The 144,179-nt window shown below is 42.7% G+C and overlaps 5 protein-coding genes across 7 annotated transcripts in view; 2 read left to right on the forward strand and 3 right to left on the reverse strand.

Moving 5' to 3' along the window:
- Nucleotides 1-985: 985 nt before the first annotated feature.
- Nucleotides 986-19,442, reverse strand: IRS4 (insulin receptor substrate 4). The gene is made up of 2 exons (XM_063416886.1): nt 15,784-19,442; nt 986-3,304 (listed from the first exon to the last, which is right to left on the reverse strand). Exons 1-2 carry the CDS (start codon nt 19,268-19,270, stop codon nt 3,300-3,302), a joined length of 3,492 nt encoding a protein of 1,163 aa, XP_063272956.1. The 5' UTR covers nt 19,271-19,442; the 3' UTR covers nt 986-3,299.
- A 17,366-nt stretch (nt 19,443-36,808) lies between these two features.
- Nucleotides 36,809-42,951, forward strand: NXT2 (nuclear transport factor 2 like export factor 2). Its single transcript, XM_063416931.1, has 4 exons — nt 36,809-36,961; nt 38,912-38,998; nt 39,496-39,640; nt 40,497-42,951. Exons 1-4 carry the CDS (start codon nt 36,947-36,949, stop codon nt 40,673-40,675), a joined length of 426 nt encoding a protein of 141 aa, XP_063273001.1. The 5' UTR covers nt 36,809-36,946; the 3' UTR covers nt 40,676-42,951.
- Nucleotides 42,952-44,167: 1,216 nt separating this feature from the next.
- Nucleotides 44,168-72,698, reverse strand: ACSL4 (acyl-CoA synthetase long chain family member 4). Of its 3 annotated transcripts, none has more exons than XM_063416927.1 (16): nt 72,572-72,698; nt 59,709-59,753; nt 57,107-57,599; nt 56,611-56,788; nt 55,601-55,710; nt 55,383-55,521; nt 53,958-54,108; nt 52,706-52,829; nt 51,760-51,831; nt 51,535-51,674; nt 50,957-51,129; nt 50,712-50,786; nt 50,263-50,454; nt 49,649-49,763; nt 48,824-48,981; nt 44,168-48,055 (listed from the first exon to the last, which is right to left on the reverse strand). In XM_063416927.1, exons 3-16 carry the CDS (start codon nt 57,455-57,457, stop codon nt 47,898-47,900), a joined length of 2,136 nt encoding a protein of 711 aa, XP_063272997.1. In that variant the 5' UTR covers nt 57,458-57,599; nt 59,709-59,753; nt 72,572-72,698; the 3' UTR covers nt 44,168-47,897. The 3 variants fall into 3 exon arrangements, with proteins under 3 accessions (XP_063272997.1, XP_063272999.1, XP_063272998.1); XM_063416929.1 differs by having other exon boundaries at nt 57,107-57,343; nt 72,572-72,695; XM_063416928.1 differs by having other exon boundaries at nt 57,107-57,346; nt 72,572-72,693.
- Nucleotides 72,699-81,711: 9,013 nt separating this feature from the next.
- TMEM164 (transmembrane protein 164) lies at nt 81,712-100,935 on the forward strand. The gene is made up of 7 exons (XM_063416625.1): nt 81,712-81,968; nt 82,133-82,704; nt 89,932-89,981; nt 90,974-91,040; nt 94,764-94,842; nt 97,291-97,391; nt 97,799-100,935. The coding sequence occupies exons 2-7, from the start codon at nt 82,339-82,341 to the stop codon at nt 98,003-98,005; spliced, it is 870 nt and encodes a 289-aa protein (XP_063272695.1). The 5' UTR covers nt 81,712-81,968; nt 82,133-82,338; the 3' UTR covers nt 98,006-100,935.
- A 4,771-nt stretch (nt 100,936-105,706) lies between these two features.
- AMMECR1 (AMMECR nuclear protein 1) overlaps nt 105,707-144,179 on the reverse strand; it is a 45,856-nt gene continuing 7,383 nt past the window's right edge. Inside the window, exons 2-6 of the mRNA XM_063416603.1 lie at nt 130,604-130,714; nt 114,393-114,507; nt 110,669-110,759; nt 110,202-110,298; nt 105,707-108,570 (exon numbers count right to left, since the gene is read on the reverse strand). Of these exons, the coding sequence (XP_063272673.1) occupies nt 108,456-108,570; nt 110,202-110,298; nt 110,669-110,759; nt 114,393-114,507; nt 130,604-130,714 (529 nt within the window). The 3' untranslated portion in view covers nt 105,707-108,455. The remainder of the gene's footprint in view (nt 108,571-110,201; nt 110,299-110,668; nt 110,760-114,392; nt 114,508-130,603; nt 130,715-144,179) is intronic.

Below are 144,179 nucleotides of genomic sequence, written 5' to 3' on the forward strand. Positions count from 1 at the left end.
CTCTGAATTAACTCAGGAGGAAACCAAAGGAACCAAAGCCTTGCTGGGGTTCTTCAGTAAAAGTTTCTGTCTCCCTGACAAGCAGGCTGTGAGATATTCTGCTCCACAGCTCTGCATGGACAAAGGGAGAAACTTCCATGGATGTGTTTGAGGAAACACCATTGCTATAGCCAAAAGAGGATGCAGGGATTAAAAAAATGCAATACATTTGCATTTGTAATTTTAATGTAATTTTTAAAAAGGTCTCATCTGACATATTTCACAGCAATCACCCACATTTATGGAGATTATCTACATCCCCATCTATGAAAGCCTGTTTCTACAGCACATTATTTACCATATCCTCCATGTCAGTAAGGAATCTGAAAAGGAATTACCTTTTGTTGGTATTTCTGACTTCAGTTGTTTTTACAGGTGAGTTCATTACTTGAAATGACGAGGTTATCTGAGTTTCACACATTAAGACCCATTTACTGTATCTTTTGAGGTGACACTTTAAAACCCAAGTGTCACTGCAAAGGACACAACAGCAGCACACACTTGTTCCCTCCTGCCCTAAAGTCAGGCCCCTTTGTGATCACTCACTGCTAAAAATTATTTCCAGGACTAGAACTTTTTGATCCTCCATATCCAGTCATGGACGAAGTTTGTGGCAATTTTTTGTTCATGTTTTCTACATTTAAATCAGAAAATGTACTGGGCACTGATTTTTTTTTTTTCCATTCCAAAGCTTAATTGTTCACAGGCTTTATGAATCCATGGCAAAGGAAACTTTGGGTTGTTTTTCTGTATGTACCTTCTAAACTAAGTGGAAAGGCAAAGGAGGGTGGAGAGATGGGGAATCACTACCCTGAAACAAAACTCAAACTTCCCAAATCCTCAGGGACACAGGGTGACAAAACCACTTCCAGGAGAAGCAGCTGCAGCTGGAGGTGTGACAGCAAAACCCCGAAGTTTGTTTAAAAATAACAGCCAGACACGGAGCTACATGAACACGTATTTACTGCAAGTAGCTCTATGGAAAGCCAAGTCAGATAAATATAAACACTATACAGAGCTTCAAGCCAGTCTCCCAAACCGCAGACGCGATGTGTTTTACAAAGAAAACAACAGAACAATATTTACAATGGAAGACAAAGCCAGATCAATCAGCCCAACTTTAAAACAGATCTGTGGAGCAGAAATAGCAAATATAATGAACAGTTTCAACCATATATGTTTTAGTTTGTACAGACAATAACTGTCCAATATCAAATTAAATTTACAGGACAAACATTGTTCTATCATTGGTATTTTTGTACTATACAGCAGCATAAACGGGTAGCTGGAAGGTAGAATATATATAGTGATATGTTTTACATCATCTGAAAATGTTCTTCCAGCACAATACTGAATAAATTAGTTGCTGTAAACTAAGAGATTCAAAAAGATTGCATATTTATTATGCCGTACCTATTAGTATTTGTACCACTACACTTGAGGTTACCCATTTACTTATTTATTCAGCATGTATTAAATCAGTGCTGTATATTGTACAATGGCAGCCTCAGGGAATCTAATATGAAATAAGTATGTAACAAATTTCTTCAAAACAACCTTTTCCTTTCACATTTAAATGTTTAGAACTACCTTGATCCAAATTTTGATTTCTTAGAAAAGATGTAAAGCTTTATAAAAAGCTGTCTACGTATTGCATTATTCATTTATGAGACCAACCAACAGCTCTATGGCAAGACAGTATCATGGTCTGTGAGAGTGGTCGTGGTTTTAATTCCTGTATGTTTAGCAGCAAGTAAATTGTACCAACTGAAGCTTCTCTTCCAGAATCAAAACCAGGTCTGTGCTTTTGAACCCTGTCACTGTGTGAACTCACTGGTACCACATTTCCCAAAAAAACCATCTCTGGTGTTTCAGTGACCTGCACATTTATTTCACTGCTGCTCAGACACAGACCCGTGCCTGATTTGTTACAAACTGTACCAGAAATCAGAGGTGTGTGCTGGAGCTGAGCCTGGCACAGCCCGTGTCCAGCAGCCCCTGCAGCATTCCCAGCTCTGGGAGCAGCACAGCACGAGGATTTATTGGTGAGTACCACTTTGAAACCCTGGAGCAATCGTCAGTGCCTTGCAGAATCCATTGCATGTACCAATGACTAGTGTCATGCTCTTTTAAATTGCAGTGTTAAAAAGCTAAGCTCATTTCAACCAAAAAAAATTTAAAAATTTCAGTACAAGAGTGAAGCGCTTAAATTGTAGAAAAATCAGGGCTTATTTTAAAAATGTCAAATAGTCATTGTTCACGTTTCTGTCAGTGGGATAAAGACAATTGATAAGCCAACATTTTACCTTTTTTTCCCCATTATGCCAGAAAGAAAGAACAAAAATAGTCCCAAATTAAAAGTAAGATCAATTAGGGTGGTTTCCCTTTAAAAAGCTACAGCTGACAGGTCTAATGCAGAAGTCACAAACATTGGATACGACTCCGCAGTTCTCCATTCGAATCCATGAACAAAAACCTCGTTTTACACAATTTATATTTATAAACAAGAACAAAAACAATCTACAAGACAACCAGCCCATTAATCCTACTTTGTACATACCAAAATTCTGAGCAAAAAAAAAAATATTCCATTTAAGCTCTGACAGACACTTGATTTAAAAGCCTCTAGCCTATGCTCAAGAAATACCTCTTGTACCATAAAAGCAAAACCTTTAAAAAAAAAGAAAAAAAAGGCAGAAGAGGTCTCTTTTCCTCAGACCCATCCAGTCCCATGGGTTCACCCCTCAAGCTCCTGTGCACCTCTCCCTCCCTCCTTCTGCCCAGTCACCTGGAAAAATCCTGAACTGCCAAAGTATTTCTAAGCAATACATGTTTTAAGCTAACCACTTGTTAATGTACCAGAGAAGTAAAACCCATGTTAAACAGACAATCAGAAACCAGCTTTGACTTCTCAGAATATAAATCTTTTAAAAAAAATTAACAGGAGAGGCAGGAAGAAGAAAGGGACGTCCAGGGATCTCCTATCAGCATTCACACTGCCTCCCAAATAGATATGACATGAAGGACCAAATTCCATCACCAAAGCACAGCTATGAAAAAAGGTCAATTCAAATTAATTCAATTGTAGAGAGCCAATGTCTATGAAAAAAAAAAAGAATGAAAAGGATGTGTGTCTATGTCCGTGCTGGTGGAAATGAAAGTAGCTGGAGCTGAGCTTTGCTTCCAAAAGCACCACACAGTTTCTGGAGTTACCAGCTGAAAAGTCTTCTCTTCCAACAATGGTTTCCATGGCAATGCAATCAGTCTGGAAAGGAGAGGGGAAAAAAGAAAAGTCAGTGACATTTCAGATGTAAGTTCTGTCGGAAAGAATTGTTTTCCAGGGAGGGGAACACGTGGAGTCATCCAGGGCAGGAGGGAGAGCTCTGACTGCAGGTCCCTGGCACAGGCAGGGACATCCCCAGAGGGAGTGAGAGATCCTGAGGGGGCACAGGGAGGGTTGGGGGGGTCCCTTCTGCCTCAGCACAAACTCCCTTTTAACCCTGCACAGCCCTCACCTTTCTCATTTTTCAAATATTTCAGTGATTTCAAAATTAACTTTGTTTTCCTCAATTAAAGGAGGAAACGGCCAAAACACACCCACAACTTGAGATTCTGTTTGTGTTATTTCACAGGCATTGTAAGATCACTACAAAAAGCCATTGCTTGGTACACACAGAGTGTGATGTGGTCAGCAATGGCTTTGTTTTCACAAAAACCAACTGAAGCTATTATTTCTGAAATCATTTTCCTCTTTAGAAAAATATTGTTTTGTTGTAAGACCAAGGGATGAAAATATGCACCACAGCTTGCAATGAATCACACCTCAGTGATGCATGCAAGTCAAACATTAAAACAGTTAAAGCTTCTCTATTAAACTTCTCCTCAATAAAAATTAACTTTAGCAGCATCCCCCCACCCTTTCCTTGCTGTGGACCTGTAAGCTCACATAAAAGGAACTTCAAAACCTGTCTCTGCTTTTGTCAGGACGTTTTTCCTCCACGCCTTCCACACTGAAAGCTGTTTGACAAGTTATTCTAATCTCTCCAAGCACATCCCCAAAACATTTTCAAGAGCAAAGGCCCAGCTGCTGAATCAGACAATCCCATAGGGCAGAACTCGGTATTTACACCTGAAATGCCTTGAAAACTTTCATAAGGTAATGCCAAATTAACTCCAGATCCCCTGTGCATGGATTTAACTCAGCACTGGCTGAACAGCAAAGGAAGCTGTCAGAAAAAGGGAGGAAGAAGCTCTTCTAGAAGGTGAACAAATTCTGAGATGTGAATTAGAAGAGACAAGAGGTGCAATTCTCAGAGTAACCCAGCACTCCCCTGACAGCCTCAAACAAAAATGCCACCAAATAAAACTCGGTGGCCACATCAGACAGAACTTTTGCCTGCAGTGTAAACACACAGCTGTTCCTGGACTGTCACGAGCTCTTCCAAGAAAATCTGCTCAGTCTACCAAAAAAATAAAATCTGATAACTGATCATGGCAACAAACAAGCAGCAAAAAAACCTCTGCAAAAACCCTCTCGAGGCAGCCCAGAAATAAACTGCTCTAAGTGGTTTTCCCTGCACTGCACCCTACACTGGGCTGTTTTATTTCAAATTAAGGAACACACTGAGAAAGCACTCTGCAAGTTTTCAATGCAAAAATCACACAGTTTTATAAAAATTAGGGGCAGAGATCTTGTTTTTGTAATTCATTAGATGCAAAGCCAGTGTGTTCCACTTGAAAATGGATGAGATGAGAATATACCGAATTTACACTTCACTTCCTGCATCTGAATTATCAGGGCCACACAAGTCAGGACACTGAAACGTACTGAGAGGCTCTGAGAACACAGCAGACATACCCTAAAATTCCCTCAAAGAAAGCCATCCCAAATAATACCTGTTTTTACAGGAAAGGCTTTCACTGACATAATTCTCCAATTGATTCCTAAAAGGATAAAAGCTTTGCTTACAGAAGATATTAATTAAAGATAATGAAATTATTAAAATCTCCATGTCAAAGACTAAGACAGCTTAATGCTTTCTGGAGAACACTGCTGAAGTTCCCAATTTCCTGAACTGCAGGTTAGAGGGAAATCAGAATTAATCTGGTTTAGGCAGATCAAAAGCAGCAGAGCAGCCCCAGACTTTTTGTGGCCACACAATATTCCTGTTGTTCAGGAAAACACCAAACCAGCACAACCTGAGGACACAATGAGGCATCCTAAAGGGTTTTGTTCATCAGCCAGGCTGAGGCTCATCTACCCAAATTCTCCATAAATTAGTGAAAATTATTCTTTTGCTCCAAATCTTACCAAATACACAGTTACTACCCCATGCCACTGTCCCACTGGAATTCTTATTTTAATGGCACAGCTTTAGACCTTGCAGGAGGGAAGCAGTGTTACCTGAGAAAAGCCAAATTTCTTCTGAATTTACACCTGGCAGACACCAAGGCTACAAATCCAAACCAAACCTGCCACACTTGCTGCATCCCTCACTCGTGCCTGGTGACCCAAAGCCTGACACAGACACATCCTGACTTGGCAAGGCACATTCTCCTTGTACTTTCTTCAGCCAACAACTGACTGATGATGCTCCAAATCAGCTAATTCGTGTATGTTGTATCTATAATTTTACTGACTTCCCACAAGCAAAAAAAAGCAAAATTTGGTTTAAAAAAACCCTGTTGCATGACCCACTTTTCACTGGATAAACTATTTAAACACAGCAACTGGTAACAGTATCCCAGTGAATTAGACTTCAGGGTATATTTCTAAAATTTAGAAGGCAAAATCACTCCTACAAATAAACTTCATGCACAATTGTTCATTCAAAATATGGTTTTGCTATTATTAGTGCTCAGCAATTCCACGAGCTAAAAACCTCTCCAATGCTCTCAGATAATTCCTACTCACTTTGCAGAAATGCCTTATCTCCTGCAGCAGTGGCTTTTCCCTGTTTGAATAAACAGCAGGGTTGTTTCTAGGAAGGCCTCGTGCACACTCCTAATGTCATCTCTTCTGCTGATATTGTTCCTAGAATCAGTAAACTTGCCTGCAGTTTTGGCAGAGGTCTAAAACCAACTCAAACTGAACTAGACAGCTTGACAAGAAGTTGTTGGAGGGTTTTTTGTTTGTTTATTTGGAGGTTTTTAACTAAATTTCTATTTCAATGTAACACAACAACACTAAAAATTAGCTCTTCTCCACCTCAAGAAACAGAGTTCAAAATTTCAGATTTTCACGTTGCAGAAGAATGAAATAAAAGGTTCTGCTTTTGAAAAAGCATTCTCACAGCAAGTGTGTGAGTTACTGCACCTGACCTGAAGCACAGAAAACACGGGTAAATTTTAGCCAAAGAAAACAAAGTTGTTTGTGTGGCTTCTGAGAATCCCACCTGCTGCAATTCCCTCTGCTCCCATTGCAAAGGTCAGGAGCCCTCAGTGCCAGTGGAATATTTCGTGTCTGTGCTCCGGGGGCAGAGTGGGCAGCAAGGAGTGTCTGGAGACCAAAGGAGAGCAAAGAGCCACAGCAAACAGCTCTGCACGCACAGCCCTGCAGCCAGAACAGAGCTGGAATATTTGGGAACACTTGGGAAGCCTCAGTAGGGCAGAAAATCCCTGCAAGGAGTGACACAGCTCCCCACGAGGAACAAGAGCAGGACTGGGACATCACAGGGGGGTTTAAAAGCCCAGATGACAGCACAGCTCCACACTCAGTGTGGTACAGCACACTGGAAAAGTGTGTGGCAGAGCAGGGCACAGCATCTACACAACCCTGAGCGGCCTGCAGAAAAGAGATAAGATTTGTTATCTCCTCCACTACACACACCAGCTGCCAAACAAAGCTGGTGCAGAGCAGGGTCCAGAGGGGGCAGAGGTCTGTGTGCAGCACGGCCTGAGGGATTCTGGGCTGCTGTGGATGCAGGAGTTACACAGCACCAAAGACAGTGCAAAAGTACTGGGATTAAAGAGAAATAAATAATTATAAACCAGACAAACTACACCAGGCTTAAGAAATCCCCCAAGCTGAAAAAAAAAAAAGAAAATAAGGAAATCAGAGGCTTGTGTGTATGTTTGTGGGAGGTATCACACATCCCTGCCCTGCTCCTCTGCTGGGCAGTGCCAGCACAGCTCTGGGGCCTGAGGGAGCCAAACTGTTCTTAGGAACACAGCCAAGAGAAAGGGCAGGGTCACTCAGGACTAAAGGAGACAGCTCCCCACCTTCCTAACCCCTTTCCCCAAAACTTCATTTCTACACGAAGTTTCTCCTGTTTTAATTCATCCCTTCCCTCTCCTCAACCACTTTAGACATTAACACCTGCAAGCATTCAGCACTACCTTCCTCTTCCACCTCTAGTGCCATAAATGACTGCCAAAGGCAGAAAGTTCCTCCACAGCCACGCACCCATAGAGTTACCTGTGCAGGCTCATGTGTGCCTGCATAGAAAAATAAATGTATTTTTGCTATCACTCACTCTTTGCTATCACACATGGCAGTGGCATGCATCAATTTTTCACATTTCCTAATTATGACATTATTGACTCTCCATTAATATCAGGTCACCCCAAACCCTGGCTCACACAGGGGAGGAAAAGAAAGGTTCAGACTGGACTGCATGAGTGAGGCAACATCTTCTGAAACCTCAGGACATGCCCAAGAGCCAAGGATGGCACCTTCAGCTGCCAGCAGCAGTTTGGGAGCTGAGAGAGTTAAAGTGACTCTAAACACAGAAAACATTTAATCAAGTGTCCAACTCTTGTTTGGTGCCTACCCTGTGGAACATGGCAACATTAATATTTCAATCACTCACACCTCACCAGTGAATCAAGCTCCATGCTGCCACCACCTCCAGTTCTACCCAAAACCACTGCAGGGTCTGCTCAACCTGATCTGCAGACACAGAAATGAAGTAACTTTCTCCTGTGAAGTGACTGTGCTGCACTGCAGCCTCCACAGGTGTCCCTGCTGCAGTGACAGCCCTGCAGCAGCAACCAGCAGCTCCCATGCAGACCTGCAGATGGGCTCCAATGCTCTGCTGCAGTGGTTATGAATCCTAGAGCTCACCATCCCCACTGTGCCTCCTCTCCAGTGCCAGAAAACTGCCTGAAACTCAGAGGTGCCACCCAAAAAGACCCCAAGCACGAACCAGCAGTGCAGCACCAGCCTGGCTGCTTCTGCAGCGAGGTCTCACCACGAACACAGGCCCCATTGCACAGGACATTAAGTGCCAAGGATGCTGCAATGGTGATCCTGTGTTTTGGGATGCATTCCTGAACCTCTGCTCACATCAAACCTACCAGCCACGAGTCTGCAGGAAAATTAACTTACAGAAAGGAAAAAGATATAAAAACAACAAAAAAATTCATCACATTCCACATCTAAACAGGAGAAGTAAACATTGGGACATGCTCCTAACTGAGAGACACACGTTGACCCACATTCCTCTTACCAAGATTAATATCCTGGCCTGTGTTCTGACATTTACCTCATCCTTTTCAAGTCACTGAAACCATCACCACGGCTGTATTTATAGCTCACTACCTTCCCCTGCTCCCTGCCATGTGCATTCCCTTCCAAGGGCCTCCAGCAGCTTCCTCTGCTGCAGCCACTCTCAGCAGCCCTTATCTCCTCCAGGCTCTTATCTGCACTCTGCCCATGGCTGCAGCCTTGATCTCCATCTCCTCTCCACCCCAGCACATTAGGTTTCATCCTCTCTCCAGTTTCATCTCTAAATTGCAGCTCCTTAGGAGAGGGACCAGCACATTTACATTTGTGGCATCACCCAGGGACCTCCATCCTGTCTACCTGTTCAGGTTCCACAACAAGTGGGGATCCTGTCTGGAGAGAGCCTGTCTGGAGCTCCACTGGAGCTGTCATTAACAAACTCTGTCACAGCCATGTCTGAATGGCCGCAAGATCAAATCTGTTCATTTTTTGATCACATTTCCAACTGATTTCCTGTTCACCACAATCTGCTATTTAAAAACATCTTGTTCTGGAAACCTTTAAATACAAATCCCACCCACCCCCCAAAAAATCATACGGTGAAATACAGACAAAAAGGCCTCCCAAAGCATTTCACACAACAAAAACCAAATGTTGTTAAGCAGCAAATATACTACAAGAAAAGCAAAGAGCTTACAAATTGTTCTAATAGATAACTTTAAAAATCCATGCAGGAATGAGAAATGCCAGTGCTTGTCATAGCTTAAAGAGGGGTCTCATACAAGTGATGTATCCCAGGGCTCAGGAGAAAAGCTCTGCTTGGGCTGGCATGAATCAGTTCACATTTCTCAATGATGCAACATCTGCTTCACTGGCACCAAGAACATCCCAAACTCCTGCTAGCCTGAGAGATCTGGGTAAGAAGAAGCTCTAGTTCCCCCCAAAAAAATTCAGGCTCAGGAGATCCAGCAGGAAAAAAAAGCTACATGGCAAATTCATCTGGTCAGCAAGAACCAAAAACAATAAAGCAAACTGGGCTGGCATGAGCACAGGAACAGAATCACACATTCCCTGTGGGAGGAGAGTATCCCTCAACAGTGCCTCAATAAATTCAGAAACCAGTTTTAATGGTTTGTTTTTGCAATCCTTTTGATATTACTTCCTACAATTTTCAGAAGGAAAAAAAAAAGGCATTTTGATATTCCCAGTCCTTCCACAAAACTCTGTTCTACTGAAATGGAAACCTTTCTCCAAGTAGGCAGCGTATTTATCAGCCTTTCATACCCTAGCAAAAAGAAAGACTATACTTACCTATTTCATGCCCTAAATAATAATTCAGTTTGGTATTTATAGAAGTTCATAACATACCTATGCAATGCAGTGAATACAACCCCTATTTACCTTTAGTAGTAATTTATTAATGTTTTCAATTTTCTTGAGTCACATTAAGTTGCATCTTTACCTTGGAATCACAGCCAAATTGTAACTATAATAATTTCAGTATAAGCCACTTCTTTCAAAAAGAATAAAAAAGATTAGACCTCACACTTAGCTCACCAATCACTGGTACACAAACACACACAGGTGCAGTCTCAGTTTGCATCCAACCATCGATCTAAATCAACAGGAAAATAATGTTTGGAAATAAGCAACCTCTGGCCCTTAAGATACAGCTCATGACTTGAGGAGGGCAGAAAATTCTTGCTCAGTCTACTGACACTGCTGCTCCTGGGGTTATGCTGCACCTGAAGCAAAATCTCCACGAATCCAAACACTTCTATATGTTTAAGATCGTTTAGATAAGATACTCAGCAACACCTCTGAAACGCCTTTGATGAGTCAGGCTCATTTACCTTTGTCTTCCCACTGCCCTCAAGTATGTCAGAAATCCCTTCCTGATCACAGCTCTGCCTCTCAAGTAAATCATAACCCATCCCTAAGCTGCAGTGACCTTCACAGAGTTGCAGGGCTTGATTAAAAGTGGAACACACTTCTCCATTTCCCCCTTGTCACTGCCTAAACCTGCAGGACAACAGTGCAATTTGATCACGGGATTGCTGTGATTTGTAGAACCTAAAGTGAAAAAAGTTAACCAGCAAATTTTCAGGGTGGACCACCCAACAGTTCTCCAGCCAAGTCATCACACAATATTTCAGGATCCTCCTAAGATAATGGGCCATTTTTAGGAGAAAACAGCAGGAATAGAATATCCCCAGGCTCAAAAAAGCTTGACTCTCTCACACCTGCCTTCCAGTTTATCACTGCATTTTCCTTTGAGTTGAAGAATGCCACATTTGATCACAACAGTACCCAAAATAGAGCTCTGGAGTTTGTTTCCTTCTTCAGCCCAGAAAAACAAACTCGTCAGCGCAATCAACAGCACTCAGCCTGGTTTTGGGAGCACCACAGATCCACAAACAGAGCACACACACACCAAGGCACAACACAGCACTATGAGCTCTTTTTAGTACCACCCAAAACCTCAAGGTATAAATCCTCCCCCGAGCAATCAAAATGACGAAAATGTCTTAAAGATCCTTTCATAAAAAAAAGACCATACACAGAGAAAAGCAAACCCAAACTCTACCTACTGCTAACATGGCACTGGACATACAAAACCCCCAAAGAAACTCCCGGTGACAAACCAGCCCAGGAATTCCATGGAATACAGCTCTGGAAAGAGCAAAGGAGCTCTGCCCACCCTCTGCACCTCCAACAGGGAACAAGGGGAGCTCAGACACCAAGGGAGGAGGGGAAAACGTGAAGTTATCGAGGGAAGAGTAAAAGGTAATAATGCCTTTAAGATTTCAACAAAAGACTTGAAAATAAAAACCAAAACAAACCCCCAAACAACCACAAAAAGAACTCTGAACCCACGCTGGGTTACTCCCAGACCTCCTGCATCCTGCAGCCAATGCTCTCACCTATACACAGGTACAGGCAAAAAGTGGCAGACTTTCAAAAAGACAAATGTCACCATCAGGGATTTAAAGTCTGGAAAGCTGATTTCCAGAAGTATTTCAACACTGACCCCAAGCAAGCATTCTCCTCTAATGGCAGGGGAACATTCTTGTCTCAGACTTTGTCACCAAAGCACAAGGAAAACCAAACTGATTCTTGGTCAAATATGTCATAATTAACTCACTCCCACACCACACGGCAAAAATCTGTTCTGCCTTCAGCAGCTCACACACTACTCAAGAAGAAATTACCCTGGGTATTTTTAAGCATAGCTGTAAGTTACCCAATATTATTCAAGTGGCATCTGTTACAGCAAGATTAAAATGGTTTGAGTTGTTTGGGTTTTTTAAAGAATTATTATCCCAGTACTACTTCAAAGATGTAGGATACACAGCAGCATTTGGATGTGCTGCAGTAGAGTTCCTCAAATTATTTTTAAATGGGCCCCTGCCTTAAGTATTCTGCCAATACAGAAGAGCCTCAGTTTGAAACAAACTTTCAAACCACTACTTAGAAACCCAAAAGGAGTGGTTATTTGCTTCATATCCCATAAACTGTAATTTACTATATTAGTAATAGCTAAAACTTTCAGCTTCTGAATTTCTCCAAGTGTATATTGTTCCTTATATTCTTCAAGATTTTGCATTTGAAATATGCAAGTTACCAGAGAGGATTTGGACAATTTGGAATGTAACCTTTCTTTACAGCTGTTGTTGTTTTCCTCCCTCTCAGCTTCACAACGTGTACACAGCTCTCTCACCCAGCCCAGCACAGGAGAGATTAAAAAGGTAGAGAATAATTATATTATAATCCTGCACTTTAGAGAACATCTTGAATAACATCCCAGAACAGTGTTAGAGTATCAGGTGAGTATCACAGGGCAGCAGGTAAGATTGAAGGGTGGGTGTAAAACAGCTGAGTTGTCATTAAGCTGAACATCACATTTATTCTAAACAGTTGTTTTTTTGAGTCCAGGGTATCTTTGCAGGTATAATATTTCTAATTAAGACTGAAGAAACTTGTATTATCCAGGACTCATTATGCATTTTATTACTGCCATTCTCATTATCCTGCTTAGTTTCTACAAGGTCCAATAACAAGGTGTACATTAGCTAAGCCCTGTTTGAAGTAGCTTTAGTGTTCTGTACTCCTAGCACAAAATGTCATGACTCAGATTCATGTAATCAAAACTGCAAACCACTTGCTTCAATATTGTGTAACAATTTCATGATGAAATTGTTTTGTTAATGACCTCCTTCAACTGCAAGCATTGAAAATCAGGATCTTGTATTCTTTTGTTCATTATCAACATAAAACCTGAGCTCAGCTTTGCCTAAACCCCCCCAAAAAAAGTTTAACAACAAGTTACCATTCCAGGTTTGTGCTCTCCCCCTCCTCCATACACGTCATGAATGGAGAAGGGGAAAAAAAAAGTTTGATTCACACCAGTGAACCTGAACCAGAAGTAGTTTGGGAATTACAATGAGTGAGCAGTGATGCATTGGAAATGACTCCACCACCCTCAGCAGTTCACAGAACACAGCTGAGTCACAGAACACAATATGCCACTTAAGCAAACAAAAACAAACGAAAAAGCAAACAATCCAAAGCCAGGAAGTGTTTTCCTTCCAATAAAACTGTGGTTCAGAGAGAAGAGATGGAGTTCTCTACCTGACAGAGAAATTAATACAGATGGGATTGCTCCTTTCTAGGAAGTAAAGGGTAAATACATCTGCCAAATATTTTCCTTAAGGATGGATTTAGCCACAGAGCACTTTTTCAGGCAGAGAGACTGAAAAAGTGAAATGCAGTAAGAAAGACAGCAAGCAGTTCTGCTAAGTCTCCAAAAGAATTAAAAATATCAATTACCTAAAGGCACACGACACCTCTTCAGGAGGCAAGAGGTTTAAGAGTGAAGCTTCATTTTTACCACTTAATGCAATGTGAAACTGTTTTTCTGGATGACAGAAAACTCTTTAATTATTAAAATAAAAGGTTTATTACCATGGAAACCAATAAGCTGTTTAAAGAACACAGACCTCTAAAACTGTGCTTGCTATAGCACAGAGACATGATGTGAAAATAAACAGCCATCCTTAGGATCAAAAATTTTAAGTAATTCCTGAGAAATAGATATACACCACCGATTTCCAGCACTGGGTTCAAGCCTGGCAAGCTGCTTTTAGCCTGGAATATTCCAAAATCTGTTTATCCCTTCATGAGCCCCATAAGTGACCAGTGTCCACACCCCACCTACCTCCTACTACACACCAGAAATATTTCACACTGCCTCTACAGAAAACTCTTAGGCCTTGTGTAATTTTGTGTTTCTTCTCAGGACTAGGAAGGTGCTTGATTTCGTGGGAAAGCCCATGGTTTTTGCACAGAGCTGGTTTTGCCTCATTTTAATGCATTTCATTTCCAGAAAACTTCAATTCCCAACAAAAACCAGCATTAGTTATGCCTCTCTCCTCTGCCACTTGTAATAGAGAAGGGAAAATCCCCAAGCACAGAGCTGTAGATTCTTTGCTGCAGCAATAGTGAGCAAAATGCTGATCACAAATAGAATTTCTAAACACAGTATCTCTTGTAAAGTATTTTCCAATGTTGTATTTACAATACAGCTGAAAGGAAAACATCTTTATGCTTTGTTTCAGTTTTGTAAAAAAATTTATTTCATAACACACATTTTAGTCACATAAGGGCAATAAGATCAAGTTAAAAATTCTGCTGGTTTTGGAGGTGCTTTTAAAAACAACAAAAGAGGAAAAAACAAACACAAGTCAGCTGCAGCCATCAGTGTGCCTCTGAGTGCAGACTGAGCAGGCAAATCTTTGAAGTGCTGAAAGACTGACTTTGGAAGAGAGCACGTCTTGGACTGGCAACTTTCAACATCTTCTAAATTTGATTCCAACCAACTAAACAAAGCAGAGGAAAAAAAACCACTAAGGCAAACCACACATTTCTGAGCAGCCCCAAGCAGTGCTGCCAGACTCTGAATGGCATGCCAGCTGAGTCAGGCTTGGACCTTCCACTAGTAAAGGCTGTGCAATTCAAGCTCCTGCAATACTTTCTACCTTTAGAAAAATAGTTTTAAAGCAAAACTAGGAAAAAAAAATCTTTCAGTGTAACTGAAAATATTAAAAATGTAAAAGTCAGCAGCAGCCTGCTCCCTTACTGCTTTATCTGTGGACAGAGTAGACAAGTATCAACATCCAACCATTAAATATAATTAAATATTAATTATATTCCTATTGGAATTTATTAAATATTTCCAGTTAGTATCCAACAATTACTGATTATACATACATGTGCAAAGAGAGGACAGCACCATTTCCAACAGAACTGGTTTTGTCCCAGTGAATTCCTGTGAGGACTTCAGTGGGTCACTGGCACCAAGCAGGGATTGCTCTGCAGAGCTCCTCTGAGTGCTGGCTCTGCTCCCACCACGAGAGTTTATCACAGCACAGCAGTGTCCCTCCTCTGTCCCACGCTCTCTTCCTCACCTGTGACACCTTTATTTTTATGCACAAACTGCTTTACCTCAGCCTGGGTCAGATCACTGACAGGCAGCAGCTTCCCCTGCCAGGTCTGAGACTCTGCCCAGAGCCCTCCTCAGCTGCTGCACAAAAGGCACAGCCCAGGGAAGGTCACACCTCAGCTGAGCCCTGGGGGCTGCTGAGCCCCCTCCACCTGCCCAGCCAGGCCCTCAGGACACCACAGCTCAAAAGGAGCCACCAAACCTTCAAGGGGGAAAAAAAAACTGAGTTCTGTTCACGTGAGATTCAGATAAATCAATCTGGGCAGATTTGCATATTAAAAAAATGCTATAATACGTATCTCGACCATTAAGAAGAAACAAGAAATATATTTAAGCCTCAAATTTTGAGGTCTAAACCAAACTCAACCATTTTGAGCTTTCAAATTGCAAAATTTGAAAGCTCAGGAAAAAAAATGAAGAGTCATCTACTTCTAAGAAGGGAAAAAGAAAAGCAGAAGTGACGGCAAGAGCTACCATAACCTCAGGAGAAGAATGCACAACAAAAAATACTATTAATGCTTACGTTAGCAAAATTAATTAAAAAAAAATGCAGATGACAGTTTGGTAACACCTCTGACTGCCTAGAAGAGGCACATAATCCTTTAGGCCGAGGACCACATTCCCTTTCCCTCCTGCTCGGCAGTTCAAATGCTGCACTACAACAAAACTGGTTGTACTAGAATAACACAGGAGATTATAAAAAGCATTTACCCCACTCTGAAGACAGCGCTAAGCAGACAATCTAATGCCTGTGCTTATGCAAGCATGAAAGGGAAGTGCTTTTAAAGTTACCAACCTTTTCTCGCAGCGTTACACTTGAGCCCATCTGATCTGCTGAAGTCTATGCTTACGTAAGCCCCACTGTCCAAAGCTGAAGTACCATTTTGGAGGTGGCAGCCTGGCGCTGTCGTGCTCGCCTCACAGCTCACAGGGTCATCCCGTAAATTCAGAGCGATGTAGTTTAAGCCATTCTGAAATCCAGTTGAGGTATCCCTGGACATTTTGCCTTCCTGACCGTCAGAAATGTTCTCATCCGGTTTTAACCAAACGTTGTCGAATGAGGCAGAGCTGTGTCTTTTGCTACTGTCAGTAAAGAAAGAGGATGAGGTTGTCACGGTGCCAGCAGAAGAGAACGTTTCAGAACTGTGTCTCCTCCTGCCTTGAGGGTCAGCTCGAATCACTTTGGGGCCTACAGGAGGGTCAGAGCTAGGGACAGAGAAGCTACTGCTACCAGCATATCGATCAACAATGCAGAGTCTGTTAACGATGGAAGAAGGGCTATCGATCTTCACAGCACTGTCAGACTCGGCGGCAAACGGCCTGGGTGGTGTTGCTGCCATGTTGAACGTCATCTCGGTGTAGTCATCAGTCCTGTTACTCGCCGTGCTCACACAGGCAGCACCAAATGAAAGCCTGGCATAGTCAGGGTTGGGTTGGTTTCTAGGAATACTGGAACTTGCATAAATTGAAATATCTGTTAGAGAGTTCGACAGTTCCTTCGCTGCTTTCGGTGACTGCACATCCAGGTCAACGCTCATGTAATCAGAGAGCGGAGACTGTCTGTGGTCACTGCTCGAGCCCAGAGAGGATGGAGATCCTTCTGCAGACAGGGAATAGGGTGTGTTACTCGCCTTTTCATTGAAGTCGATGTTGATGTATTCACCAGGACTCGCTGGCTCGGGTGGAACTGTACGATCGTACATCCTGGGGATGGTGTTACTCCCCCTCGTACCCAGGGGCAGCCGTGTGGGCCTGGCAGCCCTGCTCTGCACAAGTCCTTCATTTGAACCTTTAAATGTTGGCAATTTAGAGATGCCATTGGCCAGAGTCTCACTGCTGCCCCCCTTTACATTTTCTGGTGCATCATACAAGAGTTTTCCAGGTGAAGACATTGGAACATATTCACTGTGGTCACCATTTTGTCCTGATAACGCCTTAAAGCTTCGGGGCAAAGAAAAATATGAACTAAACCCTTTGGAAACTGAAGCACTATGAATATAATTTGAATCACTGGGGTGCTTTGGAACTGAATTACCAGGTGACATATCCATATACTCGTTGTTTACAATCTTCTCATTACTTCCTTTAGAAGCAAATCCAGTTAAAGGACTCCGTACAGGTGAAGAGCTGTCCTTTGGAAACATCATCATATAGCCTCGGGAGTCAACCTGAGATGGTGACCACGAATTGTTAATCTGTTTTGGAACAGACATGCTTTTAGGAGTCATTGGCAAATAATCGCTGGTGCTGGACAGAGAAGATGCAACTCCTGGCATCATTGGCATGTACCCATCATCCCTGGCTTTATTCCTGCTTTGGTTACTCATGGAATCAAGGTTAGTGTCACTGTACTCCAATTCATGGTTATCTTTCAATTTTGGTGTTTCAGAGTAAAGTAATCGTCCGTGATTTCCTGCAGAATCTTCATCCAACAAAGCTGTAGTTTGTGTTGTCTTCTGCTGCACTGCTACAGAAGTCGGCTTTGTTAGAGAGTAAGTTCTTTTCCTGAAACATTTTTCAGCCTCCATATAATCATCTCTTGAGCCATCGTCTCCCTGTTGCTTATTCATGGACATGTATTCACTCAGGCAGTTCTCCTCTCTGATAGGTGGTGTGTTTCCCAGGGAATCTGGTGTGTTACTCCTCACTCTAAAGTACCTGAAATCTCCAGGGCTGGAGCCATACTCATCAGAAGAGATGAATCCCCCATCACTCGGGGAACCACAAACAGATGAGCTAGAAGGCCTGGTCAGCATGTCCGAAGCAGAACCATGGCCGCTGCTGGAAGAAACACTGATGGGACTTGTGGTGGAGGGAAAATGAGAAACAGGCAGCGAAGCAGACCTGGTGTGGTAAGATGAGCTGAAAGCAGCTCTCACGTACCTTGCGCTCCCCTCTTGCCGGCCCAAATTCATCCTTGCAGTATTCAGGTGGATCAGACTCCCAGTCACTGACCTGAAAGGTCTGGTCATGGTTCCTTCTCCTTCACTGGACGTTCTGAAGCGATAGGAGTTGTTGCTTTTGGTGGTAGGAGGAGTCCCTCCAGCAACGCTCTCAGTTCTAGATCTTCTCTGCAAGCCTGTCTGGCTGGGTGGTAGGTTGCCCAAGTTCCTCCTGGTGGTGATGAAGGAGATGGGATTGGTACCGCTGCCACCACCAGAGGACTGGCTCTTGCTTCGGGGCCTGAACTCTGCAAAGGCCTTTAGAGCTTTCATGGTATCCAGAAAGGTCTCGTGCATATTTTGGGCAACAACCGAATCATCCACTTGCATCCAGAGCTCCCCGGGTCCAATGGAGGCAGATCTGCCCACTTCAATAAAGAAGAAGTTCTCTGAGTGTCCGCAGCGGCGAATGTTCATAAGCTGCAAGTGAACAGAGGGCACCTCGGAGTTCAGCTTGACAAGGTGGATGGCCTTGCTGGAGAGGCACAACCTGTACACTCCAGTGAGGTTTTTCGTTTGTCCCAAGCCTTTGGGCTTCACGTTGACCTGCCACACCTCCTTGAACACGGTGCCAGGCCTCAGGGTGGCCCCGTAGTGCTCATCATCCTCGTCCACCTGCTGATCGGCATGGTCCTCCTGCTCCAGGAAGCCCCTCTTGCTCTGATTCATGAGCTCGCTGATGGCCTGGTACCAGGCCTCCTGCTCCGCTTCGTTCTCAGCCAGCATGGCGAAGTACTCGTCCTTGGTGTACAGGGCGATGATGTGCTTGTGCTTGGCGTCGGCGCGGCGGCTCACGGTGAAGCACTGGTACAGGGGGATGACCCGCTTGGGCGGGGGGCAGCACAGCGCGGCCGCCCCGCCGGCCCCCGCCGCCCGCAGGCTGCTCTTGAACTTCTTCTCGCTGTCATAGTACTCCAGCCGGGCAGGGGCCAGGTGGCTCTCGGCCCGCAGCACGAAGTAACGCTTGTGCCCGTGCTTCTGCTTCCGCAGGTACCCGCACTTCCTCACGTCCTCGCCGGCGCCGCGGCCCGCCGGGGGGGGCTGCCCGCCGCGGCCCGCTGAGGGAACGGCCCGGCCCGGCGCGGCCTCGGGCGCCGGGCACAGCGAGGCGCTGGGCGAGCGCCGCAGCAGCAGCAGCAGGTGGTGCGGCTGAGGGGACGGGCAGCGCCCGCCCTCGCCCGCCGCCGGCTCCCCCTCGCCCGCCACCGCGCCGAGCACGCCGGGCTCCTGCTGGGGCGCGGCTCCGCCTCCCGTGTGCCGGGCCCCCGGCTCCTCCTCGCCGCCGCCGCCGCCGCCGCCACTGCCGCCGCCGCCGCCCGGGCCATTCATCCCGCTCGCCATCTTAGGGGCCACGCAGGGTCCGGTGCCGCCGGGGACGGGCCACAGGGCGGGCAGCGGGAATCCGCGCTCACCGGAGAAGCGCCCGGCGCATGGGCAACGGGCGGTGCCTCCTGCGCCCCCAGCCCGGTCCGCGCTTCCGCCGGTCGCTCCGGCCACTCGCACTCACGGGCGGCGGCGGCGGCACCGCGGCGAAAACATCACGTGACTCCGCCGGGGGCGGGGCCGCGGCGGGCGGGGCGCGCGGGGCGAGGGGGCAGCGGCGAGCCGACCGGGCCGCGCGCCAGAGTGGCAGCGGCAGAGCCAATAGGAAACGGCAGTTCTTCGCCAGCGAGCCAATCAGCGGGAGGAGCAGGGAGGAGGGGCGGGCTTCGCTGCGCCCTGGTCGGGGAGGCGGGGCTACGGCGGATGGGCAATGCGGCGGACCAATGGGACGCGGCGGCCGCCCCGGGCTGGCCGCGATCTGGAGGGGCGCGTCCTGTGCTAGGCAAAGAGGCGGGGCCAGCCGTGATTGGCAGGAGTGTTGAGCGGTCGGTCCGACAGCCAATCCGCGCCTCACACACACAGACGGGGGAGGCAAGGCCGGGGAGCTGTGTACTCGGCGGCGAGAGTAAAGGGGAAGGCGGGCCCTTGAGAAGATGGGCAGGCTGTTTAGCTAATGAGCGCAAAGCCCCGGCTGACGACCACTACCGGCTGACGTTGCGTTCGCCCGGTTCCTTCTGGGCGGGGCCCGCCCCTAGCGCGCGGGGCTGGCGGCGGCTGCTATTGGCCGGCAGAGATGAGGGGGCGGAGCGCGCGCGCGGAAGAAGTAAACAACCCCGGCAGCGCGCGGGCGGGCGCTGCGGCCGCGCGTGACCCCCTCAGGGCGCCATGTCCGACCCCGGGGCTCTGCCGCGCTCGCCCTCACAGGTCCCACACATCTTGTCAGCCTCCAGAGCCCCCTCACAGCCCCCACAGACTCTCATAGCCCTCACAGATTTTCTCGTAGCCTGCTCAGAAGCCTCACAGCCCCCACAGACTCTCACAGCCCCCACAACCCCTCAATGCCCTCACAGATTCTCTCGTAGCCTGCTCAGAACTCTCACAGCCCCCACGGACTCTCACAGCCCCCACAACCCCTCAATGCCCTCACAGATTCTCTCATGGCCTCCTCAGCACCTTCACAAGTCTCCACAGCGCCCTCAGAGCCCCCGAAGCCCTCACAACGCCCGGAGACCCCCTCACAGCCGGTGTTGGTGACATTCAGTGAGTTGTTTATTTTTGATACCCTGCTGTGTCACTGCAGCCTTGCCTTTGGTTTGGGATTGTCCGGTGCCAGTTCCAGTGGGGTTTCGTGGAGTGACAATCCACATTACTCTTGTGACGGCTGTGCAATCCTTTGCCTGTGGGATCTGAGCAGGCCACTGACATAATTCCTAGGGTTTAGGTCAAAATACGAAGAGTGAAGAGCAAATTAATTCTGTTTCACAGTTAATGGGCACTTGTGTGCCGTAAAAATCTCTGCTCCATCTAGATTAATTGTATGATAAAATACAGCGCTGGATTCTATTACATGTACGGCTGCCTCACCATTTCAGAGGTTGGAGGGCGGGGAGCCACTTCCAGTTCTGTACCCACTTCCCCACCACTTTCTTCCTCGGGTAATTTAATTTCTCCTTTTGCCAGCTCGCCCGTGTCCTCACAGCTGACACTGTGGGCAGAGCACACGGCGGGTCTGTGACAGCCCAAAAGCCAAGCCGTGCTCCTGTGCATAAACCGCAGGGCAGGGCAGGCTGTTGGCATCAAATGCTGTTCCTGGTGCCTTCTCACTCTTAATAAAAGTATCCCTGCCAAAGCTGAGCTGGGAGTTTGTGTCTACCAGTCATGTCAAGCGTAAAAATAATCCTTTTCCTGTAACAAAACAGCAAAGATCATTTCCCTAGCCAGTAATTTTGACCGCGTGTTTCTTTACTTTCTGTCCTGATTTGCTTTCAAGGTCATTCTTTGGACTACCCCACCTATGATTCATTGTGAGATGACAACTCTCAACAGTTCCTGACACCAGCTTCCACCACCCACTTGTTTTGTTTTGGGATAAATAGCTCTATGTGTTCTTTCATTCTGCCTCTCAGGTGTGGGAAAAGATATTTTTTGAAGTCTCCAGTAACTCAGTTTGGAAGCTGACATGCTTAACCTTGTACTTGCCATATTGATTGTGAATGTCTCTTTTTTCCCTCCCCGTAATTCTCTATTCACTGCCTGCTCACAATGTGTTTAAGCTGCAATCATTTTGGTTTATGTTTTTACATCCTCTAACATGGTCTATTACTGTACATGATTAGAGCTCCTAAGTGCTCTAACCCTAAGTGCTATGGAAATACAGTAAATAAGTTGTAACTACACAAATGTAATTATTCCCAAGACAAGAATTATGAACACTAGAAAACTCAGATTAAATACAGTTTTTAAAGCCATTCAGACATGTTGGCACAAAAATACACAACTAAACTCCCCATTAGTTAATGGTGCAATGAATTAACTATACAATTATATTGCATTATATTGTTGATAGCCCTTGGTAGAATTAAGCTGGGTTTTGAAGATGAATTCCTTTTATTTTTCTTTCTTTTCCACCTGGTCCGTCAGCTGAGGCTGAGATTTCCATAATTGTTTGGGTTTCATTCTGTACTTTTACATGAAAATTTCAAGTGGTTTTAAATGCACAGAGCAAGGTGAACTTTGTTCATTGCATGCTTGTTTGGGCTGGTTGCTGAAGGATATACATGGGAAGAAGAAAGGAAAACTTTTGAAAGAAAGGGCTTAGGTTCTCTTTTTTTTTATGGGGTTTTTTTTTAGTCATCAACCTCTGGGCTTGCTTGACAGCAGCTATGAATAATCTGTCTCTGTAAGAAGAAATGTATCACTGTTTTCTGGTCTCTTTTAAAGTCCTTTGCTCTTACTTTGCACCTCCAGTGTTTTTGCTAGGGAGCTGAGAAAGCGACCTGTGCATAATTAAGCCATGCAGAATTTTGGGGTGGTGGATGCATGCAATCAGACCCGCAGGGACCTGCAGGAACAGAATTAACGGAAATGGATTTTTCCACTGGGTTCTCCCTGGCTTAAAAGGAATGCTTGGCATTCCTGAAAACTTAATTTGTTCGTGTTTTCCTATGTGACGACTAAAGCATACCTACCGAAAGTACAAGCTAATCTGTAATTTGCATACTCTTACTCAACTTTCATTAGCAGGAAAAATAACTATTTGTTTTCTCTCTCTTTGAATATATATTGTGTAGAGTCTTTTGTGCAGTTGTGGAATCAAAATTACTGGGTTTCCTGTAGGGGTGATTTTTTATTTCTGTAGCTTATATAAAACATATACCTGTTAATGTATGATACCTTTCCATTACTAAAATAATTGTCTGGCTCTGGAATTAGATCTAATTTTACTATCTTTTTTGTCACAAATGATTATGACTTTCACAAACTTTTGTAGCTTTCTTTCTTACTGTTTCTCTGGCTACTTGTCTGGCACATAGCCAGAGTTCTCTGTAAAGTCATCGCCCCACTTTTCATATAGAATCAGCTTTATATTCTTCAGTTTTGCTTACAGAAATAACCCGTGTGTGAAATGTTTCCTTAGCTGTGGGTGCATTGTCTTTCAGAAACTAAAGAGAAATCAGGATCCCCTCCGCATGTCTCCTGATCTTCACCAGACTTGAAGAACCTGTAGTTTAGAGCTGGAGGTATGTTTGCTTTATGTTTCACATATTTGCTCTTTCTACCCTACCAAGTGTCTGCATGAGGCAGGCACTGTCAAAGCCACAAATTTGAAACCACATCTCTCTTTATAGTTTCCACAAGTGGCTATAATGTCTGTAATATAAAGCAATCAAACTATTGGAAGTCAAATTGTTGACCCAAATGGAGGGCAAAATACGTCATCTGTGGCTGAAGTACTGAGGAACAAGGGACCTCTGGAATTCCACAAGGAGTGATATTATTAATTTAGTTAAGATATAAGCAGTAAATGGTTTGGGATGTGACGTTGCATGATTTATTGCTCACTTATGAAAATGTATAGATTTGAATTCAAGATTTTCAAGCACAAAGATTAAAGGCAGACATATTAAAGAGTTCCCAGTTTAATTTAGAGGGAGCTGTGGGTGCTCAGCACCTCTCTGATAATGAGGATTTGGTTGTTTACTTGTTCCATTATACTCCTTTCACCATCTATCTAATCCTATCACATCATTGTCTACAGAAATACTCTGAGGCTTGGTTTCTTTGCTGTTTTGTATAATTGGGGATGGTGTCACCACGCAGTGAAAAGAGCCACAGAATGCTGTTTTTCAAAGGCATACACTCACATTTGCACAACGTTTTCTCACTGGATCATGAATGAATAGTAAGATTATTCTGCCTGTTTGTTTTCCCATTGATGGATAGTTGCTGTTTGGGATATATAGATTTAGGATTATGTGCGATATTATGCAACTCTGCTAGTGAAAGAAACATAAATGTACTCCTTTGCTATACACAGTTTTGGCATATTTTCAGGTTTTTAAGATAGGGAAACTACTAAAGCAACCCGAGTCTTACTCACTAATTTCACAGATTGTCTTTAGAGAATAGCAGAGTGGAACAGAAACTAAAGATATCAATTTATATAACTGGAAATGAAAATGGTATAATTAATATCAGTTTTCAACTATTCATGGTAATGAGCAGACAGGGCTCTTTTTATAACTCAAAACCATTTTTTTCCAAACTGAATGCAAACAAACCTTTCCTATTACCTTCTTTGCAGTACATCACATCTACCAAAAGGGTTTTTATATCAATTATCCAACACTGCACTAGTGAGCAGATCAATCTCACCACCGCTGGTCCCGCTGCGCCCGCGGTGCCACCGGGCACGGGCTGTGGCACCTGGGCGATGGCGGGATCCCATGGCAGCTCTGTGCAGGGGCCAGCTCAGTGTTATATGAGCGTTTGAATTTAGACACAAGCTTCCCATCATTCAGGAATAACCCTTCTGGCGAGTGCCGAGGACGTGGCTTTGTCCCCATCCCGTTGGGAAGGCACCGGGAGCGCCTCCGCACCCGCGGGGGGACGGACGGACAGACACAGACAGACAGCCCCCCCCTGCCCGGCGCTCCCGGAGCGATCCGCAGGGAGTGCCCCTGACTGTGCGAATGCCTGAGCTCCAGAGAACCCGCGATTTCCGCCTCCACAAGGTGCGGTGGAATTACCTTTATCGGTGTGCAAGGAATGCTTTTAAATGTGTAGCGTGACACCACAGACATCTCGGACAACACACATGCCAAATGCGCTGCTTTACTCTTTGGCGTCACTAGCAGAGAGTGGCTGCCTTTTCGTTAGTGTGTATGAGTTTGGTTTAATTATTGCAAAAGGAATTAATGCCCAGTGCTTTGGTGCCCCTCACAAAGTCAGTGCTTGACGCACTTGAGAAGGCAGGGTGAGCCGGATCTGTTCTAGGATGGGACAAAACGTGGCCGTGCCCGTTCAGAGCAGCTCAGTGAGGAGTTGTGACTCAGAGGCATCCTCTGAATCACACTTCCCCTGAGCTGGAGCATTGCACAAGTGGGGAGTGTGCCGGCAGACCCTGCCAGATGGAGCACGTTCCTTCCTTCATGTCCAGCCAGCTCCCCGTGCTGACACAGAAGGGAGCAGAATGACAATTATGTTTGCTTCTGACCCAGATCCCCCCCACTTCTCCACTTGCTCATGGAAGGAAATAATTTCTCTTCGAGGCTGGCTCATTATTTAGTCCCCCTAGCACATCTTTGAGGAAGAGTAGCACAGAATGCAGGAATGCCTCACTGCTCCCGTGCAGACCTCTGTACCCATCAGATGCCCAGAGTATTTATCTGATCATGTGTAGGTAGGTGAGACCTTCTACTCACTTGTCAGCTCTGAATCTAATGCTTGCTCCTTGGGCACTCGCTTTTCATCCTACAGGAAGCAAATCTGTCACAGGGAGAGAAGATATCAGCAACACATTCATGACTTGCAAAGGACCATTCCCATTTGATTCCCAGCAGAATTGGCAATAATCACCAATATGATTAGACAAATCTGAGTTCTTACGCATTACAATACATCGAATGGCTTTCTGAAAAACAGAGATGATTTCTTTCATTGTCAAACCCAGTTCTACACTGGAGAAGGCAGACCTAGTCAATCATTTGCTCAGATACAGAGGGACTGTTTTTCTTTCAGGAATTTGCACTCAAGTTACCTGCACCATTTGAAGTTGTACCCAGGTACTCGATGTGCAACAATTTACAGCTGACTCAGAGCAGCTCAGTGCAAAAAAACAAAGTGACTAATCTCTTTGTAGAACTGAGGATTTGCAACTTTGCTCTGAGTCATCATGACAGCTCAAAGTGCCTTGACTTAGCACAGAAATAAATAGATTTAAACAGAGCACTCAGCTACAAAACAAACATTACTTCTGGTCCTGTCAAAGTGACCTCGTTAACCCTATTTTACAGCAAAGTGTCACTGATACACAGGGTCAATTCAAATCTCTAGAAGACTATCAAAGTGGAGCTCAAGAAGTTAAGGGAAAATATAGATGAAAGAAGGAAGGCAAAAATATTTTCTTACCAAAAGTGCCACACAGAGTGGGAGCAGCCATTTGCCTAGTAGAAAAAATGGAACTGAAAGAATAAAAAGGGATTTGGTGGCATTAGAATGTGTAGGGAGGAGGTAAGGGAGATCTTTAGAAGTTTGTTTGTTCCAAACATATTTTAGCCCCTAATTATTCCTTCACATTCTAAGATCAAATAAATAAATAACTAAACAGTAACATTAATCCTATGTTATTGGGCAATTCTCTTTGTGTTACAAATTGATGGTCCTCTTATCTTTATGCTGCTATCTTAAGGGTAAATATTAGTACAAGCAGAGCCAGAGTCTCTTCTGAAATGGGTGAGTGGTTTGTGACTTTGTTTTCCAGAGCTGCTTTACCTCAGTGTAACAGGAGTTCCAGTCTGCCAGTGGGTCTGTGTAGTAATGCAATATCCAATATTCAATATCCAATATCCAATATCCATGCACAAGGCACCTTCACTAGGGAGCAGGTATTTCAGAACAGAAAATAGCATTCATGTACAACTTATAAACAAATTATGGATAGCTAAATAAATAGATTTAGTCATTAGATAATCAGTGGTAGCACTGAGTATATAATAGGGCTTGAGATAATAATTTGCTTTCTTACATATATGCTACTACATCTTTGTAATCAATATATATATAAGTATTGAAAAAAGATTTTTATAGTAAAAGTCACATTTAGTGTCTCATTTCATACAGGCTGTAATTACTGCAATAGTGGGAAAAGTACATAAATCTAACAGAATCTCAGAAATGAGCAATGTCTTGTTCTTTGAGTCACAAAATTAGCAAGAGGTAACATGTTCATTAATGTTAAGAAAGGATGTTAGTTTAAATGCTTTTTTGCTTGAGGAAGGATCGTGTATTGTCTCAGAAACTGAGCAGATTTGGGCCTAGTCTGTACTTGAATGAAAGATGTGTAACAAAAATTCATCTTATTATGAGAAAGGATGTCCAGGTTGGGTAGGTTTGGTGGTTATCACTGAGTCAGTCGTGCCCACTCTGGTGATAAGGAAACATCTCAGTGCTGGAATTGGATCCCAGATTCATTCGGTGGTTAAGTTAAATTAGCCCTGATGAATTGTGTTCCACAGCACATTAGCGTTTTTCCTCTCCATTTCATAGTTTTGTGATCACATTTTTGAACAATTTTTTGGTAATTTTTGCAGGTCATCAATGTATTTGTATGTGGTTCTCCTCGTTCATAAGTCATGTTCAGACATCAAGCTTTGCTTGTGAGCAGGACAGTGCAGCTTTGAGATCCAGCCATTCTCATCCTAAACTGGCTGTGCACTCATTAAAAATGGTTCAGATTCGTTTCTTTGTGGCCATTCAGGTCAGGCTCCAGGCAGCTGTTCAGCGTGGCGGTCAATCTGTGTGTGGGAGAGGAAGTTCAGGGGACACAGGGAGTTACACGAGTTCCCTCAAACTGGCCTCGTAAACAGAGCTTGCTTCTGCATGCTGATTCCATCGGGCAGCCAATGTCAACACGGACATTTTCAATCTCTTTCTTTTATGTCACATTAGTGGCAAGTGACCTGTTGTGTTTGTGGAAGCTGCGGAATCCCGCAGGAGAAGGATCACTCATCACCATGGCAGTGTGCCAAGTACAACTTGTTCCGATACACAGCGCTGAGAAGTTGCATTATCAGCTGAAGCGCAGTGTCAGCTTAGCAGGAGGTGGGTGAGGGCGGTGATTAGCGGCTTGTTATGAGCAGCGAGCCCCGGGGTGCACTGCACCTCTGCCCGGCTCTTCCTTCTACTCCTGTCCTCGGAGCTCAGTGCCCCTGCACAGCTCAAAAACCTCTTCTTTCGCTGCACTCTGTTCAGCATCTGATCTGTGTGCCGGCTGTGCTCTGTAAGGAATAGTTTCTGAATTGCTAAGTTGTTCAGAAGTCAGAACAAATGCTAAAGGTGTGAAAGACACTAATTTAAATTTAAATTTTATTTCTGCTGTCCTATGTCTTTGGCCTGTTTTCTGAAGTCAGAAATCCTAATATTATCTCAAACTCTACTGTGATAACAATTCCATATAATCAATACGGAACAGTAAAATAGTTTAGCCAGCAGAAAAGAGAAGTAGCTTAAATAAGTGTCTTGCAGATGGAAAAGACATAATGTGTGCTAAAAACACAAATGTGTTTGTATTGTTCCAAGAATTCCTGATTAGCAAGAACAGACTGAGGGCAGACCAGGATTTACATGAGGAGGTTTGAACTTGAGTAGTAGTGAGAAAGGAGGTACTTCAACCCACTTTTAAAAAGTGCTTACTACAGACAGATGACAGAAAACAAATTGTCAGGCAGAGCAGCGTCATCCGACCTTTGTCCAAGCTCCTAACATCTAAAACTTCTCATGGGCTTGCTTTTAGCTTCAGCCCTCAAATCTGTGGCTGTACTTGGTGGAATAAAACAGGGCTGCCTGTACAAAACTAAATCTAATGATTGTGGATCCATTGTGCTTGCAGAAAGTGTGAGCTGACTGACAAACTTTCAGACCAGAATGGAATGTACAGAAACACTCAAATTCTTGAGTTTAATATCGTTTCATTTGGCAGTGGCATGGATTCGGGTCATTAACTGCAATCTTTTTGAATCATTGGAATGAGAATTTCTCTCAGTTTTCCATGAGTACACCCCACTTTGGGGTGATGAGGGAATGTCTGTATTGCTCATACACATGTACTTGGGATCGTGTGCATGGAACCAAATCTAGCAGGGGGGTTCTGGAAAATGAAGCTGGAGCAAAAGGAGTTCTTCATCAGGTCTGATCCTGCAGCCACACCTGGCAGGGAGCTCTCCTTGAAGTCACACACATTTTTATGAGATTTCTTGCCCTACTTTTGCAGACTCTGGAGGCTTAGAGAGGCATCCAAACGTGCATGTGTTTGGATGAACTGAACCGTTTGATTTCTGAAGGACTCAAACCAGAGGAATGGGTTATTCCTGAATTATGGGAAGCTTGGGTCTGAATTCAAATGTTCATATAACACTGAGTTATATTGTGTGTGGATAGAAGAATGCCTGTCACAGTGTCCTTAAAGCCAAATTCCCTCATGATCTCAGTCTTGGGCAGTCATAAAGACACACTGTGAGTAAACTAAGGGATGTCTCCAGAAACACCCACTGCTCCTGTGAGTCCTTGCAGACCTCCATGGTCAGCAGTGCTGCCTTACCCCACATTCAGCAGAGCCCCCTGCATTACTGCCCCATCTTGCCAGCCCTTGCACTGTCCTGCCTGCAGCTGGGCAGGTGCTACACCTTGGGTACAATCCAAGAGTCAACCACAGCCCACAGAAATCATCAGGGCTTGACTTAAACTTGAAACCATTTTGTGCTTTAGTTTCCAACTTAAAAAATGGAAAAAATCACCACCTCTCTTCAGCATTTCCTTCTATCTTTTTTTAGCTGCACGGTACCTGTGAAGTAGTTTATCGTGAAGAAGTCAGTCTAGACTCTATGGTAATAAAAACTGATTTTACTAGAAATAAGCTGTAATGTATTTACAGGCTTTGTGTCTCTGTTCAGTCAAATACCACGTTTCAACTCAAACTTTGAGAGTGGTCATAACAGTACTGTGTGATTTCTGCACCCACTGGGATGTGCTTATCAGCAATATTCATTGCAGTTATGTGTACTTGCTTTATTTTTTTACTGTCTCTTTGATCCTTCTCCAAGCTCACAATTCTGTGACCATTTCTGGTTTTATACCCAAGAGCAAAAGCAAACCAGGAGGAATTTGATTAAAGGTCTAGCACAAACTCTTAGATACTGTGTCATTATTAGGAAAAAGCACTTCCCATGAATCAGAACATTTGCACTGTAAAGTGGATAAAAGTACAATAGAATTCACAGATTTACTTAATATTTTTGAAAGAAAAAAATCCAGTTCTCTGTAGAGATAATGCCATGGGAACTAAAAAAGAGGCAATTTGTCATGTTAATCACAGATGTTACTATACAAATTCTTCTATCTAATCTGCAGGGTGCAAAACTGTATTATAATGATTAAATGCCAAAATCTTCATTTAAATAACGATAGGGTCATCTTGCAAGATGTTGAAGAGTTAAGGATGAAACTCTAAGTGATTAAAAAACCACTTTCATGAGGAAAGAACTGTAAATAAAGTGAGGGCATAAAGAACTTGCTCCCATTGCAGTCTCATAGCTGCAAGGGGCCTCGAGCACACCACATGCTTTTTCACTTTTAGAGGCCCTCTAAGTAACACAAATTAAAACCAGGGCATGCCTTTTCTTAGAACCTGTGCCAGGAATTTTATTTTCATAGGTGTCAACTCTAAAATCATGCTATCCTCTTTCTTATACTTTGATGGAGGTGGAAGGAATGAGCGGAGAAGTGAACTCTGATAACTTGAATAAAAAGTGTTAGTCATTTTGGACGGTTTTCTTTCCATCCTGCAGGTTCCTGGCTGACCCTTATACACAGAGTTGGGGGTGGGGAACAACACCAGTCTAGACAGAAGAGGCCAACAAGAAGAGGTTTCAGATTATAAATGAAAAATGTTCAATTTCTCACAGATGTTTGGCAGCCACTCTGCTTTCACTCTAATCGCTAGCAGGATTTCTTCTGCCTGAAGAATGCAGTGACCAGTAGACATACAGAGAAACACAGAATTCCTTCTGCTGTGGTTTATCAAACAATAGTAGTGGTTTTAGGTTTATCAAACAATAAGTTTTTGAAAGTGAGATCACTAGGACTATGGTCTTACTAAACTGAAATATTTTGAGGAATAGTAGTTTTAATCAGTCATGAACTGTGTCTTGCCCATGTGAGGAGAGATCACTCCTCAATGAAATACTTCCCTTTCTGAAGTGAGAATATGAAATTTGGATTACATTGAGTGCTGCACAAGGTGTTTCTGACAAAGAAATAAGAATGCTACACCAGACTGAAGCTAATTCTGTTAGAAAACTGTCTGACAAATTAAATATGTCTCAAACTGACACAAAAAAACAAGCTACAGAAACTTTATATAATCAATGGGGGTATTTTTAATGTAATGCAGCAGTTCAGGACTGATTGAAAAAACAAGCTACAGAAACTTTATATTAATCAATGGGGGTATTTTTAATGTAATGCAGCGGTTCAAGACTGATTCTTTCTTTTAGGTGCAGTAGGCTGTGATGTTGTGTATCTTGTGAAGCAGCCGTGGCCTTTGTGCCTGTGTTCAGGAAGCAGATTCTGTAATGATTCACGCCTCGCAGCGTTTGTGCAGGAGCTGCTGCACTTGGTGTGGTGGGCTGAGCTCCAGTAGGGGATGCAAGGACATTTCTGATAAATACTGAAGATTCTGCTAAGTCCAAAATTATTCTTCCTGCTGAGGAGATGAAGCAGGAAGACGGGAAAGAGCTTTGCTGTTATGCCTCAAAAGTGCAGAATCACTTTTGGCTGTAGCCCTGTAAATTCTCCTTCATAGGAGAGGTAGAGTGAAGGATTAAATGAGGTCACACTTTCATCTCCCTCACACCTACTTGATTCTGGTGTGCAAAGGGCTGATAACAACAGAGCTCTGTATCAAAATTTATAATGGGGAAGAGGAGGGAAGAGCAGAAACACAAGGGAGAGGTGGGAGGAGAGTTTCAGACCCTTAGCACCTCCCTGCTGAAGAGCTGTTCACAGTCAGTGCTTCTGAGGAGACATTTGCTTCATGCTGCTCATGCAGTGCCCTTATAGCAGTAAATTACTGGGGGCAGTGGCTGGGAATTCAAACAGCTCAGATGAAAACTGTCTCTTAACTTGATTTTCCACTGCTTACGTTATTCTTCCACTTTATGAATGAAGGCAGTTGCTCTACCCAGGACAGGAAATCGAATGTATTACATTTCAAGATGGGATGGCACAAGTCCAAACAGGGGAAGGAAGCAATATTATCAGCCTTTCTGGCCCATTGATAAAACCATGGAAGGAAATCATTCAGCTTTAAATGAGGAAAAGGAAGTCTGAGATAAAATTCAGAAGTTGCCTTGGGAGGTTTATATCACATCAATGAAAAAGTCACATTCAATTAACCAAGCATTCCAGTCTGTATGAAGGGCTTTATTTGTGACATCAAAACAGAACTATTTACAGTTTGTGACAAGCTTCTCCACAGTGCATCAGCTGACATTTTTCTGGCCTGTCTGCTTGGTCAGATACTTCAGTACTCATAGAATACAGAAAAGTTGTTTTCCATCTGTCACAATGTGATAATCCTGGTTGCTGGTCATTTTTCAGGCAAAAGAGGTAGAAACCTCAGTATTCAATCATCCCATGCAGTGTTCAGTGGAGTCAAGATAAACTCTATTGGAATGACAAATCCCACAGAGCTCGGTCCAGTCAAGTGATTTCCTCTGCTCTAACAAGCTGCTACAAAGTATTTTAACTTTTTTGGTACATATTCAGACTGCCTCCCACTTGTGGTTGTCTGTAATTCAGGGCAGGACACTCAAATGGAATGGGAACACATCTGGGCAGTCTCCAAACAAGCTCAAATAATCATAGATATAATATGGAGGAGATCTTTACATTGTTTATAGGTGTAATGTATCATATATTTATATGTGTGTGTGTGTGTGCGCCCTGATTTTCAGCTTAAACACTGAACAAACTGTCATTAAAAGACTTCTCAAAATGCTTTTTTTTTAAAAAACCGAAACACAATACAAATTACACACTGAATTTCTGATTATGTGATTTACCCTTGACTGAAAAAAAATACTTGGTCTCCAAAATGCTGATCCTAAAGCAGCCCCTCGATTGGGTTTGTTTCATTCATATGTGCACAGCCTGTTTCAGCTATGATGGTCCTTAAGGCTCAACACAAAAATGTAATTTGGTGTAGCACAGGTTTTAGTCTTCATTTAGGTCAAATTACAATTGAATCTGACAGTAGGAAATAGGTTAATTGCTTTAGACTCAATTTAACAAGATTTAGCTTTTGTATAAAACCACTTTTGTTATGGAAAAAAAAAAATAACTTTCTTTTCTAGGTGAAGGAGCAGGGATACTTAGTTTTCAGCATCACAATAAAAAACCTTTTATTTTTAATTTTTATAAAGAGACATTCAGTCCACTGATAATATTATCACAAATCCACAAGGAACGATCCAGCCTTTCATCTCTCAGGAAACCAAGAATTAGGGAACCTTGCTGTATACTGTGTAAGGAACACAGAGAATTTCAGTGCAGGACAGTGTATTGAGAGGCCAGTGTGGAAGGGTCAGAAAAGCAAATTTTCCCAGGAATCCAATAAATAAAAAGTGAGATAATAAATAAAAAGGGAATCTGCAAGCTTTTAACATGGATGAAGCATTAAAATCTTTTTTCCAAACATTTTTCCTAGGGATGGTAATCAGTTCTAAGTGTGGATAGAAAGGTTCCTCAGAGATGTTGGTGAATGGCCAACTGGCTTAGTGGACAGTGGGAGTGTATAAGTAAGAAAACAGCTAGACTTTAAAAATTTTAATAATTTTGATTTCCATGTTTTTTTACAAGATTTAAGGTCTGACTGGAAATGTATTTTTTTTTACCTAAAATACTTAGCAGTTCATAGGACTCTGTTGATTTCAGATATGTGTAATTAGAACTAGAAGCCTTTCAGTGACAGAATGCTTCATAAAGGCTTTTCAGTCAGAAGAATTCCATATTTGTTTCCCATTTGCATTGCTATAGGAAACTGTCATGCTATCTTTATATTTGCATGTGTATGCATCTATCTACACGAATTTGGAAATACAATAACCCTGGAGGGATGCTGAATACATCGGGGCTGAAGAAGAGAGAAAGACAAAGTGCCTGATAACTGAAGAAACAGCTCATTTCACTCTGTGCAGGCAGGAAAGGGAGTGCAGCGTAAGCAAGACATTTCATTTGTGGTTGAATCCACAGATGAGCTATTGTCGAAAGTATTCTCCAAAACATGCTTACATGGGAGATGGGGCACGTGGTACTGATTAGATTTCGTAGCAGCAGGGCAGTTTTATTACACAGAAACCTCACGCTTTGGAAGCTGCAAACGTGTTTCAGTGCTGGAAGGCTGTTCCTTAGCATTTCCTGCCTGACTGGGAATTCAGGGGCTCTGCACCTCCTCAGAAAGGGCTCAGCACCTTTTAGCTTTGACCAGCGTTATAGCTAGAAAGATTCAAAGCTTGAGACAATGTTTTAACAGTCAAACATGCTGGAAAACAAAGAGAAAGCGTGCCTCACATTCCTCTGAAGTCAGTGGTTTCTGTCTCTTTTTGCACTTCAGATCACTTCCAGTCCTCTTTGGCAGGAGAGGAGTCTGTGGTAGAGTCTGTGTTGTCTGCCTTCATCCATGGGCAAATTATAGTAGATGTATTTTGGGAAAGTGTAGTTAAAAAAAAGTCTAAGAAGTTAAACATAAACGGGAAGGGAGGGAGAGGAGAGGAGAGGAGAGGAGAGGAGAGGAGAGGAGAGGAGAGGAGAGGAGAGGAGAGGAGAGGAGAGGAGAGGAGAGGAGAGGAGAGGAGAGGAGAGGAGAGGAGAGGAGAGGAGAGGAGAGGAGAGGAGAGGAGAGGAGAGGAGAGGAGAGGAGAGGAGAGGAGAGGAGAGGAGAGGAGAGGAGAGGAGAGGAGAGGAGAGGAGAGGAGAGGAGAGGAGAGGAGAGGAGAGGATTTTTGAAATAGTTACATTAAAATACTTGCTGTTAAGTGTACACCGGTAATGTCTAACAAAGGGCACATCCTAACAGTGCAGGAAGACAGACTTGTAAAGCAAGTGACACTCAAGTTTTTCACAGAGGGAGGCAGATCGTACCTACAGGCAGGCGGATGGACAGAGGGGACACAGTCTGACAGCACAGAAATGGAATTGAGGAAGCCCTGTGCATTTTACTTCACAAACCCTTTGCAATCTCCTGACCTTACTGTCTGAATTTTAATTCTCTTAGAATTTCTAGTTCAGACTTTGTTTATAGCACTGGCTTCTTTTTCTTGATAGCTGTTCAAGGTTGTCAGGATCTGCCTAAAAATAAAAATTAGAGTAAGTCCCTTGTGCACATTTCTGTCTCCTTTCTCAAATGAGATCAGCCAGAGATCAACTGACACCGATGCTCGGAGTCTTGGCTGGATGCAGAGCAGTGAATACACCAGGGCACCAGTGAGTGCTGCTCTGGGTGCACAACAGCTCTGATTCCTCCTGGCAAGGGACTGGCCCTGTGACCCGAGTGAAGCTGCTGGGAAGAGATGTGCTCTTTTCAGAGCTCTCTGTGAGAGCGGAAATCAAAGTTTGTACTCAGTGTGCACACAAACCTTCACAGATCAATGACAAAATTCTCATTGTTGGGGGAATCTAGTGCAAATAGTAACAGAATTCCCTGTCCCTATTAGTTATCAGGCTGTTAATCGGTGGCTGGGGGGGACGATCTTGCCGTTCCTCCCTGCACGCCCCTGCAGAGCAGAGCGGCTCCACCGCGGTGCCAGGCGCGCCCTTTGGCCAGCGCCACGTGGAGACCGGCACGGCCCCGAGCGGGCACCGTGACGCCAGCGCCGCCTGCGGGTGAGGAGGGGAGCGGCGCCGGGCCCGCGCCACGGCGGGCGGGAGGGCAGGGCCCCGGGACCGGCTCGGGGACCGGCTCGGGACCGCCCTGGAGAGCGGCTTCGGGACCGGCTCAGGGACCGGCTCAGGGACCGGCTCGGGGACCGGCTAAGGGACCGGCCCCGGGACCGGCTCAGGGACCGCCCAGGGGAGCGGCTTCGGGACCGGCTCGGGGACCGCCCTGGGGAGCGGCTTCGGGACCGGCTCTGGGACCGGCTCAGGGACCGGCTCCGGGAACGGCTCAGGGACCGGCTCGGGGGCCGGCTCAGGGAACGGCTCAGGGACCGGCTCCGGGAGCGGCTGCAGGACCGGCTCACGGACTGCCCCAGGAACCGGCTCAGGGACCGCCCCGGGACCGGCTAAGGGACCGGCTCCGGGGCCGCCTCAGGGACCGCCCCGGCTCGGGGACCGCCTCAGGGACCGGCTCAGGGTCCGCCCCGGGGACTGGCTCGGAGACCGGCTCAGAGACCGCCCTGAGGGCCGCCTCACGGACCGCCCCGGGGACCGGCTCGGAACCGCTCCGGGACCGCCTCAGGGACCGCCTCAGGGACCGGCTCAGGGACCGCCCCGTTCGTTTGTTGGGTTCTTTTAATAGACAGTGTTCAGTGGAAATCTGTCAGTGATAATGGCTTAATTTAGAGGAGAATAAATTATAACCCATTGAAAGTTATATCTCATTAATCCAAGTCTAGCAAGACTATTTGCAAAACTAAGGACTGCTCATCTTATCAAGGATAATCAGGACCCGTAAGACCTAATTTTAGTCTGTAACTGAGGTATTTTCAGAAATGTCAGAGTTTGCTGTTGCACAGAGCAAGGTTTGTTTGAAAAGTGGCCTGGGTAAAATGCAGCCTGTCTTCATTTTTGCATAAGTTTTAATATAAATGTGCGTTACTGTCACATGAGGATTCTGTGGGAAAACGGGAACTCTTCACCTTACTGGAGACTGAATTCCATTTTCATTTAGTGTTCCTTTCCCAGTATCAAATAATTTGCAATCAAAATCTGTGCAGTTTGTTAGTGATTCTGAAATTATTCAGTGCTTTGTTATCAATTTTAATTGATTTTAATCAATGGCTGAAGACAGAAGAAAATATGGCCTAACCCAGATGGCTGAATGCATTTCTGAAATCTCAACACATCCTTACTTCACTAAAGATATTTTTAGATTTTTTGAGTAAATTCGATAGAAGTTCTAAAGCAGTCACTTGTAAGAATTCCTCCATGCAAACAGAGAAGTACATCACACTGTTTGCTCTTTAACTGTGTGACATTTTTAATTCCTTTTCCCTAGGACCAGCTCTCTGAGGGGATCTGCAGCGGCAGCGATCGGAGAGGCTGCGGACATGGAACGATCGTGGAGGGAAGCCCCGCCCGCGGCCGGACCTGCTTTGCGGGCGGACCGCTCCGGGCCGCGGCGGAACGCTTTGGGCGAGGGACGCGCGGCCGGAAGCGGCAGAGCAGTGCACTTCCGGCGCCCTCCCGCCTCGCCGCCCCATGGCCGCGTCCGTGGTGAGTCCGGGCCGGGCCGGGAACCGCCGGGAGCCGCGGCCTGCGGCGGGGGGAGCGCGGGCTGGCCGCCTCGGGAGCTGCTGCGTGGGAGAGGGCTGGCGTGGGAGCGCGGGGAGGCCGCCGGGAGTGTCCCGGCTCCGCGAGGGACGGGGCGGGCAGGGCGGCAGCGCGGGGCGCGGGCAGGGGTCACCGCCGCCCTGTCCGGGTCCCGGGCAGCGCGGGGGCCGTGTGCTGCCGCCTCAGCGTCCTCGAGCAGGGGCATTAGGGCAGACAGGAGCCCGGGGAGGCCGGCGGCAGCGGCCGTGTGGGTTGGAAAACTGCTGGAGCTGCCGCCAGAGCCTTCGAGTTGATTTTGGGGTGGGTTGGTTCTTTCAATCATGGCTTTGCTGTTAAAAGCTCGGAAGGAGGGTGTCTGAGTGAGGTGGCTGGGCATTGGAACCCGAAGGAGCTGTGACCGCCTCCATCCTCGGGGAGTCCAAACGTGGCAGGAGAGGGGACACGGAGCTGTCAGGTGCAGCCTGGAAGGTGGAGCAGCCTTTGGGTCAGCTCTGCTTTGAAAGGGGTTAGGACCAGGTGACCTCCAGAAGTTACTCCAGCCTAAATTGTTCACAGAGTTTAAATCTGTTCGCTGGTTAAGGCAGTAAAAACTTGCCAAACCGACAGAGCTTATTCCCTATTAGACTTCCACTGCCGGTACCCCACAACTCATTCCAGTCTCCTGATCCCTCTGCAGTGCCCTCGCTGGTGCCCTTCCCTCTGCTGGGAGCTGGGTGGGGAGGGCTGGTGGGCAGTGGGAGCTGCCTGAGGCTCACAGGCTGCACTCACTGCTCCAGGGCAGCCCTGCACTCCTGCCTCGGAGTTTTCTGGGCATTGGCATTAGCCTCGGAGTTTGGGAATTGCTGGGAAGATGAAGAGCAGCCCATGTCCTTGCAGGGGGAGAGAAAAGAGAATGCACAGAAACGTGTTTGGCTTCGTTGGATAAACAGGAATTATTAATTAGGTCTTAATTACTCTTCAGATTGGAGCTTTCTCTGATTATGAGTATTTCTTGTGTTAATATTGGAGGAACTCCTGGTGGTTCTGGAGGATATTCAGTAAAAGCAGCCAAGCAAATACAAGCAGTGAAATTCTTAGCACTGAGCTGCAGATACTGAGAGTATAACACTGAAATAGGACCATGATAATTAACAGCAATTTAAATAATTGATGACAAGAGAGCCAAATGCAGGTTTATGGATGTATGCACAGGAAATTCTGTTTTCCAGGGTGTCCCAGTTCCGAGTCTGTAACAGATCAAAGGGCAAGCAGATGAACAAACTGAGCAAATAACCCAGTGGGATCACAGTGCAGTGGTGGGACAGCAAAGGCTGGGACCTGGGGATGAGTAAAAGTAGAGACTTGGAAGGAAAAGGGTGAGGTGTGAGGAGAAGTGTTTGGTTTTGACCTGTAGATGTAGCACTGGTCAGGACTAGGATGTCCATGATCCAGATGTCAGTGTTCTCTCTCTTACTATATTTTATATTTCTGTATGTGAAGTTATTTTAAAAAACAAGACTAGGATGGCAGTGTGATGGGGTTCTTGCCAATTCTCAGAAATACATGAAAAAGTCTTGTTCTTTAGCTTTATTTCAGAACAGCCATCACAGCAACAACTGTTTCCCTTGAATAACTGCGTGGCCACACTACCTGCAGCCCATTTTCCAATGTAAATATTTGCAATTTAAATACATTAAATATACCAGCATTCAGAACTAATGCTGAAACTGTCACCTTCCCAATATACTTGCAGCTGGTACTTCTGCAAGTAGAAAAGGAGCTTAGAATAAATTCCAACATTATTTGATGTCATCCTTTGGTGAGGATGGAAAAGACCAGTCAAACTGACTTGCAGGAGAAATTGAGTCAATGATTGGGTTGCATAACTAAAGGAATTTGATTTCTTCCCTCCAGGATTTCAAAACCTATGTGGATCAAGCTTGTAGAGCTGCAGATGAGTTTGTCAACATTTACTATGAGACAATGGACAAAAGAAGAAGGGTATGTATTGTTCTGGCAATAGTTAAAACTGTCTTGGCACTTTTAGTTTGCATCTTAACTGTCATTGCACAGAAAGCTGCTGAGCATTGGTTGCCATGTGCTGTATTTTTCCCTAAACCTGAAATTATAATTTCCTGACCTAAACTGTGTTGTGTGCACACTCTCCCCCTCAGAACTTAAAAAAAGAAAATCAGTGATAAACTTATTGTGGAAAGGCAGCACTGTCCTTTTGTTAGCAACCACTTCAGCTCTGTCATTCCCTTTGCTAAAGGGATATTATCAATATTTGAGACATGAGTCATATTTTCATAAAGGAAAATGTGTTTGTTAGTGTCAATTCTTGGTCAGGAGCAGTGGTTGTTAAAAGGAGCTCCTGTTTCAGGAAGGCATTTTATCAGTCAGAGTAACAGAAGAAATCAGTAATTCACAGTGAAATTTTGTATGTTCATTGTATGCTTACATGTTTGTCCTAAATGTGTATTTTCATAATCATTCAGGCTTTAACCAGACTGTATTTGGACAAAGCAACATTAGTTTGGAATGGTAATGCAGTGTCTGGGCAAGAGGAACTAAATAAGTTTTTTGAAATGTTGCCATCAAGTGAATTCCAGGTTAATGTGTTGGACTGCCAGCCTGTTCACGGTAAGGTTGTATTATAATTTACTTAGTTCTTTTTCATTTTTTAATAACTATTGCAAGTGAGCAATTGTAATAGTGCTTAGTAATTCCTATGGAATAAGCCTAGAGAAAATCCTGAGGGTTAAAATGTCAAGTTGTGCTTAAATAAAGCACAAAATCAAGACATGCAGCAACTATACACTTTTTTGCATATCTTGGAAAGTATTTTAAGGACTTTTTTTGTTTGGATCATATTCAGATGTGATCTATTTTCATGTATGGAGAAGGTCTGGCTCTCCAGGTTCTGTTGTGCTTGGAGACCCCTATGGTGGCCTCTTGTACCGACCTGCAGTATGATAGAACAAACTGTTATTAACCTGTTTGTACTCTGATTTCTCTACATCTGAAATAGATGTTAAGTTCTTTAGATTTCTGATTAATTACTCCTAAAGAAAGGCTCATATAATTGAGAAGTTAATAAATTGCTTCTAATGGTTTTGGGGATATAAGGGGAAAGCCTGTGGTCAAACACACTTGCTTTGCTCTGCTGTGAAAAAGATCCAAGTTCCAATAACTGGGGGGAAGTATATGCAAATTGCTCAATATCTCTGTGTGTGTATATCTGAAGTAATGAGAGCTTATTGTAAGCACAAACGGAGGTGTTTGTCAGTGCTCTGACAATGAATGAGGAGCAGGAGGTGAAATGGCAAAGCCGTGTTGGTGAACGCACCCTGCACCAGAGCTGCACTCCCTGCCTGCACCCAGCTGTTAGCCTGGTGTAACCACACTTGAACCAAGCTTCTGTGTGCATTTCCTGCCTCTTTACCTGCTAGTCTTTGTTTGAGTTGTTTTCTTCATCATTTCATACCTCCTTGTGAAGAGCAAGCCACTCAAGGCCAGACAACAGTCCTCGTGGTGACAAGTGGGACTGTCAAATTTGATGGGGATAAGCAGCGCTACTTCAATCAGAACTTCCTGCTGACAGCACAGGCCACCCCCACCAACACCGTGTGGAAGATCGCCGGGGACTGCTTCCGCTTCCAGGACTGGGCCAGTTAGCAGGGCCTGCCTGCAGCCACGGGCTCACCTCTCACTGGGCTCCCACGGCTTTGGCTCCCCTGTGCAGGCGGCCGTTCCCCCGCAGCGCGCGCTTTGTGTGGCAGCCGATGTTACGGACGGGCAGCGGATGGTTGGGGGTTCACTGCAGTGACCACAGCTTTAGTAGTAAAACGTGAGAGGTTGCTCGTGTTAGTTGAGTTTAGTGAAGTGCTGAAGGCAGTGAGCTGTATTCGAATCATTCCTAAAATGCCTTACATGCAGCTATGCTGCCACTGCTGAGTGCTCAAACTGTTCTGTTGGAACACAAAATCCTGTTCATGTACAATTCTGACCAAACGTGATTTTTTTTTGACTTGAAAAGATCTGTTTTTACAGTAGCATCTTGTCTCTTTTGAGGAAGATGCTTGTGGCATGAAGATGTCATTTTGCAAGCTCCCTACTCCTGGTTGTGAGAGGCTGGGAAGGATTGCTATTGTTTCTACTGTTAATGAAAGGAGCCAGTACAGCTCCTAAGTTTGTAATTAATCTCTCAGTCCATTGGAAAGGTAATGTTTACCTTCTCTGATGTCAAAGGACTATTTATCTTTTGATTTCCTTTTGATCTGAGCTTCCCAGACTTTGGTTGTTAATTCCATGGATTCATATGTAGGGCATGCTGAATGATTCGGAGCTCCCGTGCCAATAACTCCTCACATGCATGTGAAGGACTTCAAACTGATTCTTTTGTTCTTTATATCATGACCTAGAAACAGGTCACATACATGATTTCTGTTGGCTTTAATTCTGTATTCTGTTGCTATGAGGTTTGGATTATTTTTCCCGTATTAAACCTGCAAGTTTTGAATCCTTTCTGTCTTTTCAGGAAACGTGGTAGTTAAAAAGTGACACTGAAAGTGTGCATAACTGTGAAGCCTTCAGTTTCTCTCATCAGTACTGTTACTCAGAATAGGTGCTTGCATTATTTTCAGTTGAGAACAGCAGCTCTGCACCACTAACACTATCTTCCTCTCATGCAGATTTTTACTGTATTTTTTGTGTTCTTTTTAAACATTGCCTTTAATTATTGATTCTAGAGGGTTGTGTGTCTTGTTTTAAATGTGTAGTTTAAAGCTTCCAGCTGCTTTGAAACACTTTTTAAGATTGTACATTAAGAGAGTCCACCTTAACTTTGGAACTTAAGAGCAAATCTGAGTATCAGCAGCTTTGTTTAAACTGGTGCATTTCTGTTTCAAGCTGAGTAAAACAAAAACCAAACCCAAAATGCTGTAGCTGTATCCCTGAGCAGACACTTGCAGTTATTTGCCTGTAACTGAAAATACAGAGAGGGGCTTGTAACTCTCACCTTACCCCACGTTTCAGTGACAGGAGAAGTCTGACAGCAGTTACAGCTGCAGCTCACTTGGTCAGTGACTGAAATGGAGCAAACTCTGGAAATGAGCAATATCTCACTTGTGTAAAACATCATAAAGCAGCTGTAGTTTGCGATGTAGTCCCACAAAACTATGGGATGTTTAGCTGAGTGTCTTTATTTCCTTTTCAGGCCCTCTAGTCTTTACAGCAGTAAGTTAGAATTAGTAACCTGTCTCTGTTCAGAGGCTGTTTATGGTCAGAACTGTTGTGTACCTGTTTTCCAGGCTGAAGAATTTGAATTCCTGCAGAACAGTGCAAGAACAGAATTTTTGAAATCTGTAAATATTGTAAATACATTGTTATTTCTGTATGTAGTGAAGAAAGGATCATTCTATTTAATTACTGTTTGTTCTTAAGAGAATATGTGATGTTCATATATTTGTATTTCCTCTACAAGATTGAAAAGATGACATAACCCAAGCATGCCTGTACCTGGTACAGCACTGTTGAGCTGTGACACTGGCGTGGTGTATTCTGCTGGCTGTTTTTGCTGTTGGTTGTGTCAGTGGTGTTACAGATCTGCTTTGCATACACAAAACAGGTTTTGCCTTTTAAATGCAGCAATGGGTGCAGCTGTGGCATTGGCGTGTTGGACTTTGAAGGCAGTCACCAGAACACACACTTATATCAGTACCTGATAAGCTTGTGCTGTGAATAAGTACTTATTGGATATTTTTATCCAAGTTTGAATTTGTATAATAGTTTTTTAGCTTTTTCTAGGCAGACTGGGAGATTCAAAATACATGAGGCAATGTTTCAATCAAGCAGATGTTATTCTCAATTATTTTCATGCTGTTTAAATGCAAGCTGCTTTTAAATCTAACTTTTGCAATTAATATTAAAAAAACTGACCAAACAAAAAAAAACCAAACCCACCACTACCTGGAACATGACTGAGGAAGAGAATTGAGTTGGTAAGATCTGAGTAGGACTTGGTCTGCAGACCCAGGGGATTTGTAGGGAAATTTATTGGAACACGATTGCTTCAGGCTAGGGAGAGGGGCCAGTTACTCCTGCCTGTTTCCATCTCACCTATGAGCATCACACAGGGTGATTCAGTACTCTCACAATTAGCTCTTGCTCTTTGTAACTGAAAATGCTGGTTTGCAAAATATTTTTATTTATTATACTAAGTGAGAATGTAGCTATTAGTGTGAAGTGATGGTTTTACAATGGAGTAACTAGTGGCACAAACAAAAAAATCTCTGTTACTAGCTCTGTGCTGCTTGTTAATATTCTGTGCTGATATTAGCAGAGAACACAAAAATGCTTTCATTTCATTCTGTACAAACCCATCCAGCTGGTTTAGTGTGACCATTGCTGACTCTGCTGCAATATCCAAAATTTACAGTGGGCATCCATAAAATGAATGTTTGTACTCCAAACCCTGGAGTTAATGCTTCCATTTTTTTGTTTGAGACCAAATTACTCCTGTAGAACCAGTCAGTGAAACAAAGCCAGCTGAAGAGCTAAGCACTTCCACGTATGAAATTGTAGCAACTGAAGACCTGAGAGATCTTCTTGTGTGTGTGTTCCCTGTATTGTCTGTAGCCATCACTGCTTTTCTGTTGCTCTGTTGTTTTTGGCAAACTACAGTTAAATTGATTTAAAATGCCTATGTTGGAGAAAAGGGATTTGTTCTGATGGTATGAATGGTTTGTTCTGATATGCCTGTGCTTCCTTGACCTGTCTGGAGAAAAGCACATCATAAAGAAATGCTGTTTTACCAGTAAAATAACTTTCCACACTTGAATATATTTTGTAAATTTTTGAAATTGTTTAAGACCTCTTGTAAGATTAATTTTAAAAAACAAACAAGAAAAAAAAACCACCAAAAACCCCCCAAACCTACCGGTTACTCTACCTTTTTTTTATTATTATTACTAGAAATTTTCATAGCTTGTTCTTATGATATTAAAAGTGCAAGAAATAATTTGTGGCTTCCTTATCTTTGCTACTTGTGCTGTAGGTGAGGGTCCTGATTGTTGCCAAGTGGTGCTGGGGCACTGTGGAACAAAAATAACCAAAACCAGACAAAGCCAAGGTACAAACAAACAAAAACCCCAACACACCAGAACCAAATACATAACGAGAATTTATTTCTTGTTTTGCATGTAATTGCAGAACAACACTAATTTATTGTTAGAATACAACACAGTTATTTGCAGCTATTGTTCTGAGGTGTGGTAGATATGGTATTTTTTTTCCCTACTGAAATGAGTGGCCCACATTCTGAGCTGGTGCTGTGTCCCTGTTACAGCCTGCCGGGGTGCTGGGACTGCAGGGGGTGCTGAGTTGTCAAGGGCTCTGCATTGCACGGGGTGGTTAAACACCCCTCACTGCTCCCAAGGGAGGAACTCCTTCCTCTCCCTCTTTACACTGGTTTTTTTTTCCCCTTTTAAGCCATTTAATGAATGTTACAGGCAGCGTGGCTGTTGTGCCCTGCAGGACCCTGCCAGCCCCACCCACGGCTCTGTGCCCAGGCAGTTCCTCAGAGCTTCCTTCAGCTGTCACTGACTGAGGTCTGAAGGCTTCCAGGGGCAGAGATCTTGGGTGACAAGTTCAGTATTGAATAAGGAATTGGTTTAAAACCCCATGTTTCTTTTAAATACCAAATCATCCATTTCATGTGCTAACTTACACCCTGTTCCTCCTCCTCCCGTGGGGCCAGCTCTGTGCCTTTGGCAGGATAACTGTGCACGAGTTGCAGGTTAATCATCTCATGGCACGTGCCATTCCTCAGGCCAGCTAAACCACTCTGACCTTCCCTCACAGTACCCCTGGTGTGGTAGTTACACTCTGCCTTTCTCTACACACACCCTGGCTTTTGAGGTAGGAGGCCTAAATATAATCTTACACCAGACATGCCCAAACTGGATTTTGTTTCTTTTTGAACTTGTTTTCAGTCTTACAAGGATGATTGAAAATTCTTAACCTGAAGAACTTTCAGCATTCCAGAGCCCTCAGCAGTCCTTGGACCTCTCCCTCACATTTCAGTCCCATGGTGTTTGTCCTTTCAGCCCAGCACAAGATAAACACATCTGGAACATCTGGAACTATCACATAATGATTATGAAGTCATTTACTGTCTCTTCATCTGCATCCTAGTTCCTTCTTTTTAATGGCAAGAATTAAACACTCTTGCTCATTGTTTCTCCTCCACAAGCTCTGTCACAAAAAGGATTTAGAATTCATTAAAATGAAGGATAAAGCTCTTGCCCAGCTGCAAAGTATTTGCAAACAATCCCCATATTTGAAGGCAGCCTGATGTAATCCTTCCCCTTCTCCAAAGGTGCTTGAAAAGCTGTTGATGTAGCGAATTCCTGTGCAGTAAATCCACCTCTAGTTCATCCCTTACGAGGAAAACCAGGCCCACTGGAGCCTTGGCTTTTATTACCTGAAGTGAGGAGTCTCTGCTGCTGCTTTTGAGCAGTCTCTGTAAGGCAGGCTCAGTTCAGACAGAATGTGAGGCACAGAACAGCAGCTTGTGCAATATAAAGATATTCCAGCACACAAACTTGTTGAACCATTTCAGTTGTATTCCACTTTTGAAATGTTAACATCGTGTACGTGTGTATATATATTTTGAAAATAGCAATCCTCAGCCAACCAAGACACAGAAGATAAAATACAATTCATATAAATACATTCATGGCTTAAAAAAAAATATAACCTGTTGACAGACTCGAGTATCTTTCTTACATGTATTTCACTTTAGTGGTGCTAATAGGCTGACTAAAGGCTATTTAATAGAGACCAGTTTTAAAACATGGAAAAATTGGTAACATGGCTCCAGGACCAGGTAATTTTAAAAGTTTCTGCTGATACAGGAAGTATTGCCTGTTGTCAAAAAACAACTGTCTGTATCTTAAAAAATAATAATTTTTAGAAAAGCTATCTCCTTGTTTCTTTTAGTGACTCTTGTAGTTCCATGCACAACTGGATACCATCACCTTTATATACCAGATTTTCTTTCTGTCTTTCCCCTCGGGGTTCTTGGTAGGTGAGCTGGCAGTGTTCTGCACTAGCCACAGAAAATGATGCATGGTGAAGGTTGAAGTTGGTCCCCAGGAGAAGGGATGGTTTACTTGAAGAGCAGAGAGCCATCATTTCTTTTTGCCAAAGTCTATCTTAACTGGAAGATAAAAATACATGTACATGCAGAAAAGGAAAAACTTGTCCTGAAATTGCAAGCTCGTGTGTTCAAGAGAAGCAGTGTACAAAATCTTTTACTCTCTGTACAGTGACAATACCAAATAATTTTTTTTAACCATCATATACACAACACAAATATTATGAATAGAAATCTATAAATACTTTCAAATGAATTTGCAATATTGAGCAGTTGAGGGCCACAGTTGTACAAAATGTAAGCAACATATATAAAACGATTAAGAAAGTGCAAAGTAGAACAGTATCAAGAGCCTCCACTTTTTACAGCACTTATGGTTCAAGTGTGAAGAGCTGGCAGGGATGCAGGAGCTCAGTTACAATTCAAAAGAAGACACAGTACAGGATTCGGCACACAAAATGATGAACTATTATTAAATTATATCTTCCTCCTTCTTCACATCTATGACTTCCAGTTAATAGGAGAACATCTTTATAATGAATTTCTGTAAAGAGTGATTTGTCCCTATTTACAAGTTCCCAGGAAACAAAGATTCCCTGGCCACAGACCACTTTTCTGTAAGTGAAACAAGACTGGACAGGGAAACTCCTTTTGGTTTCTGGTTGCCTTGTCACGCTTACCACAGGTAAAAGGTGAACGGAAATACCTTCCAGAAAGGAATGCAGACACTTCACACCTGATCCTCCAAGTCATGTCCAGCTACCCTGGACCAGTACTCACATGTATGTGAAGGTCTAGAGAATCAGTGCCTTGAAAACATCAACCACCCCTCAAAGAAACCCACCAGAACTGCTCTGAGGTTCAAGTCTTTAGAGACCACTGCCCACCAGTTTCACAGCTGTCTGCCAGTGCAGATGCCAGTTCTGCATCCAGACACTGATATCTCATCAGCAACCCTGCAGCAGTGCAAGTCTTTGTTTCCTTTTATACTCCATGTCCAGTGGAAAGCTCTGCTGGAATTACAGTGCAGTGGCAACTAAAAACCTTTTTGGTGAGTTGGAAATAGTTAATTCAATGCTCTTGAGTGAAGTTTCTTATAACTTCTTTTTAGAAAGCTTTTCAGTTCACCTTTATTTCAATAAGTGTACTTTCTATTCTTTTGTAGGCACTGTAAATATTCAAGATACTGATGTGCAGAAGAATCCATCCATTCTCAAGCAGTGCTTTATTAGTGATCTCTAGCAAGTTCTTGACTGCTGCTGTTGTCTTGGTTTTGTTTTTAAATGGAGAAGGGTAGACATTAGGTACTCCTTTTCCTTCCCTGCTAGAGGGAAGTATTTTATTACAAGTGTCTTATTAAGACAGAAGAATCATCACAGTTACATTATTTTTTTTCTCTTTGAAATACAGGCCAGACTTCAGCAAGAGTTAAAGAGAGGTTGTAAGCAGTCTGAATATGCTAGAGAAACCATAAAATTACCTGGTCACACTGCTTCACATAATGATGTCTGTCTCAAAACTGGAGATGATCACACAAAACTCTATGAAGACCATCAGTGTCTGATCTGCTAATAATTACGAATTTGGAGTCTAAGATAGTCTCTGTTTTACTTGATAGGGATTACAGAAACAGTCATCCATTTGGTGTGTTTGTGAATGTGTGATCTCTGCAGTACACACAGACATCCCAAACTGCTGAGGAGGAACCACCTGCACAGCTGCCAGGTCGGCAGAGCTGTTTTATTTCCCTCCGTACATTCTCTCAATGTCAGTGAGGTAATGGTTCTTCAGTTCTTTCCTTTTCAGCTTGAAAGCATCTGTCACCAGCCCAGTCTCGGGGGTCCACGGTTCAGGGCTTAACCTCACCTTGATGGGGATTTCAAACCTTTCTAATTTCACTGCAGGGACAAGAACAAAGAAAAGCTGTGATTACAAAGCCAAATGAAATACTAATTCATGTTCCCTGAAAATCTGGTCAGCACCCTGCAGCTTGTATAATATGGTGTCCTACTTAATGAAATAACCTTACAGAAGAGCCACAGGCAAATTTCATCCTGTCCCATCACTGAGTGCTGGTTAGAGTGCAAATACTCTAATAACACTCTGGGTTTAGAGCTTGTATTGGATGTGACAATGCAAAATCTAAAGCTTGAAACAAATGACTGAGTAGCCTGAAGCTCTGACACTACTGCCACACTGAAATCTACAGTTGTATCTTTGTTACAGGAATGGAATAACTAGGGTAACTCAGACGAGCTGGACATGCTTAATATTTAAATTATAATGTAGTACTCGTACACTTTCCCTATTGAATGTTTGTTTCCTATATTTTCCATTCCTAAAAGTCTGTTTAGAATTCAAAACAAAGGGATTTCTTTGTAGTTTTGTTACATTAACCACTTATTTTCCCTTTAGCTGGAAGCAGTGGCTTGGCACACTTGAAAAAAAAACCTATTTTGTAAAAAATACAAGTAGTATAGTAATCAATAGTATAATAGTATTATGTAAATTTCTGATAATATGCCATTCCATGTGGACTTTGCCTCAATAAACTATTAAGTTTAGGCAGATACAGAGAAGCTGGAGGAAGGAGGAGCAGTCAGTGAGGATAATGAGTTTTTGCTGGCTGAGCCCCCGTGGCCAGCAGGATGTGCTGTGGTACTCACTCTTGTTTGCCACCTCTTTAATCTCCCGCAGGATTTCTGCTTCCATGGTTGGATTGTTACAAATGTCCACCCAGCTGCCACTGATGCCCTTCTGCTCAGCCAGTGCTGTCAGCTTCTTCTGGTTAGGGACCACAAAGCTGATCACGTACGACTGGTCACTGCACAGGGGGGCAGAGAAGGAAGGGGAAAATGATTTCAGGGTGTAAATTACCTGCACTTGGACCCACAAATGCCCAGGGCTTTCTCAGCTGGAGTTACTCCACCATACAGAATCCTTTTGTGCATTATGTCTTCACGTCTGATGGCTTATCAAGAAGATATTCTGGGTTATATTGGTTTACAACATCAGGTTTGATCAGAATAAGGCTTTGCTGTCATGTCACTCATGCACATCTCAGTTTGGCTCCCCAGCTGGACCTGGGCTTTAACCACTTCTCTGCAGTTCCCCCTCACGAAGGGAGAGAGGGGAAGATATTGGGGCTATTCCCAAAACTCACTGGACAGCTTTGGATCGGGTGCTCAGTGTCCAGATTAACTTTTCACTGGTATTCTGACAGCCAAAACACATGCTAAATGTAACTGTATACAATGATATATACCTGTTTAGGGAAGGGATGGAACAGAATGGATAGGAGAAATGCCAGCAGAAAAACAGGTAATTTCTTCAGCTTTTAGGGAATCTGGGAAGTTGTGCCTCTTCAGACACGCTGTTTGGAATTCTACTCTAATGCAGGGGGTTATTAGAAGGAAACCATGGAAAACTCGAGTTGGATCAGAGCCTGTACTTCATGTGTAAACAGAATTTCTAAATTAGCTCACTCGTACCTTTTGGCATAAGCACAGATATTGTCAATCAGTGGGCAGTTCTTCAGTGCTGCCTCTACTTTGCCCAGAGATACATATTCTCCTGCTTGGAGCTTTACCAAGTCCTTCTTCCGATCTAGGAGCCAGGGGAAGGGAAAAAAAGAAAACCTTGTTTCATTTAAACTCAAGCATTTCCACAGATTCATCTCCATATGTACCAGGTATGTCTTTTGTGCTACACCAGATCTTAACAGACAAATTTTAAAGCAGTTAATTAGCTGCCAAATTTGTAAAGATTTCTGTTAAAAAGTCTTACAGCATTACACTTTTTGTCACACTTGTAGGAAAGGACACTGATTTCAAAGCTTTGTTATTAATACTAAAGTTAATCTTGTATTTTTTCTTTGAAGTCCATGTGCTAAATTTAGATGATGATAATGTCACAGGAAATGGCATCACTTCCAAAATTTTACAACAGCTATGAGGACTTTTGGAAATGTGTTTTACACTGATTCTGTAAATAGGTAACATTAAGTAGATTAGCCCAGGCAAAGCCAACAGTATTAATGACATGCTTATAATTACGATTAATCAATATCTTGTAATATATTAAGGTATCAAAAACTGAGGCCCACCTATGATCTGCAGACACCCATCTGGATGAAATTCCCCAATATCTCCTGTGCAGAACCATCTCTGGCCATTCTCATCAACAGAAAACTCTTCTGTTGTCTTTTCTTCATTTCTAAAATACCCCATGGAGACGTTGGGTCCACCAATTATTATTTCTCCTCTAGGATTAGGCTTGTCTTTGTTAGTATAGCCCCCTGAAAAAAACAGCAATTATTTTTTATTAAATTATTTTTATTAGCAGTCCCAAGCAATTATTTTTAACTTCTACACCCTTCTGCCAAGAAAATACTTTGAAAATTCAGGTTGAAGTTAAAGCACACTGACTGATGGTTTTTATCAAAGATAAAGAACAATTATTTCATATGCTACACCTAGCTAAGCAGACAGGCAAAGACACCAGCTAGGCAGGGGCTTAATTAATTACTCTGAAATCTAAACTATCTCTACTCACCTTCTTGCCAATCTCTCAGTTTTATTTCACAACAAATAAGAGGAGCTCCAACTCTGCCAGTGCTGTAATCAGCAACTTAGGGAGAGAAGAAGAAAGAAAGGATTTTTTTGTTATTTGAAATACAAACAGGGTGTATCTTAAGTTACTCTACTGCAGAACTACAGCTGTATTTTGACTTGTTTTAAAACAATTAAGAATCACTGAACGCCCATCCATATTTATTTCTTAACTGGTGTTTTAAGTACCTTCTGTGATGGTTCCAGCTCCACACGTTTCTGTCAGTCCATAGCCTTGGCCAACAGGACAGCAAAAGCAGATGTTCATGAATCTCTGTGTTTGAGGTGAGAGGGGTGCTCCTCCAGAAAGCATCATACGGACATTCCCTCCCAGCAGGGCCTTCACTTTTTTAAACAACAGTCTTGAAAGAAGGCAAAAAGCAGTAAAAATTATTCACTTAGCTCACTTTTACAACAAGACACAAACTTCCTTCCTTCCTATCTGGAACACCTTAAAAATTCACTTTTTCCCAGATTTTAGCAGACAGCAGGGCTAATCCAAACCTCCTGTGTAGCACTTGTGGGGCAGAGTTCCCGTAGCTGAACAAACATTCCAGTTTTATCACTCAAAAAAAGCAATGCAACAAAAATGAACCAGGCAGCTGTGTGGGAGATTACTCATTACCATGAAATATCTGTTTCCAGTATGAACTTGGACGCCTTCAGTTACTCATTAGTGTTATTTGCATGTCTGATAGGTCAGAGGATCATTTTTGAGAGTGTCCTAACAGGGCAAAAGGCACCCTTGGCCCGTCAGTGCTACTTACATGTTACACAGAGGTGCATCATATCCCCTCTTGATCTGTTCCAGTTTGTAGTCATAGCCTATCTTGAACAGAGTTCTCTGAATATAATTCATCTCCTGAACTTTACTCATGACGTTTTTATAAATTCTGTCCATTATTTCCTACAAAGTGTTAAAAAAAGGAAAATTACCACATAGGACAAAAGACCAGAAAGATTTTTTTTTCTGGGTGCTTCTGCATACTTACAGGCACAGCTGCCATCAGTGTGGGCTTAAGTACAGTACAGTCTCCTTTGCTTCCCTTCTTAATTTTACTTGACTGTAATAAGGAAAAAAAGTCAATTTATGAAGCTGGAAACCAAACAGCACTTGAAAACTAAAGGGACAACAAAAGGAGGAGCTATATTAGCATGTAATTTGTTCAAATATCTTTCCCTGTTCCTGTGTCAGTTTGCCCCCATTGTTATGGAAAGGGTAATGATTAACATCTATTTTAACCAAAATACTCCATCTTTTACAAGTTCACTTTGTTTGTCTTTCTCTTACTTCCTCCCTCTAGCACTTGCTTTCTCCTCCTCTTCCTCTGGGAGCTTGTTTGGCTTGATGCAAATCTTTCTACAAGCAAAACATACAGAAGTATCTATTCTGGCTTAGTTTACTCTTATTTATCTGAACTGTTACAGGGAAAAAGGCAAGGGACTAAATAGAAAATCTGCAATAACTGCATAAAGAACTGATAAAGTGAGACCAAAACTTAAGATCACTTTCAACAGTTCAGCTGATCTATTAGGAGTTGTTCTTACCCTGTTATGCAGTGGATAACCCTATAGGCATTTATTAGGATTGCTTTTAGATTTCCTAAGCATCATAATAAAATTTATATGGTACAACCCACCACTGTTGTTCACCAGGAATGACAATTTGTGTCATTTTCTGAAAAAAATTTACATTTCTCAAGTGTGCCACGTACATCAGCATTTGTTTGCTGAAGGAGGAAGCTGAGCAAGGAGAGGACAGGCTGCAAAAGGTGAAGGTTGCTCTGCTAGCCCTCACCTGGCTCTGCTGGCCCTCACCTGGCTCTGCTGGCCCTCACCTGGCTCTGCTGGCCCTCACCTGGCTCTGCTGGCCCTCACCTGGCTCTGCTGGCCCTCACCTGGCTCTGCTGGCCCTCACCTGGCTCTGCTGGCCCTCACCTGATCTGAGAGAGTGAGAGGAGAGGAGTAACCGATCCTGCAGCCGTAGGTGACGCAGGAAACTTCTGCTGTCAGCTCTAACACGTGGGCCAGAGGCAAATAACCAATGTAGGTGTCCTTGGGTCTGGGAAAGAAAAGATAATTAAGTCACAAGGGGACTGAAAATAGCATTTAACCATTTTATTGTGTGCTTAGTCGTTACTTTCTGATTGACCTGGATCACAGGTGAGCTTTTCCTGCACACCACACAGGTGTGATTTCAGCCACAGCATATGAACAGCTTGGGGAAATCTGCCCTGACTGAAACCAGGATAAATTACAGAATTTGCCTTGTTCTCTAGGAAACTCTGATCCCTTAGTCCTTTACTGCTATTTCCTCTCCTTGTGGGAGGTTTCATTCCAGTTATGAAATTAAGGATGAAATAACTATACATTAAAATAATGACCAATGATTTATAAAGCCCTGTCAGTCATCTTCTTCTAGGAAGAAGATGATTTCATTACTAGAAAGAGAGCTGATTTCTGAAGTGCTGAGGCTGCATTCAGGAAGAAATTGCTCAGAGATTTCTCAGCAAGAGCCCCAGAGCTGTCACAGAGCAGCAGTTTCAGGACCCAGGCAGAGCTGGGTTTGTATCCCCTCACAGTCTGGCAGCAGGGCTTGTCCCAGCTCCTGGACCCTGTGTGAATGCAGAGACAAATACACAGAGTTCCAAGAAAAACTTCCTCAATGTGAGGGAATTTGCACTTGATTTTACTTTGTCAATGCACAATTTATTAATTTTCTGCTCCTTCATGAGCTGCACTTGAGCAGATTCTGCAGCATGTGCACCCAAGAGTGGTGTCTCAGGCCAGTGAGGTGCTAGGCTCTGACATCTTCCTAAACTCATTCTAGGTGCCTGAAAATACCTAAAAACACTTCCCAAGTTGCACTAGAGGAGCAATCTCTTATATAGTGGTATCCTCTGATGCCTGAAAGTACAAAAATCCATCACAGGCTTAGAGCTAAGAGTAATAATAATTTAAAAAGCAACAGCATGTGAGAAAACAGCTAGAAGGGCATATTTTTCAAACAAGGGAAGTTCACATACACATGACATACTTCTTATAAATTAAAGAGGCGTGGCCTCACGATAATATGAAGAAACTTGATAACAAGTTTCTTGTTATCAAATGCCAGCAGCACACTCTACAAATGTGACATTTTGGAGGTTATTTTAGCTTTCTGTACACAAGACAAGGAAGTGTTTCTTACCCCAGTCCAGGTATTCTCTCACACTGTCCTGTCATCCCAGCTATTAAGTTTTTGTGCATCATCATCACTCCCTTGGGTCTCCCAGTAGAGCCACTGGTGTACATTACTAAAGCCAGGTCTGTAGGAACAGGTCTGCTTGGCACAATGCTTGCTGCAAAATCCAGGAGAAAAACCAGCAGTTATTCCTATGTACTTTCTAATTAATGTGAAATTAATTAATCAGTGTCAAACAGGTGCTTCATGGAAGGCCAGCAGAGTGAGCTGTTGGCCAGGGCTGGGCAGAGCAGGCATTTGCTTTTAAGAGGAACAGAGGGAAAGCCAATTTTGAAAGGAATGATGAATATTTAAGCATCTACACAATCTGGGTGACACTTTTGTCATTGTGGTTTATAGCTGACTGAAAGTTTCATAGAAGGAGCCTTTTAAAGACCAAATAAAGCTGTCAAAGGCAGCAAAGGGGAGAAAAGCAACAGTACTGATGATAAACAGCAAGTTTATCATCAAAAACAAAACAAAACAAAAAACCCCAGAAAGCTGCAAGTCAGCTTTTCTGTCCTTCAGTCTTTCAAAGCCAAGGCTGTAGAGATAACATTCCTTTAAACTCCCCTCATCTTTTTTAAATTTATTTTTAAATAGACCTTCCTCAGGTAAGCTGCAGGTTTAGTAGAAAAGCAGTAAGCTTAGAACATTTGACTTCTTTATTCTCAGGATGACAATCATCAGCTTTCACAGTGTTTTAGAGACTGTTTTTTAGAGCCTAAGCCCACGAAACAAACCCCATTAGGGTCACTGCTGGTCAGCACCTCAGGCTGATCAGAGATAATGAATGTGTGTTTCCCAAAGCTCCTTTGCCACTTTATCTCCTCCTTTATTCCAGAGAGAGATGTGGCTAATTACAGACTGCTGATGTAAGGAGAAAGATCATCAGGGCTGGGTTTTCCTTCCTTAAAGCAGATGTTTACACTCACTCCTGGCTGCCCAATGGAGCAAGGAATGTAACTTATTCCTCTAGCCTTAAGTGCTTTTTTTTTTGGTCAAGATAATGGTCATTTCCAAGCAAAAAACCAAAAAAGCTTTAAGTGCTTTCTCCTCTTTTCTTAGAAAAAATAGTGACAATAAGATAAAAGGTAAGAGTAGCAAAAACATGAAACCAGTTTCTATTTAACTTCCTAAAACAAACATGAAGTATTAAATTATTCTGGTTATGGTTTAGAAGTTAAAAACAAAGTTTTATCCTGACATACATGAACAAAAGATATAAAACAAATTTTTTGTTTATTTAAAGGGAGCTGGAGGATGAACTGGCAACAAAGGCCACCCTTTGCTGGGTGGGGGCTTTTCTGCTACACATCCCTCTTAACCCAGGTGTGATTTCACTGCTAACACTGCTTGAATAGCCAGTTCTCTGTGAAGTGATTCACTTACAATTTTCTGGTTTGGCTCCCAGCTCTTCTACTGCCTGCATGCTGTGAATCTCCACGTTTTCAGGGTATTCTGATTTATTGACTGTCTTCTTGTCCACATAAATGATATGTTTCAGACAGGAGACTTGTGGCAGCGCAGCCTACAGAAGAGAAATGGAATTTTTAGTACTGTCTGAACTGTTAGGTTGCTTAGAGTAGGTGAGGATGATCCTGAATTACCTTCAGTTTGCTCTCCAGGAGCTCCACACTGGTGACCAGGTACGCTGCTCCACACTCGTTGAGACCATAGGTCACTGCCTCTTCCCCCAGCGTGGCATAGAGAGTGACAACTGCCACAGGGATGGGAGAGGACACAAAAGAAGGGTCAGGGTAATACTAAATACAGAAACTCTCGCTTTAGCTTACTGGAAAGCACTCAACTGGGAATTTCCTAATATGGAAATAAACCAGCTTTTAATTTTTCCACGTCGGAAATGTTGTGGCACAAGAGACCTCTGGAACAAGGACAGCTGAGCAGGAAATGTGTCTTTACTAAGAGCAGGGTCAAACACTGCAACAGGCTCCTGGGGAGATGCCCCAGGACTGGCACTGTTTAGGAGGCCTTTGAACAATGCTCTGAGTAACAGGCTGGGACTTTCAGTCAGCCCTGAAGTGGTCAGGCAGTTGGAAGGGACCTATAATGGTCATCTACATCCTCCTGAAATAATTCTGCTTTTTCTATAGCAGAAAAGAAATTGTCAGAACGGACAGATGCACCAAAAGCCAACAATAATGTACAAAGCAATCCCAGAGTAAGCAACTAAGAGCAGGTATCCATTCTTCCCTTCTGGTAACAATTTCATCTTTCAATGTGTAATTTAGGATACAATCAGAAAACACTACAAAAACATCCCACATTTTGTGGAGAGAAATGCAGCTACTGACATCTTAAATGTAACTACTGACATCTTCAGAATATTTAAAACAACCTGAATAGTAAGTGCACTATTCTGTCATTTTAACATCTGTAATATTATAAAACAATAAAAACCAGTTTCACAAGTATGAGCAAGTTAATTTTAGGGATCTCCACAATGCATAGAATAGACTGAAAACTTCTAAGAAGAGAAAGTTTATGAAATTCTTACACCTCCAGTGACAAGACTGGCAGAGTCTAAATACTCAACAGGCAGATCTTTGCTGAGAAATTGTTCTAAGATAGATTAGAAGTATCCAAGCTGGGCACTCACGAGGGAAGTTGTACTTGAAGCAGGTGAGGGCCACAATCATCCACTCAGCTCGGGTCTCACAGAATATGACCACGGTGCTTTTCGGGGTTAGCCCCAGGGCAGTCAGTCCATTCCCCAAGCGAGTAATCTTCTCGTTTACTTCTTCATAGGATAACCATCTGTAAGTGCCTAAGATTAACTTGAGAGGAAAAAACAATGAATTTTCAAGAAAAGAATCTTCTGGTGTAGCTCTATCGGCTGATGTGAGTTGGTGCATAACAGCACAAGCACACAATCTGCCATTCATTGAGAAATTGCTTTCATTTTACTTGAAGTAGAATAAATGGTGCATCCTGTATATTCTGTTATTCCTCAAGTACCATAAAATGAATGGTTTATTAGCTGGTCACTGAGGAAATGCTCTAAAGGGACGTGCATTGTTGAGGCAAGATACAAAGCAGCTCAAAACCGACTGAAAAAACCAAGTCAGAATCAAGTAAAAAACTGTAACTTTTACCTTTTTGAATACTTTTCCATTGGGTTGCATTTCATTTTCTTCACTCAGGATTTCCCTGGTCCCAAGGCAGTCCTTCTTGCCAAACTTTGCCAGGGCATGGTCAAAGAGCTTGTCCAGAGTGTCTGCCCCAGGGATGTTGATGTTTGCCAGGGAGTCCAGGTGGGTGACAGAGCGGTAGGGGCTGCCCGGCTTGTCCGAGATGGGTTTAGCTTTTAACCTCTTTGCCATTGCCTTTCTCTTCTTGGCATTGGTGAGAAAATACCAGGGAATGAATACCAGCACACTGTACAACCAGATCAACAAGTACACAGGCAGCAAGAGAACGGCACACATTTCTAGCCTATATTTCATTGTGGGTGTTTTAAAAAAGAAACTCTTATGGAGTTCTGAAGCAGGCAAGAGCAAGGCAGCAGCGCAGAGTGGTGTGGGGAGAAGCAACAGGAGGTGAAGTTTGGGTAGTGCTGATTCAGAGCAGCTGCAAAATTTTAGTAACCTTTGAGAGCCAACAGGAGACACCCATGGGCGAAAACCAGCGCCAAGCAGACAGCAGGAAAAAGAAAGAAAAAAAATTAAATTAGTAATGTTACCGTCAGTTAATTAGTTTTAGTCCTTCTAAGAGCTCACTTCAAAAGCATCACTGCACAACAGAGCAGTGAACTGCTCTGGGGGGGAAAGAGGATGAATGTTTTCCATACTTGTTTCTTGCATCCACAAATATTTACTTTTCACAGACTTTTCCCCTCTATTTCTGTTTGAGTAGTTCAGGGCTGTTGAGATGAAGTCTGTCCTTCACAACATAATATTGTGTTTAAGCTACTTGAGTAATCACACAATTGTGTAATTATGGGAAAGGTCAACGCTTGTTTTCCAACGAAATATTTATACTAAAGAGAAAAGGTACAGCACATTGCTTTTCAGAATATTCTATCTACTTCTATTCAGATTAAAATGTATCCTGATATACTCAAAAAACAGTAAATGGACTCCAAAGTCTAAATGCTGTAATCAAATAACTATATAATATTCCAAAACTGCATTTTTAATCTTCTGCTTTTCAACTCTGAATGTCAGACTCTTGGAAAGGGATTATATAGATTTGCTTTTCCAATTTCAAAAACTACTTCAATACATGCCTTTCAAACTCCAAGTATGGAAAACAGGATAAAATTTGACCGATTTACCTCAATTTAAAATACAGTACAATTTGGCAAGATTTTGTCTGCATGTCAGAAATGTTTCCTCATTAAGGAGAACTGGGCCTAAACTGGGAAAACAGCGCAGGGAACCGAGGGCAGAGCCTCAGACAGGCAGGGCAGGCAGTGACAGGGACACCAGTGACAGTGACACCAGCACAGCCCAGGCTGCCATGGACACCATCTGATAAACACAATGGCTGAGAAGAGGGAAACTCTCAGGGCTCCATCAGAATTAAAAGAACACAGGCACACCTCAGAGTGCACCTTTATTAATAGATCTGCCACCCTCGGGTGATGAGGGAGGCTACAATTAACATTTCAGGTTAAACAACTGCTACTGACAGCAGACAGAATTCAGTTAATAGGTTGGTGGGCTATTTAATGAGAATTTCAAAATAAGCAGTTGTGTTGTAGGCAACATCAACAGCTTTAATGTGATGTAAGACTGAGAGAGCTGCAGATATTTAAAACAACACGACCACCCATTAATTTTGTAATTACAACTGCAGAATACAATTACTATTGAATGATAGCACAATAAGCTAAGCTAAACTAAACTAAGCTCAGACTTGTATGGATAAAAGTAGTCTGCATATTTCTTTTTATTAAAAAATGAATGCTACATTCCTTTCAAAATGCACATATTTATTCTGCCCTGCTGAACCTCACCATCAACCTCAGCAGAAAAGAGATCAGTTCACTTCCCAAAGCTCCAGTTCTCCAAAATGAAGGATTCTTGATTTCTAACTCAAATCTTGTGTGATACTTTCATTCCAGTTAATTCAGTGCTCCAAAAAGAGCAGTTAAGTTTGTGTTTCAAAGACAAGCTCTAAGACATGGTAAGGAAATGTCAGGACACACCCAGGGTTACACAAAATGCTACAAGTTAAAATAAACCCAGGGGGAACTGGGGCTGCTCCTCACTTCCCAACAATGCACACATGAGCAGGGACACTGACTGGGATAAAAGCAGAGTTGGATAAAAGCAGAATTGCTTTTATCCTATTTATCCTACCCTTTTATGCTATTTAACACAATGAGAGTACCACAGCTGCTCCTTGGGCTGTGCAGGAGCTTGTTCAGAAATGTGAAACACTACTGGCTAATTATCCAGAACTGGCTAATTAGGAAGGGAGGAGAGGAAGGTTGCATTTCTTTCATTTTGGAATTTCAGGGTAACTTGAAATACGTTGAAAAGTGTTTATTAAAAACAGCAAACTTAGCTAATTTGTACATATTTGTAGTAATTTAAAAGAGAATCACATTTCTATCCTGACAAAAATCGGTTGTAATTCTTAGGAGACATCAGTTGGGAAAACTTAGTGAGTCTCAAAAAGACAAGCGTGGCTTTTTCCTTTGGCCATGCTCATGCAAAACCTGACACACACACACAGAGCTGTACTTACAGGGGGTCTCAGAGAGGCCTGAGGCTTTTTCAGTGTCGATTACACCTACAGGAAAACAGAAAAAAAGAACATATTAGAATTTGGGATGGTTTCTGCCTTGCAGGAAGGAGGAATCTTTAGAATTCCACCCTACTGCTCCTAAGAAGCACAGGCTATGAATTCAGACAGAGGTGCAACACAACCCATACAAAGCAGAGCAATTACAATAATAAAAAAGATTAAACTTCCAAAGCTACATTGGACAGACAAGAGACAAAGCTGCAAAAAAAAGAGCTTAATTTTTATGTGACACTACTTCCTTCCTTTTGCATTTAAGCATGTTCTGAACAAAATTATGAACACTTAATGCAATTTAATCACCAATGAAACCCAGAAAGACAAGGAAGAGACTTTCATATTGCATATGGTCCATTCTTCTGACTCAAGGCAGAACAAGAAACCCTTTATCACTCTTTAAGATAAGTATCAGCAGAAACACGAGCCCAGGACTGCCCAGGGCACGCATTGCCCAAGAGAACACCAAGTGGGTTTGGGGTACTGAGGTAAGAGAAGTTTCCAGAACAAAAGCAGTTCACAGAAGCACTGAGGCCTCGTTGGTCCCATGACCTGTGCAATAAAAGATGGCTGTGTGTAACTGCAGAGATAAGGCTCCAACAAGTCTGCTGCAGAAAGCTTTAATTGATGTGAAATTAGTTATATTTTAAAAGCCTTCCCCATAAGTCTAAGATTTTTATCAGTTTTTACAGACCGAAACGGAATTTAAAAGTTCTTTGCAATATTCTCCTACAAAGATTTTCTCTTGAAATATAAAGAAGAGGTGCTGGAATGTTTTTAGAGTTACTGGCACGTGGCTGTGTAAGGTTTTGATCTATTGCAGGATCACCCTAAACTCGTGCTAAATAAATATTTATCATCTCTTAAATATACTGCATATAACAGACTTGCATACTCAACATGCAAAGGTAATTCCACACCAATTATAGTCAGTTAGAAGCTAAACTTAGCCATTCAAATTACACCTTATGCCTTCAATCTCCTGCTTAATTAGACTTCAAGAGAAAGGATGAGATGCAATGCTCACATCAATGCACCACCAAGGACACTTCAAAGTAAGACAACTACAAATTACTAAAGTATCAGTTATGTTCTTCATAAACTTCCTCATTCCTTACAAATAAAATTTAGCGCTCATGAAAAATTTCACAATAACAAGATAAAACTGGAAAAATGTCACAATAACAAGATAAAACTGTTATTAAGCACTGGAATATTTAGAATATGTAATATTTTAATTACAAAAATATTTTAATATTTTCATTAGAATATGTAATATTTTAAATTCTATTTTTTACAAAGCTTATTCTTTCTCTTGACTATTGAGCAGAACTAGCCTCTTCACATGCTTATCTAGCTGTTTTGGAAACAGCAGAGCTTCCAGTTCTTGATGCAGGAAATGCATGTTCCCAGAAAGTGCAGCGTGCGTCAGGCGTGACTACAAGAACAAACCAAACCAAACAAAAATAGATATTGTTTCTCTCCTAGATAGCTGTTTTCAGCCTTTCCTAAGGGTTTTCCTCAGGTGAAGCAGCCTCTTTCTATTTTGAAGTGGTCTGGAATTCATTTAACATCTGCAGTGACATGTTGCAAACCTCACTCATGAGGTAATGTTTCACTCACGGCTTTTATATGCTGGGTGTTTACAAAAATTCTACAGTCCAAGCTTACTCCTGACTGACTCTGTACTGTATGAGCTGCCAGAGATGGAAGAGATGTTATCTAAATATGATCTGACTTTTATATCCTTAATTAAAAGTTTCAGACAGATAATATGCAGCACTCTACTCCTGTCCTGGAGCCAAGGTCACAGAACAGAGTCTGAAATCAAAGCACACGTTCTAGAACAGAAGAGATATTCCTCTTTTCCTAATTTAACTCAAATCAAAGAAACAACTAGCAGTTATATTTTTAATATAGAAAATAAACCCCACTTTTAAATAGTCACAAAAGTTTATGGGACCAAGTGAGAGCAGAAGTGTGTATGGGGAACAGAGAGAGGGTTTGTGCCTCTGGAAGTGACTGTTCTCAGAGGAGGAAATGCCCTGGTCTTCTCTGCATCTGACTCCCCAAACTGAACAGCCTTTACTAGAATTTTAAAGTGTAATTCAAAAACTAACAAAGTACCTGTAGCTAGAAATTTTATCCTATGCAGTTTAACTTTAATCAGGCAGTAAATTATTATCTTCACTAGGAAAGGCTTTAATTAGCCCAAGCCCAAAACACCGTAAAGGCTTAACTGTGAAAATATATCAACAACACCGCTTCTAATCCTTCCTCTGGTGTTAAAAAGTTTGCCAGGGGATCCAATTTACTATGAAATAACATGAGTAGAAGAAAACACAACTTCATTTTCTGTCTGCTTCAAACACAGCATTAGGAAAGTCATCTAGTACAAAAGATGAGATTAGAGAGGAAAAGGGTTGTGTTCTGGTTTGTGAAGACGACTGAAATCTGCAAAACAGATTGTTTTTAGTTTAAAAGCAACACCAGAGGAAGTCTGGTTCCTCTGCACCAGAGCTCTTGGAGCTCTTGCCAACTTCAAATGGAGACACAATTCTGACTTTAGCGTAAGTGCTCAGGGCTGACTCCTGTCAGGAAGTTCTGAAAAAATCTTCCAAAACAATCCAGGATGAGTGAGTAACATCCATTTCTGGAATTTCTCTGTCATCCAGGCAGATCTAAACATTCTGGAAACCACAGTGAGCATTCAGGATTTTTAACTGGAAAAGTGGTTTTACACAATTAAAAAAAAATTCGAGTTGACCTAAGTATGTGGGTGTTCCATTAGTCAGTTTTTGGAAAGGGGCTTAGTTGGTATTTAGTCATCCTGAATTTGTTCCAGTACAGGACAGAACAAGGCTGGGATTTCAAAAAGAGATGACACAAAGACTAAGAAATACCACATAGCAAGGAAGATGCAGCACAGTAAACAAACGAGTGCATACTGTCAGGCTCTCTACAATTTTTGATTTTCCAGATTTATACCTAACACAAGAATGAGAGAACATTTCCACAGCTGAGAAGACTGTGATGAAACAGCAGTAAGAGTTGGAAGAATCTGGTGGCTAATTACAACTTAGCTGGGGTCAGAAAGATTGAAGGAAAAGAAACTGAAGGAAATGACTCAGTTTTTACATCATGTCGGTGTTTTTATAAAAACAAACTCCAGAAATAATAACGCAAGTTAATCATGGTAGGAAAAGAGTACATGAGGTCTCATTTTTCTTTCTTTCTCACAGGCAGATTTCTACATATTTTCCTCTTGCACGTTTTGGTACATCACAAAGGGCAGTAAAAATCTCGAGAAAGCCTAAGCAAACCTAGGCAATTTTCAGAATTATTTCTGTGCTCTGGCAATGCAACAGAAGCTCAAAGCCTGGGAGTTGGAGAGCTCTCACTGTGCCTGGACAGTGTAAATACTGTAAATACCTGTGTCCCAACAAACAGGGAGAGGGGAAATCAGTTGTAGTGGATCCTCATACAAGTTTAAATACATACATTCTACTTGAAATAGCAAAAACCGTAAGTAGTATTAGGAAACCGTGTTTCTTTTACTGCTGTTTAAAAAATACTGCTGTTTAATACGGTATTTTACTGAGCTAATGGTAAAGGTAAAATTTATTTTGGTTTCAAGAAAAATATTCTTGTTGTCCTTTATGTTCATTGCTTCTGCTTACTACCTCAGAACATATATGCACCTAAAGTCAATCAGAAAAAAAATCAATTTGTAAGTGTCAAACATCTATTTCTGCAACTTCTGTAGTGGAAGCCAGCCCGGCCACAGTGACCCAGGAGTTCTCAATGATCTGAGATCCGGGTGTGAAACTCTCTCCTAATTTGTACCATGAGTCAAGGAAGTATTTGGTGAAAGGGCGAGAGCGGTTTGCATGCCCCAAAGGCAGAAAATGTAAAAGGCCAAGGCAGGATTTCACAACTGAAGTGTCCATTGAGACTACACTGAATGAGGAGAGTCCTTGCTGTGACCCACCTGTCCCTTTGTCTCAGACTGTGTCCAGAGCCTGCCCTGGGAGGTTCAAACACAGTGTTAGGAAAGTGAACACAGTGAAAGAAAAAAACACAGTGAAAGAAAAAAAAGCACCTGAGGCTCTCACCAGTGCTGCCTGTGCCACAGGCTGCACCCAGCCTGTGCTGTGCCCACAGCCTGGGCTGCACAGGCTCCCCTGTCACAGAACCAGGGAATGTCAGGGCTTGGGATGGACCTCAAAGCTCGTTTCACTCCAATCCCCAGCCCTGGGCAGGGCAGCTCCAGCAGGGCAGGGTGCTCAGGGCCCATCCAGCCTGGTGTGAGTAAATCCGGGATGGGCACCCCGAGCTCCCCTCGCAGCACAGCACAGCTGGCACAGCCAGGGCTTCCTGACAGACACCCTTCAGATCCTGACAGTCCCAAAGACAAAAAAAGTGTGTGGGGCTATTTGCAGTATGCCCTGACTTTTATTTATTTAGCTAACCAGGTAATTTTGAATATGAATAAAGCAGCAGTCACAGTAGCAACTGCAGAAGAAAAGCTGCAGCACTAGACTAAACAGTAAAGTGGTCTCAGGCAAATTCTGAAGGAAGTTTCAAGAGGAAGCTGACACTGTTGACCATTCTTTCAACTTATTTTTAGGAACTTTTTGTTCTGAAAAAGGGACTGAAAATCCTTAGCATGACACAGTGTATCACAAAAATTCATGGTTAGTAATAAAAAACAATTAGCAATTTAGTTTATTAACAAATGCAACGATATTCAAAAAGCCAACATTGTCAGAAAATGTTTTTAATTCAACTTAAAATTACGCAGTCCCCACTTCAAGTTTAAGAGGTAATATGTAACAAATTTCTCAAACTGTTCTGTCTGAGAAACACCAGTGAATCATCTTAGAGAAACAGACAACAGAAACCTTATCCACCATTGCCTTTCAATGAATAAGAAATCCTCCCTCTACCTTTTCATCCAATGTCTGGACACAGACCACGACCCAGGAAGGTGGGAAAACAGCTGGGGAGGGAATATGATCAGGACAGAGTCTTAACAGAACAGTCAGAAATGAGTTTATGTGAGCATCATTCATCAAAGCACCTTTGAGCATGCAAATAACCTGAGCTCATTCAAGGCTGGGATGAGGGGTTCTCTTTCAGTTCTGTCAGAGACTGCCAGGTGTTTATCATGTCTCGTCCTAGTCGAGTTTGTGGAGCCATAAACTGCTCTGCAGAGGTGCTGTTATTGAAGGACACGCACGAAAAGCAGGCCTGGAAGAACAGCCAGGTGGAGAACTGGCAGCCCCAGAACGGCAGGACACAGCACACTCATACAAAGAGGATGCTCTGCGTAGTTCTCTCAGGCATAACCTTGCTCTGAGCCCTATTCCAGCCCCCACATTCTCACCCTGTTTTTTACTTAAGCACCACGAGCTTAGTTTCACTTTCTAGTTGTTCCTCTTGCCTGTGGCAATGCATTTCATAAGCACTTCTGACCAAGCTGTTCAAACAAGGAGCTCATAGAAATGCAGAAGTATTTGCATGCTTATGAAATAAACAGATAATCCATTTTCAGAATGAAAATTAAACACATCTATCAAACAAAGGCACAAAAGCAAGGCTATCAAGTTCGGTATTAATTTACCCTGTGCAAATACACAGTATGAATCAGCAGTACATAAAATTGTCATCACGGAAAGTAACGTGCAGAATGACAAACTAACGGGCTACTGTGAGCAGATAGAAACTACTCCGTCCTTCCTACTTCTACATCTGGTGCAAAAAGACCACAGGCACCACAAACCAAGATCTCTTCCTTCTTTTTAATTTTTCTTTATATTTTTGTATCACTTGGCTCTTAGTTGACATTACCACTAACTGCTTACTCTTCCACATAACATTCAAAGCTGTAGAAAATACTGCTGTAAAACTACACTTCACCTACACAGTATTGCAATTCTTTGAGTATGTGCATTTTCCTTGAGTAAGAAAACCCAAACAAAAAGTGCCATACCAGGAATAGAGAGGTTATTACCCAAAGCAATTTATAGGATACAACACGTCAGCAAATTACTTTGCTGAATTGACACAAACGTGACCTCAGTGTGAGGGAGACTCCAGATGAGAAGTGGACAGTGCTACAGGGGTTGTTTCCCTGAGCCTCCGAGTTCCTGCGGGTGGCAGGAGCTGGTGCAGCTCTGGCTGAGGTGGTCCCTGCTGGGCTGCAGCGTTTGCAGGCTGCAGGTCACAGCCCTGGACCTGCACGGGTCAGCCCCACAGAGAGCCACAGCAGGGAGGAAGTGGCCACTGGGTTTAGTTCTGCTGAAAAACACCTCGTGCTTTGCAAGAACCTCAGAGAAGCTTGAAAACAGAGCTGCTGTTGAATGAGGTAGCCTCTACCTATTTGTTGCTGCCCCAGCCTGTCCCCTCCTTCTGCTGGTGCAGCCTTTCAGAGCCTATTGCATCCATGCAAGTGTACTGGGGGGGAAAAAAGGCAACTAGAAGCTGTACCACAATATATAATCTACTTTTATCTTTAGTGAAAACCAAAAAACCCAAGCCCACCCCCTGATACCTAGCCACTTTTAAAAATTTTATTGTAGATTAATTTTATACACTCCAAAATACTTTAACAGGCATAATCTTTTATTTGTGGGAGGTCAGTAATTTATGTGGAGTTAGTAATTTTCCTAATCCAAAGTGACTGTACGGTAGCTGGCTGCCAAATTGTCAGCTTAAGCTATGAGACTAATGCCCTCATTCATAAATTTTGGGGATTTTGTGTAAGCCATTCAGCGTGCTGTGTCCAGCTCCTCAGACTGAACTGGGATATTTGAAATTTGATATTTGAAATAGTGACATTTCAGAGGCTGCTCAACTCCTCTAGCTCCCAAGACAAATGGGAGAATAACTCACTGTGTATTCTACTTATCATGTGCTTTAGATAAACTGAACTTAATAAGAGCTTTTCCAGAACTCTTGCATTGTATGACTCCTGGGGAGGAAAAAACAAAGTACCACATGGATCACTTAGGCAAGGTGAAGTGTTTCAATAAATCTGACCTGTTATATGGATTTGCCTTTTTTTTTTCAGACTGACACTTGCACCCTCTTACAGCAAGGACAGCACAAGCTCCTTGTGCTGTTAGAGCTTCCTTCAGCCCTACCCATTGACAGGATGCTGGTGTCAGTGCACATTTAAATATGCAAAGACTCGTTCTGCTGCATGTGCTACCTGCTATAAATATGTGCAATAAAATGGTGAACTACAGCACAGGGTGAAGTTAGAGCAACCACTGTGTAGTACCTGCCCAACATGACAATAGTGAGAGCTCTTTGTATCTCACATGGGAAGATCTGACAGGAAGCATCATTTTATTTTCATTATAATCTGTTTCTCTAAATATGTCCTTCTTGTATAGTGGCTTCTAGTGCACAGAAACAGACAACAAATAAATTACTGTTTTTTAAATTGTAACATCTCCAATCAGGACTTGTAGCCAGATAAGCAATCACGATACAAACACAGAAATGGATTTATTTTGAGAAAGTTCTTATTTTAGCAAACACTGAGGTATATACATGCTGGCCAAGTTTATACTACAACAAAGGACAGAGGTAGGGTAAACGCATCATTAACAGGTATTTAAAAAACAAAGCATTCATTTATTATAAGTTTAAATCATCTTAAAACAAGCATTTCTGTAACTGTCTTGGTATTGCTCACTTACAATCTTATTTGCTGTAGTAAGGGGAGTTTGAACAGAACACTTCAGTGTTATTAAAATGATAATTTAAACATCTCTTAATTAGTACAAGCTTTAGGAGAACAAGTACTGGGATGTAATGTGCTATTTTAAGTCTGTCCTTGCAATGTTAACTTGTTTCTAATTTCATAGTCTTTCAAGCACACCTAGATTATTTTTTAAATTGATACATTTATTAATATTCTAACTGCCATTATACACCTATGCAATAAAACACCAGGGTTTGGAAGTAAGGGCATTTTTCCTGTACACTAACAAAAGTGATGAGCAAAAATGATGCAGCGAGCTGCAGCTTCAAGTAAAACGGATATGCATAAAGATCTTCTGCTCTGAGTTCTGACATTTAACAGCTTCCATTGCCAGACCAATGAGTTTATAATAAGAACTTTAAAAGAAATATAAATCTGTTAACCTAAAAGGAGGGTGACAAGTATGCTTTTAAAAAAAGATGCTCTGCTGATGAAGCAGTAATGTGCTTTAGGGAATCAATAGTCACATCCACATACATTGAAGGAAATCCTAGAAATCCTAGGACATTAGTTTTTGTCCTCACTGAACAGCAATGGTTTTCAAGTATAACAGTTTTAAGAGTCTCAGATTTAAAGTGATAATTAAGGATTCACCTTGGATCACTTTAAATCCGAGACTCTTAATTCTGTGATAATTGGTGGATCACTTTATCTCTGCCTTGGAGATAAAGATATCTCACCTTGAAGCCTGGTGAACTCCCAGATGTACAACAGCCCTTGATTTAGTATCAACTGTACTATAAAGCCCATGCAAAAATTTATTTTTTAAAAAATAATTTCTCAATATCTGGGATTCCTTAAAACCACTTTACTGAGGTGAAAAGTACCCTTTGATTTCAGGGGTAACTCCAAGTGGTTAGTTCTATCTAAAGCAAAAAAAAAGGAAAACAATTCCTCACATCCTTCACATTACTCAGCTGTTACTCCAAATGTAAAGCAAATAAACTGCACATCGACTTTTTGAAGCAGCAGCATTTGCTCCGACCTCACAACCATCCTAAGCAACTCATGCACTCAAACTTTAAAAATCATCCATTACACAAACCGACAATCTGGCAACTGCTGGTGAAGGAAAACACTGCCCACTCCTCCCAGTCCCATGGCCACAGTCACATCTCTGCTTGTTCCGCTCCTCCATTTCCCAATGCCGCCTGTGCTATTTATTTCCGTACTAAAAAAGATTGTTCAATGTGCCTTTGAGTTTTCTGCTATATTTGGGATCATCTTAAATAACTCTGCAGACAATTGAACCACCAGGCCTCGCACTCCCACACTCACACACTCCCCGTATCAAAACTCTGTGGGCTCAAGGCCTTATCCAGCCTGGCTTTGGACACTGCCAGGGCTGGGGCACCCACAGCCCTCCTGGGCACCCTGTGCCAGTGTCTCACCATCCTCACAGTGAAAAATAAGTTCATGCCAGCCCCAGGTCAGTCCTGACTCAGAAGCTGCTCTGGCTGCAGCAGCACAGGGCAGCAGCAGTAACCTGAAGAGGAGACAGGCTCCCTATGTAGGGCAACAACACCATGAGGAATTTCCACCCCCACCACTCATTCCTAACCTCTGTCTCACACACTTGGTCAGGTAAATAATGTTCTGAACACCTGGCAGTGTTCAGAACCCAAGCTGTGTCTTACTGTGAGTGCACTTCATAAGCAGTGCTAGGCAGGAACTGACAGCCCTGATAAGAAGTGGGCAGGGAAAGCAGAGCTGCTGGAGTTTATTTACATTCTGCCCAACCATTTTTGTTGATCCCAGTGCAGATCACATTAGGTACTTTCTGCAGAGAAGGAAACTGAAACCACAGCTCCTAGGCAATGCTGGCCACTGGCCAAATCTTTTTGCAAACAATCTCTTTTAGCTCACGTCCGTGTAAAACAAGCAAAACCAACTCACAGCTCCAGCATGTCCAGGGTTAGGCAAGTCCTCCCCATGCACCACCGAGACCACGGAGCGGTCTGAGAAAGGGCCTTGGTGCTGTGAGGCTGCACAGCTCAGGACAAACCTGTCACACCACTTCAGTGTCAGCCTTACTTCAGTGCTGCACTGGTTACCCGAGTGAGCAGCCACAGGAGGAGTAACCAGGGCTGCACTCAGCCTTTGTTTGCATGTGTGAACTCTGTTTCTTCAAAGAATCTGTTTCTTCAAAACGTGAACTCTGCCTACAGAGTTCAACATTTTGAAGGAACAGATTCTAGGAGTGTCAGTCCTACAGGCAATCCTAATTTCCCTCCCCCAACCAAAGGAACAATGAAACAACAGCAAAGTTCTAATAGTCCCTATCCATTGTAAACACAGCTCTACCAGCAGAGGAGAAAAACTTTCTGAAGCCTTCCCTTCCACACAGCTAGCCTACTCTAAATGGAAATGTGAAGGGCATTTTTGGTCCATCTTTTGCTCCTCCTCTCCTCCAGTTACAGGGAGGAGAGGAGGAGCAAAAGATGGACCAAAGATGAACACCAAAGCAGTCACTCTGCAGCTGCTCCACAAGGCAGTAAAATTAAACAGTCTGGACAGCTTTTGAGATAGGCCTTCCACAAAAAAGGTTAAAGATGTTGCACCATCTAAATAACAACCTCATCTATGAGCAAACAGAACAAAACTGTAAATTCTGTTTCTCAGGAAATTGCTTTCCTCGTTCCATTCAGCTTCCCTCTCTCCTGAGAAAACAAATGTCCTGAAGCATAGTGACCACGTGCTTCTTTGCGTATACAATGAAAATTCCCTTAACGATTAACTCCAACTCTTTTTTACTTTAAGCAATGCCTTACTCAGAAGGGTTCAATTATAAAAGGGCACTCATTCATTTGTCATGTTAACTACCTAAATCTATTTATCATTAACTCCAATATATTTTGAATGTTGACTTGGCTCAGGCTACTGTTTGGTATTTAATTTGAGTACTAACCTCATTTACAACAGTGTAATAGGCTGCAGTTATTTTACTAGATATATATCATAACATCACCTGGCATATTCTGTATGCAAGGCCTTGCCTTAGCAGTTTGTTTGGAAGTGGTTTCTCTAGTTTTATAAAAGCATCACCCTTGCATTAGGAGAAGGTGTTATCTGCTGAACTCTGCTAACTTATTAGGCTGAAATTTTATAGCTGCTGCTGTTGGATTATTCAGTGAGCACCACGGCTGGCAGTGCATGTCCCAGGGCATTAAAGGTCACACATGAGCTAAGTGTGCATGAGATGCAAACACCTGAATAATGAAAACCTCCTGAAACTGCCCACCAGAGCAGGGGGAAATTGTCCCTTTCAAGTTTATACAAATTTGTAATTTAAGACAACAATGAAGGGAGAACTGATAAATACTAAGAAATGAGAGCTGTGTTTAAAATGCATTAAATAGTTTCCAAAATAACTTTTATGTGGAAATATTTAAGGCTTCTGTAGAATTGTATTAAAATTCAAATTTTGTATCCATGCACGAAGAGCAGAAGAAATTAAATGTGAAACCAAACATCCTGCCAGAGACCGCAGAACTTTGCTACCTGTCTTTTAATTGGGTGAAAAGACTGGAGACATGAAAATCTTAAACATATCTTAGGGAAAAAGAAAATCCATGTCTTTAATCATTACAGTTAGTCTGAGATGACAAATTCCAAAGATTCAAAAAGCAGAACTTATGAAAAAACATCGTGTGTTTGTAAGGTCTACCTGCAGCTTTATTTGCTCATTTTTGCACTTGAAATTGGCAAGGCTGCAATTGCTGATTTGTCTATAATAGTAAATGACAACATACATCATATTCTTATTTTTATGCAACAATCCAAGATGCAAAAAGCAACCAAGCAAGGATCAACATTATCTTTACCCTGACAATCATCTTTTAGCACTATCAGGGTAAAAATAAATGTCCATTTACTTTCTATAAAACATTCCTCGGCACCAAAGCTCCCTGTAACCCCCATCTGTATTTATTGAACATCCTCACTGAAATACTTTGTATTATTATTATGTATTATTGATCTGTATTATCACTCCTTTTTTCCCTAACAGAAATGTTTCACGTTTGATTTTTCCCCAAATGTTAGATGCTATAAAGGTATTATATGCTACAATTATTTCTTTAAGGGACTGAGCAAATAGCCGGGGCAGGGGAGGCAGGCAGTGTACATGCACTTGCTTTTCAAATAAGCTTCAGAAATCCTCAAAGGGGATGTTCGAGAACACCAAAAAGCAACATTTATCACAGACGAACGCGACGCCAAAAATATCCAGGCAGTTTCTTGCTCTCCTTGAACAGGTGCTTTGTGACGTGGAGCAGGGAACATGCGCTGAGCAGCGCATCACCTCTCCTGATCAGCATCAGCCCATCTCCCGAGCCCAGCCTCCTCCGCTGCATCCGCCCGGGGGGCTCCGCGGCCCGGGGGCTCCGGGGAGCCCCGAGCTCCGCCGGAGCAGCGGGCAGGGCCCGGGCAGGCCCAGGGAGCGCCGGGGACGAGCTCCGGCCGGGGGTGAGGTCCCGGCCCGGGACGAGCTCCGGCCGGAGCAGGGCGGGAAGCGGCGGCAGCGGGTCCGGCTGCGGGCGGGAGGAGCGCGCTCGGCCCCGCGGGCGGAACGGGGAGAGGCGCTGGCGCTGCCCGGAGCCGCGGAGGAGCCCCGGAGCGGAGCCCCGGGCCAGGGCGGTGCTGGGCGGGCAGGGGCGCTTCCCGCCCGGCTTCCCGCCTCGATCTCCCCCCCGGCGCTTCCAGGAGGCCTTTCCGAGCCGCCACCTGTTCCAGACAGCGCCGAGGCAGCTCCTGCCCGCCCGCACGCAGCCCGAGCCCCGGCGCATCCTCTGGGGCCGGCCCCGAGCAGGGCGGCGGGACGGGCCTGACCCCGCGTAACCCCGCAGGTTCCCGCTGCCCCGGCCCCTCCGCCCCGCGGGCAGCGCCTCCCGCCCCTCGCTGCTCCCCAGATGCTGCCGAGGGGCAGCAAGGGGGGATCAGCTGTGCCCCATCGCATCTCACCGCACTCCGTTCCATCCCATCTCATCCCGTCCCTTCCCCGGCCGTCCCGCCGCGCTCAGCCCGCACTCACCGTGCCCAGCCCCGGCGCTGCCGGCGGAGATCACAGCGCTACCGGCGGCGGTACCGGCTGCTAAAATGGCTGAGGGCTCGGGGGAGGAGCGAGCCCCGCGCTGCTTCGCCAGGGCCGCCCAAGCCTCCCTCCCTCCCTCCCTCCCTCGCTGCGCCGCCGTGACGCGCCGGGGCCGGGCGGGAGCGGACCCGAGCCCGGGCCCGCTCGGTGCCGCCGCGTCCCGAGGTGACCCCGCGGGCTCCTGAGGGGCTGACGCGGAGCCCGGGCTGCGGGCAGAGCCCGGGCAGCGCGGCCCTTCTGAGGGGCTGTTCGGCCCCGCCGGGGCTCCGGGCAGGCCGAGCGGGGGCACACGGCAAAGGCGCTCCAGGGAGCCCGGCCTGGCCCCGGGCACAGCCCGGCACAGCCCCGGCACAGCCCCGGGCACAGCCCCGGCACAGCCCCGGCACAGCCCCGGGCACAGCCCCGGGCACAGCCCGGCACAGCCCCGGCACAGCCCCGGCAGGCTCCGGCTGCCAGCAGCGAGGCCGCCGGAGCCGATGGTTGAGGCTGGAACAGCCAGCTCAGAGGTTCGTAACCCAGTTTCGCCTCCTCACAATGCGGAGACCACCAGGCCCTGCCGGAGGCCCCTGTGGTGCTTTTTGAGAACACAAGAAACGGGTTTCAGCAGCAGTGCTGACGAGAGAGACTGGCATTACTCACAGCGCGGTTCAAAAAGCCAGAGGCTACAAATATCCCCATGATTCATGCAAGAGTTTGCCAGATGGTTTTAGCTGTTTTGGAGTCTGAGCCTCCTTCAGAAGAGAACTGGCACAAAATAACTTGCTTCTGACAATGGCACTTCTTAATAGCTTGTGAGGGAAGGGGAAACATTCCCTGCTCCTCTATGCAGAACAGAAGTCCAGCAGGATCCTCCCCCGGCCCATATGGAGCGGGACAGAGTGTGAAAAAACAAAACTGGCACACATTACATAGCCATTGCTATATCTGGTAACAAATCCGTTTCCATAACCAACACCTTGCAGGAGGCTAAAATGTTCTGGCAACAACTTCACAATAAATGTGGATATTGTATTTGATAATTCTCAGGGAAGCAAAAAGCACATCACTTCCTTGGATAGAGCTGAATCTCTGTGTGGGTTCTGCTCCATTTGGACTATATGACACTTGGGGCAGTCTGTTATGCTCTCACTTTGTTCTAATTTGTTTCAAACCCTATTGTTTCTCTTAATGTCACATCATCACTAATAAGAGACTGTGGATTGCACAAGATGCCCAGAGGCATATCTGTTCATGAAGATGACTTTTTTGATCTAACCTCCCTAAATACTTACAAAAGTAATCAGTTGGCCAACCAAAGTTGGCAACTTGCCACAATTTTATTTTTCCAACTAGAACACTGACACAGCCTCTTTTCTAAATTTTTGTCATAAACAGTAAATAGGCAAGAAAACCTACTTCATTCCAGCTATTTTGTACTTCTTATAGTCTCAGGTTTTGAACTGAGTATAGATTTACCTTGATGGGAAGCGTGTCTTGTGCTAAAGCACTGGAATGGCCACAGAGCATCAGAGCAGTGCCCGGGGCAGAACTGATGCTGCTCCCCACAGTGGCTGCCCACCTCCTGGGAAGATGAAATTCTGCAACTTTGAGACCTTTAGCTAGAAGTAGCCCGTTTCTTCTCTTGATAGACAACGGAAAAGAAATCCAATTGTTTTCTTAGTCCTATAAGCTTCCAGCATCTACAGCTTGATGTTGTTCCACAGCCTAACTTCATGCTGGGTGGAAATCACTTCAGTATGTGAAAGTCTTTTGTGTGACCCAAAATCTTTTGGGTCTAAATTGGTCTGTTTCCATTCATAATATTTGTGGTGCACCAAACATTTATCCATGAAAAAAAAACCAGAAATATCATACAAAGATGGGAAGTGCAACTCAAAGTACAAAAAGGTATTTGAATTCTTACCTTAAAAAATGCTTCCTGAAGGATTTGACTCAGCACTCAGATCTATAAAGTAAAAGCATTTGTAATGAAGAGTCCAGGTGAAAGTCAGTCTGTGATGCTGTGGTAAATTAACAAAACTCTGACTCTTAAATGCTGGCACTTGTAATGCTGGCTTCCCTTTTGGCAGCAAAACAAGAGAATTCTACTTGCACCATCACTTTGTCACATCAGTGGCTGCTCCCTGCTTGCACACATTGTTCCTCAGGTTTACAATTAACATAATGTATGTGAGAAATATTAATGGGATACCCTTCATTTACACAATACTTCTAATGACTCTGCTTTTGTTCCTGTCAGTGGTTACTATTACAAGTTAATTCCTGGAGTCAGTTATTTAATTTATTCACATGACCATATATGCAAATTGTCTGCAAAAGATGGTTTTTATTGTTGTATTAGCTGCAGAACAAGGAAATGCTTGTGAAGAGCTCTGAAATTCCGAGGCCCTGGTGCTGGGGAGGGGAGAGGCTGCACTGTGAGGTGTTCTCTGCTCCTGGTGCTCAGGGTGCAGCACTGCCCAGGAGCAGACAGCAGCACCCTGCCCTGCTATCTGCCATCACAGCTCCACAGGGATCAGCATGACACAGCTGCACCCCACTGCAGTTTCTTCCTTTTCAGATGAACAGGATCACTTACAGACCTATTTTCTTACCAGACAATGATACTTAAGGGAGATGATGCCAGGGAGTTTCAGCTTTAGCCTCTGCTACCCAGGTAATCTGACTCCTTCACTGGTGTACAATGGAAGCATCCTCACATAAAAGACTTGGAGAAAATGAGAAGGCAGTGCAGAAATAGGCAGGGTAACAAAAGGTACATTATACCCATTGGACAAGCAATTTCTAAGCATTTCCTTTTGCTACTCACTTAATGCTAAAACTATCAATTAATTTCTGATACTTGTTTCCAATTTTCACTTGTTTTTTGCATAGCAAACCCAGCAAATGCTGCCTCCATGCAATTTCCATTGCCTTACATCCCGTGTACAAAATTCAGCACCTTTCAGAACTGATCTTGCGAATAGACATAATTAACCTGGGGGAGTTTTCACACAAAACAAAGGAACAAGAACAGGTATTTCCACAAAAAAGAGACTGAGAACTGCAACAGGCAATGAGTGATGTTCCACTGACTTCAGCAGCACAGGGCTCTGTGCTTACTTGGGGAATCGACTTGGATGACTGAAGTATTGTGAAATTAATTCCCATTATGACCCCAGCGACTCCTGTGTTGCTGCACTGGGCACAAGGCTGGCTCACATGCTATAAAAAGTGTTGGCATAGGCACAAGGGAGTTCAGTAGAAATGTTAGAGGATTTGTGATGAACAGGAGGCTTAAACAGTTTTAAACCAGCAATGCGAGGTTTAACTTTAGACTTATTATTTTTCTATGGTATAACTTAATGGCGATTCCTCCTAATACTGGATTAAAAAGTTTAAAATAAGCCATAATAAGCCATATTCAATATCTCAGGAGGTCTACTGTAATAATACCAATTAAGCCTAATAGCCACCTAAGTCTGTAGGTCTCAGACATTCCCCTGGGTGTTAGGTGATAGTTCAGCCACTCAGGCAAATAAATAGTTTTAGCAAGTCAGGTTTAAAATGCCTGGCAGCCAGGCCATATTTTTATCATTATTTTACCAACCCAAAATAATGATAAATAAATGCTGTCAAGTTTTTATCTCGTGATCAACATATTCCCAGAAGGATTCCCGTTCTTTCCCCCCACAGGCCAGGAGAGGAGATGGAACAAGGATGTGTAACATTCAATGGCAGCATCATGGTGTTTATGCCTGTCTGAAGACAGAATTGGTGCAAGTCCATCTGGAGTTAATAAGAGGGCTTTCTAAGAATTATTATTCATGATATTTCAAAGCAAACTGCTCCATTTGCAGAGAAGGTATGAACCCTTTCTTCCTCCTTTCCCTAAAAAGCTTTTTAAGGTTCAGAGAAGAGAGGAGGGGTAAGAATTACATTTCAGGAATTAAATTTCAGAATCTGCTAGAGAACTTTACACCATTGGTTCTACAAGCTTTAGACTACTCGACTCTACTCCTTACAATTTAACCAAAATATTTCAGATTATTCAGGCCATTCAATATCCAAAAACACACTGTGGGAACCTCTTACTTCTGCTAATAGGCAGATGTATTGGGGTGGCTGTGGGGCATTACTCAGGCAGCATTATCAAAAATACTGCTTATTTTGACATTCTGTGGACTCAGCTTGAATTTACACTGCAGGTACCATCCCAAATTGCCAGTGAGTTGTGCTGCTCACACAAGTTACTCATTTTTATTTTAGATCTTCCCTTGAACCACTCTGCCTTTGGAATACTGCAGTGACCAATGTCTCCTTTGCTGAAAATCACTTTCTTTAAGAGAGGAAGGGTGAGCTGGCTAACAGCAGTGACCACCCCCCGTTCTGGAAGAGTTTTGTCCTCCGAGGTGCAAACCAGGCTGAAGGAGCAAGCAGGACCAGGGCTGCCACCTGCTGTGCAAGGTTGATTTTTGTTCTCTGTTACAAAAGCGAGTAATTTTGTAACTGAAGGTTAATTGCAGAATGCAGATGTCTAGCCTGATTTCCTTCATAAAAAATCGTCTAGAGGAGAGGAATTTGACACAGGTGTTGAAGCTTCGTGTGGGTACTGTCTAGGTGTGCAACCCAATGTGCTTCAAGCTCTGCAAAAGAAATAGCTCAAAATACCAACTCCTGGGACATCTGAACTGTTTGATACAGCACGGATGCATAAGAACTGTCTGCAGTCCTGAGGTAATACAAACTTTCTGCTAAATGTTCACCAAATTGCACTTGTCTGCTTGACTGATGCTTTCTTTCCTGTTGGTCTGGGTTTTGTTTGTTTTGTGTTGTTTTAAGAAAGGCAGATTTTATATAGATACCAAAGATTTTTAAAATATCCTCGTTTCACTTACATAATTTGCAGATTGTAGAATCTCACTGCACTACAGAGAAGAAGGCATGCACTAATATTGTGGTGAAGATTTTAAAGAATCTTTTAATGAGAAAACTGTGCTTTATTCTGTTTGTATGGCTGAACCTCTAGAATTTTCTTTGCTTAGCAGCCATTTGTACTCTTTGGATTTAATAGAACAGCAGCAAACAGATCTGAAAAACAGGAATAACCTGAAATGTTTCAAGCTGGAATATAAAGAGTTTTGTTCTTCTTTCCCCCTTCTTTGGGTAATTTTTTCAATGGCATGCTCCTGGAGCTCAAATGAGTTTATGAGCCCACACTACGATTTCAGCTTATCCCTTTTTCTCTGTTTCTAGTAAAGAAGGCGTTACAGAAATAATTTGGGCACCCTTGTTCACCACCAGTTAGAGTTTTAAACAGGAAAATCTGAGTCCCTATGACCTGCTGGGTCACAGCCTGAGCACTGACCTCCCATCCAGGCAGGCAGGGTTGGGACAGTGGGAGAAAATTCCCAGTAATCAGCCCAGGAGAGAACTCAGCCCCCAGCTCTGAAGCATGTGAATACCCTCAGCCAAGCTGGGAAAATGCTCACAAGCCACGAATCCTGATAAATATAGAAAGCTCTGTGGTAAATATTTTTAAGATTTATGAAAAAGCCTGAGAGGGGTTGAGCTATCTGGAAATCACAGACCTGAAAAGCTCTTTTGCATGCCCTGTTCTATTTCTGTAAATTGTTAGCAACCATCCACTGATGTGGGATGAATAAAGGAGCCAATGACTACGTGATTCATCTGGGTACCAAGATGAGAATATAAGCTGAGATATTAAATCTGCACAAGATATGTATTTTCTTGTTTCCTTCAAACACAGTGCACTACATTGGCCTCAGCAAATAACCCAAAAAAAAACCCTCTTATATTTAAACATCACCTCCTTTACAGTAAATGCAATTCTTACATATTTCAAGAAAATTTAGTTGAAGTTATTTGTCACTAAATTTCAGTCCAGTGATTGCTGCAGTTTAGAGTTAGTTTCTTTCTACCCCATCTCATCTTAGAGCTACAAAACCTATTTCACTCTTTCAGGTCCAACAGGAGAACACAATTCCTGCCTTCCTTTCTGCAAACACTCACTCCTTTTCCCCAAATCTGTTCAATCAAAATGCTTGGTGTGCCTTGGCCCCAGCCAAGCTCTTGGTGACCACATGGCCACCATCCCTTTTGCAGGAACAGGCACATCATCGTGAAATTTAAAGTAAAACTCCCATATAGAAGAGTATTGTGTCTCATGCAGATTTGTCACATATTGTTGGAATAGAACTAGTTCAATTCATAGAAACACAGAATCATAGAAAGGCCAGGGCTGGGACCTCACTCCTTCCACCAGACTGGGCTGCTGCATCCTCACAGGGATGAATTTCTACCTCGTGTCTAATCTAAACCAGCTCTTTTTGGGTTTAAAGACATTCTTCCTTGTCTTGTCACCCCATGCCCTTGTCAAAATTCCCTCTCCAGCTCTCCTGGAGCCCCTTTAGGCACTTAAAGATGCTCTGAGGCCTCCCTGGAGCCTTCTCCTCTCCAGACTGAACAGTCCCCACTCTCTCGGCCTGATTAATGGTGAATTGTTACTATTTCATTTCATATGTGTGGAAGAGTGGTCATAGCAGCATTCTCAAGGGATAAACCAGCAGAACTTGTCCTGCCACTGAAAGCAAAGTGTGCGGGGTTATTCTGTTGGTTATAGAGCGTTGGGATGAGAATTTAGGAGGTGACCAGCCACCAGAGGGCTCGCAGCTCCTGCCAGCTGAAATGGTTAAACCTTCTGTAACAAAGCACTTCAACATGACCTGTGTCCCGTGCGAGGCTCCTCCTCTTTGTGAAATGCATCGGCTTGCACAGAAAACATGCCAATATTCTCACTTTTCCTCAATAACTTATTGAGAGACACTGAAGACGTGCCTGACCCTGGTCCTTACCACGGGCTGCAGGGGAATCTCTGCTCCAGCACCTCCTCCTTCCCACGTGAAACTGCAAAGGAATATTTCCATTTTTCAGGTGCCTTCTCCACCTGTATTGCAGACTGAAAAACATGACGATGTGATATGCTTTTTAAACTTCTATTTTGAATGTTTCTAGTTGACATTTACTTGGTTTTTGGTATTGTCTAGCATATGTTCTAGCTAAATTAGCTGACAGGGAGAGATATGATAACTGCAACAGACTTTCATCTTTCTCTCAAGAAAATTCCTTGAGATAAGCCATTACACTACCACAGGCCTTTCTTTAAATTCATAAAAAATGCATGTGAGCAACTGACTCAATAGAAGGAAGTCAGAATAGCTGGCAAAAGAATCTCCATGAACCTAGATTTGTAGCAAGAAGGACAAAAACTCAACAAGAGAGAAAAAATAAGAACAAACAAATCCACCCTGTAGTGAGTGGCTTGGTGTGTGGCCCCACTGCTTTGATTACTCTCTGAAAAGTGGATAAAATAGAAGAATTTTCTTAAGACTGTAAGAGCACTTCAGGAGTTAGTGGAACTAAGTAGATGTCAAAGCCAAGTGTTGCTGCCCTTCTGTATATGTCTATATAGAAATCACTTTGAGCCAGTATTGATATCTGACTGGTCTTTTCAAACTTATTTTGTGCAACTAAGGTTTTATTTTCAATTAATCAGGCTTAACAGTTTGGCCAGTGATGGTGCTGTCCTAGTGCTGTTCTGTGGAGAGGAAAGCCCTGAAGTGATCAGGATGGGGAGAGCCATGTGCTGCGTGCAGGTAATGTGAAATAAGATAGTTCTCAGGGGATGTCTGTGTCTCTGATTGCCTTGGAAATGCCCCTGTAAGCTGCTGCTGTCTCTGGGTCTGCACAGATCTTTGCCTTTCAGACACAGTTACATATTTGCAACACAACCTCTTCACAGTGCTACAAACCAGGAAGCACAGGCGGGCTCTGCTGCCCCGGCACACTCGGCAGTGAATGGTCTGAGCACAGAGACAGGAGGGGGCACACCTGGCTGTGGGCACATGTGTGACACTGGGCACACCTGGCTGTGGGCACATGTGTGACACTGGGCACACCCGGCTGTGGGTGCCTGTGTGACACCGGGCACACCTGGCTGTGAGTACCTGTGTGACACTGGGCACACCTGGCTGTGAGTACCTGTGTGTGACACTGGGCACACCTGGCTGTGAGTACCTGTGTGTGACACTGGGCACACCTGGCTGTGAGTACCTGTGTGTGACACTGGGCACACCTGGCTGCGGGCACATGTGTGACACTGGGCACACCTGGCTGCGGGCACATGTGTGTGACACCGGGCACACCTGGCTGTGGGTTACCTGTGTGACACCGGGCACACCTGGCTGTGAGTACCTGTGTGTGACACTGGGCACACCTGGCTGTGGGCACCTGTGGTGTGACACCGGGCATACCTGGCTGTGGGTACTTGTGTGTGACACTGGGCACACCTGGCTGTGGGTGCCTGTGTGTGACACTGGGCACACCTGGCTGTGGGTACCTGTGTGACACCGGGCACACCTGGCTGTGGGCACTTGTGTGTGACACCGGGCACACCTGGCTGCAGGTCCCTGTGTGAGACACCAGGCACACCTGGCTGTGGGTACCTGTGTGAGACACCGGGCACACCTGGCTGTGGGTACTTGTGTGTGACAATGGGCACACCTGGCTGTGGGTTACCTGTGTGACACCGGGCACACCTGGCTGTGGGTGCCTGTGTGTGACACCGGGCACACCTGGCTGTGGGTGCCTGTGTGTGACACCGCGCACACTTGGCCGCAGGCACTGCCCGTGCCCAGACGGGGCTGAGCTGGAGCCCCGCTCGGTTTGTGCCTTGCTCGGCCGCCCTGGCTGTACCTGCTGCAGTGGCACCTGTAGAACTCGTTTATCGAGCTCAGGTCGCTGCCGATCGGGCGGGCGGACAGGACGGCGCTGGCGGGCGAGCAGAGCTGTGCCCGGTCCTTGCCGCGCTCCGGCCGGGGGCACTGAGGGGGCGAACCGCGGGCAGCTGCCCTGAGGAGGAGGAGGAGGAGGAGGAGGAAGGGGAGCAGCCGGGCGAATTCAGCGGCAACAGGCGGAGGGAGCGGCGCCCGGGGAGCTCGTACCGCCGCGGGAGCCGCGGCCGCGGCGGCGGAGGGAGGCGGAGGGAGGCGGGCGCAGCCGTGAGGGAGGGAGGAGCGGGCGGCCGGGCGCAGCCAATTCGGGGCCCTCGTCCATTTTTCGGCGTGAGTCAGGCACGTCGGTGGGGTGATGCTGCGGCGCCGGGCAAGGGCCGGGCCAGCCGCGGGGAGCGGCCCGCCCGCTGTGGCCCGGAGTGTCCGCCGTGCCCGCGCTGCCGCTGAGAGCAGCGGCGCTTCCTCCTTCCCGTCCCTCGCCGGGGCCGGCGCCATGGCCGGGGGCGCCGGGCCTGCCGCTCCCTGACAGCCGCCCGCCCGCCGAGGTACGCGGGGATGCGCGGGGGCTGAGGGGGCTGCGGCGTGAGGGCATGAGGGAGGAGAGGGCGAGCGGGGGGCGGCAGAGCCGGGCGCGGACAGGAGGAGGGCTCCCGGGTGCGGGTCTGGAGCCGGCAGGCTCCGTGCAGCTGCGGCCTCTGCCTCCCCTCAGGCTGCTGCGTGCGGGACCGCTCCGGGCAGCGCAGGGGAAGCGAGGAAGTGCCCGTGCCCCGAGCGGAGCTGCCCGCTCTCCCGGAGCCCGGCAGGGAAGGAAGGGCTGCAGCGGGAGAGTCTCGGCGTTTCGCGCTCCGTCAGCCCGGCTGTGTCTCGGCTTCGATTCCGCCTTGCCCGTGCCTGGGGAAGAGGCACCGTCCCGCCATGTCTCGCTACAGCCTCCGCAACCTCCTGGACTGGATGTACGGCGGGGTGGACCCCAGCTTTGCGGGCAACGGAGGGCCGGAATGCGCCGCCTTCCTCTCCGGCCAGCAGCGCTTGCTGGAGAGTTTGGTGTTCCTCAGCGTGGGCACCGTGGAGATCCTCGTGTCCCTGTGGAAGCTGAGGCAGCAGCATGTCCGGGAGCTGGAGAACCTGCTGCAGCAGCCCCAGGCCAAGCGGGAGAGCCTGGGCAAGAACGTGCTGCTGGTGCTGCTGTGCCTCATCTTCGGGCTGGAGGTGGGGTTCAAGTTTGCCACCAGGACTGTCATTTACCTCCTGAATCCCTGCCACGTGGTCACCATGATGCAGGTAAGGCTTGTGCAGGGTCACCTGGAAGTTCGCTTTTTTGATGTACTTGTACAACAGTATATTTTTTGCCGTGGTTGGTTTGTGGACTAGTGCCTAGCAAAAGTACAAATGCCAAGAATGGTATAATTTTTTTAAAACTTAGCTTTTTTAGTCAGTTGAATAGAAATCTATCAAAAACCCCAAGTCAGATGAAAAGGTGACATTGTAGCTATAACTAATGTGCGGATCTCAGGCTGAAAGTGTCAGTAATTAAAGCTTTCTCATCACTTGCCTTCACCTGATGCTTGCTTCACAAATAGAAGGTGCTGCTTTCACTGACAGCAGTGCTAAGATTTGCACTAAATCTAATGAAAACAAGATTAATGCAAAACCAGCTGTGTAATTTATGGGCAGCTTTTTTAAGCAAGTGCCTTCTAGGGGTGTGATTGCATTTTGTGAAGGTGTTGGAGAAACAAATTATTCATTGTGGAGATAATGTTGGTTTACCTTTCTAATTTTAGAGCCTGAATAGTAAAGAAACAGGTGTTACCTGTTTCTCATACGTGGGGTGAACAAACTGATGTGGCCCAATACGCCTCTAATGACTTGTGGCATGGTTGTTGATGTGTAATAATGTGCAGTTTGTATAGATTTCAAAATAATGGATGCAGAGACAAGCAGTTACTGAACTGGGCTGTCTAAAGCTTATAAGCTGTGTTTGTTAATAGTCCTGTGTGTGTACTTAACTATCAGTTTTGCTGGGCTTGTTAAGGAGTGTGGGAGATGTCAAAAATATCATTTTGCTGATTTTGTACCCTCAGCACTGAACAGCTTAAAAAATTCATGGTCAAGAATTAATCGAAGTACATCAAAAAGGCTTTTATAAGAGTTGCTGTGATGGCAGTGTCTGTCTGAGATCAATAACAGATGGAAAGCAGATCAGTGCCATTCTGGGCTGTGAGGATGTGAGCTGATCTGGGCTGAATCACATCGAGCCAGTTGTTGGATTCACTCCTGGACAGCATTTCCTAAAAGGCAGGGAAACATCTTTTGTGCTTGTTCCAGGGGTTTGAGAGAGATAGGTTTTATTCCAAGGAGGGGGAAAACAAGCTGCTACAGCAATATTCAAGACCTTTACAGGAGTTAATTTACAGTTCCAGAAGTAATTAGTAGGCTATGTAAATTGCTAGGCTGTGATGCAGTGTTTGCTCTGTAATTTACAGCACAGGGCACTTCCTTCCTGTGAAGTGATAAAGGATTGTTGTGAAATCTGTCAGTCAGTATTGGGAGTGAAGATGTGCAAGGGCTACGTAGAAATAATTGAAATAATACAGCCACATTCCATTTCTAGGCAGTACTCAATGATAACTAAGAAATTTTCCTATTAATTCTCTGGAAAAGAGGTGAGGAAACAGTAGGATTTGAAAGTTTAGCTATCTTTATGTTATGATGTTAACAATAATTATTCAGCTGAATGCTTACACAGACCTGGGGCAGCTGGCTCTGTTCACCTCTTTCAGTAATGCCTCCTGAAAGGGAGATGGAGTCTGTTAAGAGTTGAGCTCTGTAGTCAGGCATTGCCATTTCTGAATCTCTTTTTGACTAATTGTAACGTTTTAAAATAGTCCTGTACTAATTACTCACTAGAAATGATGTTGCAGCATTTGTGAAATTGAGAAGGTGAGCACAGTGGCAAAATGTAGAAGTGATGCTGCTTCATCCTCAAAAAGATGTGTTTAAAATAGGCTTGGGCTTAATGTAGAGAAAGAAAATAATGGCAAGACCAATGGCTTCCAGCAGACAAAGAGTTAGATCCAAAGATAGTCAATAACCTCCACCAGCAGACAAGTAATGCATAATTGGAATCTTGAAAACATTGTTTTTCTAGCCTGAATTTGCTGAGGGCGACAGATTTGTAAGACGAAATGTATGAAAATAAAATTTGTCCTTCCCTTCTGTTCTTGCAGTAGTGTGTACATAATCCTGCTGTGTCTAAATAATAGAATGAACAAAGTAGAAGGTGAAGAGATGAAATGTGCTACAACAGTCAAGATCACTTCAAAGGGAAGCCAACAGTAGCTGTTGGTGAAGGTCTCTCCTTTCACTCTATTTCTGTTTTCATTTTCTTCAGCTGAGACTGTTTCACCCTAGCAAGAAGGACTCTGGGCTCTGAGCCAAAAATATTTGAAACTGAAAATTGTGCTTTAGATTTTCCCTGCCTCAAAGGAAAAGTCCTGCTCTTAAAAGACCTAGGACTGAAATGAGATCAAAGGAAAATGGAAGTTTAGTGGCTACTGAGCTTTAGGCAGGAGCCTGTTCTGACCAGGTGTCTGATTCTGTCATGCCAACCTTGTGTTCACACCTTTTTGGAGGTGGAAAGAACTGGTTTAGATGTGTCATTGCAAGGATGCAGTGCTGATCAAGTGAATGTGTTGAACTGCCTCCACAGGTCTCATGGTTAATCAGCCTCCCAGAATTTGTTGCCATCCTGTCACCTGGCTGAATTACCTGGAAGCTGTGGCACTCATTTCCTGTGCAGGGTTTTGGTTTCTTGCTCGGCTTTTGGAGGAGGAAGGGTGTTTGCTCACCAGTGTCATGCATGCAGCATCACTGAGAGAGAAAGCCTTTGAGTCTTAAAAAAATTATATATATTTTGTAGGAAATGTGAATGGAAACTGGTGCAGGAGCTGTGGGATAGGGCTTGTTTGTGCAGCGTGGTGTTTTAGTGTGTGGTGCAGCAAGGGGTGAGATCTGTGATGGAATTCATACTTTCAACTTGACTTTAGTATGTCTAGGCCTTCTTCCAAAATGGTGGTTTAATACCAATCTTAAAATAAATCTTGTAATTCTGTTTTATTCTAGAAAGAGTTTTGCAAGAATAATTTCTCAGCTGGTCACTTGTAATTCTCTTCTAGTTCTTCACCAAATTATTCCACTTCATCCAGTTAGGAACTGACACTTGTTTGTAATAAAGAAAATTGCTACTTTTGTCTTAATTTGTTTCATTTGTCTCGTTTTTAAGCAGGGATTTTGTTGTGTTTAAAAAACACAATTAACTGAAGTTTAGAGGCTTTTACTGATACTGCAATTATTGTAATAACTACATATAGGACTGAGGAAAAGCTTTTCTGTGATAGCTTTAACACTGTATATATTTTGTTTCACTGCTGTATTTATTTTTAGTCAATCCCAGCATATAGTAGAGAGATGGGGAAAAATTTGTATGATGCAAGGTTTCTTAGTCAGAAATAAGAGTAATTTTTTATTTAGTATAAAGAAAATAGCAAATGTGTCCTAAGGCTGTGATTCAGTCTGCTTTGTTTGAAGAGATTATGGAGCAGCCTTTTTAATTTAAACAAGATTTGGCTAGTGATGCTTTATCCTAAGCTTTACTGCAGGTGACAGGGACCACAGGAGCTCCTCATGGTGCTGGTGAATGTTCTAGTTCAGGAATTGGAGTCCAAAGCTTTTAGTTAAGCCTTTGTTTTGGAGTTGTTAGAATATGGAAATACTCGTGTGCTTCAGGCTGTAATGCACTCTTTGATAATTCTCTCCTTTATTCTGAATATTCTTAGGAGAAAAGAATATAAGAAGTGGGGAGTTGAGGAGGGATATCTTGCTCTCTAAGCAGGAGTAGGAACTGCATGATTGGAATCCAGATGGAAATGCTGAGCTTTCCCTGACCCCAAATATTTACACTGGCTGTTATCACCTAAAGGCCACTAGTTGAGTGATTGGGTAACCAGATATTGGTTTGTTTAGATGAGATCATCCCAATTTTAAAGCAAATATCATTCAAAGTGTGACATATGTCGTTTGAGCAACATATTAAGGAGATAAAGGCTTCTCTTTGTTTCTTTTTTATTCTGTTTAGATTTTTTTTTTCAGAACAGAGCCATTAATAATTCAGAACTATTAACAATTATTTCAGTGTACCATCCAGTGTTATGATGTGTTGGCTGGATTTTGAATGGATATTTTATCCTATCTGGCAGTTTCACACACCATTCCATGCAGGTTTTTTGCTGGTAACTTAAACTGATGTTTAAGGGATTTAAACTAAGGCGATTGGGATTTCAGTGGGGTGGACACTTTGTGGATTCCAGGGGCTGGGGTGTCTTTGATCTCCTGATTTCCAGTCCTTGTTTGCTGTGTCCTTGCCCTGCTGTCAGCGTTGGCAGTCCCAGTGTCAGAGGATGGGTTTAATGAAGTGTAAATTGAGGTGTGCTGGTGGTTGTACAGCAGCCACATCCCTGCAGCAATTCCAGCCCTGTCAGTCAGGAACTGCCACCAGTCTGAAACCTGCAGAGGGTGAAGGAACTCGTGTTCCTGGTGCTTTAGCTTTTTTTAAGCTTCCTCAGGGCTCTAGATTGATGTGGTGGGGTGGCCAAGGAATAGTGTCAAGCAAATGGAATGGTTTGTATTGCAATACTTTGTTGGTTAGTGAAATGCCAGCTTAAATTATCAGGAATACAACGTGGTGTGCCTTAGCTTTTTATGGATTGTGTTACTAATTCATTGGTAAAAGTTGGCTGTGGTAAGGCTGTTAGTTGCTTTCTGTCTTGTGTTTTTAAAGACTAAAAATTTCTGTAGTAAAATCCTACAATATGAGGAATTTTGAACTGTGACAAGAAAAAAGGTGTTGGTGACTCAAGGCAGAGTAGAGCAGGGCTTTTCTATGATGGTTTTGCTTTTGTAGGAAACCAATACAAAACATCCAGCTCAGGGGGAAAAGTAACAAAAGTGAATATGCATGTGAGAATCTTCTTGTGAACTCGTGTCACTGACAGAGGGAGATGCAAGTTAATCTAAATTCAGTGTAAATTAAATTTTCTTTAGAAATTTGAATTAGGATTTTTTTTTTATTTCAGCCTCTTTGCTGTTTTACCTCAGATACTTTTAAAATTGTCTTTGATTTAAGAATGGAGAACGAAGTAACCCACTACTAGTGAAGGGCTGGTGCAGGTAGTAGCCAGAAAAAAAGGAAGAGTAACTTCAGTGACCTCTGAAACACTAATTGCTAAGGTGTGATAGCTAATGCACTCATAGAAAAACCTGAGTCATGTGTTAATAGTTAATCCTGAACTATGGAAGTCTAACAATCTTTCACCTAAGACTTTAAAAGGGAAGAAGGTGAACTGAAAGTTTGCTGATTAAACAAACCGAGCCTGTGGGAGGGGACACTAACCTGGGATGTCCCCATAAATTGGGTCATTTACCATAAATTGGATTGTAGAGGGTGGAAGGTGAAAAAGGAAAGCTGTCCAGCCACATCTCCCCCCTGGGCAGCTGCAGGGTGGGAGCAGGCACAGGCAGCTCCTCGGTTTTTGGGCAGAGCTGTTCCCCAGCAAGGCAAGGATGGGATTTCCAGAGTGGCAGTGAAAAGCAGCAGGATTACAGGATCAGCGTGCAGCACTTGTGTTGCAGCTTATGGGCTTGGCTGCTGTGAACTGTGTATTTAAGAGTGCTGATACTCTGAGCTGAGTAACGACACCTTTTATACAGATCCTTGAAAATCAGATACAAGTGTGGCCTTTAAATGTCCCTTCAAGAGCTTGGGATGTGGTTATCATGGCAAGTATCTACATATATAGACACAAAGTGTTGATATCAAACTGCTAAAGCTGAAGCATTTGAAAGTCTCTTCCATGATCCTAAACTTGTAGCATAAAAATTCTGGTTATCATTTCTCTGCTGCCATGAGAAATGGAAGTCAGGTTTATTTTCTGAAAGATCCCTTTAACAGAGGGATTTTCATGCTTAAAATATTAAATATTTGTTTTTCCCCTCACCAGGTTCTGAAACTGTTTCTTTCAGTAGAGTTGAAATAAAAATAATCAGCTGTGAGCTGTGTTCTCCTCTTTGCCTGTCTCCATGGTAGTGAAGTGATTTGAACAGGTCTGTCCATCTCAGTTCTTGTAACAGTGAGCTGCTCCTTTTTAAATGTGAGCTCTCATTAAGACATATTCGTAGTTTGTTTATTTTGTGCATACAGAGAAAAAGATCAATTTACAGGGTTGGGGTTTTTGTTTGTTTGTTTGTTTTAAGATGTAGGAGATAAAAGAAATGGAATTCTCCCTTGGCAGAGCAGAATTTGTTTCATGGAAGCATTAACCATGCTTCAACAGTAGCACATATCTCCTGTCAGATTTCTGAATTTAAGGAAATGATAAAATAATCAAATTTAAAACTCTAGATGAACTGGTGAGATTCTAGATATCATACCTCAGTTTGCTAACGTACAGCACGAAATGTTTATAAAGTTTGTGCACACAAGTCACATGTGAAAAAATATTTATCACACGAGGGCTGTACAAGATATTTCTGATCTCCAAAGAAGAGAAAATACAGTCCACAATTCAAGGAACTTTAGCTAGTAAACAAAGTTTATTCCAAAATATGCAACAATGGAATAATGAAGCATAATAAGTGTTAGACACTTTTCCCAGGAGCTGTGTGGGTCTGACATGCAAGGTGATGCACAGAGCTCTCAGCATTTTTCTGGCATGTTCTTTTTTTCATTTTTGTTTCCCTTAGCACAGGAAAACATCCATTAGAGGTTCTAATCATTCACCTGTTATGTTCTCTTCCTCCTTAACCTGCCCTAATGAGTTGGAATTGCTTGCTTTTTGAATTTAAGGCTTCAGAGAAGCTGGCTGGGTTTAACAGTGTTCACTAAGGAAATGTCTTGAGGTACATTCCATTAAATTTAATTGCTGCCTCTCTTGCTGTGCCTTTGTTAGAGTGTTGTGTGACTTGGGAAAAACTATTTGAGTGTGTGTTGTGCTCTAAGCTGCTGTTGAGACTTGAGTGGAACATACAGATGTTTGTATGTCAAGAACTTGACCTGGAAATAAAATATTTGGATTTTATTTGTATAGTAATGACAGGAAGGCCCTCACCATGATTGAGGGAGCTGCTGTAGAAGGAGATTGGTGATGCAGTAATTTGATTCTTCAGAGACCTTTTATAATGACCTATTTATAATAATAACTACATAGAATTTGGGTTTGTAGGCACTGGGAGAAGCTGAACCCTCAGTGCTGCTCATACTGCTTAAATCTTTTTGTTGTAGGTGATGTGAGAGCTTTTGATTTGTTAAAGACTTTAAGTCTTTCTCAGCTCTGCTGTAAAACAGTCTCTGGCAAGAAATGATTTGTGACATACAGAACTGAGTAGGAAAGATTTAGAAAATGGATTTGAAAAGAGGTCACTGCCATTAATTTAAATTTGTTTCTGACATTTCAGATTTTTCTCCTCGCCTGTCCCCCATGTCGGACTGCAATGATTCTCTTCAGGTAATTCCTCTTCCTTACTGTATTTCTGTCTACTAGTACAGTGTATTTTAGAAGTTAATTCTTGGAACCATAAATCAACAGTTAATCACTGCCTAATTTATAAAATACTAAGAGAAATATCAGCTTGGAAAGGCATATTGGTTGGATTGAAAAATGACACCTTGAAAAGGTGTGGAAAGTATGTCTGCTGTCCAGGAAATCTTTGCTAAAGTCCAGTTGCAGAGTGGAGGCCACAATATTTGTTGTTTTTTAGAATGGTTATATCTATTTTCCAACACGCTGACAGCATAGAAATTATATTTGGAAATTTGTTTTAAAATTGTAATACCTTTTCCTCCCTCAAGTTACTTTTAAATTCCTAGGAGTTTGACAGACAGTGGTGGGAGACAGTTTATTCTTTATTTTGTGTCTGATGTAAAGTAGACTGAAACAGTTCTAATTTTCTGTTCCTGTGATCCAGCAATAGTTCAGAAAAAGATAGCTGAAAGCTATAGAAATTACAGTGTATAATTCTTTCCTGCCTGTGCTTTGTTTAGGACTTGCTGTTGCATTTTGATAAATGTAATTCTTTCATTTAAAGGGCTAATTTCAAATTCTTAAAGCTTTACTTTGAAGCTGTTCATGCACAGCATTAAAGAGGAGTAAAACCCTTTATCAAAGATGCTATTTTAAGCTCTGTAAGACAAATGAACAGCAGAATTCCAACTATTTAGCAGCTTGCATCATGAACAGGATTATGGGCAGGCCAGGCTTTCTAGGAATCCAAAGCTCATTATAGAAAGCAGTCCTACTTTAGGAAATTCTTTAAGTGTTATTTAAAGATTGGGTTTTGTCCAGTTTTACTGCATTTAATGGTGATTTAACTCAAATTCAAGGCCAAGGCATTTTTTAAGTGTCTTGCTATCTTTTATTGAAGAGACACTACAAAAAATCCACGAAAATATTGCATTTTATTTCCATCTGTGAAAGCAATATCCCATCTCTTTTGTAAGGCTGCAGATGCACATGCTGAACGGGGCCCTCTTAGCACTGCTGTTTCCTGTCGTTAATACACGCCTGGTGAGTGCACTGTGCTTTTCCTCCTCCTTTTTGATTTATTCCTTGATTTATACCTTTGGAGACATCTCAGATGTTTGCTTTGCTTGGCTTTTTAAAGTTCATTTTACCAGGCTGCAGACTCCTGGTCACTACAGTGGAGCCAAAACAGCAATTTTGGATTTTTGGGTGTTTATAACTGTGTGAAAAAGCAGCACTGCTGTACTGAGTCTTAATTCCATTCTAGCCACTAATGGAGGGAAAACTTGATGGCTTTGAAAGAGCCTTTCACAGGTTAACCTTGTGGTCAAAATTCAGTTTCAGACTTTTCAAACTCTATGTAAATGAAAGGTTCCTCAGGCCTGGAAAATGCCAAATGTTCTTGTTGGCTCTCACTCCCTCTCCCCCAAGATTTTTTTTCCCCATTCAATTTTCAAATCTGCTGTAAAATTTCAGTCTCCTGGACAAAAAAAAAATTAGCCTGTTGGTGTTCCTTGTGAGATTCTTAGACCCACTGAGAGTTAAAAATAAAAAAAGCTTTTTTGAATGTGAGTCAAATGAAGTATTTCTAAGGACTATTTCTAAGGATTATTGAAGTGGAAGCTTCTGGCATCATTTCATAGTTTCCATTTTCTTGTAATGTATCTATTAAGTTTGTTTGTTTAGAACCTCAGTAAATTCAAAACTCTTTTAAAACAGTTGTGTGTTGCCAGTGAGAATGGAGGGTTGAGATATTCACTGAAACTACAGTAGAAAGTTTCTACCTCCTGTTATTTTAATCTTTCATTCAAACTATGCTAAACAATGCAGTTAAAAATCTTGTTGGACTGTAACAGGCACCTGGGATAGTGTTCAAAAAATGTAGCCTGAAAGGTGAGGTCAGTGTGTTCTGTTCTTTCCAACAAAATATTTTCCTGCCTTGGCATGAAGTTGAGGTGCCAACAATTAACAGACTTAAGCAGCAGATGCTCCCACTTGTATTTATTTGGCACCTAAATATTGCAGTTATTTGCTACATTATTTGCCATGTGCTGATGGAATTAAATTCTGTGCTTTGCGGTAGGAATTGGATAAAGATAAAACTGCTTCTTGTCCAGTCAGTGCTTTTGTGAGTTCTTCTTACCCTTTCAGAAATAAAGGAGAAAATGATGCTGAGAGAATTGGCTTGTTAGGCTCCCAAAAGGGAGCCAGTAAGGCATAAGAGAATATACAGGAGTAGAAAGAGTTCTTTTTACTCTGTATTTATATTCTGTGGCACACAGAATAACCTGGCTGTGCATGTAAATTCATTTAGCTGCCACAAGGACTCCAGCTCTTTGGAAAGCAGCTGGGTTTGCTTGAGCCTTCATGTTGCATTAATCAAATTTTAACAAAAACTCTTTCCGCTGGTTTAAAAGCGGGGATTTTTTGCAAGCTGATGTCCTGAAAATGTTGATATAAATAAAGTAAAAAACAGGACATGTCCCAAAAGTGTTGGCTGCATGGGTGTCAGCTCACATGGCTGATATGGTGCAGTTTTAATATTTCCAGAAGCTGCTATATTCTATTCTTAGAACTATTTAGCCTGAGAAGTCCACACTGTAAATCAGTGTTAGGAGCAGGATGAGGGCATTCTGTGTGTGCTGCTGTTGATGGTTGCAGTAACAATTCACCAGGGTGGAACAGGCCGTGCTGGCTTGATCTAACTGGCACCAGGGAAAAAACCAGCAGCACTGGGGGGCTCCTGAGGGATTGTGCTGGGTTGGCTGGTAGGTGATAAAGAATTTGTGCAAAATAGGGCATTTACACACGCTGTGTGCATTAAAATGGTGTGAGTGTGTAATTTACTGATAACGTCTAAGGAGGTGACTGGTGCAATATTTGGGGGTTTTTTTTAGGCTGTCTTCTAGATGTGCTACAGGAAAGATCAGAATCTGAGAGTTGACCTGTGCTATTCCTTTTGTGCCACACTCTGCAGTCTTTGTAGAGCACGGTAGAGGAGGTGCTCCTGCTCAGTGCAGTGCTTGAGGCAGGGTATAAATAATTAACAGAGAGTGGAGTGCTACTGTCAGAAAGCAGAGCAAAGTGTAAACCTGTGAGCCCACTGAAACCCAGCTGCTGTGTCTGAGGGTTTAATCTGAATTGCTATTGTCCATACTCTTGTGGGGTGAACTCAAAACTTCTGGCTTCTGAGCTCCTCTCTGCTGCTGCCTTGAAGGGATTTTCCTAAAGCTGAGTTCAGTGCACAGAAAGATCTCATTGTTCTCTTTGGGCTGTAGCTGCTTTAAGTTAGAACATGAAGTTTTACTTGTTTTCTTCTTTAAATCCTTGATTGATGGGTGATCCTTGTCTTCATTTCCAGTTTCTCCTTGCATGTGAAAGGTGCTTATGCTGAGTCTTTTATTGATAAAAGTGTTTCTAGACAAGGCACAAGCTGCAGGTGAGTTAGTTAGTTGCTCTGGACTTGCTTTTTCTGTTTGTTGTGGCTGTACAACTGGAGTGCTTGGTTGTACAGCAGCTCTGCAGCAGGAAATGCACTTGCATAATCAGCCAGGCTTCAGAACAAGCCATCTTTTACAGTGGGGAAAAAGATGTTTTGTTTTACACACAAAAAAATACTGTCAGCACTACTGCAGCGTAACAACTGTTAGTCTGTTCTCAGGAGTGTCCCCACACAGTGTTTGTGTAACAGCTCCTCACAACTCCACGGCTCTGGAGGCCCTTTTGACACCACAGATAAATGGAGAATGCTCCTTGGCAGGAGTGAGTGCCTCGTGTCGTGGTGTTTATATCAGGAGCAATTGTTTCTGGAGTGGGAGAGGCACAGCTTTTCCTCCAGTGAGGAACTGCTGCTTTAGCCCCAGCCCAAATAATTTTAATTCCCTCACTTTGCTCTCTGTGTTGAAGGAGAGGTTCAGATTTACAAAACCTCCCAGTTCTCATGAAGTTCTTGCTTTGGCGTGCTGTTACCTTGCATGTGTTTGTTTTGATTCAGAGTGCCTGGAATGAAATAACCCAGCAGATTGTGCAGGAGGGTTGTTTCAGCTGAGCCCCCACAGGAGCTGCTGGCCACCTTGGGGGTTGCCATCAGGACACAGACAGGTCCACTGGGGAATGTGTTGGGTTGTTTGGTTTAGAATCTTCTACTTTTGAATCAGGAGATAAGAGCTGCAGCTGAATTTAAAAGATCACTATGTTATTTACCAACTGCCTGACCACTGTTTAGGAAGAAAATTCAATTAGCAGTTCTGTACATGCATGCAGATTGCTATAAATCAGGTCTTTGGATTTTTTGCTCAGGCCTCCTCAGTAATTACTTGTATATATGTATATATATATACTTTTATATATAAAAGACCTCATTTAGAGAGTTCTCTCACAAGGTGGCAAAGTATCTTTTCTTTCTAAAAAGACTTCCATGCTGTGGGGCTTTGCCTAGTTTCTGATTTAATTACTTGAGTGGTTTGCAGTTATTGCTAATTAATGCTAGCAAAGAAAGGGAAAGAGCAGTCTTGTGTTATTCCTTCTTTGTTGTGCTTCTGGCTAATTTTGGGAATTACCTACTGGAGGTGCTGTGTTTGTGTAAGGGGGATGGAATGGGTCCAGTTAGCTGCAATTTCAAGGCACTGAGCATTAATGTTTGTTATTTATACACAGGTGATAAAATAACTGAACTGAAGGCACTGCCCTGGGTCAGAAAGAGAATTGTTCCTTGGGACTTGGTGGTTAGCAATGAAAAATACTTAAAATATTTCCTTTATTCCACAGCTTCCATTTGAAACAGAGATTTATTACATCCAGCATGTGATGCTCTATGTTGTGCCCATCTATCTGCTGCAGAAAGGAGGTGGGTACCAGTTTATATGGGTTGAACTGGTCCTGTCAAATGAAAACTCTGTGCTTACTGGATACCATCCGTTTTATTCTTACCCTTTTTTAACCATTTTTTTGTGTTTTTAATTAATTGCTCCCGATGTTCTAGTGTTCTAATGTTGGAGTTTTAACCCAGGTGATGAGTTGTGTCAGGCACTGAAACAAAAATTTTATAAATGGTCTTCTGCCTGAAGGGATATTTAGGATGTATTTGCACAATGTGCATTGTCTTCCTGAGCAGCATTTCTGCCTTCTTGCAATATTCTCAGTGTTGTGGGGTGTTTTTTAGGATTTTTACCTTCTTGGATGTCTCTTGAGAAGTGCAGGAACTCGGAATTCTGAGCGCCTGCCCTGTGCAGGTGTTTGCTGCCATCTAATGTTGACAGGATGGCAGCAAAACTGCTGAAAGAGCTTTGCTGGCTAAACCTGTCCATTGAGATTGCTCTGGGCTGCTGAACTAATAACTGCTCCACTTCTGATGCACTTGGCTCCTCATCACCTGACTGGCTTAATTAACAAAACAATTAACAAAACACCCACGGACTCCTGCCACAGGTGACCTAATGTATCATTTTTGGTGGATAAATTATGCAACCTAAAAATACTTTTAATGTTAATTTTGTCATTTCATTAGCACCTCTGTTTTCTGAGCAGATCACACAGGCCTTTGTCCTGAGTTCTGCATCTTGTGAGAATTTGCTTTTTCAGTGCTGACATTGATCAGCATGCAGCTTGATTTCAGTATTGTAAACAGAAATTTATTTCTCTGCTCCCACCTATTGAAATTCATTTCCTATTCAAGCAGCAAGAAGCTTTTGCCAAAGCCAACAGAGGCCCTTCAAACAGCCACTCAGCTGGCTCTCAGTTTTCCTGTTTGTGTTTTTAACAGGCTGTGCTGTGGAAAATAGACCCCACTGCTCCATTAAACAGCCATCTGTTGGATAGCAGGGCAGTAGAGTAATAAAATCGACAGTAGGTATTTATCTAATGGGAAATGTGCAGAAAATATCCCAGGTATGAATTTAAAATCGGTGTCCCAAAGCACACTGTGGAATCTAGAGTGCTCCAAAATGTTTTTGTGTGGAGGTCAGTGCTTCCTTTTTGTCCTTTGGTGTCCAAGCAGTGCTACTGCTGAAAATCACAATTTTCAGATTGAAAATCAAAAAATTTTCAGGATTGCAAAGTCTAATTAGGAGGGATCTTTTTAGTATGAAGCAAGACCAAAAATCCGTAGGGAGCAGAAGTTGCTGTTGTATTTCTTTTAAATTTTGCAACACAGCAAGGATGTAGCAGAGTGAAATTCCTTGCTGGGGAAACCTGAGCAGCTCTGCTAAGGGACCTCTGAAATGCCATTCCCTGCTTAGGTTCAAAGCCAATTTGTGCCATGGATCTGTGTTGTCCTCTTGTGCAATTTCCTCAGTCTCTGAATGCCTGTTGTCTCCCTCCAGGCTCATTTTATAGCTGCAGTCACTTGCCTGTATCAGCATTTATACCCTGCCTGGGTATGGAGGTGTCTGTATTTTAGATTTTCTGGGTGCCTGCCCCTTCAGACTCTCACCAGGCTTTGTCAAATACTTTTGAATTATCACAGGCAGCTGCCAACAGAAACCTCATTTGGTTTAGCTCTGCTCAGCCAGTTCCCGGGAGCTGCTTTGATGCCTTATTTAAATTTCATGTTGTGTTTTGTATCTAGGTTAAACACGCACCTAAACTGCAAGGACAATATAAATAAATTTTGCAAGTCAAGCAGTGTTTTCTTTACAGCAGAGGAGGGAGCACAAAGAGTTTCTGTAAAGCTTTAGGTGACCAGGTCACCTAAAGTTGGTGCAGCCAAAAATAGAGCCAAAAATTCCTTCCTCCTCCTTCTCTTCTCTCTGTAATCAAAAACCATATTCAGCTTTTCTGTTCCTTGGCATTATTGGTGCAAGTTCCTTTTTAATAGTTGTTAAACAACCATAAAATTAGGAAATGGCAAGCTGTGCTCTGATAGAGGCTGTGCAGGACCTGCTGCTGCCTAAGTGAGTTCTGTGCATGCTGAAATCATAATCCCTGCCAGAAGCAGCTGTTAAAGTATAAATAACCTGATTTTTTGAAGATTCATTGTACACCATTATTGCATTTTATTACTTCTGTGGTAGAAGGAAGAATGGAGTAAAAATCATTGATGCTGGTGAAAAATAGACAAATTTAATGAGGTAACATATTGTACATTTCACTGCTGGACAAGAAGGAGGGGAGAAGCTGATCAGGATCAGGTAAGAAATAAAGCTCTCAAATATTAATTACTGCAATGGCATTGAGGAGGTTATCAGCTCAGGCCAGATGCCCTGACATGCAGACAGCAGGAGAGAGAGGATTATTCATGGAGAGTGTGATGGGCACAGCAGTGCAGCTGAACATGAATTATTCCTTTCTTTTCAAGGTATCTACACCCCTGAGCCACTCTGCAATTTCTGGTGGGCTCTTCTATCCACGGGCTTTATGTTTGTGTATCATTTTAGCATCTTGCAGATCCTGGGATTGGTAAGTGAAGCCAGGTTTATAAATGGAAAGTCTGCAAGTACATTCAGAGTACAAACACTGAGCAGTTTGAGGGTCTAGGTCTACATGGATAAGATTACTTGCATGCAAAATTTTGATAAGGATAATTGTATGCAAATTGCATGTTCTAACAAGCTTTTGTGTCTTATATCTTGCAAGTACTGGTGAAATATTTCTTAGATTGGTTATGTACCTGCATGAATCCATTTATTAAATACACAATGGAATTTGCATCTGCTTTTTTCTGAAAGCTGCCCTACTTGTGTTGAGCAAATGTCAGCAGAACATTTTTGATTATTATGGTAATTCTCTAAATTTTCAGTGGTTTTAGGTGAATCAGTGCAAGCTAAAAATACTGTTAATTGATAAATTAATTGTTGCTTCCTCAGGTTACAGAAGTGAATTTGAACAACATGTTGTGCCCAGCCATCTCAGATCCTTTCTACGGGCCCTGGTACCGGATCTGGGCCTCTGGACATCAGACTGTCATGACCATGACTCATGGGAAGCTCATCATCCTGCTGTTCCACACTGCTGTCCCCACCTTCAGAGGGATCGTGGACCTGCTGAGGCTCCCAGCTAAGAAAATAGACTGAAATTTCTCCCCACAGAGTAGTTCATACAGGAAGCTGAGATATACTGGAAAACAAAGAGGGAGGATGAGAGGACAGTGGCTTTATACTTCTTCCCACAGTTTTTTGCCTCAAAAACACCTCTGTAATGAAGTGAGGTTTTTTTTTTACCTGCTGTTTCTCACTGCCTATTGCCAATGGCAAAATCAGTGGCCTTATTCTGGGGAAGGTTGGTGTTTTATACATTTTGTACAGATTACAGTAGAATCTTGCTAAACCACCATTAAAATTCGGCCAGGACCTGTCCACATTCCAGCAAAGAGAGTGGCAGTGCTACCTCGTTTTGACTCATTTTCCATTTAAGAACAGCACTGACTCCTAAAGCTTGAATGTTCCAAAATGGTCACAGGAAATGGTGCACACCTAATCTTCCAGGCAGAAGTGCAAAACAGTGAGGTTTTAATGTATTTTCTTTAAGCTGGTTGAGTATTGGGGAACAATAACTCATTAAAAAGCTAATTAATCAACTACTTAATTTCTAAGCTGCAGTGGATGAGTATCTATCTAGTGAAGTCCCATCATGATGCTTTGGAGATGCTTTTATTTTGGTGAGGGGAAAAAAAGAATCATGAAATAATTTCACTGTTCTGTCCTGACTTTGAACAAAATGGGGGTTTTTTCACTTACCATAGACTGGAGAAGGATACAAAGCCCAGTGTAAAATCAGTTTTTTGTGGGTTTTTTTATACTTAGTAGCTTTTGAAACATTCCTGCTCTGTCTGTGCTGATCCTCACTGAGCAGACTGGTTGTGAAGAAACCCAATGAAGCTCTGTTCTCTCCTACAGCTCTGCTGTATCATGTGTACTGATTTTAAAATACAGGCATAAAAGGAATGTCAAATCAGTGCAGGCCTCTGCTGCAAAGAACATGCTCCAGTTTAGTGGCATGACCCTCACCGTGTCTTTTGGAGAACAGGATGTAGGTGGGCAGAAGGATCAGCTGCCTGTACCTGCTCAAGTTTTGCAGGAGGAGAAACCACTGGGCAGAAAAAAGGGAAATCCTGACTGTGTTCTGTGCCCACTGTGCAGACTGTAGTGTTTCAGGGCTGCACAGAAGTTTGTGGGAATTTATGGATTCATTGTGTTGTCAAAGCTGTGACTTGTAAGATAAACCAAAACCTTCATACCTCCTCCAGCTGGATCACCTGAAGGGTTGTGCTGAAGTTAAGGTACAGACATTTATACCTCAGGAAGCAGAAGTAAGTTGACTTTTTTTTTTTTTTTCATAAGCAGAGCCAGTGGGCCCCTTGTCCTGTCCTTCTAAACTTGATGTGGGCACGTTCTGGAGCTTGCTGAATCTCTCATACCAATTTAAGCTGTGAAATGTCTCTGAACAAGGCAAAAAAAGCGAGGGATAACCAACTACTGCACTCAGTAAGGATTTTAGAGGTGCTGGAGCTGCAGTGAAGGAAACAAACTCCAGCTGGAGTCAGGTGGGAAGGCAGGCAGTGCAACCTTCACCTTTTTAACATAAACTGTTGCTTCTTTTTGCAGTATCAGTGAGGCTGGTTGAGTTAGAACAGAATCATTTAACTGGGAAAAACCCCATGAGTTCACCAAGCCAAGCATTAACCCAGCACTGCCGGGCCCACCACTACCCCTCATCCCCAGGTGCCACATCTACACATCTTTAAATCCCTCCAGGTGACTCCACCACTGCCCTGGCAGCCTGGTCAAAGCTTGATAACCCTTCTGGTGAAGAAATTTATCCTAAGGTCCCATTTAAACCTTCCCTGGTGCCACTTGAGGCTGTTCCCTTTTGTCTTTATTTCCTGGGAGAAGAGGCTGACCCCCACCCTCCTTGCAGCAGTTGCAGAGTGCCAAGGTCCACCCTGAGCCTCCTTTTCCCCAGGCTAAACACCCTCAGCCATTCTTGGGTGTGTGTCCAGACCCTTTCCCAGCTCTGAGGCTTTGGATGTGCCCCAGAGCCTCAATGTCCTTCCTGTAGTGACAGGCCCACAACTTTAAATTATTCCCTCCTTCCCCATGCTCTTCTTTGAAGGCTTTCAGAACTTCATGTTGGTTTATGGTGACCCAGCACTCAAAACTGCATCAGTGTAGCTGAGACAGGCTCCACAGAAGGGGAAGGACAGGTCAGAATGGGAGCTGAAAAGAAAAAAAACTTTGGAAGCAACTGTGGAACTTCATATCCTTCATTCCTCACCTATCTCTGGTATCTGCTGGGAACATGCATTAGCCAGAGCTTGCTGTGTGTGCAGGAAAGGGGAAAGCAGAGTACTTCATCTCTACAGCAGTTATTGTTGTTTTCCCTGGCAGAGGCTGATCTTTGTTTTCCCTGAATGGTTTATTTTATAGGCAGTTACACCATACAGATTTCTCTGGTTGCTTTATGCTTATTCATGCTGGGAATGGAAGCACAAAACTCTACTGCTGTTCTTGGGAGGTGATTGCATTCTCTCCTGGGGTGTTACACACTCAATCCATGCAATCCAAAATCACCTGAAGCTGTTGCCCAGTACCTGGTGATGAGGTTTTACAGTGCTGCACAATTAAAATTTGCAGTGCAACGCACAATTAAAAAGGGTTGTCCTGGGCCTCCTGGTCAGATGTGCCCAATGGCACTGGGAATTTCAGCAGCAGGGCAGAGCTGTGGGGCACAGCCAGACCCAGTTCCCAGCAGCTGAAGCAGAGTTTAAAATCTCTGTACCCCAGAGTCACTGGAATGGGTTAAGGGGCCTGAGTAGAGCCTGTTACTAACTAGAGTTACTTTTGTAGGCATTTCAAAAGGAACGAGTTCAGCAAACTCTTTACTCCAGCTGCCACTGGTTGCATTCCCCTCCAGGTGTACCCACGAATGAAGCATTATTAACTGTAATAAACCTCTCTACTGATGGGTTTGTTTATGCAGCCCTCCAGAACAGGTAAAGCAGGAACATTTCTGCCCCCAGCCCCTCGTGCCGTGGCTCCAGCTGCTCAGGATCCCTGCAGTGCTGCTTTTCCAGGGATTCAGACACTGCACAGTGTCTGAGCTGGAGCTATTTGTTTTAACTTCCTATTTTAAGCACCAAAGGAGAACTTGCATCTTGTTCCTTTTGAAGGGTGCAAAGGAATAGCTCTTACCCGTGTGTTTATAAATTGATAAAAAGCCAGAGTCTGTGAACACGCACCCGGAGCTGGTTTTGGTTCAGCTCCTTAGGTCAAAGATGCTGCCCATGAGCAAAGCTTGAGCAGCTGCTGCCTTGGTGAGCCTGGGAACAGGAAAAGTGACTCCATCTGCAGCCCAGTCAGACCTGGAGGTCACACAGCACCTAACTGTAAGTTTCTGGCCACAGAGTTTTGATATTTCTGTGTATTTGATAATTTTATAAAGTTCCGTGGTATTTTTCAGAAATGGCTATTTGCAGCTGTTAACTGACTGCACTTTCATGTCCTGAGTCTGCATCTAAACCAGAAACATTTGTTTTCTATGCATCCATAGCTAATGGAAAACAGTCGTGGTGTTTGTGTTGCAATTGTGTCACTCTAGGTGGATCCTTAGGAATTAAATTTGTCCTTTTGGTTAACAAAGCTCTGAAAAAGCCAAAACCCAGGGAGAGGGTGTTTCAACCCTGGTGGAGGATTCTGCAGGCAGGCACGTCAGCTTTGGTGTTTTCTACAGTGACAGGACTCAAATCTGTTGATTTTTGTGATCTTGTACTTCAAGTGATATTGCTGTAAATCTCTCTTGCAGCTGTTGGTGTAACTTAGTCAAAGCCAAGCTGTTTTATAAATAATTTTATTTTTCTTCAGGGTCAATTTTGTACTTTTAGAAAACTCTTTTTGCATTTCCTGAGTCATTACCCCAATGCTGCAGAGGACACAGCAGGCAGAGCAGTGAGCACACCTTGCTCTCAACCACGCTGTGCCAGGGGCTGGGCTGGAGCACCTGGGGGGCTGCAGGATCCTGGGGGGAGCTGCAGGATCCTGGGGGGCTGCAGGATCCTGGGGGGGCTGCAGGATCCTGGGGGGCTGCAGGATCCTGGGGGGGCTGCAGGATCCTGGGGGGCTGCAGGATCCTGGGGGGGCTGCAGGATCCTGGGGGGCTGCAGGATCCTGGGGGGAGCTGCAGGATCCTGGGGGGGCTGCAGAAACCTGGGGAGAGCTGCAGGATCCTGGGGGGCTGCAGGATCCTGGGGAGGGCTGCAGGAACCTGGGGGGCTGCAGGAACCTGGGGGGGGCTGCAGAAACCTGCAGGGGGCTGCAGGATCCTGGGGGGGCTGCAGGATCCTGGGGAGGGCTGCAGGATCCTGGGGGGGCTGCAGGAACCTGCAGGGGGCTGCAGGATCCTGGGGGGCTGCAGGAAGCTGCAGGGCTGCTTACCCCACGCTCCAGTCCCAGCATGGAATTATCCAGGCACAGAATGGGTTGGTGAGGGCAAAAATGGACGAGGATGGGCTCAACTGCCACACATGCTGTTAGTTCTGACTGATTTGTAAGAGTGTGATAAATTTTGTAAACTTTTTAATGTGCTAAACTTTGGTTATGAGGTAACATTTACAAATAAGGGACAATTTGTGTACTTGTTTTTTGTATTTTGCTCTGGTGGGCTTTTTTTTGTTGTTGCGCCCCAAGTCCAGATCATTGGGCAAATGGTTGTTAAACTTGGAATTAAAACAAATAAATGCATTTTGCTGGATACTGGATCGTTTTGTCATCATTCCAATTGTGCCAGGGCTGAGTCTGTTGTGCTTAGCACTTTCTGTAACTAGCTAAGAATCACAGAGACATTTTCTTTATAATAATATTTCTTTATAACTCAGGTACAAAGATGGAGGAGCACAGCTGATGGTGCCTGCCGTGCACACAGCACTCCTGGGAGCACCACAGGCACTGGGATTTCGGGAATTCTGAGCAGGTCAGTCTCACTCGTGCCTGTTCCCTGGCAGGCAGCAGCAGGGCACTGGCACAGCTCCCTGCAGGGTGTAAATCCTTTCAGCACCATCCTTCTCCTCCAGGTGCAGAGCTGGGGAGCTGCTGCAGCCCAGGGATGCTCCACGGACACGCGGGGCTGTGCTGAGGTTTTGTGTGATGGTGCTGGATCCGTCCTGTGCTGGCATCAACTTGGCAAGGGACATTCCTGGGAAGGGACATTCCTGGGAAGGGACATTCTTGGGAGGGCCCCACCCTGCCCAGAGGGGGTCCAATCCTGCCCAAAGGGGGTCCCATCCTGCCCAGGAGGGTCCAGTCCTGCCCAGGAGGGTCCAACCCTGCCAAGGAAGGTCCAATCCTGCCCGGGAGGGTCCAACCCTGCCTAGGAGGGGTCGAATCCTGCCCGGGAGGACCCAACCCTGCCTAGGAGGGGTCGAATCCTGCCCAGAGGGGTCCCAATCCTGCCCAGGGTGGGTCTAGTCCTGCCCAGGAGGGTCCAATCCTGCCCAGGAGGGCCCAATCCTGCCCCAGCTTGGGCAGTGCCCTGTAGTTCCATTTCCCAGCCCTGCAGCAGATGCAGAACGTGCACAGGAGTTTCCAGCTCACACCCTTGTTCAGAAATCTGCTGTAGCAGCTTCAGTCCCACACAGCAGGATGGCAAAGTAGTTCTAATGCACTTTGCAACTGCTTCTGGCTGTAATAACCATGATTGCAGCCCAGTTAAATGTGTTGCTGTGACCCAGCACATCTCAGACAAGCAGGTTATTGCCTTGAGTGCTGTTCCTGGAAAAGGAACAGACTGGATGTGCCCAGCCTGTATGATTATATACCCACTGCAGAGGATTCAATTTTTCATGTAGCCAGGGAAAAGAATCATTTCTCCAGCTTAATTTCACTGGAAGAGTAAAAGACTGATGAAACAGCTTGAGCAGAAATCCAGTGTGAAGTGCTTTATGTGTGAAGTGCTTTATGGCAGCCTGAGCTGAGCCAAGCAAGCAATTCCCCATTGCAGGCACTGCTGATTATTGTCAGCAGCTCTCTATAACTAATTGGAAATTGGCTTTTATTGTTTAATACAAACAAAAACGTAAGAAAAAGCAAGTTGAATAAGTGATGTAGCCGATAGAAATGGTGATTTCACTGGGAGTGTTTAGGAAAGCTGCATGTACCTGTCCCAGTTTGTTCCTACAGCAGGCAAAAGGGACAGACAGGAAAATCTTTCTAACTCACCCTCAGCCTGTGGCATTAACACCAGGCACAAATGCTTCAATAAAAACATCGACCAAGCCACACAATGAAGCACAGAAACATAAAAAGAAATGGTGATTCTTTTTCCTTATTTTATTGGGTAAATGATTTAAAAGGTAATAACAATAGTGTTAAAACTACTACAATATCTTTCCACAGCCATATCTCACAGACCCACAGATAACCTTCTAGCATTTTTTTTTTCTTTTTTCCTCATTTTTCTCTTTTTAAGCCGTACTTAAAATGCCCATTTCAACAGTTTCTTCACACTAATAGCAATCCAATGTGGAAGGAAGAAGGATCTAGTCATAAAGGACGGGGGTTCAGGTAATCTGTGATATTAATAATTGATAATCAATTGCTAAGGAAGGAAGGAAAGGACTGAGGCCTTGCAAGCTACTCCAGGTAGCTCTGAGCCCCTGTGGTCACCACGGCATTGAAGATAACTCAAGATGCTGGTGAACAATTTTAAGTAAGTTCGTTGGGTTGTTTTTTTTTTTTTTTGTAACATATAAAACACTAAAATAACTTAGAAACTAGATCCAAATATCTTGAAAAGAATCAACTTTGATATACAAAAACAGTCATAAGTTGTTACAAAAGTTCCAAACAAAAGTTTGTTTTCTCAGTGCGTTTATGTACCAGCGCAATTACTGAGTCCAGAGCAAAGAAAGAGGTTTTTCTTTTTTATTTTTTTTCTTTAACAGTAATAAAAAATGAGGAAAACATATCTTTGTATATAAAGAATCATTGCTGGTCTTAAGAATAAATGTAACCAGAAACCCTTAAATCTGAGAGGCACACTTTGGGTTTCTCTTTTTATTTTTTTTTTAACTTTTTTTTCTTTTTTTTAACATAAAATGAAAGTCACCAGTTTATTTAAATTGAGGAGATACTCAGGCTCCCCAAATAAACTTAATTCAATTAACATCACTAGCAAAAATCAGTTAGAAACTGTACAAAAATAAAAAAGTGAACACATTTAATCCTGCAGGGATTTTGTCAGGACTGGAAGGCAGGCTTTAGGAGCAGCATTTGGGCATGGCTGGAGGCTTCTTTGGTTCGATCTAACACACGAAAGAGATGTAACCTACTCCAGACAACAGCTTGAAAAACCCGCACGGTTGAAGACAAGAGGAGGTCCAGATACAAACTCCAGGTGTGCCAGGGCTGTGCCCACCGTGGTGCCAGAGCGGGGCTGAGGTCGCTGGGGTGGCAGCAGGAAGGACACTTGAAGCATCACCAGGTAACAGCTTCGTGTCAAGTCTGTGGTTTGCTTGTCTAACTCAGTTTACAGAGCAGAGGTTTTTTAGGAACGTTAGGCAAAAGAATGAAAAGGAGAAACAAAACCAAAACCCGACAATCTCTTCAGTGGAATAAGGCAAACTGAGTAGTGCTCATTAAAATAAAATCAGCATTTCAACTTAACAAACAGTGAAATAAGCTACTTGGTTGTACCTTAATAAAGTACCCCAGGTGAAAAACAAATCTGTAGCTAACCCCAACAATACAGCTAAGAGCTCTAAATGTAACTGGGAGGGAATGACATTGGTGAGAGCAGCTGTGAGCAGCTGGAAGCAAGCAGACCTGTTCTGTGCCAGTGCATGTCACAGTGAGCTGCACGTTTGGTACAAGAATCCCACAATTACAGAGAGACAATCTGCAGCAGTTCAGCACGGCGTGCTGAGGAGGTAGGTGCCCTAGAAACACTGTAGGTAGACTGATTATTCCAATCTTAAACCAAAAATAGATCATACAATCTGATTGACCACAGACTCTGTAACAGTTTTTTAATTAGTGATACAAAACTCTGGTCCAGAAGGGTCTGGCATGAGCTCGGTTCAAAAGCACACCTTTGCAGTTTGTATAACACCCTTGAACTGTATTTTTAAGCAACAGCTACTAAGAGATAGACAAAAATGCATTGTGCATTATGCTGTATACAAAAAGGAGACAAAACTATCCTTTTCTCCCCCAAGCCATGGTGGGAAGTATTGCTGACCTTGTCCTTAAAATCCTGCAGGATTGTTTATTCATCAGTATATCATTATTACACTGGTAAGAAATTCTGTATAACATCTGCATATATCGAAGATTTCTTAAAAAATCTGATATGATTTTAGATCCGCATGACCAGTCACGTGACCTTCTTGAGGTTGATTAGCACCTTTCAATACATATATATTTTTATATATAATAGATCTTTTTAAAAAACTTCTAACAATGAGCTCGTGCAGAAGCACGGGCGAGCTGTAACGAGATGACAGATAAAGATGGGGTTGGATGACTTTTTTTTTCGCAGCAGAATGATTCAGTTTGTGCTCAGGTTCCCTATAAGGGCAAGAAAAAGAAAACCACGACTCTATCAGGTAGCCACTTGTTCACATTTCCACTTGAAGACTAATTCATCTAAAAGTGTTCCCCAAGTAGAAACAAGACAACAGTATCATCCAAAATAGCCTCTGTATAAACATCTACTCATTTTTGCAGCTTCTGGCTGGCATCTCTTGGCTCCTGACATTTCAGGCCCTCTGCTTAAAAATTAAGGCATCGCAACTGAAAATGGTAATATTTGGACATAAATGCTGTGGATGAAGGAATACCAAAGACCTTCTAGAGAACCTCCATAGGAATTAAGTGGCAGACCTAACCTCACACAAGGGATGAGCATGATTTATCCTTCTCTGACTTTGAAACACTTTTACAGTTAATCCAATTATTTTTTTTTAACAACTGAATTTTATCTCCTTGATTTTTATATATCCACGTATTTACAAACATTCATTATTCAAAGTAACTGGAATTTCTGCTTACTGTGGTTTCCTCAGGCAGGTTGGGAAGGTCTTTTCTGTGCTGCCACAGGCAGCAGTGGGAGCTGTGCAGGCACAGGAGGAGGGAAGGAGTCAGCTCCTGCCATCGACTGGCCTTGCAAACAGACCACACATACCTTGGACTAAATCCTATTTTTACAGCAGAAAAAAAGCTCCAATGGGTTTTCTTTCTTCTGCCGTGTGGAGGGGTATCAGAATTATTACACAGTACTTACAGCTCTCAAGCACTATTCCTGCAATAGATGAAAACATGTCACATTATGGCATACCTGTGCTGGCTCTCTCACAACAGTCTTTTTTTCTTTTCTTGAACAGAAGTTAACTTGATCCAACTATTCATGACTTGATCAAACTTAGTAAGTTCAAGAGCAGATGAAAGAACAAAACAGGGATTTCTCTTTTCCAAAATAAGTTTGCTAATAATAATAATAATAATAAAAAGAAAATATCTCACTTTAAAGAGAAAAAAAAAAGTGTCCAAAACCCTGCTGCCAGAGCAGCCTCAGCAGGGTTTGCTAGAATGTCTGGAGTATATGTTTTCTATGAATTTTACATATAAGTATATAATTATGTTATAGTCAAAGGCACTAAAATCTAAATCCATTGTCTTCCTAATATGACATCTGCTACTCACCAATCTGTTTTTAGGACACAAATGTCACTCCTAATTTGAGTCATCAGCAAGGCATCATCTCATTACCAATGCACTCCCCTGACGACTCCTGCCAGCCTGGGCTGCCCGTGGCTCCCAGCACAGGGGGACACGAGGGCTCCTGCACTGGGTCCTGCCCTGTCCTCCAGGCCACTGGACTGTGACAGTGCTGCCATTTAACATCACCTCTCGCTGCTCATGAGCTGCTTCTCCTCATCCCAACAGAGCATTCTGAGTGTCAGCCTTGGTGTTCCGGCTGTTTGTGCTGGATCCGGAGATCCTGTACAGAGCTACATGGAACCTTTACTGGGAAGGGGAGATATTGGACACACAAGGTCATTGAGAACATCATGGAAATGCAATTCATTGTCTGCTTCAATACCTGAATCTGATATGTTTCATTCCCTATCACACCCATTAATGCAAAAGCCACGAATGCTTTTTTTGCTAAGCAAAGCTTCCCTAACTGCAATCCTTAAACTCTTCCTTCCATCCACAGTTACAGAAAGCCTTGATTGATATAATTCAATGTTAATGAAGTAGAAATTTAGATTTTCATAAAAAACCCAAGGGGTATATATGCTGCAAAAAAATCTGCAGTGGATCAGTAATAAAAAGGGATGGGCTCTTTGTAGTAATGCAATTTTCCCTCCCGTTGCCATGATGGGCTGAACCAGCTGAGGAGCCTCAACACGGCAACGGAAACTATCATCATAAAATGGTACAGTAATAGAGATAGCTAGACCAGGAGGGGGCAGGCTCTCCTGGGAAGAGGTCTGCAGAGAGGTCCAGTGACTGGTCATGCGGCTCAGTGTCAGGAATAATGGTTGTACGGTGGGAGGGGGTGCCCAATACCGTTCTGGAAGTGGTGGTGCTGGCGGTGGGCGAGGTACTCGGTGTAGCTCATGGTCATCTTCTCACTGCGGTACCTGCAGAGAGCAGAGGCCAGGTCAGAGCTGCCTCCAGGGAGGGGAAGCAGCAGCAGAAATGCTGCTCTGCTGCTCTGCTCAGTGGGAAGAGCTCTCTAATTCTGATGCTGGGAGCAAGACTGACTTCAGGGAACTGCCACAATTGTCAGGGTCACTTCCTGAATCACAGGACAAATCACAACGTAACACTTTAAAAACAATACTTTGAGCAAATAGAGTTATTAAAAACAATTCTGATTGCCTGCCTACTATGTTGGTTGAAGTAGAGGAAATATCTTGTATCTTCAGCCAACCCTCTAGAAAAACCTAGTAGGAAAAACCATAAACAAGCACTGCAGATTTTTGGGCTGTTTTTAAACAATCAGTATCGACTGTCTGCCAAATTCTGCTTTTAAAATTATCCCAGCTACATTAAATGTAGTTACATTCTTTTTAGACTAGAATACAGAATTTCTCCAGTTGGAAGGGACCCATCAGGACATCGAGTCCAGCTCCCCACTCCTCACGCAGCCACCTAAACCTAAAGCACACGGTTAAAACACTGCTCAGACACCCCCTGGCCTCCTCCAGGCTTGATGCCACGACTGCACAGCTTGTTCCAGTGCCTGACTACCTTCTCAGTGAAGAATATTTTCTTAAAATCCAGTCTGAACTCCTCCTGAGGCAGCTTCACTCCCTCTCCTCATGTTCCACTGCTGGTGATCTGACAGAGATCAGCAGCTCTGTCCCACTGCCCCCAAGAACCTCAGACCCCAGGGAGGCCTTTTCAACCCTCTGCAAACTGAACAGAACAGGCGACCTCAGCTTCTCCTCCTGCAAAAATCCAGAATTCCAAACACTGATCGGGACCCAAAGTCTTTATCTCCTTGAAGAAGACAAATGGTCAAAACTTCCTTATAATCCAAGATTTTTAAAAGTCCTATTTCTCCATGCATGACTAAATAACTGGAGTTCAGCAGTTGTTAATACAAATAAATAGCTTTAGAACCATTCCTACAGACATTCCTCCACTCCTCTACCCGTCACACTTAACCACATTATGGGCACAGTCTCTGCTGCTAATTCTGAAATACTTTGGCTGCCACACACTAAGGAGCCCTCAAGACCACGTTTTATTGAATTAGCAAAACCAAACTAAAGCAGTATGAAATAAAATATGAAATTCTTGTCCCCCTCCTGGGAATACCCTGATAGCTTCACTGGTCCCCTGGCTGTCAAAGCAGTGCATGCCTTGCATGTCTCACACCTTAGGAGAAGGGAAACCTGCACTCCACAGGGCAAAACCCAAAGGTTTCTCTGAGGATCCAGCAGAGCAGGGATGTGAGGGGCCTCCATGACAGCACAGCAGCTTCACCACCTGCCCAAATAAACCTAACAGGAGCAGGTAACCCCTGTTAACCACAGCCCTAACACCCACCAGAGCCAAAACCCCAAATATGCAGGTACACATCGTGTTTTGGTACTGAAGAGCCACCTCGTCCTCCTCAGTGCCACCCAGCCCTGTGCAGGGCTTCTCCTCACTCTGTTCTGCTCTTGTAGGAACACAGCAAACACGAAGGGAGAGTTCACCATTCCCACCTCAGGAGCACTTACCAGGAAGGGTCCCAACAGGGCAGAATCCCAGTGCATACCTGGTTAGCTTTATTGTTTTCCTGAATTCATTAGTAATTGGAGCTTTGTAGCCTCCTTTCCTCAACAAGGAATCTATGGTTTGAATGTGGTCCCATCCTGTTGAATTTCACAGTGGCACAAATTAGTGAGAATTCTGCATCTCCCTTATATCCCAGCCTAGCAGCCACACAAAACCTGAGAACTTTCCAGAACTGCTATCCTGGCTGACAGCACTGCACCACCCCTCCACGTTTTATTTTCCTGTAGCTGGGCTGCATTTCTGACTGCCTTAAAAACCAGCTCCAGTTTACTGAATCCCTCTACGAGACTGCCACAGGCACGTAATTGTCATTTTACACTGGAGTCCTCTTACAATTCAATATTGCTCCATCATCTGACATCAGTGCAGGGTCAAACACTGCATTTTAGATTTACAGGAATGTTTAAACCCTTCCCCAGGCCACAGGAAATGGAGTGCAACACTGACCTTGCTCCTTGGCGACCTCGGGCAGGTAGGTGGCCGTGCGCTTGGAGCCCTTCTCGTTGATGAACTCGATCCTGATGCCGTGGACACCCACCTGCAAGAGAGGAGCACCTCTGTCAGTGCCTCACAGAGAAAAACACTGCAGCTCCCTGAAAAACCCAAACGGGAACCTGCCAGTGCTAACAGAGCTGCACACTGAGCTGCACACAGAGCTGCACACAGAGCTGCACACAGAGCTTCAGGAGGTGGCACTGCAGCGGTGGCATCTTCCTGAGGTGTTCACTTACAGCCAGGTCAGCTCGGTGCACACAGGATCCCCCTCTGCTCCTCACCTGGGCTGGAGCAAACCCAGCTGAGGGGCCAAAGGTGTCCTGTCTCCTCTGACACTGTCACCATTAAAATCACCCCGTCACCAGCTGCAATCTGCAGGCAGAACAGCTGCCAAAGCTAATGAGGCTTCAATTAAGAGCATTAATATGAGATTCTAAATGCTACCCAAGTGTTTTGCATAATAATGATCATGTTTAATAATTCATGAGCAGGAGCACTAGTGATGTATTAAGTATGATGCAACGTTTAAGTTGCATCACTGCTCTGGATGTTTCCAATTAACCATTTTAATGGACTTTTAGGCCCTGTGTAATAAAAAGGGATGTACAGCAGAGGAAAATCTCACAGCATCTTGTGGAGCATGAATTCCAACTGAGCTGAGCAGGACAAACAGCTTTTCATTGTGCAACTCCAGCTACCAGGCTTGAGGTAAAGAAAGGGAAGCCACACACAAGGAAATTAAAAATGATCCACACTAAGACTGTCCTGGGAATTAAAAATGATCCACACTAAGACTGGCCTGGGCACAGTGTGGAATTTATTCTGACTTCCTCAAGAGCCTGGTGTTCCACTGATGCAAACTACAGGCAGCATTCTGGAGAACAACATCATCTGTCTGCGAAGTTTAGAGAAACAACCCAATCGTGTGCAGATGGAGCTGGAGTTCTGTCTGCCTATTAGCATTTATTAGGGAAATGACTGCCTACAGGTATCCTCTGGAGCTGAAAGGGACCACACAACTGCTGCTGCAGCCTCCCACACGGACAGGAATCTATTTAAATTGTTGCTATTGGGAGAGGAAAGCAAGATTAGGAGAAAAACTTAGGCAAAAAGCAATCTCTGCCAGCAGAAATATTTCTGTGGGGTTTTAGAGCATGAAATACTGTGTCTTATATAAGCAGTGCTTGTAGATACCAACTTTGTGGTCAGCTGTGGAAGTGGCCAAAGGCTACCTAAAATTAGGTTATTGACAATATTAATTAAATTAATAGACCTTTCCTTACATCTAAGGATAGCATTAAACTACACTATTTTACTTCTGAAATGACCTTTACAAAACTTCAGACTTTACTGTGTATTTAAACACATTCATATTCATTTAGACACATTATTTTTAAATCCCATACACCTTGGGATGAGAGCAAACATGTAGATATCACATTTATTGTTCTGCCAATAGCCTATGGCACTTGCCACATTACTGCCCACAATACCTCTCTGTATATCTAAAAAAAATGGTTTTAAAGCCCCCTCTGACACCAAAGCTCCCCTGATGGACTCTGCCCAGGGCTCCAAACACACTTCATCAATTTGTCCTCTTGGACTGGCTCTCCAGCCATACTGAGAGAAGAAATAACATTATTCCCACTGGATTGTCCTTGGGGAATTTGGATAAGCACCTCAACATCAGCAAATACTCTGGATTCTTTCTGAGCATCTTTAGTAGCATCTAAACACGACATTCTGATTTAACAACAGAGGCAGGAGACTCCTCAGGAGGTTTGTTCTCTACTTGATGTCATAATAATTCATTCACATTAATGGAAACACTGAATATTCTCCAAAGACAACAAAATATTGAGATCCAGACTTTCTTCTCCGTTCTACAGAACAGAAGCTGAGAGCCACCAGTGTCACTGCATTTGCAGGCAGGAAAGAACCCCCACAACTCTGAATATTCCCCCTTTGTCCACAAGGAAAAGCTGCCTTTCAGCCAGCATTACTGCCTACAACTATTTCAGCTAATCTTTAAACCAGTGCACACAGGCTAAAGGCCTTTGGTACCAAGACAGCACACACAGTTCTGCACATTTTACCCTACTGGAGAACAGCAACTCCAGGGCAAAGACCTCCTTCAAGGTATTTTAAGGAAGAGCAACTGCTCAAGTCTGGCCAAAAATTCACATTTATAATTACATACAACTGCAATGCTTTAGGATCTTGTAATAAAGAATGAGGAGAGGATCTGAATCAGGTCTGAATTAGTTTATCTAGGGAAGGAATGACTGCTATCAATAGCATGTGTTTAAAAACAAGTGGTCTTTATGTCTGTAACTACTCCTTTGCTGCCTGATCTTTAATTAAAGAGCAGCAGTATCACTAAAAAACTCCACATAATTGAGTTTTTCATGCTGTCCACCCCACCCCAGCAGCAACTGCACCACAGCGGTCTCTGCTGGGTTCTGTGAAGCAGAACTGGAGGCGCAGTCACCCAAAGAACAAAGGGAAAACCAGGGATAAAAAAGTCTTTCCCAGGGAAAGTGGATTTTTGAACTCTGGCTTTGCTTTCAGGATGAATAGTGGGGTCATCTTAGAAGTTTATTACTGAGACAATGAAACAGCACCTAATAATATTTATAGAGTATGGAATGCAAAGAGCTAAATGCCATGGTTCTTATAGCTCTAACAAGTGCAGTTTCTATTGAATATACATTTTTTACGTCTAAATACAACAGAAAGTCTCTTTTTCTCCAAAGAAGTTCTAAATCTTTAGTCAGGCTAAGTTATTATTAAAGGGAAATACTTTAGCTTTTGTGGTGTCTCTGGCATTATAATGTCTGCTATTCCATGACAATTTCAAAACTTTTCTTATGTCCACTCAAAGATAGATTCAAAGAGGAACGAGGAATGTAACACGATGACTGAGATGAGGAGCTCATCTTCAGTCAAGTGCCTTCTTTTTTGCAAGTGTCTAACGCCAAATAATTTGAGGAAAGGAACATCACAGACCAATCCTTCCACCAGGATATTCTGTTGTGCACACGCCAGCATCGGCCTCTTCACCCCTGCTGTGCTGCTGTGCCAGAGGAAGCGTGCAGGGTTCCCAGAACCCGGCAGTCAGAACAGACTCAGCTCCATGTGCAGGCAGCACCAGAGCAGAGATTTCTGTGGCCTCACCACAAAGGCTTTGTGAGCTCTGTGCAGGACACTCACTCTGAAAGCAGACACAGCTTGGGGAAGGTGAATGTCTCTGCAAGCTCAGTGAAGCAGCTGGTTCTGAGACTCAATTCTGTGCAGTGCCTGTTTCCAGGAGCAGAGATCAGATTCCAATTCCTTGAGGTGATTCCATCCTGAACACCCCACGCCAGAGCCAGTGGAGTGATGCAGGTGCTGCAAGTGAGGCCTTGGGACACCCTTGCTCAGACAACACCTTCTGGATGGGGACACCAAGACAATGTGCACACACTCCCAGAGCCTCTGTGGGCAAACCCACAACTTTACTCCTTTGCAGGGCTCAGACTCTTGAGTGATGACAGTTTTATCCAAAAAGTGTCTTTTGGATCTGTGCACGTGCACAGAGTGCAGAACAGTGACAGATCAACACACACAGATCATTTCAACAGCGTGACCACAGCTGCAGGTGCTCACTGTTGTGACAGATATCTGACATTCTTACCTCCCAGTCCATGTAGTCACACACATCTTCAAAGTTAGTGAGCAGAGACACTGAGCAGAAAAGCCGTGGCAGCTCATCCCTCGTCACTGGGGGGAAACGACTATCTTTAAGGGCACTGTTGGAGACAAAACACAATTTCAAAGGATTTTTTTTTTTTTTTTTACATTTCAAGGATCTAATCTGAAGAGTATAAGGGAGAAAAAGGAAATCCTGATGAAATGATGACCAGTTTGATAACCTGGTCACCAGTGTAACGCTCTGATCAACACGCCCAATTTTTTCCTTGAACATTTGTTTTGGTTCTTGGCTGGCCAATCAGGCATGGTCTGAGGGTCATTCCTTCCTGGTTTGGCTATTGTGACAATCTTATTATTACAGCAGCAGAAAGCTTCCGAGAAAAAAGTTTAAAAAGCAACAGCTCTTCCCCTTGCAATTTGTAAAACCCTTTCAAAAAGGATTAAACTTCTCAACACAAAGTGGAGGGGGACGTTCTATAGCCAGATCAAACACTTAATACAGTAATCAAATTGTAGAACTTAATTATGCAGTGAAAATAACCCAAACAAGCAGAATATCCTCTACAAAAAGACTAATATTCATGCTTACTAGCAAAGGTGAGTATAAAAAAGTGAAAACATCCAGGGGCTCTACAGAGCTGCAAACCTACAGGGTGTGAGGAGGCTCTGCAAAGCAGATGTCAGGATTAGTGACAGAAGCTTGCAAACAGCTGATCACGGATGAAAAACCATCCTACAGACACACACACACACCTAGAGGGGACAAATCCACACAGGGGAACTCCTGTGCACAGCCTGGACACACACAGCAAGCAGGGCCAGCAGCAAGAACATCTGTAAAAACCTACTGGCATAAGTTGGGTTAAGAACCAGTTAAATTGGCAAAGGGAAGGTTAAAGTGAGGGTGGCATCTCAACCTTTTATTCTCTTAAGCTTTGATGTGAACACAAACACGCTCACCTCCAACAAAAACAGAGATCTGCTAACTGAGCTTTTGGATGAGTAAAGGGAATTTAAGATATTTACTGATAGCTACCAAGCTCTTCACATGTCTCATTGTTCCAACTAAAGAAAAAGCCCAATAATTGTAAAAGCATTTCCTAGGCCATCTGTTCTTTATTCCTTCATGCCCAGAAATAGATTACATATATTGCTGCTGACTAAATGGAAGCACACAGTCCTGAGGGGTTGAAAGGAGGCAGTGCCAGGCAAGGGGAATTGTAGCTGGCCAATAAAAGGGCATTAGTTTTTCCACACAGAGTCTGCTCCGTGTTAAAAGTGAAGCAAGTCAAGTCAGAATTGAATCCTGTTCAAGGAAAACTATTTTTAGGTACAAAATGCAAGCACGCATACGCATGGCCTTTCTAGTAAAATATTTATGCAGTCCTGGATGTCCTACTCAGATCAAGTAATTGCCAGTTAGGAAAAAAGCCAAAATAAAGTGTTATTCAACTGTGAGTTTTTCTTCAGCTGAGCCATACTACACAAATCTCAGCATTTCTTCAAATGGAGTTTATTTGGCTATAGGAAACGTTTATCGGTAATTTCATTTTCCAGGACCTCTCCTCCTTGTATGTGGGATATAGAAAAGCTTGCAAACACTTTAAAGACACTGGAAGCATAAAAAGAAAAGGGAATTGTTGGAAGTATTTTGAGCTGCTGTGACAAACAGCATGATGATTCCACAAAAATTCCTATTCCTTACATATTTATGTTCCTCGAGACCACATCTTGTTTTCTATAAAATATCTCTAGAGAAGCTCTTAGAACAACGTGAAATGATAGAATGTGCAGGTGAACCAAAATGAAATACATCGTTGTGTTCTCCAGAAGTAATTTCTGTAGGCTATAAAAATGCCTTAAAAAAAGCTTCAGTCTTTAAGAACCTTGGGCTCTTACATGTGGTGTGGCAGGTGGGTAACAAACAGGACACAAACTGGGGAAATCAGCAGTAGTGGAGTTTCATCACTCTGTTTAGAAATGCCTCAAAATCCTTGTGACTGAATTAAAAGGTCCTTTAAAAAGTTTGATAGCATATAAGCATCAATAATAATAAAGAAGGATTTTGATGCAGATGAATGGTGGCGTTAAATGAATTAAATTCCGAGTATTTTACTCATTGTTACTTAACAACAAATATTAACAATGAAATTTCCCACTTCAGCTCTTTTTTGGGGATGGTCACATCTACAGAGCTATACTGGACAGAGTTTAGCTAAAACTGGATTTACAGATCTGCACATTGCTGGAAATTACCTCAAAGGCTTAAAGCTGCCACGGGAGGAGGAGCTGCAAAGGAAGCTGTCAAACACTGGCCATGATGTCAGTAATATTCACTTTTATAGGAAGTGTGAATGAGGCAGAGACATTAAGTGACTCATGCAATTTAGGAGGCTCACACAGTGAGTCAGTGACAGAATTGAGAACAGAATCCAAGATCCCTTACTCCTAAAATCCACTTTTTGTGACAGCCTCTCTTTCAGTCTGCTCACCCCTACCCTGCAGAAATGTAGCTCCCAAAAGATTAATCAAACAGAACTAATAAATTTAATCCAATTTAAAAATTAATTTTCCATTACTTTCTTAGTTCACTCTATTGTAGTCAATTTTCTTTTAACCAGTTTCTGATATTGAACACACTTAAATCAAACCATAACTTTCTGGCATCTAAGCAATTCTTCAAATATCATCAGCAGGCATATGAAAAGTAGGCTAAAGATCTTATTTTACAAACTATTACCCTCTTGTGATAAATATTACCTGGGAACTACATTTTACAAACTATTACCTTCTTCTGATAACCAGTACCTGGGCACTACTTCCACATGGCAGGGAAAAGACTTCAACCCTGCCAGCTCCTCATTCAGCTCAGGGAGTGTAACCCTGAGATTCTGGAATTTTGTCACTGAGTGAACCAAGCTGAGCAGAATTACCTTTGAGGATGTATTTAACAAAGAAATGGCCCTTTGTCAATGGACTCAGCCCAAAGGGCCCAGATATTGTTCTTCAATTAATTCAAAACTTCCTGAAATTAATGAGTGGCAAACTCACTGGATTTTAGGGAACAGCGAAGAAAAAACAGCAAGAGACACTTGGTGCCAGGGTTTCAGAAGAAAAAAAAAGCCAGTATTTATTTTTCCATAACTGGGTAACTGAGCAGTGACCTTAGTTCAGATTTTTACTTTTTCATTAAGTAATTCAAGAGGAAGAAATTAAAGAACACTTAAGCAGACCACCAGTATTTTCCTAATGAAAATCAGCTCTCATAGCTTGGTTTGGCAGAGACCAGAGAAAACTAACAGCTTCCAAGTCACGACATGCAATTAATTTTTAAGCCAGAAAAGCAGGGCAGAGTGTGCTCTACTTCAGAAAGTAGAAATTATAACGAATACAATCCTCCTAGCTGTCAGTATAAGCGCTCAGACAGCCCAACACAACCCACAGGTCAGCATTCTACAACTTTTATTTATGACCAGCAGAAATCTGCCAATTGAAATGGAGATTTCAAGGAGTGATTTAAATACAACATCAAATCACTTGAACGCAAGCAAAAATAATTTATTTATACTGTTGTCCTTTTTTTTTGGGTCAGACTGGAAAAATTTCCAGGAAACAAAACAACTGTGAATGACGTGCTTTTCCTGAACCCTCCCTTACATTTGGGAGACAGAAAGGGAAAGAACAACATTTCTACTTCCTGCACATTCTGGTGTTAAGTGGTAGTCACAGGATAAAAAAAGAAATCCACACTTGTGTGGCACAGAAGTGCATCTCTGGAGTTCTCAGCTGATTTTACCAGCACAGTGCAGCAGGGAGCAGCAACAGCACTCCAGGTGGGACAAATAAAATACTGATCTGCTATTTTGTTATTATTATTATATATTATTATGATCAGATTCTGGTTATTGAATCAATTTATTTATTTGAAGTATGCCAGAAAGTCTCTCTTCTCTCAATCTGCCTGAAATCAGATGTGTAACTTAACAGGAAGAAGGAAAAACCTGCTACTTTATTTTAGACAGTTATTTTAGCTTTGGAAACAATACCATTCCTTTTAAGACAAATCAGAGCACACACATAAATTAAGCATTTAGAAAAGCTAATCAGAAAAGGCAACCTACGTTGGCTACATAAGACAATTAGGTCTCTATTTTAGACAGGCAGCAGCTCCTAAAATAAGCTGTCTGTATGTTCTCCTTATTTAATGGCTTCTACTACATTAGGAGTATTTTTATGTGCACACAAGTATTGTGGAAACCATACCCAGAATTAAAAATCAAATCATACTGGTATTGCTGGTAAGGTTCTGGGCCCTTGTTTTTCAACAAACAAGTCCACCAGGACTTTACAGAATATTTCTAGGAATACTTAAACTTTCCAGACAAATCCTTATTTAATTTCTTATTCTGGTAACATGGGACAGGTCAGCCCCAGAGCACACACGAAGCACTGGCATGGTCTGAGATGCTGCTCTGACAATTACTCAGTGAAATATTCTATCACACTGCATTCTTCCAAATAAATCTATTCATCATTAAGCCATGATGATGTTACACTGTGTGAATGTGATGCCTGAAATTAATTTCTCTTTCTGCCATGAAGTATCAAGGAAACAACAAAGGTTTGTATGCACAGGTTCTTAAAGTTTAGGAGAATTCTGTGTATGTGCTGTTATGGACTTCAAGGGGAAAAGTACGATCACAGAAGTCACAGCTCTTGCAAGCTGCTCCCATCAGAAAGTTCAGTTAAAACTAAAAAAATCCACAAAGTGATATTGTAGGTTCCTGATTACATTCACGAGAGTCAGGTTTCTGTGGCTTAACTTCCTTACTGTTTCCTGAAACCAGAAATCTCACACCAGAGTGCTTCTGTGGTTCTAAGGGACTTTACTGGTCTTCCAAAAGGCCAAGTGAGTTCAAGACTCCGTTTTTCTCACAGTTTTAGTCCTGCAGGGCACCAGGGTATCATTACCACACAATATACCTAATTACACCAGAAAAAAAATCAGAATCTTCAATTACATTAACTGCAAGATGCAGCAGAGCTTCAGGAGGGGTTAGAGGCACACCCTGACAGGGGTGAGCTGGATCCCAAATCCTCCCATCACACAGGGCAGTGACACAGGGACACACACAGGCACAGGGAGCAGTGACCGAGCCTTCACCTGCCCAGGTGGGGCTGCAGCTGCCTGTTCCATCCCCTCTGCACTGCAGGAACTGAACAGTTTGGGCCATCCCTCACCCACAGCTGCCTGTTCCATCCCCCCTGCACTGCAGGAACTGAACCCAGGCACTTTGGGCCATCCCTCACCCACAGCTGCCTGTTCCATCCCCTCTGCACTGCAGGAACTGAACCCAGGCAGTTTGGGCCATCCCTCACCCACAGCTGCCTGTTCCATCCCCTCTGCACTGCAGGAACTGAACCCAGGCACTTTGGGCCATCCCTCACCCACAGCTGCCTGTTCCATCCCCTCTGCACTGCAGGAACTGAACAGTTTGGGCCATCCCTCACCCACAGCTGCCTGTTCCATCCCCTCTGCACTGCAGGAACTGAACCCAGGCAGTTTGGGCCATCCCTCACCCACAGCTGCCTGTTCCATCCCCCCTGCACTGCAGGAACTGAACAGTTTGGGCCATCCCTCACCCACAGCTGCCTGTTCCATCCCCCCTGCACTGCAGGAACTGAACAGTTTGGGCCATCCCTCACCCACAGCTGCCTGTTCCATCCCCTCTGCACTGCAGGAACTGAACAGTTTGGGCCATCCCTCACCCACAGCTGCCTGTTCCATCCCCCCTGCACTGCAGGAACGGAACAGTTTGGGCCATCCCTCACCCACAGCTGCCTGTTCCATCCCCTCTGCACTGCAGGAACTGAACAGTTTGGGACATCCCTCACCCACAGCTGCCTGTTCCATCCCCCCTGCACTGCAGGAACTGAGCAGAAGCACTTTGGGCCATCCCTCACCCACAGCTGCCTGCACAGGAACTGCTCAGACCCCAAACTCTCCTCACCACACACAGGTCAGCAGTTCCTTCACAGGGGCAGCTTCTCCTCTGCCTTCTCCTCTCTTGTCCCTCACCTGTCCCTGCATCACACATCCTGCTGGGCAATGGGATCCAAAAACGAAGCTGAAAGGTGTCAGTGGCCACAGAAATCTCCTGGTTTGCTACATAAAACTTCAATCCACAGCAATTAAAACAATCTCCCAGCATTAGCTGTCACAGCGATTCCAGCTTGTTTAAAAACTGAGCAACAGAACTGACCAGGGTTTGGTGTGTAGGTTTTTGTTTGGTGATAACAGACTAGTCAGAAACTCTAATTGAGCTCCAACTGGACTAAATTATAATGTCACTAAAAGGCTTTCCAGCAGATGGCAAAGTTTAGATAATGAACAAAAATGAGCTGCTCAATTACGCTTCGAACCACACAGCTTGAGCAACATTAAGCACTCAAATCTCTAGGAATATAAAAAGGAATCTCTACAATTCTTTACATCTCCAGCACATCTCTCAATATTGACCGAAGATCATTATTAACAGATACTGAAGTCAAGACAAAAATCTTCAAGGCCACATAATAGCTGAGTTCAACTCTCATTTAAACAATTCACAAAATATTGCTCGCTCTCTAAAGCTCCATTCAAGCCATAATTCTATAAAAGAACATATTAATGAGGTATTTTTAATTTATTATGAATTTTGAAATGACTTCATCTTAAGTACATACAGAATAATGTTTCAAAATGTGTCAGCAATGCAGTTACATATAAATACAGGAAGATAATTTAAACATTTACATCTTCAAATTCCTGCAGCTTGTAAAAAAGAGCATCTGGTGCTGAGATTCTAGAACAAAAGAGTACTTAATTTTTCTCAACATTTCTGTCACCAGAAACATTGTATTTTTATATAAAAATTGATAGTTGAATTTTTATTCCTCCTTTTTATTCCTTTTATTCAGTAGTTTGCCACAAACACTGAAACTGCTTTTCGATCAGGGTTTTGAATTCACATTGATGGACAAATTAAATAGATATAATCAGGTTAAATATAAGGAAAGCAAAAGGCATGGTAGATTATATAGTAAATCAATTAAGAAGGACAAATAGTGCAGAACAGTTCTGGAAGAGACCCTTAAAAAATCACATCATTCCAACCCCCTGCCATGGGCAGAGCCACCTTCCACCAGACCAGGTCGCTCAATTGTATTTGTTTATGTGAGGCATTGCAGTAAATGGTTCACAGAAAAAGATTAAGACAAGAAAATATGCTAAAATATGAAGGTATTAGCAAATATACTCTGAGAAATGAAAGGTGACAGGATACAGTCTTGAAATTCTTTACCAAACACATAAAGAGAATAACCCAAGGTCCTTGCTGCCTTACAGACTGGAATACAACCACTCCAAATACAGAACACAGAATAATAATAATATCCTGGCTTTTTATTTCCCAAGATGTGTTTCATCAGTATCACAACTCAGCTTGGATTGTTCAAACCAGCTGGTTTCCAGCTCACACGTCCTGTGAGTGCATCTGCAGAGACACCCAGGTCTGGGTGCCCTCAGTGTGGAAAATGAGCTCACAGCACCTCACTCATTCTCAGTGTTTTTATGAATACATTAAAAGAGAGGCACAAGATGAATCCCTTGGGGCACATCACAGGTAACAAGACCTCAGGGAAAGAAATGGTCCCTCCTTACCCCATGAGACTTTTGGTTCCAAGGCACTTGCTCCCATTATCATGAAACTATTCTAGAATGCAGGAATCAGAACTGCTGCATCAACAGAATTTAATTCCAATTTAAGGCAACAAAAAAGGCTCAATAGTTTTTCTGTTCATTTTGTATGTGTGCAGGTTTTTATTTCACATATGAATCTCATTAAAAGATCAAGCTATAGCTAATTGCTATCAAGCAATTGTTCATTTCCTGTACAAATCCCCAAATTAAAATAGACTATGCTTTAGATACATAAATATTCTATAGATCTGGAAGCTTTGTTTCCTGCATTTCCCTCCCTTTACCTTGCACACACAAAGGAGTTGTCTCTAACCCATCTTCTTATGCTCCTTTTAGCAGCTCTGCCACTTCTCCCTGGCTCACGAGAGCGGGTCACGATCGCATCCTTTATTCCTTGCAGATCCTGTCACAATCCTGTCTCTGCTGGGATGGCACATTCTGCACCCCTGCAGCCTCCTCAGCCTGCACACACAAACCTCTCCTGCCTGAGGTCAGGATCCCAAGCTCCAGAACATCTGCAAGCTCAGCGGAACAGCACACTCAGCCCCACGTCTGCCAGATGTCACCTGGGTGTGTTTCTCACTCTAAACCAGGGTTTGAGTAGCAAATAAAAACAGTGAACTGGAGTGAAAAGGAAGTTGTGAAATGGAGAAAAGGGAAAAGGTCCAGGTGAGGCTACATCTCTCCAGAGCCTCAGAAACTGTAACTCAAGTATTCAAGGAATGCATTTAAATCAACAGCATTACATACATTGGAAAAGTTTGCTTATGAATTAAATATTTTAAATCACATCTTCCTAGAGAAGGCAAATTCTGCTGCCTCTGAAGGTGGCAGAGTTTTGCCATTCACTGCAGTGAAGCCTAAATCAGGAAAGGACTGTTCTGTTCTGTCCTTGTGTCTATTCAGTTTTTAACTACCATGAACATCTTGCATTGCTACATGTGTTTAACTAACACCAACTGAGGCCCAGCTATTCAGTGTTAAATGAGGATACAGTGTGGACACACAAAAAATTGCTTTAGTCACAATCGTACCATTAGAGATACAATTCAACACATCTATCTAAAGTGGTTAATATTTAAATGGAAATAGATTTCATCACCTTTCTAAAAAGTGACTCACGAAATGTTTCACCTCCTGAATGTCAGGAATGCTTTAGTCAAACACAGTCTTGTGAAATCATATGTAACAGCTCTTGGAAATTTACATTTTGGGGAATAAAAAAAAAAAAAGAAAAAAAAGCATGCATTGTAGCCTTCCACAAAACTGAAGAGGGTTTTCTGAGCAGCAAAGCAGCAAGTCACCCTTTGAGGGAGTGAAAAAGCTGAGCACACAAAGAGGGGTGGCTGCGTGTGCTGCAGGGACCTGCACAGACAAAGCCCAGCTGCTCTCTGCAATGAGGGATTAGCAGTCTAGGTCAGAGGAAAAAAGCCTCTCTGTAGCTAAGTGAGCAAACTGCAGAATGCATCCTCAGCACACAGGAGAAAGGGCCAGCTAACCAGCTTGCAAATTGTGCAGAAGCTTCTGGAACACAAACAAAACCAGCAGCAGTGTCTTGACAGAGCATGTGAAATATTTCTGGTGAAAAGCAGCGATGCCCTGCTGCAGAACTGAGGTTACAGTGACCTCTCAATTACTTTAAAATTACATTATTTCTCCTTTCCCTTCTTTGTGTTCACTTATATAATGAGCATTTTTCCTTCATGGCCAAACGAACACATTACATGTGGGGCTTTAACAATACCTGGAAGTAACTGGCCTAGAGATAACACAAGCAGCTCTTAACTCTAGTTCAGTAAGAACTAAAGATGTTAAATGCATGTACATATGCACACAGAACTTTTTTTCTTCCATACAGACATATCTTTCAACATTTGTACAACTGACTCATATTATATTTTGGCTTTACATTGCTTCAGTTAAATGGGATGTAAGCCATTATTTGAAGGAAATAATTTATTAACCTTTTCTTACATGTTAAATATATTTTTATTCAACACTGTTCACTTTAGCAGCATTAAATAAATGATGAATCTCCTGAAATAAGAAATACTGTTTGAATGGACCAGTGTGAATGCATTTCTAATCTGGCTCTTTTATTTATCAATAAAGCACTGAGAATGTTACTCACAATTAGGCTGGTATCTAAAGCAGCAAATTAACTGCATGTTACAAGAAGCTTGACACCCATTTCAGTTTGTGGTATTACAGAAATCATAAAATTACATGAACTAGAAGTAACAGAAAGTTGGACTCTTCAAAAAAACCCAGGAGCTTTTCTTCTTTTCCCCCGTAAAATCAAAATTAAGGGAATTCTAATGAACTGAAAAATAAATTAAAAATTAAAATCACCTTTCCTTGCTGGTCCAAGTTTGCAATCCCTGATTTCATACTGATTTATTAAAGCACAACGTCAGTAATTGCCATGATCACAAAGGGTCCTGGCAGATGGGGAGCTCCCAGGAGCTGTGGCCAGGCTCAGCAGAGCTGCTCCTCACATCTGCACCACTTCCCCAAGTTCTTGTGGGAGTTATTTATACCCTGCACTTCCCCAACCTGAGAGACTGACTTGCCTGACAACTGACCCTTTAATGCAAGTAATCTGCACTAAGAAATAAAGATTATACCATTGCACTGGAACAGCAAACCTAAATTTAAGCATGTGAGCTGACACTTTGTAGCCTACGTATTATATTTAAGACGCAGGCACATGTCACCATGCCCCCACAGAGAATATCCTTGCCTGAAGAACTGAGTGTTACCAGTCCTACTGAAATTTGTGCTGATGGCCAAAAAAAAAGCTCTTCTCCATCACGGTCAAAAGCTGCTCTCCACATTTAAATTACAATTATATTTAGAAAAGTTTTACTGAAAAGTCAAAAAAAAAAAGTGGGAATCTTTGAGATTGGAAATATTTTTTGGTTATACAACAAATATTCCTAAGTAATGGTTTATTTACATACTTTTTGCAGCAGTAGATGCTTTGTGAACTGCATCAACACACAGTTATTTACAGAGCTAAGAAAATAATCAGAGTACATTCAGTTTGTTTCTAAAATAAAGGCTATCACAAATATACACTCCTTTAGAGTGTATATAGCACTCCATACATTTTTCCAAGGAGTACAGCTGAAAATGGTGGAATCTGAAAAGTGCATTGCAATTCAAAGGAAAAAGACAAACCTGGAGTGCTTCTGTCCCTAATACTGTATTTTTAAATTCATGTCAGGAAAGAAAAACCTGATTATTTTCAGGTAAGTATATATTCCCCACTGCCCTGGTTTAGGGCAAATTTGGACACCCTCCCTACAATGAACTGGAGTAAAACTTCAATTATTTGTAAACTGTGAAGTTCAAGGAATCTTTCAAGACTGTGTGTTGTTTCTCCCTCCCCACGCCAAGGTCACTTGCTCACAAATACACACATTATATGAGCTGAAATAATGCAGACTGGGCCTCTAAGACTTCAGCACTACCTCAGAAATGTGCTTAAATTCAGATGTCTTCAGACATTCTTCAGAATTTATATGTCTGCTATTTTCCACCAGTGGATATTGGCTATTTCTTCTTCCTCCAAGAGCTTTTCCACCCTGTTAACTGCACAGCTCTTGTAAAGGACAGAACTTCTCTCCTCCTGGCATCAACAGGAACAGATTTTAGAAACAGGTATCTGTCAGTGCTATTTCAAAATTCCAGAAAACATTGCTAGAGTTTACAAGGTCGCTGTAATTCTCGTTACTCTGATCTGTGGAAAATGGTAAAAAACAATTTCAGAAGCTTCAACACCTTTGTGTTAAAGTGAGCAGGGATAACGAGGGCTTTTGGAGTCCAGCCCCCCACACCCAGTTCGTGGTATTTCTTCTTTATAGTCTTAAAAGGAAGCATCAGAAAACACCTAAACGGAGGAGGTGCTGACAGACTGAAAACTTTAATTGAGACTCCTTTCCCACAGTGCCTCCCACACAAAGCTGCAGAGTTTAAAGATTTTAACAGCTTGTAAGCATGAGACAATTCTTTTTCCTGTGACCTTGCCTAATCTCTGCTAACTGGCATTAAAACATCAGATTTCAGTAAAAACCAGATCCTTGAGCCAAAGTGTATTTCTGCTGGGCAAGGAATCTAATAGACCAGAGCTGCACCTCAATTCCCAGAGCCTTCCTGAGGATGTCTCATATTTAGTATATTTTATCAGTGGGATGTTTCACTGCCCTCACAAGAGAGTTGTGGAAAACATCCCTTGCTCTGTATTAAAAATTAACACCTGCTGCTAAGCTGAGAACAGCCAGAGAGAAAAACTCACCCAGAAGCAGGTAACTTTTCCATTCTGTGCTGTTTGCAAATAGACAAATCCTTTTTTTTTTGCAATGTAAGGGCTCTGGGACACATTCCACCTGTGCCTGTCTGCTGTGAGCACAGCCCTGTCCTGTACTCTGCAGCTCTGGCTCACAGCTCAGCACATCTTAGCAGCACTTCAGAAATCAGAGAGTCACCAAGAGTCTCAAAAAAAAAAAGCAAATGTCATTATAAAAGATTTTAGGCAATGTTTTGATGATGTTCCCCTTAAGATTATCACATAAAGAGATTAAAAAGTGGACTAAAACCCATGGAAGTACCAACAATTATGGAAGTTGGCTAAACCCCATGGAAGTACCAACAGCACTCAAGTAAAAGTAAATTATGGCAATATAAAGCTTTGCTAGGAAAACCAGGGTGGTCACAGCTCCCCTGCCTCCACCTCCCTCCCAAACACTTCTGCCAATAATATCCAAATACAGGCAAGTATCTTAGAAGCAAACTAGTGTTTTAATTCAACTGAACTCTGTCTTTGAACTTCCAGGGCATGCATCATTTTATTCTCATAATAGGAGACATTGTGGGAAGACACAAATGCAAGATCATCATGGGAAAGCCTGGAGTCACAGATGAGATGGCTCCTCCCTGAAACCCATCTGGAAATTCTGAGTAACTGCTGCACAGAGCCAGCAGCTCAATCAAATTTCAGCACCATCTGATTTATTCCAAATAAAAGTTACATCAACTGATGGAAGTTACCTTGCTTGAGCATGTCTTTTTCTAAGCATGCGTTTTATAAGAACATTTATGAAACTCCCAATTTTTAATGCATGTCTTTTAAATAAGATGATGAAATAAGTAATTCAAATCTGGCCATTTCTGTAGTTACACCAAATTCTACTGCTGAGACCTTCAATTTATGACAGTAAGTTTAAGTCTTGGTAAAACCCCCTCTAAACTTTATGGAACCATTTTATACAGACAGCAAATTTGTAGTAATTTTTAATTTTGAAATTTATTTTTCCTTGGTTTTCAGGTACCTTTCATAAACAGTCAATTCCCAGAAAAAACACAGCAATGCATTCTCCTGTGCCAAAGCATTCATATTCTATAATTCAGTTTTCCCAGCAAAACAGTAACATGGTTATCAATATTTGATAATCCTGGATCTATTGAAAAAGCTTTGGAGAGCATCATTATGCTCTCCTCCTTTCATAAAGATAATAATCTAAGGACTGTCCTTCCATTTGGGGCATTTTCCTTTGCTTTCTTTCAAGAAGGGTTGCTAAGGAAACAGCTCTCATCTACCATTAGGTCCAAGGGTCTAGCAAGGTTTTTCTCAGGAATAATAGAGTAACAATTACAAAACCAGGGGGTTTTGTTTTGATTGTTTTTAAATAAAGAAAAAAAATTAAGGCTGATTGATTACATTCTCAACACATGCAATATGCAAAAAATTATATATTCCCTAGGACATGCTATTCTCTTCTAAACAACATTTGCCTTCCTACCAAAATAAGGAGAAGTAATGATGGGTTTATCATTAAAACCAAAATTTGAGGGTTTTTTTTTCACTTAAAGAGCCAGTATGGTATTTAGCTTTGCCCTTTGAGAGAAGGCAGCAAACAGTTCTGTTAAGCAACAGTTCCCTGAAGTAACAACCTGGCACTGTGTGCACAAAATCATTACAGACCCATTTACTGAACTGACTCACACACAGTAACTGAGCCTGGCCCAATAAATTCAGATTTATACACTTCATTTGGACTTTCTGTTATTGTGGGTTTACACCACAACCATTTTACTAATAAACATATATTCCACTAGAACAGACTTTAGGATTTAGCCAAATTAAAGTGCTTGTTATTTGTAAAGTCAGTGTCTACAAGCAGAGTCAAAGCAACTAGCTTTTACTGGCTAGTAATAATATTTCCCTTTACCTGCCTCTTTTCTACTATCTCCCTCTCCAGATATATATTCTAGCCTTGATGGGCTAAACTAACACAGAGTTAAAAATTTATGCACCTATACTTTTACATCCAATAGGCACAAAATATTCAAAATCTCTGAAATAGATTAAAAACTAAAACAAAGAACTGAAACCATTTTGTTCAGTATCTCAAGTACATAAAAGCAGGAGTTTAAAACTTCAGTGCCAAAACCTAAGTCTTACTGCTGTACAGAATACACAAAAAAGTAATTTATCAACCTGTTATGGAATTCTGTGGTAAGCTGCTTCCAGTTCAGAGTATTTTCTTGAAGGAGCTGTAAAACATAAGGTATTTTTCATAATCTGGATTGGTTTATTTTTATGCATTCAGGTGGGATAGTCAATTTAACACATTCAGGCTAAAGGACTATTTTGCCCATGGTAAAATTCCTTCATTCTAAGATGCAATATTCAACAGTGTAGAACATTTGGACATGGTTTACCTCACCATGTCTGAGTCTCTCTCTCCATAAAGTTCTGCCAAAGATTTTAATAATACAGCTCCTTTCCTCTGTGTTTCACTAATATAACCACAGAGAAAATTGAATTTAACATGTAGATTTTATATGGAATGCTGTAATAGCTTTTTTAACCATGGGTATTCTCATCCCTCCTCAAAATTTAGGCAGATGCATCCAATTAATGATGAATCACTCCACATAAATTTCCTGTTTAGAACATACTGGCAATATCAGCACAACAACCTACAGAGCTCAAAATGGTCACAGATCACCACCATTTTTGGTTAGAGACCCGAAAAAATGTAGAGTGGGGGTGTCACAAGAAAGAAATTGTTCACTCCAGATTCCTAGATGAAATACCATTATGCTGCTTTTTCCTAGCCTCAGAGAGAAATTTTCTGTACAAGCTCATTGCTCTTGATCAGGCACTGTAAAGCATACACCTAAATGAAACCCTCTCCAGTACAGGGAAAATGTTGTTTTTCATTCAGTCTGGCTCACTAATGGTTAAAATTCAAAGGCTTTTAACCCTCAACAAAGAAACTGCTTTGGATTTTATTAAAAGGTTCTTCTCACTGACCATTTTGAATGCTGAGGTTTTACAGGACACAGGCAGAAAGATTCCAGAGTGCATAATAAATAAATTGAACACAATAAAGGTAACCAGGTCTTTCAGAAGCTCATAAGGCTCCAGGAGATGAGCAGTTATCTTCTTCAAGCTCAGCAGAGAAACATGAAATGAACTTCGGGTTACAACTAACTACAGAGACACACATAAGAAAGAACATCTGCCATTCTAATATTATTTAATGCCAGGATGGACATGGCATTTTAACAGCAAAGAGGAAGATCCTGTAATGGACAAAAGCCTCAAATCTAAAGTGATCAGGAAGCACTAATTATTTTAAGTGATGACAATTTTAGAGGTTTACACATGCCACAATACAGCTTCTATTTTAAAGCACAATAAAGTTTATTGTAACTGAGAGGAACAAAATTCCATTGATTCTTTAGAGAATAAACTCAAGAAAACTCTTAGAAAAACAAGTAGAAAGCTTGCTACTAGCTCTAGTGATAAACTTATTAGTTTTCACTCTATGCAAAGGAAATGGAACAATATTAAGGTGAATGAATTTAGGTGTAGATCAAAACATGAAGATTATGCTGCCAGGGAGTGAAGGATTATCATCACTTACCTCCCTCATCCAGAAGCTTCCCACTCAGGGGCTGGGATGTATCTGAAGAGTAACATGTAATGGAAATTTGTAGCATTAAATTAACTGCAGCTGATTGGAAGGACCTGATGGAGAAGAGGTGAGAATACCTGCTGTTTTAGAAGTGTGAATAGGATAATCCCCAAATCTGACTTTCTGGTCTTCTGGCCTGACATTAACTACTAAGGTTAAAATTTGTCTGAAAACTGGAAAAATACTGTAATAATCAGTTACAATAAGCTACTGGAGAGCAGTTTACAGACCAATAAAATGAGAATAGGCTCAATTGTTTTTAACTGCAAGCATGGCCTCGTGACACCAGCAGTCAAATATCCAGGCAATACTCTTAGCATCAAAAGGGACAAAGGTTTTCACTGACCCGTACAGTGACACAGCCAAAAAATCCAAAACAAACCAAAGCACACCTATCACCTCCTCAACACACTAGTTAATAGTTAAATCTCTACGTCGAGGCTACAAAAAACAAATTCTTACCTAGTAAGTGTGTACTCCCTGAGTCCTGAATGCAGGTTCATGGCGGAAAAAGTACCTATGCATCCACGCAATCGCTTATCCCGACCGATCTTCCACGTTACAAACAGTGGGCTGTGGTGGGGAGGAAAAGAGAGATCACAGTGATCACACGGGCAGTTCTGACACTCGCTGTGAAACATCAGCAACAGTGCCCTTCCACTCCAGGCAACACGGGGAAAATCTCTAAAATAACTGTATCTGAACAGGCCATAGCAGTGAGAAGTGTCCTTTGCAATTCTTTTGACTGCTCTAGAAACATTGTTTGTGTGATATAATAGAAAATAAGATTGCTGAAATAGTTTAGGGACAGAAGGGAACTGCTTGGTTACAGATCCAATATGCTCAGTGTACCTTGTTGTTACCCACTAACCTTCTCCTGGGAATGGGAAAAGCCTCACCTTCGAGATCTGTATATAAGATATATATATAGATATAATACATCTGTATATTCCGTTAATGGAAGGGAAAAATACCCCTGTCACACCAGCCATCCACCCTCCTGAACACAAACACTTTGGTCCTTCTTACTGCTGGCTAGAAACAGGTATCCTTGGAAGACAACAAAATTTAGGAATGCCCTCTAAACTTAAAAAGCTACCACAGGAAATGGTATTTTTTCTGTGAATCCCAAGTCAGCATTTAAAAATATCAAAAATGACCAGAAGTAGAACAAAATCTGTAAACTGAACACATGACCATGACAGTTACAAAGATATACTAATAACAAACCAATCCATACACTAAATTAATCAGAAAGAGGAGAATCATACAGCTCTTGGGGACCAAACCTTTCCCTGCAGTTCTAGAGAATTGCATTAATCAATACACAAGAAAGAGAAAACTACACTGGCTTGAATTTCTCAAGGGAGCACACATGGCTCCTGGACACAAATCCTAACAAAGATACTGAGATGAACAGGGATGTTTCGACAAGAAAAACATGTAAAATTGACTCTTTTTCTAGCAAGATGACAAATCAAAGTGAATTGTGTTACATGAGCAGATCAGTCACTGCACAACTGCACAGGGTAGCAGAGATGGGTGTAACATCTGTACACACACAGGGGTGGGTGCACTTTGGGATTTCCCACATCCTTTTTCTCCTCCCACACCACTGGATTTGTCCTGTGATGGCAGAAAAGGATCTGCCTCAGTCTGCAGCACTAACACAGAATCCAGTCCTCTCCTAACTTGCTAAAACCTTTTCTCACCTGCTGGTGCAGCAACTTCCTCCTTACTTGACTGAGCTGGACGAGTTCCCTTCTTTCAATGATGATGAACAAAAGAGGAAGCTGAAGTCACAGTTTTATTTTGGATTTCCTTTTATTTCTTTTTTACTGCCATCCCTCCCCCCTCTCCCTTTTTTAAAAAGTTGTTTAGTAAGTATTGGAAGGGATAAGACAGAAGGGCCCATGACCAAACATTTAATTAAATGTGGGCTATTGCATTACTTTCCATTCAGATCAACAAGTGGTATTTTACTACAATTTCAAGAAAGGTATCCCAGTCACCCTTAATGGTACCAACAAAATTATTAGATTGCAATGGCACTGAAACCTGTCTCTCCCCTTGAACAGAAATAAGCATGAATAAGACTCAGAATGGACTTTAGGATTATTCTCTTGACCTTTATCTTTGGATTATGAGATTTATTAGCTGTAATACACTTAGTGGAGGGCTGTAATTCAGGGAAACATACATATTCACTTTCCTGTCAAACCCAAATTCCTTCTAAGATGCATCATTGCTGCTACTTTAAAAGGACAAGAGAAGAACAGAGAACTTCACTGAATATCAAACAGGACTGAAACATCTGCATGCACTTTGAAGGTCCCTGTCAATGAGTACCAAGACAAAATGTAGAAGTCATATACATAGATTTTTGTACTACTGGTATAGGAGCATAAACACACAGTTCAGACTGGGATGGGTAAATGGACCAGCACTGGTAGCCATTATTACCATAAAACACAAAGCCTGACTAAAAATGTTTTTCCAGCCTTTCAACTTCTGTATTGCTTCCCAGGAGCCACTAAAGGTACAGGGATGTCTACACAGGAAATCTAAGCCTACAGAACAGAATTACTCAATTACCATCACAGATGTCTTCAAAGTGTAATATGGACCACAGGTTCAGAACAGTCAGTGACCCAAGAGGATTCTAACCCTTAAAATTCAAAAAATTGGGCTGAAAAGAGACCTTCAGGGCTCCTGCTATTTTAAGAAATAATTACATAATTCTGTTCATAAATAATCCATGTTCTACTATTAGAAGTAGAAATAATGGAGACAAAATCCCCAAAATTAAAAATTTGAAGGTTGCCTCAAAACCTTGCTGAATTTCAGAAGATCTGGAAACATTCCAACTTCCTGCCAAAATGTTTTCCCAGCCAGCTTGTACCTAGCAACTCTTGTGCCAACATTGTCCTTTAGTTTAAATAGCTCTTTCCCTTCCTTGTTATTATTCCCTAAAGTATTTATAGAAATAATTCACATGCCTCTTCAGACTTCACTTTGCTGAGCTGAGTGGGATGTGCCCATTCAGTTTCCTCTCAAAGGGGACCTTCCATTCTGACCAGGACATCTCCTCTCTGCACTTTTTTTTACAGTTTAAATTTGCCTTCTTGCACATCCATGCTTGGAACTGCAAACAGAATTACAGAGGAGGGTTTTGCACCTGAATCTCTGAACAGGAACACTGACTGCTATTTTTTAGTACTAACTCTTACAGCCTAATGCATGGATATGCATGGCATCCTGGATACCAGTCTTCTTTTTGCCTAAGGAAGTTTGAAGCCAGATATTCCAAAAGAATCAAAGAGCACACTGGGTGGAGTGCTCTCACCTTTCTGTCTGGTTCCCTTTTGATGTAGTCAGAAAGCTGCAGATGTTGTTGTTAGTTAGTTTTAAAAAATTCACCAAACCAGACTTCCCTGGGAGGTGCTCTAATAATCAGCTTCAAGCACTTCTCTTACTCAGTTTAGGATGAAGCAGAAAAGCAGAACAGCTCCAAGCTTGGGAGTGAGCTATGCTGAACCACCAGACCAGAAGTTATTTGTTCAGCTTCTCTTTGTGGTGGCAGGAACCTCTAACATACGCTGCTGACAGTGTTACAGGAGTTCTGCAGAGATCCACCAAGTATCAGCAGCTGAAAGATGGTGGAAGACATTTCAAACCATAAAGGAACAGAAGAAGAGACCAAATCCAGACCTTTTGAAGCTCCTGTAAACATGACAATCATTCTTTCTTAAGGATCTACATTTCTTGTTTGTTTGAGAGACAGGCACAGAAGAAGTATTTCTATCCAAAACTATTTACAGGTGCCACAGCAATTTCACAAGCATCCTCAAGATTATAAACTCACCATCCAGACATTGCATAACTTACTATTTATCAAAAAGTCTTGCCTAGCTCTGATTTAAACAGCAGGAACTGTTTCCGAAAATTGCTATAGAGGTTGTCAGGCACTACTGCATGAAAACCAGCTGATCATGTACATTGTTTTTCCCTTTCAGTTGCAAAACTGAAGAGACTGCTGCAACACAATGGATTTAAACTGATATTACTTCCTTATATATAACTGCAGTCATCAAAAGGGGCACACATACACAGTCTGTCTCCTTGTCAGATTCTAAAATGCATCCAACACCCTGAACCTTAAAGGCAAGCCAGAAAATGCGTGGCTGGAGCAGTTTGGGTCACCCAGCCAGGGCTGCCCATGTCACACCCTCCTCATTAATGACAAAACTAGGACAGTACTTTACCTGAGCATTAATCTGTCACAACTCCTGGAGATCTGGAACAATCTCCATGCAAACCACAATGTATAAACCTATCCAAACACTGAAAGCAAGGATCAGAATAATCTGATACACCATGCCTAAAAAATGTGCTTAGGGCATTGGTAATGTTTCACAGGCAAAACCCCCTAAACCAATTACTCACCTGTTGCTATACATTACTGAAAATATTTAGACTGAAAGCAGAAGTGTGCAAGCTATTTTAGCAATCAGTCAGCTACCACAGCTAAGAGTCATCATGCCAATAACTTACACTGACATCATGCAGAATGCACTGTTAAAAATATCTTTCAATATAAAGCAGCACTGCATACAAGCTGCCTCTTATTCACCAAAAAAGTGAAAGGATTCTTCAAGTTTGGGTGTGGGGGAGAAAGCAATGAATAAATTGGTCTTGTCCTGGTACCACCAGTATGAAAAGTTTCTCTTCCTTGTTATGGATATGAAGAAAAAGAAAGTGGGGGAAGGTGAGAAGAACAGAGGAAAGAAAGGGTAACAGATAAAGAACATTTCTTTACTTTTATAAAAGATGAGTGAGAAATGTTTGTTTCATTTGAAGACTTCCAAGTAATAAAAAACTTGGAGGACTTTGAAGTGAAAAGGATTAAACTTGATGAACTGGAAGGTGAAATGATATTTAGATAGACAATTTAATTACAGCTATTTAACCACTACCTTTTATAACTAGAGGAGGTAGGAAAGCCTCTACAGCCCTGATGTTACTTGACACCCCGAGCTGCAGGATGTGACACTCTGAAAAGCTGCACACTCATCCCTTTGTGAGAGCAGAGTGCTTCCACTTCAGCTCTGAGGATCTCCAGGCTCCCACATGCCCAGCAAGCACTCGGAACAAGCAAAGGGTCACTGCCAGCGTTCTCCTTTTTGCTCCTCACAAGTAAACTCACTATTGCTCCCAGTTCCAGAAATTTTATGATTTATATTCTTTCTCATAAAGCTTACTCTGTTGGAGGAGCAACTCTTCCAAGTACTGTATTTCAGAAATCAACATTTAGAGATTTCTTTAGGCATATACACCACTCAGTATATTCAGTGATTTTCCCAAAATGATCGCGTGCCCCAGAGAGATCAGCCTCAAACCTGAGCTGCTAGGTGTGAATTTGTTAGCAAGTTCTGCTTATCTAAGCAGCTAATCTTAAGGAAGGTCAGAAAGCAGCTACTATTTTAAGAATATCTAGTTTAAACAAGAGTATAATCAGGGTTAAAAATAAAAGAACTGCTACCTGGTAGGTCATTTCTAAAGAACCTACACCACCTTAATTAAGGTCACATTAAAATTTTATTTTAAAAAGGGCATAAATTCACAAATACAGCCAGACTATGTGCCTGCTCCTTCAGCTGCAGCATCAGGGCTGCTTTTCCTGTACACTCTATTACACGAGCTCAGGCAATATGGGCAGCATCCAGCAAAGAGAACGTACAACTAACAATTTATAAAGGGGCAACAAGAAATTTTGGGTGTGCTCAGACCTGACCAAGAAAACACCAAAACAAACGAAAAAAGTCATTATTTTGCACCTCCTCCCTTTAACTCTCACAAGACAATCCCTCAAGTTCATGAAACAAACTGAGTTTCTATGACATATGTTCCTAAGTTTGCTGTTCACTTTGCTAAAATAAATATTTACACGTAACAAAACTCCAGAGTGCCTCAGAAATCACACACGTTGGTTATGTATAGCTTATTAAGTGTTGTTAAAAAAATTTGAGTATCTACAGTTCCTCAGACTGCAATTTCAAGAAACAGCCTTCAAAATCATAACATTCTCCAAAGTGATATTTCTCGGGGCAGTACAGTCACTTAAGCCTGCAGTCCTACAGGTCACAACACACCTGGAAATTCCTCAGGATGGCATCTTCCTTACAAGTGAATTAATTACTCACTTCAGTGCTCAGGGTAACTAATGAATCTTTAGGCCTCTGTGACTCGTTTTAAGGTAAGACACTTGAATTGTCCTCTAAAATGGAATGTTTCTCTTCCCTGAATTCCCAACTTTATAACTTCAACTGGGTATAAAATGTGTTTGTGCAAGGGACTGATGTGTCACCCAGCTGAGTATGCACACATTAACCAAGAGGACACACCAGTTCATCAGCTCAGACTGCTTCAAATTACAACACTCCAACAATGTTCCAACTGCAGATCTTGTCTACACTAACTCCAGGATCATCAGGCTGTTTTATACCTTAATCAGCAAGTATCAGGTTTATACATCTGGATAGATGCTAAATGATTAACTGAAGTAATCTAGAATTGAGTATCTTTAGAGCATCAAAGCCTAGGGCTGTACTTTAGTCACTAAAGCCATTCGTATCTCCAAGAAATTAAGATCAAGTTAAAATAAGTATCCAGAGACCGTCTGCAGTTAGGCCAGAAGGGATATGTATACATATGGCTATGTCATTTAATTGAGAAAGGTTTTTATAATAAATAAATAAAGCCTTAAAAATATTTCTAACCCATACAGCTGTGAAGAAAGCTTTCCAAGTATGACCCAAGTATTAGCCAATGCAGTATCACAAGGTTACTGCAGCTCCTTGGCTGCTGATCTTAGCAACAGCAATGTTAGCACTGCCTTTATGTTTACTATTCCTTGTCAGAATCATCCATGCAACAGGGAAACCATTAGTCATTCCAAATTGAAAATACTCTTTGCAATGATGAGGAACAGTGGCATCAAGCCGGCACCCACACAAAGCAGGGAGGGGAGGACATGATTAGAGAGTCGATAGGAGGAATCAAAAAGCAAGGAAGTATAAAATGGAAAATTCAATGCTCCTCGAAAGACTACAGAGGTGAAGGAACTGTGGAGAAAGAGAAGAGCTCTTCACCTTTCTCTGAATGACAAGTAGAACATGTCTCTTAGTTTGAAATAATAGAAGGTAATAATGTAGAATAGAACTACCAGAATGGGACAGGGGTTACAGCCTCGTTAGGACACAGCACTTGTGATGCTGAGCCCCTCACCAGGGTATTGTCACATAATTTTATTAAATATTGTCACAGTACTTTCTGTGATCATGCACACCACGGCCCCTTGCTCTTCCATATTTACCTGACTGGCCAGGTTTAGCCTTTGACCTTGTGAACTTCTGCTAATCCTATCCAAGTGCTGACCAGCAGGGTGAACACACAGAAACCTGCTCCTCAAAACCAACCAACCATCTCTATTTCAACACCAAAAAATTTAAGGACAATAAATAATCAGCTTTTTAAAAAGGCTTATTGTTCCATACATGCTCTTTCCATTGAGGGTCTCTTAGCACAGGTCTGGAACAATGCAGCCTGCAGACAGACAGACAGACAGACATCCCTGGACTGTTTCTAGGTGAGCACATTTATCTGAGCAGTGCAGTGCCACATGTGGGAGAGCAGATAGGATGGCTCTGCACTTGGCCTGGATGATTCTGGCTCTTATTAAGCTCTAGATCAGGAACTGCTGAACTGTACAGTGTTTTGTAACAAAGCCATAAACATGTAGCACTCCTCTGATGAACATTATCACCCTCACACAATTTGAGATGTGACAATTTATTACAGAATAGGCGTGTACTCCTGCCTCCATCACACTCTGAAGTCATTACATTTTAAAATTCATTCTTCTGCTCATTTCTGTATTCCATGTGTTTTTAGGCTTTCTTCCCCTTCCCCCACTCCCTTCATTTCCTCTTCCATTTCTGTCCTCCCTCCATCTTTTCATACTTAAATCTTCCTTTTCAACCAGTCTTTAAAAAGGAGAGGAAGAAATAATGTAACACTCAAGTTATTGCATTCCACATGACGATTACAAGTCAGGAAGAAAGTCCTCAACCCTCACTAAACAAGTCTCTATTTGTTTCATAAATTCTGGAACCTTCATTTTGATTGAAACTTCTGGAGCATTCAGCATGTTGCACCAAAAAATCTGCAAAAAGTTATGAGAAAGTGGAGTTTGAATTTTGAATGCAAACTTTAAGGTTCTTTGGAACTTCTCTTATTAAAGTAATGCTTATCTTTCAAGACAGTACACAGACAATGCTTATTAAACACATCCAGGGTAAGGACTGTAACTGCAGATAAAATTCTGCTCTAATGTCAAAAGCACCCAAGAACAACTGTCACCCATTCTAGGTTATTAACACACCATAATTTGCAATATTTAATAAAATTATCCAACAATATATATACACACATTATAGAACTCTTCACATTTATGCTGACCTACTTAAGTAATTTTTTTCCTCAATTGCACAATTATGAACCAGAGCAGAAAAATCAGACTTTATGAAGTTAATAAATCAATTCAGTATCATTATAAATTATTAACATTTTTACTCCAGAATCTGCAGTCACCTGATCATGACTTTCTATGGGACTTTTTTTAATGTTCTGAAGAAATAAACTTTTGTTTTCTTGATACCTTTATTAGTAGTCAAGCATTATACTTCTTTTAATCAAATCAAACTAACTTCAGATTATACATTGAAACTACTGATTTGTTAACAAAAACTACTCCCAAAGCAAAGCTGGTATTTCCACCCTTCTCATTCCCCAGAAGACATCCCAGTATTTTATGTTCTGTAGGTAGCTCTTGACAGAAACACCAGGAAAATACTTATCAAGAAACTCTGGCTACATTTGAAGTTTTTCAAGGTGCACAGGTTCCAGCCAAAGTCACCTCCCCACCCAAGTTTCAAAGAAAGTGAGAAACTTCAAACCACAAGCAGCTCTCATATCTAAAAATGAGCTCAAACACATGTACCCACTGCCAGTGAAGATACTGAATTTTTCACTCTGATTAGACTTGCCAGTTTTACCCAAATTGCCAGTGACCACAGGATTTTCATAAACTGGTTTTTTTTTTTGTTCTGCTGAAACATTACTTGCAGCAGTTACTCAAGCCATCAGTGAAAAATCAGGAGTTACAGTTAATAAAAGGTTACACCAAATTTTATTAGAGCTATAACTGGGATTCTCCTGCTATGGACAAATCATAACTTATATTTTAATCAATTTTAGCTGTGAGACACTGTTCATTCCAAATATTAGGTCAGCGAGCAGAAGCAGGCAATGCAATGTATGCAATTTGTTCTGGAAAATAACTTTCTTAATTAAGTTCAGACACTTTATACATACAAGACACTAGACACAGTCATAAAAGCATCCATTTGGACCTTTAAAATGCTTTCTGTTAGTTGCCAAATGCACAAGGCATGCTGAGACAGAAGCACCTAAGGGCACAACATAAACAGATGAACAAACAATTTATGCCAATAATTTAGAATTTGCCAAGCCTGTGAGAAATTAACACACAGGAGTTTTCTGCTTAAGTGGAACTCGGTTCAAAGGATTGAGAAATATTTAAAGAAACCTAAGGAAAAAATTGAAACTACACAGGAGAGGCACCAACCTCACAGAGCTTCTACACTGAATATTGACTACTTGGTGATTCAGCTAAAAAACAACGAAAAAAATCAAACTAAAAAACTCCAATCAAACAACCCAGTAGCCCACTGAATCCACACCAGTAACTGTATGGAATGACAGGATGGATTCTCTGGAAGTGAACTCAGTTTGATGGACAGAGGAATTACACTCAGGATTTCCATGGCTGGACTCTCTCAAGGGCTGCCAGATCCACATGTGAGGCTGAGAAAGGAATTCAGTGACACAGACAGGCAGGATTTAGGGATGATGGCAACAGGAAGAACTTGTTAGGCACACTCATTAGTCATGCCACAGCCAGACTGGCATGCTAATAAGAGTTTTGGAACTTAAAAACACTTCTACACTACTGCTAGAAATGTCATAAGTACACACGGGAAGCCCAAATACTTGGCCTCACCTGACACCCTCAAAGCAACAAGAATCTCCAAGACTGGTGGAAGGAAGACAAACTAAAACCCTACAAAGAGGGGACAAAAACTACAAAAAAAAAAGTAGACAAAATTCTGTATCAGGAGATGAAGTAAAAACTCCTCACAGTTGGAAGCAAAACAAAAGCATCGGCCTCTGCAATAAAAGCCTACATACGGCGTGATTAAATGGGGAAGTTAGGAAGCAAATCTGAGAAGTCAGCTTTTAAAAAAAGAAAGCTTGCTTAATGAGAACAGAAGACATTACAATATACATGGTAGGTCAAAAGTGAACAGGAAATAGAACTTAGTATGTTTGGGTAGCACCTTGCAAAGTTACTTCACTAAATCAAAAGCAGGAAACCAACTAGAAAAATCAGTGAGATCTCTTGCAGACCAAAATGAGAAAGTGATGGAGGACTGACAACCCCAGTGTAAGTCCCTGGCTCTAGCAGGGCATGGAATTGTATCCACACCCTCCTCACAGTTTCAAAATGTCCAATCAAAGTACAGTGTTCATGCAACTTGAACAGAAACACAAGATCTAGTAAGATTGTCAGAAGGTTTTATCTTCAACTTGTATTAGCAGCGTTAAAACTGAACTATTCTCAGGGAAGGATTCACTGAACAGTAGCCTAAAATGTGAAGGAGAATAGTGTGAAACGAAAAAACTATTTGGAAAAAAATCGTTGCAAATTCTGTGACTTAACTGAGAAGCAACACCAGCCTTTACTAAAGGAGTCAAGCTAACACGAACACAACTGTGATTCATTTCAGATATAGTGGATTAAAGTTAAAAAAAAAGGAAAAAAAAGAAGTGTATGCCTCCAAGTTGCCAATTTAGGCAAAAATATCCTGAGCAGAGTCTGGAGAGCTTTTTGGCAGGGCAATCCAGTCAAGGGAAAGAACAGTTGCAATAATAGCCAATTTCTTTCTATCCTGACTTGACAAAGAAAAGTAGGTTGAGGTGCCTTATTTTTTGCATTAAGAACACAAGGCAGAGTGATTGAAGACCTCATCCAGGTTTGTCCATCATAATCACATGGCCAGGAACAAAAACAACCCTTCCAAACACCACTGCAGTGATTCATCCTCCAGTCCCACTGCCTCCTCTAATAACTTGCACACAGAGGAGCTGGACAGAACCTGCAAAGCCCCAGAAACACTCAGAGGTCCAACAGCCATTCAGTGTTTTTATGTAAGATTGTCTCTTTCTTCTTTTGACTATTCCAATCACTTAAAAACAAGCAGAGGTCTTATCAGTGGAACCATCTGAACATGACTGATCTCTCTGCAATGGCCTCTTCCAAGAAATTTTCTGGCATCTCTAAACCCCTAAAATTTAGTGCCAAGATGTCAGAGACCATTCTGAACTGGCCTAGTTTTCCCCTCCAGAGCAATTTTCACTAAACATTCCACGTGAAATGACAACCAAGAAAGTGTATTATGCTTATGTTGTCTAACTATTGGATGAATATCTGTCATCCATATATTTATATGACCACTAGTCAGAAAAAAGAGTAATATCTCACATTATAGCAGAAGAGTGTTCACCATGCTCCTCTGTCTTCATCTACCCTGTCCAATGTTCAGGACAAGCAAGAATCTGCTGCTGCTGAGCATCTCAACACATTTTAAAAACAGGAAAGAATACTTAAATTAGCAGGATGGCAAAGGGTCATAGGTAGTCTTTGAGTAGGTTATTCCAAGTCATTTTTATTATGTATGTGAAGAAACTTAGCACCTTGGAATCCTCCAAAAGGAAAGGAAAAAAAAAAAGAAAAAAGCAGCAGCTGGCACCAAACAACCTGAAGCACAGACTCCATATTCTCCCAAAAAGAGGTACTGATGGGAGCTACTTTTTGCAGTGGCCTAAATTTTCTCCCTTAAAAGCTCCAAGTAGAGAAAACTGATTCATCCTTGAGGTGAAAAGAGACTGCAATGGTTAAGTGTGCACAGGAATACTTGTTTCACTTGAATCTTTTTCCTGTGGACTAAGAAAAAGGTGATGTATAAAGAAGCTTATCCTTCTTTATAACACTTCATTTTTAATGCTTGGGTTTACCCCGTTTTGCTTCCAAATGAACAGCCCCAATCTTTATATATTCTTTGAACTTTCAGTCCCAGTATTTTAGAGGAATTCAGGTACTATGGTGGGAAATACATCACACGAGATTTCTGCCATCTGCCTCTCCTCCAGCTGTTTATTTTTCAATTTTATTAGAACTGAATCAAAGCCAGAATCCTGCTCCTATTTCTTAAGGAAGAGTGAGCCTCAGTACTACAATTCCAAATTCTATCAGCATCTTACTAGGGATCAGTTTTAGTACTACATTACCATTTGATTCCTCAGAGTTTGGACAACTGCTTGTACAACACTGTACCAAAATAATGTGCCTTTTATTGCTTGGCTTGCAGTTTTTCATTCGTGCCAGTGCCTTGCTGGAGTTTGGTTCCCCTCATGCTTAAGAGATATTTCAATTGCAATTAATCACCTCCCCTCAGGAACTGCAGCACTCTTTGAAGAGGGCTTCTTCCCTCACTACACCTTTTCTGGGGTTTTTCAAACTCCTGCTCAGCCTCCAGCACCCTCCCTGCAGAAACACTTCTTAGAGAAGGTTGGTGCAGCACTTTGCCTACTTAATGTGGCAGTCAAATAAAGTACTGAGGACTACAAAAATATGGTTTCTCTTCCTCATAAAGGTCCTTACAAGGGACCTCTGCCTAGCATATCATCTTTTCCAAAAGTCAATCTTGCAGCAAGTTTATTTATACAGAAAAGAACAGCCTTGCAGACTTGCCATTCCTTGGCAGCTGAGCTTACCCTTGTGCTCACTGAGTAAGGAAAATAGTGTGGCACCCGACCCTCATAGTCTTACAGTCACACAGAAAAAGGGGCTGGAAGCAACCAGATTTACTTAGCTGGCCCACACTGCTGTCCATCAGTGGAGAATCACACACTTTTTTCTACCTGAATACACCTAAAACTCATGAATTCTTGAACTTCACCCATAGAATTCTCACCTCTGTACAAAGCATCACACGGGAAACAGGGAGAGTGTTTTTAACTTCCAGAAAATATAAAGCAGAAGCAATACTGATGCCAAAGATACAAACTTATGACAGGGATCCTTCTCTTCCTTTCTCTTCTGTCTCAAACACCGCCTCTAAATACACCCAGGAAAGCAGAGACAGCCTCACAGAACCCATGGTGTGCCAACAAAGCCTGCAGAGGAGACATCTCTGGTGGCAGAGGGGCAAAAGACAAATTAGAGGACTATCTCTATGGCACATAGATTACAATCACTGCAGCCCTAGGTTCAACTTTGCCAAAAGGTGCCACAGATTTCAAGCTAATGGAGTGAGAAGCATAAAGTGGGATTTTTATACCATTAAGGATTGTGAGAACTCCATGTTTGTAACACAGGAGTGCTCTGGGAAGACATACAGATCTCTATATGGCTGCTGTCCCAGTGACCTTGCCACAGCTCCGTGGAGCTGTTCTGCATTCCATAAAATGTCATTCTCATGAAATTAGCACTTTAATATCCCTGGCTGCAAGTACTTAGTGCAGCAAAGCAATATCCATGTACTCAAAACAAGCACTGCCTTCCAGGAAGTTATCAAAGCCCAGTCAGATCACAAAAACTTCAGGCATATCCTGTAAGGCATGGACACGGACACGCAGCCTGTTAGGGGACACCAGTTGTGAAGGGATGACAAATGCAAAAAATAATCTCAGCAAATATGTTTCAGACCAATGGGACAGGAAGGTATCCCACTTCAGAAACGAAGCTCTTTATGCCTTTAACCAACACCCCAGTCATGAAAATGAAGGGCTTTTTAGAAGGTCATACAAGCAGCCCAGGAAAGATGCTGACCTG

The sequence above is a fragment of the Prinia subflava genome, chromosome 20, assembly GCF_021018805.1.
Source record: "Prinia subflava isolate CZ2003 ecotype Zambia chromosome 20, Cam_Psub_1.2, whole genome shotgun sequence".
NCBI lineage: Eukaryota > Metazoa > Chordata > Aves > Passeriformes > Cisticolidae > Prinia > Prinia subflava.

Coding starts and splice junctions, on each gene's coding strand:
- IRS4 (XM_063416886.1), bottom strand. CDS start 19,270: ATGGCGAGCGGGATGAATGGCCCGGGCGGCGGCGGCGGCAGTGGCGGC.
- ACSL4 (XM_063416927.1), bottom strand. CDS start 57,457: ATGAAATATAGGCTAGAAATGTGTGCCGTTCTCTTGCTGCCTGTGTAC. Junction 56,789..57,106: donor ATGGAAAAGTATTCAAAAAG/GTAAAAGTTACA, acceptor TTTCCTCTCAAG/TTAATCTTAGGCACTTACAG. Junction 49,764..50,262: donor TGGGTGTCTGCAGATCATAG/GTGGGCCTCAGT, acceptor CCTGGCTCCTAG/ATCGGAAGAAGGACTTGGTA.
- NXT2 (XM_063416931.1), top strand. Junction 38,999..39,495: donor CAATGGACAAAAGAAGAAGG/GTATGTATTGTT, acceptor ATAATCATTCAG/GCTTTAACCAGACTGTATTT. Junction 39,641..40,496: donor GGACTGCCAGCCTGTTCACG/GTAAGGTTGTAT, acceptor CTCCTTGTGAAG/AGCAAGCCACTCAAGGCCAG.
- TMEM164 (XM_063416625.1), top strand. CDS start 82,339: ATGTCTCGCTACAGCCTCCGCAACCTCCTGGACTGGATGTACGGCGGG. Junction 91,041..94,763: donor CTGTCGTTAATACACGCCTG/GTGAGTGCACTG, acceptor TTTATTCCACAG/CTTCCATTTGAAACAGAGAT. Junction 94,843..97,290: donor CTATCTGCTGCAGAAAGGAG/GTGGGTACCAGT, acceptor TTTCTTTTCAAG/GTATCTACACCCCTGAGCCA.